This window comes from Oncorhynchus mykiss, chromosome 17, assembly GCF_057628025.1.
Source record: "Oncorhynchus mykiss isolate SJ-2025 chromosome 17, ASM5762802v1, whole genome shotgun sequence".
In the NCBI taxonomy this organism is placed as follows: Eukaryota; Metazoa; Chordata; class Actinopteri; order Salmoniformes; family Salmonidae; genus Oncorhynchus; species Oncorhynchus mykiss.
The window spans coordinates 64718687-64862865 of record NC_143038.1 but is presented as its reverse complement, the minus strand read 5'-3'; the positions used below and the strand labels follow the sequence as shown (position 1 = coordinate 64862865).

General features: G+C 43.5%; 5 protein-coding genes across 11 annotated transcripts in view; 2 read left to right on the top strand and 3 right to left on the bottom strand.

Moving 5' to 3' along the window:
- LOC110494695 (protein phosphatase 1H) overlaps nucleotides 1-11969 on the top strand; it is a 21633-nt gene extending 9664 nt beyond the window's left edge. Inside the window, exons 2-10 of one of the 5 annotated variants that reach the window (XR_016488077.1) lie at nucleotides 3055-3172; nucleotides 4336-4671; nucleotides 4992-5104; nucleotides 5677-5761; nucleotides 6159-6277; nucleotides 6442-6505; nucleotides 7921-8042; nucleotides 8330-8425; nucleotides 10280-11969. Coding sequence is in view for 3 of the 5 variants with exons in the window: in XM_036950749.2 (XP_036806644.2) it covers nucleotides 3055-3172; nucleotides 4336-4671; nucleotides 4992-5104; nucleotides 5677-5761; nucleotides 6159-6277; nucleotides 6442-6505; nucleotides 7921-8028; nucleotides 8330-8481; nucleotides 10280-10460 (1276 nt within the window). In the remaining 2 variants the exon portion in view is untranslated. Of the gene's footprint in view, nucleotides 1-3054; nucleotides 3173-4335; nucleotides 4672-4991; nucleotides 5105-5676; nucleotides 5762-6158; nucleotides 6303-6441; nucleotides 6508-7920; nucleotides 8043-8329; nucleotides 8482-10279 lie in introns of those variants that run through there. The other 4 variants (XR_016488076.1, XM_036950749.2, XM_036950751.2 and 1 more) reach the window with 4 other exon arrangements.
- Nucleotides 11970-26866: 14897 nt separating this feature from the next.
- LOC110494694 (F-actin-capping protein subunit alpha-1) lies at nucleotides 26867-32967 on the bottom strand. The gene is made up of 10 exons (XM_021569988.3): nucleotides 32898-32967; nucleotides 31024-31087; nucleotides 30849-30900; nucleotides 30696-30759; nucleotides 29176-29382; nucleotides 29008-29087; nucleotides 28719-28797; nucleotides 28410-28481; nucleotides 28032-28094; nucleotides 26867-27914 (listed from the first exon to the last, which is right to left on the bottom strand). The coding sequence occupies exons 1-10, from the start codon at nucleotides 32934-32936 to the stop codon at nucleotides 27774-27776; spliced, it is 861 nt and encodes a 286-aa protein (XP_021425663.1). The 5' UTR covers nucleotides 32937-32967; the 3' UTR covers nucleotides 26867-27773.
- On the top strand, nucleotides 32958-91127 carry LOC110494693 (suppressor of tumorigenicity 7 protein-like). Of its 3 annotated transcripts, none has more exons than XM_036950748.2 (15): nucleotides 32974-33224; nucleotides 34006-34088; nucleotides 34295-34454; nucleotides 34591-34645; nucleotides 35377-35492; nucleotides 35705-35783; nucleotides 35928-36016; nucleotides 36141-36241; nucleotides 36656-36770; nucleotides 37275-37347; nucleotides 37596-37698; nucleotides 43867-44017; nucleotides 44147-44239; nucleotides 44361-44500; nucleotides 63638-66023. In XM_036950748.2, the coding sequence occupies exons 1-15, from the start codon at nucleotides 33056-33058 to the stop codon at nucleotides 63731-63733; spliced, it is 1623 nt and encodes a 540-aa protein (XP_036806643.1). In that variant the 5' UTR covers nucleotides 32974-33055; the 3' UTR covers nucleotides 63734-66023. The 3 variants fall into 3 exon arrangements, with proteins under 3 accessions (XP_090062436.1, XP_036806643.1, XP_090062435.1); XM_090206309.1 differs by lacking the exon at nucleotides 63638-66023 and adding an exon at nucleotides 89091-91127 and having other exon boundaries at nucleotides 32987-33224; XM_090206310.1 differs by lacking the exons at nucleotides 43867-44017; nucleotides 44147-44239; nucleotides 44361-44500; nucleotides 63638-66023 and adding an exon at nucleotides 41845-41904 and having other exon boundaries at nucleotides 32958-33224.
- LOC110494692 (protein Wnt-2b-A-like) lies at nucleotides 70165-84893 on the bottom strand. Its single transcript, XM_021569986.3, has 5 exons — nucleotides 84136-84893; nucleotides 79982-80202; nucleotides 76050-76327; nucleotides 75481-75745; nucleotides 70165-74614 (listed from the first exon to the last, which is right to left on the bottom strand). The coding sequence occupies exons 1-5, from the start codon at nucleotides 84303-84305 to the stop codon at nucleotides 74379-74381; spliced, it is 1170 nt and encodes a 389-aa protein (XP_021425661.3). The 5' UTR covers nucleotides 84306-84893; the 3' UTR covers nucleotides 70165-74378.
- Nucleotides 91128-91831: 704 nt separating the features above from the next.
- On the bottom strand, nucleotides 91832-124701 carry LOC110494691 (CTTNBP2 N-terminal-like protein). Its single transcript, XM_021569985.3, has 5 exons — nucleotides 124358-124701; nucleotides 116110-116217; nucleotides 97485-97718; nucleotides 96985-97092; nucleotides 91832-96887 (listed from the first exon to the last, which is right to left on the bottom strand). Exons 2-5 carry the CDS (start codon nucleotides 116206-116208, stop codon nucleotides 95607-95609), a joined length of 1722 nt encoding a protein of 573 aa, XP_021425660.3. The 5' UTR covers nucleotides 116209-116217; nucleotides 124358-124701; the 3' UTR covers nucleotides 91832-95606.
- Between the last annotated feature and the right edge of the window lie 19478 nt (nucleotides 124702-144179).

Here is a 144179-nt window from a genome sequence, read left to right as displayed (position 1 = left end):
GCCAGATTAGTTATAATGAAATAGATATTGCATATGTGACATACAAAATAAATCCCATGAATGGTGAGATGTAAAATGTTTGTGAACATTTTGTAAAAGCTGCAAGCTCGAAACAAAGGACTGGACTTTGGCATCCAGCAGGCAAAAAAACCAAGGCCTCTCTAACCCAATGTATGATATTGACAAACCAGTTGCTGTAAACAATTATTTATATAATGCACTAGATGACTGATAGGGGGTGCTGTGTTGAAGCCACCGTGAATATATCGGCACTCCTCCAACATTGTAAAAAATACAGAAATGCATTTATTCATGTAGTTTTTGGCCACATTTACTCTACTACAGACACTTCAGTGCATACTTTATATTATGTGAGCTAAACATAAACATTTAATAAATGTAAAATATTAAAACATCCTTAAAGTATAATTGTTTGAGATCTTTTAAGATTGCTAATGTTACTGTCCCCTCTACAACAAAAAAATACTTAAACATTTGAAACATGTAAATGAAATACTGAAGAATTTCATTCATTCCTATGGAGGACTGCTCCCGAGTGGAGCAGCGGTCTAAGGCACTGCATTGCTGGATCCCTGGTTCAAATCCAGGCTGTATCACATCCGGCTGTGATTGGGAGTCACATAGGGCGGTACACAATTGGCCCAGATTTGTCTGGGTTTGGCCGGGGTCAGGTTGCCATTGTAAATAAGAATTTGTTCTTAACTGACTTGCCTAGTTAAATAAAAGTGTCTATGTCTGACTGGTGACTTCAAAGCCTCTCAATGTCCAATACGTAGCATCATCAATCCAGGGTTTATATACATCATTGGTTGTAAAACATGGAACAACATGACCTGGCCTCAAAGTTGACATGACCCCGATGACTTGTAATTCATGTCCCTGTCATCAGGACTAATGCTCCCCTGGCCACTACTCTACGGTGCCAGCTTACTGATTACAAACTGGATGGCTTTTTATAATCATGATTTGGGCAGCCATTGCTGTTTCTACCTCATATTAGAACACTGATATCAGAACATCAAACCAAAAAAGGATCATTTCCCTCTACCTGTTTCCCTCTACCTGCATTTATTTTGCCAAATTTGACATAGCCCTTTTGCCACCTTTATATAGCAAGACATTTGCTTAAAGGTGTACTATGCAAAAATCAATCTGCCATTTCCTGATTGCTAAAATTCTAATAATTTGCATAATTTCAGTTTGTGACAAAACAAGCAAGTATATTTTCCATAACCAAAAATATTGGAGTTTCAGCTGTTGAAACCTAGTGTACAAAACCGAAAGTAAAAGACGCAAAAACTAAACTTAAGAACAGGAAGCATAGAAATAGCGCACATAGAACAGATTTACCGCTTCTTAGACTTGCTTTCAATGAGAATGGCAGAGCTATAACACACATTTCTATGTGAATTTGGTCAGGTCACCCAAAAAGTGACATATTTCAGCTTTAAGAATTATTTCTGAAGGATATGATGTATAGGCTTAACTAAGCTTTTAAAGTTATAACTTGTTTAGTGCAAGACCATTGTGAAAAGGTGAAAGTCAGTATCTTGACTCTGCCCACCATCATCATGATCTAGACAGGTGGCTAATGTACATGATGGACCAGCTTGTAAACCTGTTGGTTAGATATCACCCATCCTCTCAGGTGATGAAATATCTCTCCTCTGTATGACTGGGGTAAGGGCACAGCTGTATAAACGACTCTCTCTTTCTTCACACTACTCCTAGTCCATCATTATTAATAATTTGGTGGGTGCTTCTATTTATTTTACCTTTATTTAACCAGGAAAGTCAGTTAAGAACAAATTCTTATTTTCAATGACGGCCTAGGAACAGTGGATTAACTGCCTGTTCAGGGGCAAAATGAGAGATTTGTACCTTGTCAGCTCAGGGGTTTGAACTTGCAACCTTCCGGTTACTAGTCCAACACTCTAACCACTAGGCTACCCTGCAGCCCCTTATATTTGTCCTATTTCACAGATGTACAAATGTGTATTGGATATGTGTTTTTTTGTGTAATCTAACTCTCCCTGAGACACCCACTGAGAGTGGAGTCACGACCAGGATCTGCCATTATCAATGGCGACCATCGACAGAGTTTTCACCTTGTCGGCTCAGGGATTTGAACTAGCGACCTTTCAGTTACTGGCCCAATGGTCTATCTGCTAGGCCACCTCTGTAATAGTTAGGGACACTTTAAGGATTATGCTCCAATTTGTGCAATACATTTTCACAATACCATCCGGCTAAATCCCATGGTTCTAAATACCGCTAATTGAATCTGAAAAGGCTATAAAAGTGGCTTGACCCTGTTGGATCCTCGCACCGAAGTGGCAGAGAATCATCATTTCTCAGCTTTAACGGTACAACAGGGGTGAAACCTTTTGGCAGCCCCTCTCCTGAATCACAAAGCCCTAAGGATAATGGCTTTGTAATGTAATGCATGACTTCATTCCATTTCAGTGTCCTGAAAAGTGTAAACATTGCAGTGATCTGAGGTGAAGGGAGAGAGCTGGAAACTGTCCTCTGTGGCCAAATATTCTTAAAGGGGCTATACTGTATCTGATACATGTGAATGGATAGTATGATATTAACTATGGTAGTAGTATACAAGTATGAGTTAAAAAACACTCCACCTCTGCTCAGACTACTGCAGTGTCTACTCCCACATACTGCAAGCACAGTCACATGCCCACTGAGCCCCATTCCGCTGAGATGGTCAGAATATGAAGTCATGCTGCACAAAGCCATTATCGTTAAGCAGCATAGGACAGTAATGAAAACACTTAATCCCAGTCCTACAGCACTATCTGTTCCACTTTATGTTTTTACATAGATCATAACATTACTATCTCACCATGACAAATGCCACCATGCCACGCTGATAGGCTCTCATTAGTGATTTATCTGAGATGCACCTTGGTTGGGTGATTTGCCTATCCAGCTCCTGAACCAATGAGACGTGTATGTATTTTCTCATGGATTTATAATATCCCCATACCTTCTTTACCACCATCCCACCCTCCCCAGGACCATCAATGCTGGGAAGAGCATGCTAAATGAGGACCAAGCGTCCTGTGAGCTGCTCTACTTGAAGAAGCTGAGCGACAAAAAACAGAGCAACTCCACGCTGCTGGATGACAATGGGGTGAGACTACCTGAAGTCATAGAATGTTGAGCATTAGTTCTAGTAATTCTGATTATATTAGTAGACGGCCCATAAACTAGGCCTACAGCACTACAATAGGAGAGTAGGCCAAGCATGCACGCATCCTGGTCAAATGTCTGCATTCTATGTACTACTGCCTCTATAGTGAAGGTTGGACCCTTGGTGACATACTACAGCAAGGTTCACCCAGGTCTCTCTCTAAAACAAACATGTCTGTTTAAATGTCTCCAGTCCAAACTTTGAAGAACCAGACGGCATTGGGTGGCTGGGGATTCGGTTTTTTTCCTGGCAAAGCAAAGACAATCTCCTTAAGACTGACCGATGTATGCTACTGTATTTAGAAACAGCTTTGTGTGGGTCCGTAGAGCAGCTAACCGCCCCTAGCACACAAAGCCAAAAACCCACTCACTAAGAGATGGCTCCATAATCTCTCAAATGTATTTACACAGCAGAGTGTATAGCAGTCGATGCAGTGCTGTTCAAAGGGTTGTGTCATGTCGGGTCAATCGCTCCCGTCCTTCTGCTGGCCTCCCAACCCCCTCCTCTATTCTCCTTGTTCCCCCTCTGTCCCTCCCATTAATTAATTACATAATTGCTTCGTGTGCCCCTCCTCCTCTAGTCCAGTAAGAGGTTAACAGAGTTCCATGCTGCTGTCCATTCTGTGCACTGGGCTCTTAGATATGTCCTAACCGTCTGAACATACACTACTACACTATACTTAACACTATTACTTCTTGGCATAGGAGCAAAAGAAGATGGTGAGAAGTAAGATTCACTGGTTTGGTGGAAATCTAGTTAGTGGGATTTACCGGCATAAAGAAATCCTGTGGAAGGGAATATAATCAAGTGGGATATTCACTGTCACTGCTGTCATTGTGAACATATTTACTATGATGTGGTGTCATGAAGTTAGAATTATTTTCTGACAGAAATGTCCACACTGGAAATCCTTTAGGCATTCACTGAGCTTGTAATTCTCATTGAGTTAAAATCTTGCAAGAGACTTGTTAGAGAGACCCATGTGGCCAATGTTATTTTTTCAGGCTATTTATCTCCTTTCTTACTGTCAGACTAATTGTATTGATATGTCTAAATGCATGTTTGATATGATTTGATCTTTATTTGACTTAAACGTTTTCCAGGATGGGACAGGAATCCCTCTGCAGTATTGGGGCATGTTTGACGGCCACGCCGGCTCAGGGTGTGCCATCATGGCGTCCAAACTCCTCCATCGCCTTATCAGAGACAGACTGGAGGACATTTCCCACCTGCTGGAGAACCCCTCTGCGGCGCTCCCTATCTGCCTGGCCAATAATGGCAGCCCCTACCAGGGGGCGGTGAAGAAGGGGGCGAATGCCACCCAGGACCCAGAGAAACCTGACGCCATCTCTGATCCCTCCATCCGCTTCCACATGGAGAAGGCTGTCAGTCTGGAGAGTCTGATCATGGGTGTCATAGAAAACGCCTTCAAACAGATGGTAAGACACAGGTGTACGCTCACAGCATATCACCCTACTTTGTGAAATAGCGCTCTACTAGTCTCGCGAGACCATTCTTCCAAATCTCCTCTCAGCGAAGCCTGGGCATCTGAGGCTAGTGTTTTACCACATTAGAGACGAGATACAGTAGCTAGTGAGCAAAATGGGTTTCACAGAATTCACTGATTATTTATCTTTTGGTAGTCGTTATCTCTCAAGTTAAGTATAACCTCTTTAATGCAATAAGTGCTACTGACTTCATTCTGCAAGCCATTGAATGAATGACCTTTAGTTTTCTGTTCCTGTTCTGTTGATTACAGGATGAACTGATAGAGAAAGAGAAGATGTCCTATACCATCTCTGGTGGTTGTTGTGCCTTGGCTGCCATTCATTTGATGGGGAAGCTCTACGTTGCCAATGCAGGAGACAGCAGGTAGGTCAACAGATCAAACTGATAGCAGCAGGATGCGTAATGGCTAATGACTGATGTATTGCAGGCCTGCTTGTTGTACACATTCAACTCAATGTATTTGATTTCAGTCACTCAATGCAGAGTTGAATGTTTGAAAGTTTAAAGGAAGTGATAACATGATGCCCATAGCCATTGATTCGAAGAGGTTTCCTTTGGTCATGCTCATAATAATGTCACACAGCAGTTTTTTCGACCTCTGTTGGCCACTCTTTGTACTGCAACACCATTCATCGTGAACCGTAAGCTCCTGGTAGAACTTGCCCATAGGCACAGTTCTAGGATCAGTATACTGTTTGTCAATCTTAGTCTAAACCGACCTTAGATCAGTGTCTAGGGGCAATAATCATCCAGTAACATCCCTGGACTTCATGCTGTGTCATCCCTCTTAACACCACATTATCTGTCTTGAGGGTCCTCCTAATATGGGGTCACATTATGGTGTCTGTCTTTGTCATCATACAGTATGTCATTGTCCCTCCCACAGAAATAGAATCATGATTCATTCTACTTTGGTTCTTCCTCTGTCTCTACAGAGCCATCATCATCCGTAACGGTGAGGTCATCCCCATGTCCAACGAGTTCACGCCAGAGTCTGAGAGGCAGCGCCTGCAGTATCTGGTGAGGACGGGATTAATACATGTATTTATTTATTACTTATTTAAATGGGAGATTCACTCATGAATTAAAGTGTGTCAGATGTTTTCAGACTTTACAAGCCAATCAGGGTTGGGGTCTATTCCATTTAAAATCCAGACAATTCAGGAAGTAAACTGAAATTCCAATTCCAACTCCAATTCACTTCAGTGCTATCCAATGTGGAAAATGTGGAATTGGAATTTGGTTGACTTTCTGAATTGACTGGAATTTACCACAACTCTGATGATTATTGCTCTATTCACATCTTAAAAATATATGAAATCAATGAGCCATTTTGTCACAAGACAAGTCAATTTGACATGACAGTTTGTCATGTAAAGTTTTGTCACTGTTTTCTCTGCTCTGTGTGTCCCTGCAGGGCTTCCTGAGACCGGAGCTGCTTGGGAACGAATTCACGCCCATGGAGTTCCCTCGCAGGATCCAGTACAGGGAGCTGGGCAGGAAGATGCTCTTCAGGGACCACACAATGAACGGCTGGTAAATGACAGCTGTGGTCGAACATGTGTGTTACTTTTCAGGCCATTGTAATTTTTATGATTAGGGCCAGGAGTTTTTACAGAACATAACCTGACCAGGAAAATAATCTACTTGTTGAAAGAATAGAATCGCTAATCCCTAACCCGTAATCCTATTTGTTGCAGGGCTTACAAAACCATCGTAGAAGACGACCTCAAGTTCCCACTCATATATGGAGAGGGCAAAAAGGTGAAACTGGGTACTGGGTACTGGTGGACATCAGATGTATGGTGCTGTAAGGTCTACCATGGGTAGGTTTACATTAGATATATGGTGCTGTAAGGTCTACCATGGGTAGGTTTACATTAGATATATGGTGCTGTAAGGTCTACCATGGGTAGGTTTACATTAGATATATGGTGCTATAAGGTCTACCATGGGTAGGTTTACATTAGATATATGGTGCTGTAAGGTCTACCATGGGTAGGTTTACATTAGATATATGGTGCTGTAAGGTCTACCATGGGTAGGTTTACATTAGATATATGGTGCTGTAAGGTCTACCATGGGTAGGTTTACATTAGATATATGGTGCTGTAAGGTCTACCATGGGTAGGTTTACATTAGATATATGGTGCTGTAAGGTCTACCATGGGTAGGTTTACATTAGATATATGGTGCTGTAAGTTCTACCATGGGTAGGAGACAGTAGGTATATGGTGCTGTAAGGTCTACCATGGGTAGGTTTACATTAGATATATGGTGCTGTAAGGTCTACCATGGGTAGGAGACAGTAGGTATATGGTGCTGTAAGGTCTACCATGGGTAGGTTTACATTAGATATATGGTGCTGTAAGGTCTACCATGGGTAGGTTTACATTAGATATATGGTGCTGTAAGGTCTACCATGGGTAGGAGACAGTAGGTATATGGTGCTGTAAGGTCCACCTTACTGTAGGTAGAGCCACATTATTTTTCCTGACCAAGTCATGGGACATTGGATTGGCTGTACATTAAAGTATAGCTGGGTCTTCAAACACATGTAGAGTTGCGGTTATCCTCCCGCCCTCGTCATGTTTCCCTGAAAGGAATAATGCTTAGCTGCTTAGCTTAATTGTCCCCCACGATGAAATCGGGGAGGGAACTGTGAATCTGTCTCCGTTCGTTCGTATGTTCGTCACACACGATGTCTCAGACAGCAATGGTCCAATTTTGACTAAACTTGGGTGAATGATGCGTCTTGCCATAAAGATCTGGCATTTACAAAATTACACAGATTGGCCCAAGGCGGGAGCTACAGTAATTAACTGAAGTACTGAAATGTGTTAGTCACACGTGACATCTAATTTGGCCCAAGGGGGGCGGCATCATTCGTAGGGGACGACATGTTTACTGTTGCCTTGTTTACGCTGCAGGACAGTTCACCTGCAGGACAGACATAGCAAGATATAATTTTTAGTTGTTCATTCCACTGTATGTGTGGGAGGATTTCATGGTTGTTACTGAACTCTCCCAGTCTTTAGCTGTGTGGTTAAAGATAAATGCTCCTGAGTCACTAATCCTTCATAAGTGGATTTTTCTCAAATTTAAGCATATCCACAGGCACTAACCCACATTATTCACAGTGTGTGTGTGTGTGTGTGTGTGTGTGTGTGTGTGTGTAGGCCCGTGTCATGGCCACCATTGGGGTAACACGTGGCCTAGGGGATCATGACCTGAAGGTGTACAACTCCAACATCTACATCAAGCCCTTTCTCTCCTGCTGCCCAGAGGTGAATAAGAGATGGTATGCTGTTTGTGTCTAGGACCATTTATCTCCCACCGTCTGCAAGATCAAGACTTGTCTAGGAGCATCCTAGTGTGTTCCAAATCTTGGCCGACATCTAATGACCTAAGTTTACTTTATTTTGGCTCATCAATCTATGTATTGTCCAGTATTTTATTTATTATCCTGAAAAGCAAAGATATCTGATCCAAATTCATTGATAGATGGGAAGCCTCTATGATTTATCCTATTATTACAGCCGTGTTTAACACTCGACCTGCACTCCTTCCCTCCCGTTTCTCCTCCAGGTGATAGTGTACGACATGTCTGAGTACGAGCACAGCCCTGACGACGTGCTGGTGATGGGTACAGATGGGCTGTGGGACGTGACCACGGACAGGGAGGTAGCAGACACAGTTTCAGGCTTCCTGTCCTGCTGCGAGCCCACTAATCCTGTGAGGTGCTGTAATCTCTAGTCTGTAATCTACGCAATATTAGACCTTTGATTAATTATTGAATTCATTAACAAGATGAGGTCTAAGGGTATTCCATAGCGACTGCGTTCGAGATAAGTATCGGGTCAAAGACTGTACCTGCTAGCAGCATGTGTCTCACGTTCAAAGCTACATCCGTAATCGGTAAACGGTTCTGATTGAAGGATCGCTGTTTGCGTCGCCGAGCAGTGAACAATAAACTATTCAATCCAGTTTGTAGATGCTGCCCCCTCTCCAAATCAAAATATAATATGAATGCCAATGTTTTCATTTCTCTCTGCCCGCACACCTGTCTGTGGTTCACACCTGTCTGCGGTTCATAACTGTCTGTGGTTCATACCTGTCTGTGGTTCATACCTGTCTGTGGTTCATAGCTGTCTGTGGATCACACCCGTCTGTGGTTCACACCCGTCTGTGGTTCACACCCGTCTGTGGTTCACACCCGTCTGTGGTTCACACCCGTCTGTGGTTCACACCCGTCTGTGGTTCACAACCGTCTGTGGTTCATACCTATCTGTGGTTCATACCTGTCTGTGGTTCACACCTGTCTGTTGTCAGCTAATGAGTCCCTAAAAACGGACAGGTGCTGCCCCAGGCGAGTAGTAAAGGACACACACAAAGCTAGGACAAAACATTGCTGCATTGCATTTGTAAGATAAATATTAATATCCTTGCAATGTACTTCACTTTTGAGAGGCATTGAACTATGCACTGATTCAGAGATGTCTGAAGGACCACAGGGATGCCAGGCAAGAACAGAGCCAATGAATGGCTCTGAATGAATGGCCAATTCAATTAAGAATATGCCACAGCTATAGGCCTATAGAGGCCAGCTAAAACCTGAAAATGAGTACTGAGTCATATCTGGACTAGGTCAACATAAGATTGGATGGGCCACATTCAGAAACTAACCAAACACAGAGACACATATAACAACATCCTTGGTACTCAGAACTATGAGTGCTTCAATAAATAGCTTGATGTGAATATGGCAATGCCTTATTTATGAACTATAATCTAATAAGTTATTGCGGTAGTGCGAAACGATACCAGGACATGTGGTCATATGGGTAAGAGCCATGCGTGAAGTTCAGCAGTAGCATAACTATGTAAGCACAGTCAACATTGTATGAATAATACTCACTACTCAAACTACGACTAGGCCGTCTCTACTACTTGCGTTACCGAATGCCCATTTCCCTTCTTATTTTGTAAACTCCGCCCAAGGCGGCGGTGCCAGGGAGACAGACCTGAGGCAGAGAATGGCTGGTTGCCTTGTCATGGAAGGATGTGAATCATACTATTACAGTTGCTACCAATTAAAACGGTGTAGATATCACAAGGGGTTGGTGGCACCTTAATTGAGGAGGACTGGCTCGTGGTAATAGGTGGAATGGTATAAACACACATGGTTTCCAGGTGTTTGATGCCATTCCATTGGCTTCGTTCCAGACATTATTATGAGCCCTCCTCCTCTCAGCAGCCTCCACTGGTAAATATTGAATAATCAGGTAGCCTTGAAAAAAAACGACTGAATATTGGTTAGTAAAGGAGGAGTATTTAAATGATATCTCCACTAGAGGCCAGTATCTAGCCTGTACAAATGACTATGGTACTTTTGAAATGGCAATACCTTTTTGACAAACACCTTCACATAACACATAGTTGGGATGCATTGCAAATTCAATTCATGAACATTAAAAAAATACTAATTTCAAATAAATTGCACTTTTCGATGTTTTGACCCCAACTCTTCTCATCCAGATACACGCTGGCTGCCCAGGACCTGTTGATGCGGTCGCGAGGGGTCCTGAAAGAGAGGGGCTGGCGGTTACCCAATGAGAGGCTGGGTTCAGGAGACGACATCACTTGTTATGTGATCCCCTTGGCGGGACCGGCGGGGCCTGCGGGACCGGAGGGGCCCGAGACAGAGACAGAGACATGACAGGCCCTGTCCCACCACCCCGCCAGGAGAGGACTAATTCCCTAGGACCGACCAGTGTCACTCCGTCCCCCCTACCCTAATCTGGGGGAGGGGGAAAGAAAACACCTCTCTTGTAGGGAAGCCTCAGGTTGGAGAGCCGGCGCTAACACATGTTGACCGGCCCATTCCCCTGGCTTCTACAACAACACACTCACCCACCGGGTTCTCCTTATTGTTTATATTTGGTACTCCTGTAACCGGTGTTCAATAACATTACCCGACTGACACATGTCCATGTCTGAAACCTGCTCTTTATGATCGCTACTTAACCAGACATCTGCCCCTGTAGTTTCACATTTGAATCTCTCTAATTGAATGGCTGATCATTTCATCAGGGTTGGTTTGGCCATCATCTTATAGCAGTGCTTGGTTCGCCCTTCTGAGTAAAATCTCCTTATTAGCTTATGTGATTTATGTCATGCTAAATTGGTAAAATAATCACATTTATGGCTTGTGTAGAGCACAGTATGACAGGTGGAGGTAGATGGCCATGCATATTGTTTAACGCAGATAGCGTGACTCTGGTAGCAGTTGAGGGACTAGCCTCAAGTAGGAATGACGCCACTTCTCAGAAGGCATTGGAGCTCTGTGAGAAAATATCTATGTAAGCCCCATGTCAAAGGTCGGGAGATGCGTCTGAAACATGGATGGGGATGAGGAAGACACAGAGAATGAAGAGGGGAAAGTCTGTGACCCGTCCCGTGGCAGTGTTTCAATGTCCAATGTCAAAGCAGCAGTGAATGATTATGAAGATGTGAAACCTGAAGCACTTTAAGACAATCTGTTTGTTTAGTGGTTATGAATTCAATGGCTTTTCTTAAATGATGTATGTTTAGAGATATATTTTTGTTTCTTATTGTTAGTGTTGTCACCAAGAAAGTAGATTGTATTTTTTTGTTTCAGAAAGGACTAAGCTGGAATGAGATGTTCGTGACATTAGTCTGTTGTAATGTAATTCTATCCAACTCAAATATCAGAGTCTTTTGGCATATAGGCGCAATGTCGTTTTGAATTTGAATGAAACAAAGCTTTCTTTCCTCTCAAAGTGATCCTATATAATGTATCGGTTTGAGTATTTTATCCCAGATTTAAAAGATCCACACTTTTATGCTCCAATTAAATCATGCAATGGATGAGAAATCTTCTATATTTTCTGGAGTGACAACTTGTAGTAGAGAATCTGTTTGTCGGTATGTGATCAATTTCACTTGACTGCCTTACTAACACTCGAGGGACATTGTGAGCCAGGGCCTGTATGTTAATATGTTAACTCATTCATATCAAATACTTCATTTCACTCATGTTAAAAGTTTAGAAGAAAAATGTATGCCCTCAAATGTCTTACTTCTCTCTGTAGCCACTAGGTACGTAATCCAGAGCTTTTGAGAACTTTGGTTAAAAACGGTATCATACATGATTGCTTTATTTATAATAAAGAGATACTTTATTCTCTATCCTTTAATACCAAAATAAGAAGTACACTATGTTCCTTACCCATTTCCCCATATCCTTTGAACATACTCCCAGTAATTGTGAACCGTATGTTGAACTAATAAATTGGTAAATTATGGAATAATGCCTAAAGCAGTTAGATAATGTCCATTCAGTCCAGGAATAAACCCTGAATATTTCAGAAATGTGTGCAATCCATTACAATTATACAGAGATCTCTGGCCTCTAAATCTGGAAAGGGAAGGTAAAGGAAAACCATTTTGACTTATTAAATGACTAGGTCACTAGTTTATGTTCATTTTGATGGGTTGCTAATTATAATCATTACTTAGATGTTTAATCCAGATGACAAAAATAAGGAATATTTTGTAGTACTGTAACTATAGGCTATGGAAAATTAAATGACTACCATAAATACAAATCTTGCAACACAGTAAGCCACATATATAATATATTTTATAGGGCAATAATAGCTCTGAGGATGCTGTTAAATAAGAACTGTTTAGGTTACCATTTTATCCACACCCTACTAGTGTATCAAATCAAATTATTTACAAAGCCCTTTTTACATCAGCAGATGTCACAAAGTGCTTATACAGAAACCCAGCCAAAAACCCCAAACAGCAAGCAATGCAGATGTAGAATCACGGTAGCTAGGAACTCCCTAGAAAGGAAGTGTACTTCATTGGCTTGATGATCAGTGAGGTCCCCTCCATTTCCACAGTAAAAAAATGACATCAATGGTAGAGATCGTTTTGCATGGCCCGGTGCCCCGGGTGAGCGGAGTTTGCACATTTTAGTCCATTTCATTGGCCCTTATGTGAAATATCCACCCAACCCAGGGCACCGTAAAATGCAAAACGAACTCCACCATTGACATTATTTTTGACCGTGGAAAGGGAGCGGACCTCACCGATTCCAACGGCTGCACCTCGTCTGGCCTGTTTCTTAGAACCCTCTAGGCTAGTAATTCAGTGGTTCTCAAACCTCTCCTCACTCGGGGACCCCTAGACATTTCACTGTTTTGTTGTAGCTCTGAACTAACTCACCTGATTCACCTATTCAAGGCCTTGATGATTAGTTTAATCAGATGTGCTCTCTCTGGAATAGATCAAATATCTGGAACGGCTGGGGGTCCCTGAGGAGAGGTTTAAGAAACAATGGACTAATTTACCGAATACTGCAGAAAGGATGGCACGATTCAGAGGGAATGAAGACAAGACAGGAGTCAAATCTGAACAGTAACCAGAAAAGGTTCATTATGTTGAAATATCTTCAAGTGTTACAGTTTCTGGTGTGGACTAGGATTGTCCATTTGGAAATAAGTGAACAGGTTACTTTGCGTCGGGTGGAAAAGTAGGTGGTGGATCGTGACCATAGCAGGGGCATCAGTTCGGTATGGCAGGGTAGCTGAAGGCCAGAAATGTTAAAGTCTAATTATTCCAATCCCGGCTGTTGGCTGTTTAGTTTATTGGTTGGCTTGCTTTAGTACAATCGTTTAGAGTGCAGATGGCAGCCTGCGCACCTTTCTCTCAGAACAGATACAGTTCTTTGCTGGTCAGCTGTTTAGCCAATGCAGAGATTGCTTTAGATTCTCAATTGCTTAGACAATTCCTGGAACAAGTCACAATTTTCTCAAATCTTCACACACAATTTTAAAAACCTCACACCCAATGGTACAAACATCTAACTTCTGGGTCCCAATTCAAACTTTGCCCTCAGACACACACAAGCTGTCAAACACACAGACTACATGACTGTTACACACTGGAGGGATTCATTCAAAACATTACCAAAATGTTTAGAATAGGTTTTTAGAGAAATAATTTGGAACTTTCTAAAATCACAGCACTGACTATCCAGATAACCCTTTCAGGAACACCCTGATGAGAACTTGAAAACAGTACCGTAATAAATACTTCTTACATTAGTGGATAAGGGAACTACTGGATATGCTGTTTTGGGCAAAAACCTGACAAAACATGTAAGGAAGAGTCCATGCACAGTAAAATACCCAATTTCCAAAAGCTTTATTTCCAAATGCAGCAAATGTACAGGTTACTCAGCATCAGCGTTCTCATCATCTCAGGTCATAATCTCATCAACGTCACACATTATGTTTGCTCTTGCCAGGCAGCGTGGGGAAAATGCCCTTGTGTGCCTTAGAAAACACTGGATAGACTCCACAGACACATCACCACAGGCCTCCATCATTGCTTCCAGGAGGTTTTGCCGTGCGTAGGGGTTGCAGGTATATACTCTCCACCACCATGCTGAGAAAAATGCCTCAATCGGATTCAGAAATGGGGAATATGCTGGCAAAAAAAGAACGGTGACCCTGGGTTGGTCATTGAACCAGGCACGAACCAGAGCAGCCCGATGGAAACTCACGTTATCCCAAATGACAACATATTGGGCTTGCTCTGGTTGCCCTTCCGGTTGAAGAATGTTATTGTGCAGCTGATCTAGAAATTGAAGGAGTTGTTCCGTGTTGTATGGACCCACTTTCACATGGCGGTGGAGGACGCCATGATTGCTGATGGCTGCACATAGGGTGACATTACCTCCCCTCTGGCCAGGAACTTGTATGGTGAACAATGAATTTGCTCCCACTTTTGCGCCTTTTTTTTTGGGTTGAATCATGCCTTGTCGATGAAGATGTACTCCTGTGGGTCAGCCATGGTATCCAGCTCAAGATTCTCTACAGAAGTAAAAACACATTTTACTGTACTACAAATACACTACTGTACTGGAATGAAAGATTGTCTACTGCAGTTACTGTAACATTACTATACAGTACTGTATTGATATGCTGGAGAGATGGGACATACTCTACATCCTGTAAAAAATCTGTACAATATAGCAATTACCTGCACATATTGGAATCGTCGCTCCTTAACTCCGAATTCCTTTCAAAAGGCACACGGTACAGCTGCTTTGTCCTTATGTGGTTCTTCTGAACGATCCGGTCAATGGTGGAAATGCTGATGCTGTCAAATCCTTGGAAGACTACCTGGTCTTCAACTATTTGGGTTTGAATTTCCCTCGAACGAATGGAATTATTGGCAATCACCATATTCACAAGGGCAGTCTCCTGCTCAGCTGTGAGAAGTCTCCACCTCCCTCCAATAGTTGGCCACCTCTCAGTTCTTCAAAAATTAAATTTGACCATTACTGACCTTTGGTTTTGAATTTATTGATCCTGCAATTCTGATTGGTGTTTTAACCATTTTGAGGCTTACTGTGGTCAAAACTACACTGAGAACAAAGTGGAGATTCAGTCTATATGCACTACAACATTACATGTATCACAGTAACAACAAGGCAAATGATCTGTTTCCCTTCTGAAAGTACAGACAATGGATGTGTGTAAAGAAAAAAGAAAGTTGGGTTGGGTTGCACTAGCTGTCCCATGTATGAGCACATGATGAACTAGGGTGGCACGGATTTCATCTGAGATTACTTGTCTTTGTTGTTGTCGTACTTGTCCTCGTCCTCTCTGTTGTCTTGCAACTTCGGAATTTTTAGGATCCATTGTTGCAAAGCACATGGACACGCCTCTAAGCCCTATTTATTGATGCTGCAGTTCTGATTGGTGTGTTAACAGTTTTGAGGCTTCGTGTTTGCACCTGGAGAAAGGTGTGCTCTTTGAGTTTAGGTTGTGATAACTTGAGTTAATTATATTGAGAGCATGTGTTTGCTGAATGAATATATAGTGCAATGAATTATTTATTTGGCCACTTGTGTTTAGTTTTGCAGAAAAAGTTTTGAATATGGAAACATGTTTTAAACAGGTGAATAGTGTTTACGGTTATGGGAAATGTGTGTATGTTTTGGGGAATGATGTAAGGGTATGGGTTTTTGTGCTACAGGAACCAGTTTGTGTTTATGCAATCGAGACAAATTGGAAACTTGATGTCAGCATTTGAATTTGGCCTTGTAGCCAGCCATTTTATTTAACTAGGTAAGTCAGTTAAGAACAAATTCTTATTTACAATGACAGCCTACACCGCCTAACCCTAACGACACCGGGCCAATGACAGCCTACACCGCCTAACCCTAATGACACCGGGCCAATGACAGCCTACACCGCCTAACCCTAATGACACCGGGCCAATGACAGCCTACACCGCCTAACCCTAACGACACCGGGCCAATGACAACCTACACCGCCTAACCCTAAACGACACCGGGCCAATGACAGCCTACACTGCCTAACCCTAAATGACACCGGGCCAATGACAGCCTACACCGCCTAACCCTAATGACACCGGGCCAATGACAGGTTTGTAGTGACGCCTCTAGCACTGAGATGCATAGCCTTGGACCGGTTACTTTCACATTGATATTGGCGGCATAGATTCCACAGTAAATTAAATAGAACTTGCCAACATTAACTATACAATTACTCGTGCCTACAGTATACAGACATGGGAATCATAAGAAAAAGTTTAGAAAGCAAATGGCTAATGTCGAAAAAGACAAAGAAAACACTAATCTGTCTCTAGATTCTCCGTCTTAAAATTCTCAACTATTTTATTGGCACCAGCAGAGAACATGAGTTATTTAGCAGAGCGATTTACAGTCAGTGCATTCATCTTAAGATAGCTTTTTTTTGGGGGGGGGATTATTTAAGATATTCTTTGAACAGGTAGGATTTCAGGTGTTTTCAGAAAATGGGCAGGGACGCCAACATTGGGGTGCCAGAACAAAGAAGTGCTTGGACTGGGTTGAGTGGGAGCCTCCCTCCCGTACGGGTGAGAGAGCCAAGAGGTAACAGAACGGAGTGCTTGGGTTGGGGTGTAGGGTTTGAGCATAGCCTAAAGGTAGGGAGGAGCAGTTCCTCTTGCTGCTCAGTAAGCAAGCACCATGGTCTTATAGTGGAAGCGAGCTTCAACTGGAAGCCACTGGAGTGTGTAGAGGAGCGGGGTGACATGGGAGAACTTGGGAAGGTTGAACACCAGGTAGGCTGCAGAGTTCTGGATAAGTTGAGGGGTTTGACGGCACATGCGGGGAGCCCAACCAACAATTAGTTGCAGTAGTCCAGACAGGAGATGACAAGTGCCTGGATCAGGATCTGTGCTGCTTCCTGTGTGAGGTAGGGTCATACCGATGTTGTGAATTGGTGGATATAGAGTGGAGAGGGCCTAGAACCAAGCCCTAGGGGACACCAGTAGTGAGAGTACATGGTGCAGACACAGATCCTCTCCATGTCACCTGGTAGGAACAGCCTGCCAGGTAGGATGCAATCTAAAAGTGTGCAGTGCTTGAGACTCCCAGCCCTGAGAAGGTGGAGAGGAGGATCGGATGGTTCATGGAGTGGAAGGCAGCGGATAGATCTAGGAGGATGAGAACAGAGGAGAGAGAGAGTCGTTTTTGACGTAAGAGGACGTGTTGGTTCCTTCAGGAGGGGAGCTACTCAGGCCATTTTGAAGTCCGAGGTGACCCAGCCAGTGGTCATAGATGAATTGATAAGGGAAGTGAGGAATGGGAGAAGGTCACCAGAGATGGTCTGGAGAAGGGAAGGGGGTTGGGGTCGTTGTCGGGCGGGTAGGATGTCGAGCGGCCGGACCTCACTAATAGCATGATTTCATCTGGAGGGAAAGATGAGAATTCAAGGCGTAGGGTAATACTGTGTGAGCAGGACCAGTGGGTTCAATAGGCTGAGTGGACGAGGAGCGGATGTCGTTAACTTTCTTTTCAAAGTGCTTGACAAAGTGGTCTGCAGATTAGGGACGGGTGGGGGATTAAGGAGTGAGGAGAAGGTGTAAAAGTTTCCTAGGGTTAGAGGTAGAAGTTTGACATTTAGAGTGATAGAAAGTGGCTTTAGCAGCGGAGACAGAGGAAGAGGAGAGAGTGAAAGGATTATAGGTCCTCCGGAAGCTTTCCTACATTTTTGCTTAACTGCCCACAGCCCAATTCCATAAGATTGCAATGAGCCACAAAGCAGGAGGGAGGGCTGCGTTGGCCTGGAGGAAAGGGAACAGTGAGAGTCAGAGAGAGAGAGAGAGTCAGCGACAGAGAGACAGCGACAGAGAGACAGAGAGACAGAATTGTGACTGCGCATGACCCCCCCCCCCAAAGGTGCTACATGTGAGAACTAATTTTCCACTTTAAAGAAGCATGCTACTGTACAGCCGAGGGAAGCTCAACTAATCCAACCTGCAGTTGAGTGTGATCTTACAAGAAAATTTCAGGCAAAATGGAATGACCGATTACTCAGGAAGTTCCACAGAGCATAAAGGAGGCTGTGACTTCTGAAAAGGTAGGAAACAATCTGCTGGTTGGTTTTTATCCAAATCTTGGTGGTATAGCCAGTGGTGTCATGATGTTTTTATAGGCCTACCTGGTATCGCTGTTTTGTTCTGTTCACATTCATTTGTTCACATTTGCGTCAGTATTCTAAGCCAAACTGCTATTCAGTATTTTTGTTTGCATGAATAAATAACTAGGCTACTACTATCAGCATTTAGTTTGCATAATTCTGGTAAGACAGCTAACAGATTGCATTCACATACTGTATGCTGTTTGTAATAGGTCAATTACCCTATCTATCTTGTAGCCTATATGTATCAGTATCACCAAAACTGCCTTGCTTTAGTGCGTGGGGCTCTGTCCATTGTACTGATAGGTACTGTAAGTGCTGTTATTGTGAATTTGAAATGTCTAGGAGCAACAACGGCTCAGCCGTGAAGTGGTAGATCACACAAGCTCACAGAACAGGATGGCCGAGTGGTTGCAACACTCACTACCGAGTTCCAAACTGCCTTTGGAAGCAGCATCAGCACAATAACTGTTCGTCAGGAGTTTCTTGAAATGGGTTTCTATGGCCGGGCAATTGCACACAGGCCTAAGTTCACCATGCACAATGTCAAGCATCTGCCGAAGTGATGTTAAGCTCTCCGCCATTGGATTCTGGAGCTGGATTCTGGAAATGCGTTTTCTGGAGTGATGAATCACGCTTCCCCATCTGGCAGTCTGACGGTCGAATTTGGGTTTGGCGGATGCCAGGAGAACGCTACCTGCCCAAATGTATAGTGCCAACTGACTGTGAAGTCAGGTGGAGGGGGAATAATGGTCTGGGGCTGTTTTTCATGGTTCGGGCTAGGCCCCTTAGTTCCAGTGAAGGGAAATCTTAATTCTACAGCATACAATGAAATTCTAGACGATTCTGTACTTCCAACTTTGTGGCAAAAGTTTGGAGAAGGCCCTTTCGTGTTTTAGCATGACAATGCCCCCGTGCACAAAGCAGGTCCATACAGAAATGGTTTGTTGAGATCGGTGTGGGAGAGCTTAACTGGCCTGCACAGAGCCCTGACCTTAACCCCATTGAACACCTTTGGGATGATTTGGAATAACGACTGCGAGCCAGGCCTAATCTCCCAACACCATTGCCCGAACTCAATAATGTTTTTGTGGCAGAATGGAAACAAGTCCCCGCAGCAATGTTCCAACATCTAGTGGAAAGCCTTCCCAGAAGAGTGGAGGCTGTTGTAGCAACAAAGGGGGGTCCAATTCCATATTAATGACCACAAATTTGGAATGAGATGTTCGACAAGCAGTGTTTACATACTTTTGGCCATGTAATGTATATTAGTGGAGGTATACAAATCCCTCCATAACTAGCTGGATATGTCTCAATGCTATGCTAGGTCAATTAAAACATGCCTGCCGTCCCACTGGGTACAAATATTTGTGTATTGTTGTTTTTAAATATATTTAAGGTTACACACATACTTATCCCTTGGAGCCACCTGTATTATTGTGCTCTAATGTGAATAGAAAACCACTTGGCTATGTTTTCCTGGTACAGTCTTAAGTTCTGTTGAGGACTCTATTCTTATTAGATTGCTATATAAGGTTGTTAATCAAATGTCCGTCTCTTCATCAATGTAGTGGATATTGGCTAGTGATGTGTATTTAACCAACTGATGGCTCCAGAGGATAATGTTTCGAGAGGGAAGTTGAAGCATGGGTGTAGGCATCGCTCTCTCTGTCTCTCTGTCTCTCTCGCTCTCTCTGTGTGTGTGTGTGTGTTGTTCTGAAACTGACTGGTGGTTCCACACAACCAGCATTTTAACAACAGAAGTATAAGGGAGGTTTGCATTGTGTATGTTCTGCCAGTCACATTCTGTTAAAGGTCCTGAAAGCACAAACATCCCTGGGTCGCTCCTCTTTTCAGTTCGCTGCAGCTAGCGACTGGAACGAGCTGCAACAAACACTCAAACTGGACAGTTTTATCTCAATCTCTTCATTCAAAGACTCAATCATGGACACTCTTACTGACAGTTGTGGCTGCTTTGCGTGATGTATTGTTGTCTCTACCTTCTTGCTCTCTGTGCTGTTGTCTGTGCCCAATAATGTTTGAACCACGTTTTATGCTGCTACCATGTTGTATTGCTACCATGCTGTGTTTTCATGTGTTGCTGCCTTGCTGTTGTTGAATTATGTTTCTCTTTATGTTGTGTGGTCTCTCTTGTCGGGTTGTGTGTTTTGTCCTATATGTATTTATTCATATATACATTGGAGAGAACAGGTATTTGATACACTGCCGATTATGCAGGTTTTCCTACTTACAAAGCATGTAGAGGTCTGTAATTTTTATCATAGGTACACTTCAACTGTGAGAGACGGAATATAAAAACTCCAGAAAATCACATTGTATGATCTTTAAGTAATTAATTTGCATTTTACAGGAACTGGTTTATAAATTATGTTTGTTCTGTCTCTGTTCGGTCTGAATAGAAATTGGTAGCCTAAATATATATGTTTTTTGAAGATGTGAGACATTTGTCGGCTACCAAGAAATTCTCCCACAGAATTTAGTCAAAATGATGTGCTCTGCACCTTAAGTTAACTGTAACGTGTGTATGGGAGTTGGAAATGTTGTGACATTCAGACACGGTTGCTTGTCTTCTGTCATTTTATATTTCATTTTATATTTCACTGCTGAGAACAATAAGATACATCGGGGGGCATTGAGGTCACTGGTCAACCTGGGCTGTGGTTTTTGGAAGTGTTTGTCATAACGTAACATCACTGGAGCTTTAACGTGCCAGAGACATTCTGGGCTGGAATACACTGTATCCTCATGTGTTTGTCTTTAGCTCCTAAACCACCTCTTTCTATGAAACCTTTGACTTGTGTCCTCCCTGGCTCCAACATAACACAACAACTCCAATGTGCATGATCTGTGTTTTCTGTACTGCTTGGTCTGGATTAGACGTTTCACTTGCATGGACATGACCATTGAAGTTGACTCTTTTGTATCTTATGATGTTGACCCTTTGTCTAACAGTAGCTTGATTAGCTTTCCTCTGTACTGATTTTTCACAGCATCCCTATTTCTCCTGACGGGCATCTGTCTGTCTGTCGTCCAACCTGTCCATCACGGCCAGTCCAACCAAGTGGGGCTCAACTTTCTAAATGTCTCATATTAGAAATGTCACATGACGTGTTGTAAGTGTTGCGTGCGACCTGTTGCGTGATGCTAGCGATAACCAGTGTTCCACAATGCCAACGTAAGCATATCGGACTGTTTGATTGGCATTTTGAGTCGTTTTGATCTAATTGGCTATCATGTAACAGGGCTGAACAGAGCCCTCTGCTGGCCACGCATCCATGTTAACAGAGATTCTACTGTGGTAGGAAAATGACTTCATGTTCAAGCAGACAGAATCTGGGCTGTGTTACTAGCGCACTGCCAGTATCGCCCAGTACCGTGAAGCTCAGAGTAAATATGAGTTTGCTCCTTTAGGAGCATGTTTGTCTACACAACATAGAACATATAAAATGTGTGATTTAGTTACCATATGACATTTTTGTATGGGTGTATGTGTAAACAGTGTTGCCATGCCATGATAAGGACACCAAGGATAGAAACGTTTAAGATGTCAGACATTTACGCCAACCTAAATTCCAAGGAATTCTGGGACATCTATCTCAATGCTTCCCAACTCCAGTCCTCCAGTACCCCCAACAGAACAAATGTTTTGTAGTCCCAGACAAACTCACATGATTCAGCTCATTGAGCGCTTGATGATTAGTTGACAAGTTGAATCAGGTGTGCTTGTCTGGGGTTACAGCAACAAATGTATGCTGTTGGGGGTACTGGAGGACTGGAGTTGGGAAACACTGAGCTAGATGAAGACATTTGTGAGACTGTAAAAGTCCAACATAATACTAACAGCACAACATAATGTTAAAACCAACCCGCACCCACAAAGCAGAAGGCAAACCACATATCACCAAGAGAAGCATGTATTCTGCTGTTTTGTGTAAGCTAAAGATCTCACTGCTACTAAACTAAGATTGGCTTTATCATGTCAGTATGTCCATGGTCTCTACAGGACACTATGGCTCGACTATGGAAACAGCTTCTATCTGCTCAGTGTCTAACTCTCCTCTTTCTGGAAGTATTCCAATTGATTATCCAGGTTTATATGAAAGAACGTTGTAGTAATGCTTTGTAAAAGGAAAGTGTTGTAGTGAATGTTTGATTTAAAGTGAACACAAACCTTCAACAGCCTCAGTTTTTCCATTTTACCCAGACTATTTTACACATGTATTGCTTGTTTTCCAGTGTAGCAGCCACTGCTTCAGTTCGGGACACAGTAGTGCGACTTGAACACGCATGGTTACAGATTCCTGAGAGATGGATAGCATCTATTGTGGATAAATGACTGAAACATGATGTAATGATGTTAGACCAGGTGACACTGATCCAGTAGTCATCATACTACTGCATCTAAAATGTAGTGATTCAATTGTCAGCATACTAAAAATACAGTGGAGGTTTAAAAAGACATTGACAAAAACAGAAAATATCAAATGTATTGTAAAAGATAAAAGAGTTGATAAAACTGTCTTCCATCATATGCTCTGAGGAGCCCTTTGAATTATATGTTTGTCTTTATTGGTCACTTGTCAGTGGGACATTTCACATTACCAAACGGTGAACTGGTCAGGCTGAAGATTTCATCCACTTTCTACTGAGCAAGGGTTTTAGTCACCCATCAAGGCAAAACGTTCAACCCATCCCAAAATGTTCGAAAGTGCAGTTCTTGCCTATTTATTTAATTGCAATATTTTTGGTGTAACGTTTATATTTTGGTATAAAGTTCAGAAAGGCAGCAAAATCTGTATTTTGAATGTCAGTTTGAGAAGTACCTCCAGTATGATCTTAGTAGTACCTGTACAGCGTTGCTGGTGTCCAGAGGGTTACAGCCCAGTCCTCCACTCTGGATGGACCTGCTGCTGGAGGTCCCTCTTCTCTGTTGGACCTGAGCCAGACTCCACCAGGATTTTAAGAGAAGCCAGTGTACCCCAGTGTACACTGGTTAGTGTTCTGAGACTGTTCACTATCCTCCACACACTGTACACCTACTGGTTAGTGTTACTCCAGAACTTTGGATTTGATACAATACATGACTATGAGGTTAAAGTGCAGACTGTCCGCCTTCATTTGAGGGTATTTTCATCCATATCGGGTCAACCGTTTAGAATCTATAGCACTTTTTCTGCATAGTCCCCCACATTTTAGGGGACCAAAGGTTTTGGGACAGATTCACTTATACAGTATGTGAATTAAAGTAGTAAATGTTAAGTACAGTATTTTTGGTCCCATATTCATAGCACGTAATGACTACATCAAGCTTGTGACTCTTCATATTTGTTGGATGCGTTTACAGTTTGTTTAGGTTGTGTTTCAGATTATTTTGTGGCCAATAGAAATGACTGGTAAATAATGTATTGTGTCATTTTGTAAATAAGAATATGATATGTTTCTAAACACTTGTACATTAACGTGGATGCTACCATGATTACGGATAATGCTGAATGAATGGTGAATAATGATGAGTGACAAAGTTACAGACTGTTACAGGTTTTGGTTTTTCCTTTGAGGTTTTGAGGTTGGACTTCAGCATGTATAGCTTGTTAGCATGTAGGGCTCACCGATTGTCGTCACCTCGTTAGTCAGTATGTGTTACACCTGTGCTGGTTGCCATTTCGTTAGTGGGAAGGTATTAAGAAGCCTTTTGAACCTAGACTTGTGTCATGACGTGGCCCTTTCTGGGTATAGATCATGGCATCCCCCGCTCTCTCTTGTACACCCAGGTTCTGTTATCTCAGGTCATAAATTCCTGGAGGAGGCTCTCTTCCCCTGGCCATGGAGAAAGAGAGACACATCGAGAGAACAAATGAAACCTCAGTTTAAAATAAGCGGTCTAAGGCACTGCGTCTCAGTGCTTGAGGAGTCACTACAGACACCCTGGTTCGAATACAGGCTGTATCACAACTGGCCGTGATTGGGAGTCCCATAGGGTGGCGCACAATTGGCCCAGCGTCATCCGGGTTTGGCCGGTGTAGGCCGTCATTGTAAATAAGAATTTGTTCTTAACTGGCTTGCCTAGCTAAATAAAGGTTTGAAAAAAGTCCCGATACTTGAAAGCTGCAGCTCTACCCTTAAGCTCAGTGTAGATGTTGCCTGTAATCCATGGCTTCTGGTTGGGGTATGTACGTACAGTCACTGTGGGGACGACATCATCAATGCACTTATTGATGAAGAAAGTGATGTGGTGTACGCCACATCATATGCCATCGGAAGAATCCCACAACATATTCCAGTCTGTGCTAGCAAAACAGTCCTGCAGCTTAGCATCTGCTTCATCTGACCAGAGTCACTGGTGCTTCTTGCTTTAGTTTTTGCTTGTAAGCAGGAATCAGGAGGATAGAATTATGATCAGATTTTCCAAATGGAGGGTGAGGGAGAGCTTTGTACACATCTCTGTGTGTGGAGTAAAGGTGGTCTAGAGTTTTTTTCCCTCTGGTTGCACATTTAACATGGTGGTAGAAATGACGTAAAACGGATGTAAGTTTCCCTGCGTTAAAGTCCCTGGCCACTTGGAGCACCGCCTCTGGATGAGCGTTTTCCTGTTTGCTTATGGCCGTATACAGCTCAATGAGTGAGGTCTTAGTGCCAGCATCAGTTTGTGGTGGTAAATAGACAGCTACGAAGAATATAGATGAAAACTTTCTTGGTAAATAGTGTGGTCTACAGCTTATCATGACATACTCTTCCTCAGGCGAACAAAACCTTGAGACTTCCTTAGATATCGTGCACTAGCTGTTGTTTACAATTATACATAGACCATCACCCCTTGTCTAACCAGAGGCTGCTGTTCTATCCTGCCGATAGGGTATAACCCGCCAGCTGTATGTTATTCATGTCGTCGTTCAGCCGCGACTCGGTGAAACATAAGATATTGCAGTAGGGATCCTACTAACTTGGAGGAAAAATTGAGTTAATATGACTGAGATGTGTGGTTGTCCCACCTAGAGATCTTAAGGTGAACGCACTAATTGTAAATCGCTCTAGATAAGTGCGTCTGCTGAATGACAAACATTTATGTAAAATAAATATGCTCATCAGTCTTTATGTTCACATTAATTTAATGATGATCCCATCAACTACAGCAGTGGAACTGTGTGTAGAAAATGCTCATATCAAGGCGAGGCCCAAATGCAGACACAGGAGGCAGATGGTTGGTCTTACAATGTTTATTCATCCAAAGAGGTAGGGAAGAGAATTGTTGTGGATGGGCAAAAAGGTAAACCTGATCAGAGTCCAGGGGGTACAGAGTGGCAGACAGGCTCGTAGTCAAGGCAGGCAGAATGGTCAGGCAGGCAGGTACAAAGTCCAGAAACAAGCAAGGGTCAAAACCAGGAGGACTAGAAAAAGGAGAAGGCAAAAGCAGGAGACCGTGAAAACCGCTGGTTGACTTGGAAACATACAAGATGAACTGGCACAGCGAGACAGGAAACACAGGGATAAATACACTGGTACAGAGAGACAGGAAACACAGGGATAAATACACTGGTACAGAGAGACAGGAAACACCGGGATAAATACACTGGTACAGAGAGACAGGAAACACAGGGATAAATACACTGACACAGAGAGACAGGAAACACAGGGATAAATACACTGACACAGAGAGACAGGAAACACAGGGATAAATACACTGACACAGAGAGACAGGGATAAATACACTGGTACAGAGAGACAGGAAACACAGGGATAAATACACTGACACAGAGAGACAGGAAACACAGGGATAAATACACTGGTACAGAGAGACAGGAAACACAGGGATAAATACACTGGTACAGAGAGACAGGAAACACAGGGATAAATACACTGGTACAGAGAGACAGGAAACAGGGATAAATACACTGACACAGAGAGACAGGAAACACAGGGATAAATACACTGGGGAAAACAAGCGACACCTAGAAGGGGTGGAGACAATAACAAGGACAGGTGAAACTGATCAGGGTGTGACACATAATGCAAATCACTTTTGTCTGATCTAAAACATGGAGTTTTAAGTTCTGTGCTTAGTTTTCTAAGATAAGTGATTGTGTTGTCCGTCACCTCTTGTCCTGTGAATAGTTATTTAGTCATATTTCATGTTGAAAACCTCAAATGAAAAATGTTACAATCTAAAATGGGCCGTAAATGTCTTCACTAAAGCAGCACAACAGCATGTGAAGATACGATTTCTCATGCCGGTATAATGAAGGTCATATCGAAGTGTTCAGTGAAAGGGACTGAAAGCAGAGAATAATTGTGTTTTTGTCCAACAACATGGTTTTACACATTCGACACAAAATGTACAGACAATGCAGATGAAATATACCGACAGAAAACGTCAAGAGGCGCATTTTAAGGTGCGCTCCATTAAAGTGATATACAATAATCTGTTTCTTTATTCAAATGTCCCTTTTACTTGTTTTTACACACAAATACACATTTGGCACCAAATCAGATTATTTCCCAATCAGCATATTTCTACATACTGGTAAGTAAAACACTATTTATGGTTAATGATGACAATAGTTACAGCATAGTATTTGGTGCAACTTCTTTATTCCTTTGAATTATACATGTTCTTACATTTTGTATAAAAAAATATAGCAAAAAGCTAAAGGAAGGCATGTGGGCGGTAAGGAGGAATATAGGTATATTATATATTAAGTTGGCCGAATCACTGATAGTGGATACTGATGGTGCTCTGCTTGTTTAGGCCTGATTAAACCTTTGTACAAGTACATCTCTTTCCAACGGGAAAGCTTGCAGGGTACAGAGCTGATACTTGGGACTTTTTTAAGGGGGTGTACTAAATGTAGTCACTTAGGAGTATACACCTCACTTGGAGGAGCTCTTGGGTTACAGATATATAGGTCTTGGCCAATCTAAAATATAGGTCATGATTCAATCCAATGACCTGCGCACAGCGATAGGCTTTTAAAGGCAATTTCCAAGACATCACGCAGCGGATGGCAGCGGAGTCAGAAATCGCCTTTAAAGATGAACCACAATGCACCGGTCGTTTATCTGCATTTGTTTGAATCCCGGCCATAGTGGGTTACGAAATGGGCTTAAACAGATGTGGCCCCCAGACACAAAGTCAACCAAATGAGGGGTATGAGGATATGACTCAGATTTTTGAAGCATCGGTGTGTGAGAGCGAGGTTGACCCATGTAATCCAAACTTTCAGTGTCACTAAAGGCATTTTGTTCAAATGAAAAATTTGCAAATGAGCGAGAGCTAAACAATCCAAAATGTCCTCTTAAAATGAAGCCATCCCTCCTAATGCGCCTGAAGAAAGCATACCAACTCCATACACCAAATCAAACCGTGGCATTCTTTAACAAAGACAGAATGGAGTATCATTTTTTTCCCCCTTTGATGCCTCTTTTACCCTACCCTCTCTGTCTTTGCAGTAACACAGTAACAATGACCGACACACTGTCCTCTAAGCATTCTGCATCTCCTTGCCAATCTTGTAGCTGAGGATCTTGTTCCAGTCAATCTTGGTGCGGGTGACAGGAAGCTGCCGACGCAAGGCTTTGAATGTGGTGTCAGACATGGTCTGGTAGTTCTCACTGATGGCCGTCTGGAAACAAGGAAAACAAATGTTTAGACTCTTGCCCCCCTCATTGAGGGAAAAAAATACATTCAACTGATTTATTCCAATTATGCTAATATTACTGTGAGGAAACATGTTGCATACCTGGTATTCATTTTCTGCATCCTCAATGATTTTCACAAACTCCTTTGCAGTCTGAGTCTCACTCTGCCAAAACAAGACAATGGATGCTTTTGACAATTTAATTGCCTGTAAACTTGACAGATTGAAGACCATCTCTTTATCATAAAGGACATTTAACTTGTTATTTTACTTCATCCTACTTCTCTTGCACTAATGAACAGCACTAGGGTTGCAAAATTCCTGGAACATTCAATACATTTGAGGATTCCCAGAATCAGGAGGGAATAAGCAGGAATTCTACAACCAGGATTTCTGTAGAACCAGGAAAAGGTTTTACACCCTTCTCCCTTTAAATGCTTGCGTTCAGGTCCAAAATATCCTACTGAAAGGGGAACTCACATTTACAGTGAGGGATTCCTGTACTTCCTTGTGGCTGACCAGCTGCACATTTCCATCCTCGTAGTAATGCACCTGCAACCACAAGATGGCGGGTGAGGGAGACTATATACCATATGACAAAACAATATCCATTTTCAGTTCATCAATTTAACTTGCATGGGCCTGTGCCCTAGCCTTGTACGAACCATCCTGATCTCACAAGCTAACATTCTGCAGGCTACCTGTGCCCAATCAGTTGTCTTTGAACAGGCTTTTAGACAGCCTGACAAAATGGTGGACAACCCTTGGCGATGGACACTACTAGCCTACCTGTATTTTGAGGACCCCAACGACTTGAGCTGTAGATTGGGAGATGCTGAACTTCCATTCAGACCGACAACGACCATTCCTGAGAACAGAAATCAAATATTAGTCTTTTCCCAAATGTATAGAACATTTGCGTTATGACTAAGGCACTATTATAGACAGAATTACATGTTTAATACAAACAATGGACATATAGTATAATGCTTCAAAATGCACATTTTAGTATACTCCTTCCCTGATAAATGAAATGTTAGATAGAAAAAATGATTGGTAACCATGAGACTACACTTACCAGAAGTTCTTTGGTTGAAATTGATGACCTTCAATGCAAGCAATTATGGTTTGCTGGCCGTCAATAGTCTTCCCATAAACCTGTGATAAATAAAACAAGGTCCTGTCATTAACATGCTCCTCTTAAAGATAACGTTATTGTGTCCTGCAGGTGAAAGACGGGACGTACAGTGCAGACGCCGCTGGGGTAGTGCTCCTTGACGTAGGCCCTCAGAGCGCTGTCACACGCGTCTCTCCAGGGTCTGAGAGCTGCCTCTCCCTCGTGGGGCTGGGGGTCACTGGCCTCCTTCCTCAGGTGGTCAAATTTGAATGACCGCTTGTTGCGGGGGTCAAAGAAACGGCCATTGCCCAGGTCTCCATGCTCTGTGATCAGCACCTGGAGGGGAAATGGATCACAGGGACACAGATAGAGGTCCTCAGTTGCTGCATTGATCTTACAGGGATTTTTCTGCCATAAAAACACTTGGGCAGGCCTCCTAAGTGTTTTTGCAGGACACCTAAGTCCAAACTGTCTGTAAAAAAAAAAGTTTATAATGTATATATATTAATTAGAAAAAAGTTTTTATATATACACACTTTCGGGATGGAAAAACGCTTTCAGCATAAACGCTTTCAGTGTGAATTTAAATGACTAAAACCAGATATTAAAGATAATGGACCTATATTTTTTATTCTAATATAATATTTGAGAACTAAAACGACCAAGATAAAAGCTAGACAGTCAGTGGAATTGAAATCCAAAAACAATTACTTTAACAGTATTGATTTTGCTATTATGTCTAAGCAAAGCAACACAGCATTAGCCATGGCAAAATGCACAGGAAAATACCTTTACGTTGCAGAATATGTAGAATCCCTGGAAATGTGCTTTAAACTGCAAAGATTTATCTTGGCTCCATGGAGAAATTCAGAGAATTCCAGGCTTAAAAATGCTTTATCACCAAGATGGGGGGGCATTAAAATTCTAACATTTTGCAACGGCGACCATTGCCATGCCCCCTGCCACGCCCACCACCGCCTAAGCAACCTTTTTATCCAGAAGAAAAACTGTATTTTAATTCAATCTACACTGACTGCAAAAAACATTAAGGACCCCTACTCTTTTCATGAAAAAGACTGACCAGGTGAATCCAGGTGAAAGCTACAATCCCTTACTGATGTCACTTGTTAAATCCACTTCAATCAGTGTAGATGAAGGGGGGCAGACAGGTTAAAGGAGGATTTGTAAGCCTTGAGACAATAGACATGGATTGTGTATGTGTACCATTCAGCTGGGGAATGGGCAAGACAAAAGATGTATGTGCCGTTGAACAGGGTAGGTATGGTAGTAGGTGCCAGGCACACCGGTGTGTGTCAAGAACTGCAACGCTGCTGGGTTTTTCACCCGCAACAGTTTCCCGTGTGTATAAAGAATAGTCCACCACCCAAAGGATATCCAGACTACTTGACACAACTGTGGGAAGCACTGAAGTCAACATGGGCCAGCATCCTTGTGGGATGCTTGACACCTTGTAGAGTCCATGCCCCGGCGAATTAAGGCTGTTCTGAGGGCAAAAGGGGATGGTGCAACGCAATATTAGGAAGGTGTCCTTAATGTTTTGTACACTCATTGTATATAGCACAGTATGAAACCAACAAGACTCAAAACAGCTGGGAAGGAGTCACAGCTCAAATGACTGAGCATCTTACCTGATCATCATACCCTTCAAGTTTGGCAAGGGTGAACTGATCCATGTTGTACTGGGCAAAGGCACTGTTTTCCAATGGAGAAAAAAACAAAATACAGCATTTAACACACAAATGTGCACAACAATACAGTAAATAAATCAATAAAATACTCACTGTGCTGCACCCTCCCTGAGAAGATTGTCATTGTTGAGCAGTAGCCGCACATCTGAAACCAAGAGACTGCCTTATCAAGAGATTGCCAACGCCTTAACAGACAAATATATAACAAATCAAGTGTATTGGTAAATAAACAAGTAGTACAAAGAATAAGATTTCTAAGCACACTCACCATTGAAGACTTCATTGAATTCTCCAGGTGGAGCATGGACGACAAAATTAGCCGCAATGCGCACCTGAGGGAAAGAAAATACGAGGTAAATAGGCTACTATCCACTTTTTGGCTAGACAGCTTTTACACCTGAGTGCCAACGGAACATTTTTGGTACTATATTATAAAATGTTTACTCTATTCTACCGAGTCATTTGCTTTATGTTCATATTCTTATCTTGTCTTATTTATGTTGCATTGTCGAGAAGAGACCTGTAAGTGAGCAATTCATTGGGATGGTGCATACCATGTGTATCCTGTACACACGACTAATAAAACTTGAAAAGATATTGCATATGCAGTATATGAATATTTCTACCACTGATATGAGACCCAGAGACAGTGTAATTATGCAGCCAAGTCATTATTACACTGGCCACTAGGGTGAAGCAGAGAGCAGTGACTAACTTGGCTTCCTGACTAGCCTACCTCTGCGCTGCCCACGCCACTCCTTAGACGGCAAGAGCTTTTCTTAGCAGCTGTAATGCATGTGTAAGCATGTGGTGTCAGATCAGAACCAAAAACAGTGAGGAGGAGGGGACGGGGACGGGGGGGGGACTAGGCAATCTTCATTAGGGCTCCCCTGAACCTGAAAGTCTAGAGTTGCACTGAAATCAGTATGCAGAACGTCAGTATTTTAGGCCCTAATGTATGTCTTCATGTCCAGAAACAGACCCAAAGGTTGCATGGGTTACACACAACACTTCACAGTACATTGTAACACTACCAACAGGTTCTGGAACTTCTGGTGTGTGTGTGCTGTTGCCATACAGTTAGATGCTCCCAAACACTGTTCCTTCCCATGCTAAGTATTGTATTTACAAAATACCTATGCCCATTCTACTGGTCTGTACATGTATCTGACAGCATCCCTGCTGTGGGCCTGCCACTGAAGCGGCAGGAATGCTAGACACCAGTAGGCAGCCTCAAACATGTATCTATCTGCATGCTGCTGACAGCAACAATGGTCAAACCCAAGCTCTCATATTAAGGTTGTTTCGTTTTTGGTGATTCAATCTCAATTGGTTGAAAATGCCCACAATCACTTTTATCGTGTATGACCTTCAGAAGTCTTGTAAATAGGGTTGTATGTATTTGTGGACTTTTTCATGAAATCATGACTTCAATGATTCCTACACCAAATAATTGGTCAATCGAAAGTTTGTGTTGTAATGCGTTACAGTCAATAGGCCAGGGGCCATCCCAAGACAGAAAATGGGATTATAAAGTATGCCTAATATATTCAGAGTTGTTTCTAGCAGGGTGTGGAGGCTGTTGCAATCAATACAGGAAGTAGTGGCCTTTTCTAGCATATTAGTTCATATGTTTTTAGACTAAAGCCATTTGCAAATAACCCATGAACAATTGTATGATCATGTATTGCTAGATAGTAACTACCTGACCCAGGGGGACAATTGCCATTGTAATGTTAGCTAGGCACCGTGCAAAAGCCCAAATGTGGCAAAGCCCAGTTAAAGTCAGACTTGACAATGCTAAGGCACATACTGTACTAGCTAATATTTGGCTAAGGGACACGGCTGATATTTACAAATATTTTAGCTAGCTAGCTAAGCAGTAAGCAAACTGCTTCTTGTGTATGTTATGTTTTAGCATGGTGTATGGAGTTGTATCTAGCTACTGTATCTAACTAGGTGATACAATGTATTCCCGTGTCAGTTTGTTCGCTAACTGTAGCTAGAGTGTAGTGTTAGTTAAGCGAGCTAGTTGTAGCTTAGCTAACATTTTTTTTGCGGCCAAAATATTTGAGTAAGGACACAAACAACCGAATTTACTAAACTTCGTAAAACAATGAGCAAAGCTTCTCAAGACTATACCTTCTCTTCCTCAGTGAGCTGTTCTTCGAAATCGGCCATCTTGGCTCATGAGACAAACCTCTTCTGATCCGCGACTGACTGCAGCGGACGGTGAGGAAGCGGATCTTGACAGTGCCACTGGCACATGATTCCTCTGTTTACAGCCATCCGTTAAAAACATGGAGGACGCGACCAGCACTAATCCTCAATCTCTTGGATTTACAGATAAATTAAAATCATGGTTGTCCTGGTCATGGACATACATATGTGCCGTTTGGTTTGCTATGGTTTTAACTATGATCTATGTTCTGCGAAGCCCCTTGAAACTGCAGGACACTCTTACCTCAGGTGAGTTAGCTAACGCTAGCTTTCTAAGAGTGGACTAGCTAGCGAATGTAATGTAGCTAGCTAGCCAGCCTTCTAACGTTAGCGAGCTAGCAAATAGAAATCGAGAGACAGTGGAGGAACTGAAAGTTTGACAGGAGGCTGGCTAACTGTATGACAACACATTGCACAAAAACATATCCCAGGTTGGTTTATTTATTGAATGGTAGCGATACATACTAGCTAGCTAATGTGGCTACTAGTTATCTACGTTAGCTAATTTAGCTAGCTGTTAATGTTACGCTTGTGCATAACTAGCCAGCTAGCTAACGTTAGCTAACATCATTCAAACAATGCATAATACTAGCTAGAATTGCATTTAAAAAAAATATATTTAACTAAGCAAGTCGGTTAAAAACAAATTCTTATTTCCAATGACGGCCAGTGGGTTAACTGCCTTGTTCAGAGGCAAAACGACAAATGTTTACCTTGTCAGCTCTGGGATTCGCTCTAGCAACCTTTCGGTTACTAATCCAACGCTCTAACCACTAGTCTACCTGCCGTCCGCGGAAGTTTATTTGTCAGTGTCTATTAGCTTGTTACATAACATTAGCTATAACATTAACATCATGGTACTTCAACATCACACACCGACTCAGTCAGCATCTGTCAGTGTGGTGGGCTCTGCATGATCAGCAAGCTACTTGCTACCTTCAGAGTTGACAGTCTGAATCTCTGTTAGGCAAGTGTCATTCATTTTTTGTGCGATGTGTTTGAGCTAACACAGCGTTCATTGTTGTTTCAGCATCTGTGTTCTTGAATACACTGACCCCTAAATTCTATGTGGCACTCACTGGAACATCCTCTCTCATCTCTGGCCTAATCTTGGTGAGTTGTAATGATCACAGTTATTTGTAGTTTGATTGTAGACACTACATTTGGAAATGTGGATTTCAAATACCAACACCAAAGGTAGCATATATTCATTGTACAGTTAGTGCACAATAATTATATGATAATAAAATAAATTGTTTAGAAGATTTGTGTACCGGTACATTGCTCTCTGTATGACTGTCCCAATCCCCTGCCCCCAGATATTTGAGTGGTGGTACTTCCGTAAGTATGGAACCTCATTCATCGAGCAGGTGTCTGTTAGCCATCTGCGACCCCTCCTAGGTGGGGTGGAGAGCAGCTCAACCACTGGCCTGTTCTCCTCAGTCAACGGAGAGGCTGAGCCCAGACCCAGTGTCTCAGGTAAACATTTCACCAACTAAAATGTTTCCCCATTTTGCAACAGAAAACTAAAATGGCCGTGGGTTAAATATGTGATTCAGGTTTGCAAGGCCATCAATGTAACAAAGTAATGATACAATGACACTGTCTTTTGCAGAGTGTAAAGTTTGGAGGAATCCATTAAATCTATTCAGAGGAGCAGAATACAGCAGGTAGGGTGAGACCCCACAGAATGTCACTGTCTTCATGTTGTACTTCAGCCTAATACTGTCTTCATGTTGTACTTTAGCCTAACACTGTCTTCATGTTGTACTTTAGCCTAACACTGTCTTCATGTTGTACTTTAGCCTAACACTGTCTTCGTGTTGTACTTAAGCCTAACACTGTCCATGTCCATGTTGTACTTCAGCCTAATACTGTCTTCATGTTGTACTTTAGCCTAATACTGTCTTCGTGTTGTACTTTAGCCTAATACTGTCTTCATGTTGTACTTCAGCCTAACACTGTCCATGTTCATGTTGTACTTTAGCCTAACACTGTCTTCATGTTGTACTTTAGCCTAACACTGTCTTCATGTTGTACTTTAGCCTAACACTGTCTTCGTGTTGTACTTTAGCCTAACACTGTCTTCATGTTGTACTTTAGCCTAACACTGTCTTCATGTTGTACTTTAGCCTAACACTGTCTTCATGCTGTACTATAGCCTAACACTGTCTTCGTGTTGTACTATAGCCTAACACTGTCTTCATGCTGTACTATAGCCTAACACTGTCTTCGTGTTGTACTTTAGCCTAACACTGTCTTCGTGTTGTACTTTAGCCTAACACTGTCTTCGTGTTGTACTTCATTCTAACACTGTCCATGTTCATGTTGTACTTCAGCCTAATACTGTGTTGTACTTCAGCCTAACACTGTCTTCCTGTTGTACTATACCCATCTAAAGGTACACCTGGGTGACTGGAAAGGAGCCTTTGACGTACTACGATATGAACCTGTCTGCTCAAGACCACCAGACGTTCTTCACTGGTGACACTCAGCAAATCAAGGCTGAAGATACTGGTTAGAATCCAAACTTTTTAATCAGCATATCATTGAAAAGTGTTAGCCAAAGTGTAAATGTCTGCGAAGGAATAGAACACTTTAATTCCTTTTGAAAGACTGCTTTGGTCCTCATCGGCCTCATTCCTACTCCTGTGTTGATATTTTTCTGGATCCGTCTCTTTGTAATGCATTCAGTTCAGTATTTGTTGTCTGGTTCTGGCCTGTTACAGTGATGCAGAAGGCCTGGAGGGAGAGGAATCCCCAAGCCAGGATAAGAGCAGCTTACCAGGCCATAGAGATGAACCACGAGTGAGTTCCACCGTAACAATTTCTGTTTAAAAGACTGCATGCTCATTCAGGAAAATCCCAAATTAAGTTTCTCATTCAGTAAAACAAGTATGTATATTCTTATGAACTAGATTGCATAGCAAATGTCTTCCCTGTGGTTTTTAGGTGTGCTGCTGCCTATGTGCTACTGGCAGAGGAGGAAGCCACCACCATCACAGAGGCTGAGAGGCTGTTTAAACAAGCCCTGCGGAGTGGTAAGAGAGAACAGAGAGTACAGGACCCCGTCACAAGCCTCAGGCCTCTGACCCTTAGTTTAAAAGCATTAGTCAGGGTTGCAATTGTTATAATTAAATTTATTAATTTTCCTCTCTTCCATAGCTGGCAAAGACATCAACTTGCTGGTGTACATCAAACGCAGACTGGCCATGTGTGCACGCAAGCTGGGACGCATCAAGGAGGCAGTGAAAATGATGAGAGATGTGAGTGTTGCCATTTCCTTAATCGGGGGTATTCAAATCAGGGCCTTGAATTCTGCATTATGGCTGCTTTTCTTTGCTCCCTAGTAGCTGATGTCATTGATTGGCTAGAGGGAGTGTTCACACACATGTTGTCCCAGGTCTGAACCAGTCGCTGTTTAGAGAATAGAAGAACAACCATAAGTATTGTTGAACTGGAGGCCCTGGGGCGCACTCAGCAGGACGCAACGTTTTGGAACCTTTGTATATAAATATGCTATGTAGAACCATCTGCAACGTTCATGAACGTTTGACTACTGAACGTAGCCCTGATATGTGTAGTCCTGTCTTTAGTCCTCTTCTATGCTCCTTTAATGCTGGTTAGTCCTGCCATTTTTAGGATTCCTTCGTTCACTCACTGTTCCTTGCTTCTCCCAGTTAATGAAAGAATTCCCACTGTTGGGAATGTTGAATATACATGAAAACCTCCTGGAGGCACTACTGGAGCTGCAGGCCTACGCTGATGTACAAGCAGTCCTCGCCAAATACGACGGTAAGATATGTGCCATGTAGCAGATGCTTTTATCCAAGGCGACAGTAGTGAGTCTGTGGCCGGCAGTGGGAATCAAAGCCATGATCGTGGCGTTGAAAGCACCATGCTACCAACTGAGCCACGCAGGACCACATCAGCAAAACAGGATTCAAGCCAACTAACTACTACAACTTTTAACCAGTCCTTTGTCACTTTACCCTTACCTACATGTACTAATGACCTCCGCTAACCTGTATCCCCGCACATTGACTCGGTACCGGTACCCCCTGAATATAGTCTCGTTATTGTTTTTTGTTGTTTTTTTTACTGTAATTTATGTAGTAAATATTTTCTTAACTCTTAATTTCTTAACTGCATTGTTGTTTAAGGGCTTGTAAGTATTTCACGTTAAGGTCAACACCTGCTGTATTCGGCTCATGTGACAAATTTGATTTTGATACTCATGATTTCCAGACTCCTCGTTTGAGTTTTAAGTGAAATAACCGTCATGTGTTCTCGTTGTAGATATCAGCTTGCCAAAGTCAGCCACTATATGCTACACATCTGCACTGCTGAAAGCACGGGCTGTATCAGAGAAGTATGTCCCTGTGGAAAGACAGAACTGTGATTTAATGTAACATTTTTAAGATATAAACAAACAGTATGATCTATACTTGACATGGATGCATCTGTCTTTATAGGTCAGACTAATCTTTAAGACTTGTTTGTGGGACATCAAACCTGCTATTTGTGACTGAAGTGCATGACATCTCCTACTTAAAGCTGTCCTGACTCCTGTGTCTTACCATGGGTGTGTCTTCTCTCTCTCTTTCTCTTATCTCCCAGGTTTTCTCCTGAGGCAGCATCCCGGCGGGGCCTGAGCACTGCAGAGATGAACGCTGTGGAGGCTATACACAGAGCCGTGGAGTTTAACCCACATGTGCCAAAGGTCAGTCCAGACCCTCAGTCACAGATCTAGTATCAGTTTACCCAATCCAAATCCTAACCTTAACCATTAGTGGGGAGAAATGTACAGATCTAGGATCATCTTAGCGTATCCTATCTAACTCCTGACCTGAACCAATGGTGGGGTTAACACGACTGATATACGACATTGTCTGTATATACAGTTTGCTTTATTTGAGCAGTCTCATATTTTACATAGATGATAGCTATTTAGTTGTCTCTGTACGCCATACTGCTCTTGAGTGATAACTGCAGAGCTGACTTTGCTCTACTGTATTACCTGTAATGACCTATGTTAGCCAGCGGGTGTCAATATTGCACTGCATAGTAAACATAGCTGCTGTTGTCAGGACTGGACCTGTGAGCCACTTCTACTCTCTCTCTGCTGCACAGAAGAACATGGTACCATACACTTAGTGGATTTTACTAAAAGAGACACTATTAGTCTAATTATTATTCCTTTGTCATGGCTATCTATCAGTGGACTGTAAAGAGTTCATAGTGAGATCTGGGTTGTGTTCAGTACGGCACATTGTAGCAACATCTTTTGCAATGGAAATAACAAATCTGTGTTATTATTGCACAAGGTCAGGTAGTACATCCCCAGTTTCAAAACGTTTTCTACCTACTGAACAGGAAGTGCACCCTCCCTGATCATACGTCTGTCTGGGCTCTGGGCGACAACAAGGGGCCCCTGCCTCTCTGATGTATCTCCCTGCAGTAGACGGACAGAAACAATTCCTGCACATCTCTTCCCACAGGGATTAGGCTTGGATGCCCCATACTAAAACACACTCTCTCTCTCTCACACTCACTCATATGCACACACACACAGGTCGCAGTACCCCCTACAGCAAAATGTAGTCTGTGTGTGTTGCATCCTGTGTGTGTGTGTGTGTGAGCCGCAATGTGTGGTAGTCACAGGCAGAGAGGGGGAAACTCAGCTCTTTGATCCAGGCTTTGATGACAGGTCCCTCATCCTGAGTGTCACCCGCCCCCAGGGGCACTGCTGCCCCCCCCCGCTACGGCGTTGACATACACACAGGGAGGGTCAGACTATAAAGTAGTGATCCCAGAGATAGTTCACATCTACAGTACCTCTGCTTTCAACTGGTGATACCCTAGACCGTTGAGGTAGAAGAGATTAGTCTCTCCTATCTGTCAATCTCTGTCCCATTGAAGCACAGCCTCTCCCTCAGTCTTTCACATGGGCTTCACGTCTCATAATAGACAGGCAGACAGACAGACCGGCTGAGCTCTGAGTCTGAGACAACCCGAGGAGGAGGAACTCAGCTGTGCTATCAAAATGGCCGCTGACATGCAGCGCTGTTGATGTGACGACCTGTAAAAGGTTGTCGGTCGGAGTGTTCTCGGGAGTGAAGCATGTTTTGTGGCCTCACCGTGTCAACTCACCTCATTGACTCCACTAATGTTCTTATAGTGAATTCCTTTGGCTGTTGTTGACTGAAATGTAGCAGCTAGTGGGAATATTTCCATTTATTTGTGTCAGACCTGTCTTTCTTTATTTATCAAGTTGAGTCCCATTGAGATCTTCTGTATCTCTTTCGCAGGGGAGCGCTGTCTATGTCTGTCTAAATGGTCAGTGAGTGCACCTGTAGCCGTAGAGCCTGAGGCATGCCTGGCGTGGGCTGTTTTCTGCCCAGAAGCCAGTGTTCACACACAGATACCAGTGGTTCACTGGACTGGAGCGAGCTGATCTGGCTCTGTTGTGGGTGGGCTTCCATTCCCAGCAGCTTCCCCACATTCTCCGCTTCAATCAACGAGTAAGACCCCCCCTCCTCATCCACCCCAATTCCTTTCTTGGCCTTCTCAACTTGACCCCTCAGCAGCCAGCTAACCCCCCCCCCACCAGCAAGCTAGCCAGCCAGCTAGCCAGCCAGTCCCCCAGCTAGCCCCCCAGCTAGCTAGCCAGCCAGCCCCCCAGCTAGCCATCCAGCCAGTCCCCCAGCCAGCCAGCCCCCCAGCTAGCCAGCCAGCCCCCCAGCTAGCCATCCAGCCAGTCCCCCAGCCAGCCAGCCCCCCAGCTAGCCATCCAGCCAGTCCCCCAGCCAGCCAGCCCCCCAGCTAGCCAGCCAGCCAGTCCCCCAGCCAGCCATCCCCCCAGCTAGCCAGCCAGCTAGCCAGCCCCCCAGCTAGCCAGCCAGCCAGCCCCCCAGCTAGCCAGCCAGCCAGCCAGCCAGCTCACCAGCCAGCCCCCCAGCTAGCCAGCCAGCCAGCCAGCTCACCAGCCAGCCCCCCAGCTAGCCAGCTAGCCAGCCAGCCCCCCAGCCAGCCAGCTAGCCAGCCAGCCAGCTCACCAGGCAGCCTGGGAAGGGCAGTGTAATGAAGGCAAGATGTCTGTGTATTCTGGTTTAGGCGTGGGGAGTGTTAGGGCCAGCATCACAGTAGACCTGAAGGGATAATATATGGACATCACGCTACATCACATGAACAGACGGCACTAAATGCTCCACACACCCAGCTGTTTCAGTGCTCAACCGCCATGCTTGCTCCACCTCTACCCTTTAGCCTGTCTGTCCCAATCAGTCTCTCCCCCCCTTTCTTTTTCCCTCTCTCTCATGCACTCTCTACCCCCTACTCCAAGGTACGGTAGAAAGGTTGAGCAACCGGACTGAGGGCAGCCTGCTGGTCATGTGTTAAGGACACCTGAATGTGTTTTAAATTTATCACACTCCTGTGGTAACAATTCCTCACGCCTTTGGAGTGTGCTTCTTTGTGCCTGGTAGCCTGTGTTGTGGCGATGGCCTACTCAGCCTTGTTCAGGATTCAGGGGGATGGAGGCTTCACATAGGTAGTAGCAGGTGTGACGCAACACCTGAGACCGAGAGTAGTAGTTATAGACTGACTCTAGTAGCTAGAAGCCTTAGCACAGATCTAGGGTCAGCTTCCCTTCACCAGACCCTAATCATCGGATGGAACCATTCAAAACTGACCTAAGATCAGTGTCTATGGTCTATGGTCAATATCATTCTCCTACTCGGGATCTGTCCAGTACCGTCCACAGATGCCTGAGGGTGACCTAACATGGTAGATGGCCTCAGAGGTCATCTGTATCCTCACCAGCACCGTGAGCCAATGAGACGATGGCTAGATGATGTCATTATTGTCGAAGTGTTCCATTGTGCTAAATGCCGAAGATCTGAGGGAGGCTTATGAGTTAACTCCAGTTCATCAGTGTTCCAAGATAAAAGGGGAGTGTCAATGAAACGCAATCTCTTCATCAAATAGGCGACTGGGGATGGGCTGGGGGGGTGTTACCCACCCTTATGCCAGGACATACCAGGCAGGACAGCTGCCAGTCAAATGCTTTGGTAAACATCACCTCTACCCTCTTATTAAACTCTGGGATACCTGGGTAAAGGTGCTGCTTGCAACAGTATAGAGAATGACCAGCACCTTTTTGCAGTAAGTGCTGACCCACGTTAAAGTCTCAACTTTGGAGAGGACATGAAAGTCGCACGACTTGGCAGTCAAATAAAACACAGCAGTGTGGAGTGGTGTGTGCAGAACACGTAGGAACACTTGTCCAAGCATACCCATCACCACCACATCCACACTGTAGCCAGCTAGCTACCACCACCTAACTGTCCCTGAGAGAAGAGCAGAGGGTTGGGGCTTGTCTCCCTCTCCTGCCCCTGGGTGCGCCCCAGGGCGGCTCTGCACTGGGCGGCTCTGCACTGGGCTGCTCTGCACTGGGCTGGCTGGTTGGCTGAGTTTGTGACCATGGGGGGGATTAGACAGGATTAGCTTTATGGTAACCTTCCCAAAGTGTCAGACTGAGACTCATAGTCCTGTGAAGCAGGCGGCCTGGGAATCCAGCAGGCCCAACGCCAATGGCCCCCGCGGCCTCCACAGCCCAGGGGACCAGTTCAGAGGGGATTAACGCCACAGCCACGCCGCCATACACACACACCACACACACACACACACACTGTGTCTGCTAAATAACTATGATGTAAATGCCTTTGACTATAATGTTGTCTAATCGTGTTACTTTCCTGTCTCCCTCTCTGTCTAGTTTTTATTAGAGATGAAGAGTCTGATCCTGTCTCCCTCTGTCTAGTATTTATTAGAGATTAATATTCTGATCCTGTCTCCCTCTGTCTAGTATTTATTAGAGATGAAGAGTCTGATCCTGTCTCCCTCTGTCTAGTATTTATTAGAGATGAAGAGCCTGATCCTGTCTCCCTCTCTGTCTAGTATTTATTAGAGATTAATAGTCTGATCCTGTCTCCCTCTGTCTAGTATTTATTAGAGATTAATATTCTGATCCTGTCTCCCTCTGACTGTAGTATTTATTAGAGATTAATAGTCTGATCCTGTCTCCCTCTCTGTCTAGTATTTATTAGAGATTAATATTCTGATCCTGTCGCCCTCTGACTGTAGTATTTATTAGAGATTAATATTCTGATCCTGTCTCCCTCTGACTGTAGTATTTATTAGAGATTAATAGTCTGATCCTGTCTCCCTCTCTGTCTAGTATTTATTAGAGATTAATATTCTGATCCTGTCTCCCTCTGACTGTAGTATTTATTAGAGATGAAGAGTCTGATCCTGTCTCCCTCTGACTGTAGTATTTATTAGAGATTAATATTCTGATCCTGTCTCCCCCTGTCTAGTATTTATTAGAGATTAATATTCTGATCCTGTCTCCCTCTGACTGTAGTATTTATTAGAGATGAAGAGTCTGATCCTGCCTCCCTCTGTCTAGTATTTATTAGAGATTAATATTCTGATCCTGTCTCCCTCTGACTGTAGTATTTATTAGAGATTAATATTCTGATCCTGTCTCCCCCTGTCTAGTATTTATTAGAGATTAATATTCTGATCCTGTCTCCCTCTGTCTAGTATTTATTAGAGATTAATATTCTGATCCTGTCTCCCTCTGTCTAGTATTTATTAGAGATTAATATTCTGATCCTGTCTCCCTCTGTCTAGTATTTATTAGAGATTAATATTCTGATCCTGTCTCCCTCTGACTGTAGTATTTATTAGAGATGAAGAGTCTGATCCTGTCTCCCTCTGACTGTAGTATTTATTAGAGATGAAGAGTCTGATCCTGTCTCCCTCTGACTGTAGTATTTATTAGAGATTCATATTCTGATCCTGTCTCCCCCTGTCTAGTATTTATTAGAGATTCATATTCTGATCCTGTCTCCCTCTGTCTAGTATTTATTAGAGATTAATATTCTGATCCTGTCTCCCTCTGTCTAGTATTTATTAGAGATTAATATTCTGATCCTGTCTCCCTCTGTCTAGTATTTATTAGAGATTAATATTTTGATCCTTTCTCCCTCTGACTGTAGTATTTATTAGAGATGAAGAGTCTGATCCTGTCTCCCTCTGACTGTAGTATTTATTAGAGATGAAGAGTCTGATCCTGTCTCCCTCTGACTGTAGTATTTATTAGAGATGAAGAGTCTGATCCTGTCTCCCTCTCTGTCTAGTATTTATTAGAGATTAATATTCTGATCCTGTCTCCCTCTGACTGTAGTATTTATTAGAGATTAATATTCTGATCCTGTCTCCCCCTGTCTAGTATTTATTAGAGATTAATATTCTGATCCTGTCTCCCTCTGTCTAGTATTTATTAGAGATGAAGAGTCTGATCCTGTCTCCCTCTCTGTCTAGTATTTATTAGAGATGAAGAGTCTGATCCTGTCTCCCTCTGACTGTAGTATTTATTAGAGATTAATATTCTGTTCCTGTCTCCCTCTGACTGTAGTATTTATTAGAGATGAAGAGTCTGCTCCTGTCTCCCTCTGTCTAGTATTTATTAGAGATTAATAGTCTGATCCTGTCTCCCTCTGTCTAGTATTTATTAGAGATTAATAGTCTGATCCTGTCTCCCTCTGTCTAGTATTTATTAGAGATGAAGTGTCTGATCCTGTCTCCCTCTGTCTAGTATTTATTAGAGATGAAGAGTCTGATCCTGTCTCCCTCTGTCTAGTATTTATTAGAGATTAATTGTCTGATCCTGTCTCCCTCTGTCTAGTATTTATTAGAGATGAAGAGTCTGATCCTGTCTCCCTCTGTCTAGTATTTATTAGAGATTAATATTCTGATCCTGTCTCCCTCTGTCTAGTATTTATTAGAGATGAAGAGTCTGCTCCTGTCTCCCTCTGTCTAGTATTTATTAGAGATGAAGAGTCTGATCCTGCCTCCAGAACACATCCTGAAGAGGGGGGACAGCGAGGCGGTGGCCTACGCCTTTTTTCACCTGCAGCATTGGAAGAGGGCCGAGGGAGCCTTAAACCTGCTGCACTGCACCTGGGAAGGCAGTACGTACTGGGTGTAGGACATTGATTGATTGATGAATTAGTGGGTTAATTGGTTGATTTAGTTAAAGGATTATGCACTCGCATTAAAAGTCATTGATGTGTTTTTTTTTCTGCATTTCTCTCCTGCAGCTTTTCGGATAATTCCCTACCCTCTAGAGAAGGGTCACCTGTTTTACCCCTACCCTGGGTGCACAGAAACAGCAGATCGGGAACTGCTGCCGAGTAAGTAGGACAAGTCACTACTATACAGTATACTCAATGCAATGGTCAATTCTGCTGTCCACTCATGATATGTGCCTCTCTACCCTCACCCCACCTCTCTCACTCTCCTTCTCTTCTGCAGCCTTCCATGAGGTGTCTGTGTACCCGAAGAAAGAGCTTCCCTTCTTCATCCTCTTCACAGCGGGCCTTTGCTCCTTCACTGCCATGCTGGCCATGCTCACACACCAGTTCCCTGAGCTCATGGGTGTCTTTGTCAAAGCAGTAAGTCCTGCACTTCTCTTCCACTGATCCTAGAATAATTGTTTGATATTGGCCTGGATCTGTTTTAAATTAGAAGTTAGAGTTTTAATGGGAACAATTCAATTATTGAGATGTGTATGCATGGCTTCAGTGCCTCTCATTACCAAATACACATAGCATCAGCAATCCAGCAAAACACTGTTGGTTGTATGCATGTTATTATGTACTCTGACCCGGTTGACCTCTGGTGTAGTCGCTGCCTCTCGTCTCTGTCAACAACGAGGCTCATGGGATGCCTGGGTCTGGTGGTCGAGGCGCCGGTTTGTTTCACTGCACATTCACTCCCTACACCTCAACTGCTGCTCTCCAACAACTTGTTGTGCACCGTAGTTAAGCAATCCAGCCAAAATCGTGTATGATTTAATATCTTATTTCATGGGTCTGTTTTGTCTCCAAGGTTTGAGAATGAAATGAGGCCTAACCATATCCTTTTGTAGATTTCAAGAGTACTGTATGACTTGGTGCAGAATAGGGATGGCACAATTACCGTATAATTGTGTATCCGACAATTATGGATGAAGACCATAATGAAAATAAAATAACCGTCATAACCGGTATGAAAAAAATAAACTGGAACGAGCATCTGACTGACGACGGGATGGTGCGGTCGAGTCCATTTCCGCGGTAACATGGACACTTTACAACGTGATCAAAATGTGTTGCTCCTTGCTGAAGCAAGCAAGGTGTTGTCAAGTCTTTGGTTTCCTAGGCAACGTCCCCTCCCTGCAGTCAAGAGCGGAGGTGGGGGGAAGAATGTGCGTATTAAATAACAAACTGACAATTATAACGGTGACCTGCGGTCATTTGACTGACAAATAACTGTCCTCCAAAATTCCATGAATGTCACAGCATCTCCATCTAAGCTCTGTCCCAGCCAGGTAGTTAGTAGTTCAGTTCACTGTATTGGATAGCAGAAGACCATCCAAGAACCAACAGCTAGGAGGGCCACTCTGGGTACTTGTTCAGATCTAGGATAGTAACAGTCTTAACTGGCTCGTCTTGCATTGCCAGTTCCGAGTCCCGTGGGAAAGACGGAAACGTTGGTTCAGAACAGGCAAACGACACCTCTGTTCAACAGCACTGTACTTGGATAGTATATCAGACCTGAGGAGGTAGCTTGCTTTGATGATGCCAGTTTTCCACAGAGCCGCACCCTGTCAGGAGGGTCAGCTTCAGGATGATAGAGTGCCTGTCACTGCGACAACAGGCTAACACCTCAACTCAATCATTTTCAAAGGGCTGTTCCCAGGCCAGCCCAGGCTCAATTTCTTAGGGCACAATGCCAGTTAAACATCAAAAGCAAAGAACTGCAGTCCAATTGCCCCCATAGACGAATTCACCAAGCCCCTTTTCCTTGAAGTTATGGCCATATATGGTGGCCGAAAGAGTGTGTAAGCAGCTGATAACACAATGCAACATATACTCTATACCCTTGACAGGCAGACTTAACGGTATGTTGCCAAAATAATACAAATCTGGCAATGTGTTTTAGAAACAAATTCATACAGTCCCATTTTGACCACATTCTTTCCGGGACAAGCCTTTTATATGTACCTTGTTTGTGCCGGCAAGTTTATGAGTGTGCCAATGTGGGTGGACATATATTTGAATAAATCCATTGAATATACACCATTACAAAGAAATCCATTTATTAATGTGTTTTAGGCAGGTTTTAAGAAACATTATTAGACTAAAATATATTTTCAAAAGAATAGAATGGCACATTTTTTGTTAAATGATGTTACTGGTCTGTGCAGCCTATAGGCTACATGGCTGCACAGGAAATCAATAGTGATTTTGTTCATTAAACAGACAAGACACACTTAGGCTACCCTGATCACAGTCAAAACACATATTTTATAATGGGTTAAGAATATAAGGAAATATAACAGAATCAAATATATATATATATAAATCAAAGTAATATTTTTCCCACAACTTTTGTGTCACGGCAACATTTGGAACCGCTGTCATATAAAAAAGTGATATTTTGAAACAAGCCCATGCTTTTTATCCACATTTCATCTGTTTCCTACCCTCACATTCACTTTGTTAGGTAGCAGGCGTAGGGTCTTACATTGAGAATATCATGATGGCAATCTATATTTTCAAAAGCATTTGAGTCGTGTTTGTATTCCACAACCTCTGCGGGCTTTTGGAGTTGCCTTTATGAGATGGAGCATAATAATAGACCTACACTTGATTAAGACTACATTATTGCATGCTAAATGGTTCTGATCAGCGATAGATGAGTAAACGAATAGATGAACTACCACCTCCAATTGTTTGCCAGCCAGAAAATTAACCAAATATACAGATGGAGAATCAATGAGAATAAAAATCCCATTGATTAAGACAAGTACAGGCTTTTGGTTGCGTGTAGGCCTAGGCTACTAAGCGGCTGTGAGTGAAGTGAAAAACAATCCACTTGTTAAACTACCTAACATGCTGGCAAAATGTTCTGATCAGTGCTAATGAATGAGCCAACTCCACATTTCCACAGCCTAATTCTAGCCTAACCTATATCCAAACAGAGATTCAGTAAAAATACAAATCTGACATCGATTGATTTATCAAGATGACTCTCCACGCTTGTCTAAAAGCAGCAGGAAATGGTGCTGAAATAGTGAACACACTGGCAGGCTATTGTTTCAAATGTATTATAACATGTGGATGACTTTGGGAGATTCAATACGCAACAATTTGCCTTCTACTTGCATTCGCCTTCTTCATTCCTTCCACTTGCATTCGCCTACTTTATTCCAATATTTACGTCAACCAGTGATATTTATTCCCCCAGTAATTCTTTATGGATCCATCCAGTTGGGGTTAAGAAAACAGTGCCTCTGGTGGACTATGTGAAAAGACGGGTGAGGTGACATGCCTCGCAAAGTTTAGAACTGGCAGGAGGATAGTAGTAACGGGCGCTGCCTAGCAACCATCAAGAGCTTAATTAAGAGCGTAGTTAGTGCTTGCCAATGCCGCCTCAACATTACGACTACATTTCATACTAGGCTGTAGGCAGAACTTTACAAAATTCATGACTAGGTTGGTTGCTGGAAATACACTGAACAAAAATATAAATGCAACATGCAACAATTTCAAAGATTTTACTGAGTTACAGTTCATATAAAGAAATCAGTCAATTTAAATAAATTCATTAGGCCTTAGTCTATGGATTTCGCATGACTGGGCAGGGGTGCAGCCATGGGTGGGCCCGAGATGGCACAGTCCACCCACTGGGGAGCCAGGCCATGCCAATCAGAATGAGTTTTAGCCCCACAAAAGGGCTTTATTACAGGCAGAAATTCTCCTCATCAGCTGTCCGGATAACTGGTCTCAGATGATCCCGCAGGTGAAGAAGTCGGAGTGGAGGTCCTGGGCTGGCGTGGTTACACGTGGTCTGCGGTTGTGAGGCCGGTTGGACGTACTGCCAAATTCTCTAAAACGATGTTGGAGGGCGGCTTATGGTAGAGAAATGAAGAACATTAAATTCTCTGGCAACATCTCTGGTGGACATTCCATTCCAGTCAACATGTCAATTGTGCTCCCTCAGTTTGAGACATCTGTGGCATTATGTTGTGGGGCAAAACTGCACATTTTAGTGGCCTTTTATTGTCCCCAGCACAAGGTGCACTTAATATACCACACCTGTCAGGTGAATGGATTGTCTTGACAAAAGAGAAATGCTCACTAACAGGTATGTAAACAAATTTGTGCACAAAATTGGAGAGAAATATGTTTTTTGTGGGTATGGAACATTTCTGGGATATCTTTCTTCAGCTCATGAAACATGAGACCAACATGTTTTGATGTATGTGATTTAGTCCCATTTTTTATGTTTTCATAAGACACGTGTGGCAGACTCTGTGTTTCTGTTTTTAGCTTGTTTGGCTAGGCCCTCTCTCACACTAGGCTAATCCTCTGTTTACAGTGGCCCTGTTTATTAGCTCTCACCTTACACAACAGGGCTATTAGCCTGGGTAAAAGCAAGCCCTCAGAGACCGTCTCATGCTCAGACTTTTGTTATGGGAAAGGCTACCTCTAGATAGTGGAGAGCCTGGTTTTTACATCACGGCGAAGAGCCTGGTTTTTACAGCCCGGTGGAGAGCCTGGTTTGTGTAAGGGCCAGATAGAGAGAGGCACTACATGAAAGCCTCAGAGGCTGGAGGGAAGAACGGCCAGGCCCCCACCATTCTCTGAGGTTAACCGCCCCCTGGCTTCCTCTTATTCACTCCTATTCCCACTACATGACAGCTGTAATCTACTCCTAGTCACACTACATGTTAGCCATAGCTGTCCTCATCCAGGACTGGGCGGTTTACCGTATTTTACTATATACCGGTATTGATGCATGGACCGGTTTGGGTTTTTACTTTACCTTCTATAACTATTTGAATGTTTGGTTTGTTAAATGTGATATTCCGTGTGTAACGTCCATTTTTATTGTTTACACTGCTACAACTTAGACCGCTGCGCCACTCGGGAGCCCTAAGGCACTGCATCTCAGTGCTAGAGGCATCACTACAGACACTGGTTCGATTCCAGGCTGAATCACAACCGGCCGTGATAAGGAGTCCCATAGGGCAGCGCACAATTGGCCCAGCATCGTCTGGGTTAGAGGAGGGTTTGGACAGGGTAGGCCGTCATTGTAAAAAAAATGTACTTAACTGACTTGCCTAGTTAAATAAAGGTTAAATAAAAAAACATTTTAAAAAACTTGAGTCATCCCCCCCATCTTTCCATCTCTCCATGCCGCTTTCCTCACATACTTCGCCCCGCCCCCTATCACTCAAGGAGCGCACATGTTGTTGCTTGACCACCAGACACTTGCGTTCAGCCTGCATCGTCAATGAAGCACATGCAACAATTTTGATGACATTTGCTTAATATAAACCCACAAGCGTTCTATAATTACAGTTCGTTTCTTACATCTGCAAACATCTAGTTTCTCTTTTCTTAGCTAAGCTAAATCGTGTTAGCCGCTAATTCTAATCGTTAGTTAGCTGGCTAGCTAGCAAATAAATGTACTGAGTCAGAGCAAACGTAGCTAGCTAATACAGCCAAAGATTATAGTGTCCCAGATGAAAAACTGACCATCACGTTGGTTCTTACCCTGTCTCAATAACTCCTCCCTGGCATTTTCATTCATTGTCATGTCAAACAACACTGTATACAAAGTGCCCACTATTATATTCTAACTATAGAATTAGAATGATTTATTCTATTTCCATGATTCCTACAGTTCATTCAAGTGTTTTGACCTAAATCGCAAGTCAAATTGCAATTGTTGGTTAAAAATAAGGCCTCGTTTTTTCCCCCATATCGTGCAGCCCTACATGGCAGTGTGAAAATTACCTCAAATAAGTGCAGTAAATGCAAAAATGTATGGAAATGCAGGAAATTGAATTGAACAGATTTAATCAATCAGAATGGAGAAAGACCCATTTTGAAATCACTTAGAATGTATGTGTTACCACCCTAGGGTCACGCACTACTCATAAAGCAAGTTTAAAACTTTTATTATTAAAAAAACATAAAATACCATCATACTGTCAAAAAATAGGCTACCTATCATTGGTGGCAGTTGGTCAGTAGAGACTCGCCTAATTCAATGTGTGCTTTGTAACTCTCTCCATCTTATGGAGGATGGATGTTGTTTTCCCCCCTTGGCATTTTCCCTATTTTGTTGCCTTACAACCTGGAATTAAAAATATATTTTTTGGGGATTTGTATAATTTGATTTACACAACATGCCTACCACTTTGAAGATGCAATTTTTTAAAATTGTGAAACTAACAAGAAATAAGACAAAAACGGAGAACTTGAGCATGCGTAACTACCCCCCCCCCCCCCCCCCCAAGTTAATACTTTGTAGAGCCATCTTTTGCAAAACTGCTCCAGCTCCTTCAAGTTGGATTCTGGAAAATTCTGACCAGTTTCCCAGTCCCTGCTGATGAAAATCATCCCCACAGCATGATGCTGCCACCACCATGCTTCACTGTGTGAATGGTGTTCTCAAGGTGATGAGAGGTGTTGGGTTTGCACCAGACATAGCGTTTTCCTTGATGGCCAAAAGCTACATTTTAGTCTCATCTGAGTGTACCTTCTTCCATACGTTTGGGGAATCTCCCACATGCCTTTTGGTGAACACCAAATGTGTTTGCTTATTTTTTTCTTTAAGCAATGTATTTTTTCTGGCCATTCTTCCGTAAAGCCCAGCTCTGTGGAGTGTACGGCTTAAAGTGGTTCTATGGACAGATACTCCAATCTCCACTGTGGAGCTTTGCAGCTCCTTCAGGGTTATCTTTGGTCTCTTTGTTGCCTCACTGATTAATGCCCTCCTTGCCTGGTCTGTGAGTTTTGGTGGGTGGCCTTATCTTGGCAGGTTTGTTGTGGTGCCATATTCTTTCAATTTTTTAAGAATGGATTTAATGGTGCTCTGTGGCATGTTCAAAGTTTTATATTTTTTTATAACCCAACCCTGATCTGTACTTCTCCACAACTTTGTCCCTGACCTGTTTGGAGAGCTCCTTTGTCTTCATGGTGCTGATTGCTTGGTGGTGCCCCTCGCTTAGTGGTGTTGCAGACGCTGATACTGAGATCATGTGACAGATCATTTGACACTTATATCACACACAGGTGGACTTTATTTAATTCATTATGTGACTTCTGAAGGCAATTGGTTGCACCATATCTTATTTAGGGGCTTCATATCAAAGGGGGTGAATACATATGCACCACTTTTCTGTTTATTATTTCATAGAATGTTTTTTGAAACAAGTCATTTTTTTACATTTCACTTCACCAAATTCAGCTATTTTGTGTATGTCCATTACATGAAATAAAAATCCATTTAAATTACAGGTTGTAATGAAACAAAATAGGAAAAACGTCAAGGGGGGTGAATACTTTTGCAGGGCACTGTAGGTGATTGAGTGTTATGACGAAAGAGAAAGTTGTTTCCTTGTAAATCTTATCTGATGGAGTGTCTTTAAACACGTTGAAACATCTGACTGCTCGTCACTGCACACTGTTCTGTTTGGGTCTGGGTGGACGTGTCTGTAGATTTCTGATTATTGAAATGTTTACCAAGAGACATGTTTTTATAAACACAAGCAAATAGTTGGCCAAAATACACTTCAACATGGAATGTATGAAGACCACACTCCAGATGATAACGTAGTCACAACTTTGCAGTCTTGTATAATGTCGCTTACCTGAATGTGAAAAACAATTATCAATTGTGCTGATATCTTAAAACCATAATCAATTGTGCTGATATCTTAAAACCATGACCCATTGGGTTGATATGTTAAAGCCTTGATCAATTAAGTTGATATGTTAAAACCATTACACTATCTTAAAACCATGATCAATTGTTTGGGGCACCCTAAAGCTTGAGGGGTGTGTGCTATGCCCTTGCTTAACTATCTTAGGTGTGCAAAATAAATTTTCTCCAACTCAGGGCTCCAGCTATGCATTTGGTCATGACACCCTGTTCTGTTTGAGTCTGGGTTGACGTGTCTGTAGACCTGTGACTATTGAAATGTTTACCAAAAGGCTTGTTTTTATAAACGCAAGCAAATAGTTTGCCAAAATACACTTCAGCAAGGAATGTGTGAAGACCACACTAAGATGAAAATTTGCAGTCAGTACTTTGCAGTCTATAATGTTGTCTACCTGAATGTGAAAAACCATGTTAACATGAAGTATAGACATTATACATTCCAATTGTTGTACTAGGCATAAAGACTAGCCTATGTTATCATATTGTGTGGTGTTGTCGCTGTAGGTTGAGACTGTGTGTTTTGCACAATTTCCTCAACTTCATTAAGGAGTGTGTATATGTTAGGCTTGGGCAGTATACCATATACATTTTGAAATACCAACGGTATGATTTTCAATACCGTTTGGGGCACCTTAAAGCTGGGGGGGGGGGGGTGCACCCTACCTTAAATTATTTGGCAAATCTAAGATAGTTATCTCCAGCTCAGGGCTCCAGCTATGCATTTGCTTTGCTAACTTGCTAGCTAAGTGACTCTCTTGCAAAATCCAGATTCTTGGTCACAGTAGAGACAATCAATCCCCTCCTGGATGAAGATCTTTACTGCATAAATTTGCTTTGTGAGTAAAAAAAATCTGTAAAAATGTTTGGAAATATGCGCTGCCGGTAATACCGTATACCAATGGGACTTCCCCCATAACATTTTAATAATGATAATGAAACCTACAATTCTACACTGTTGCTTAAGAGAACATAACGCTTTCTTTTGGGGGGGGGTGCCACAATAAATAATATTGAAAAATGGTTTTAATGACTAGCTTACTAAACTACTCCCCTGAAAATCCCCCCCCCCCCCCCCCCCCCCCCAATAATTCATTGATAGGTGTGAAATCCTACCAACTCTATCCTGCTCCTCCCCTGACAATCCCATCCACAGTGATCGATTGATAGGCCAAACTGTTAAGAATGTGGCCAGGATAAAAAATTGCAATGAGGAAATAACTCATGGTGTGATTGTGGTAACGTACAGGAACACAAATCCTTTTGTTCTCCCGATCTGGAATATTTCACCATCAAATGCCGAGCACATTACCTCCCGGGATAATTTTATTCTGTTATCTCTGTTATCGTCACGGTCGTGCATACCCCCCCCCCCCCCCCCCCCAAGGAACTAGACTGGACTTTGTGGAAACTGCATATCCTGAGGCCACATTTATAGTAGCTGGGGACTTTAATAAAGGAAATAAGAGGAAAAGGTTAACTAAGTTTTATCAACACATCTCCTGTGCTACTCGCTCATCGAGCACTCTTGACCATTGCTACTCCCCCTTCCTGTATGGCTATAAGGAATTGCCCCCCCCCCCCTTCCTTCGGCAAATCAGATCACACCTCCATTTTGCTCCTCCCCTCTGTCGTGTCTTTACTATCATTAACTGAAGACTGATAGTTTTTTATCAAAGATTATCTGTAATTAGTTATTACGCGATCAACTGATTAATCACGTAACTAATTTACTAGGAAGTCGGGGCACCAAGGAAAAATATTCAGATTACAAAGTTATAATTTCCTAAAATTACTTTGCAGATATTTTATCTGATCAATGAGTCTTCGAGTTATTTAATTATTTACTTTACCTCACGTTAGTCTCATTCCAAATGTCATAAATTGTTGGTTATCGGCACGAACCCAGTCTTCACTATGAGTCATCCATACATCAATTGCCTTAAATCATTTATTTATTACTAAGTAATTCACAGAAATGCATAAACAAACAAACAAACATGGTAAATGTGGTTACATGAAATGATAGGAGAATGTGCCCTAGTGGGCTAAACCGGCATGGCGGCTTGTTAGACAAAAGGGGGAGTGGGGGTCGACTAAGAAGTCACTACAGAGTTCATAATTATAACAATTGAAATGCTAATCCTTTACACATGAACACTCACTCATTCGGGAACAATTGCAATCAATATATATATATTTACGCTCGTCTTGATCGCTGGTGAAAAGTTTGTCTTTTGTAGAATTGTCCGTCTCTCTTCCTCTCTCTCTCTCTCTCTTGGTTAGAGGGGATAGTTCAAAGTGACATTCGTTATAGGATGGATGTTTTGGAGGTTGTCGTTCTTCGCGTTCAATGATACCGAATTCCTAGCTGCAGACGAGTAATTAATATCAAAGACTTGTTCTTATTCTGTCGGTATCGATAGTCTAAGAGTTTAACCACGTGGTATGATTAAAAGATTCAGCAATGGTCTGCAACCTTTGTACTCCCGTGATTGAGAGAAACATGGTCTGGTGATAATTTCTCAAAGTTGGGTTTTATTCGGAATGGCAGAAAAGGGCTGTCCCAGGATGTCTGACCCTAACTGGGCTCAGGGGCGGTCCTCTGATTTAGTTCAAATCCAATTCCCCTTTTCCTTCATTAAACAGTCCAAATTCACATTGTAAAATTGTGTAAACAGTATCATACGCACTCATTCATCTTACACAGCAATTAGATGTAAACCTTATATCTGGGGCTATTATATAAACAGCGTTATGGTAATGTGGCCACACCGTCTCCCATGAGCTTCCCAAGTTGTGACAAACGGACCAGTTCGTAGCTGGATTCTTCACCGATCTTTTATACTTTCTCCGGAACATGAAATTTGTTCATACCTCAAGTTCTGTGAGGTGGAAGGATTTCCTTTGTTCTCCATGAAAAACTACTCTCTATAACTGTGTGTCCATGGGGTCTTCTCAGGAATTTACGACCTCTGACCACAGCAGCCTAGTTGAAGGAGGCAGGGAGAGGGGGATGGGCTTGCTATACCCAAAGAGGCCAATGTCATGACACCTCCTATAGCCAGACTTAAACAGGAAGTACTAGTGGTAAGGACTGTTCAACGTTGGTGTGAGCAATCGTAATGTATGCTTCAAGATTGTTTTGATCACGCGAACTGGGAAAGAGAATTGTATTGATGTACACATTGACTCGGTGACTGAGTTCATCAAGAAGTGCATAGAGGATGTTGTTTCCACTGTCACGATTAGAACCCAAAAACTAGGATAGATGGCAATATTTGCGCTAAACTGGAAACGTGAACCACCCCATTTAACCACTGCAAGGTGACTGGGAACATGGAAGTGTACAAACAGACCAGCTATGCCCTCCATAAGGCAATCCGAGGCGTATGAGGCGGGGACTTCAGACAATCACAGATTATAAAGGGACAAGCTAAACCCCACCTTCGCCCGCTTCAAGGAAAACTCAGAGCCGCCAACGTGGGCCGCCGCCAACGTGGGCCACCGCCACTCACAAGGACTGTGTTCTTGTTCTCCGTGGCCGACATTAGTATGACATTTATGCATGTTAACCCTCGTAAGGCTGCCTTCCCAAGTCACGTCCTCAGAGCATGTGCAGACCAGCTGGCTGGAGTGTTTACGGACCTATTCAATCTTTCACGATCCCAGTCTGTTGTCCCCACTTGCTTCAAGATGTCTAACATTGTTCCTGTACCCAAGATAAGCGACAGTCATTTAGTTCAGTTACCATCGCCCTATAGCACTTACTCCTGTCATCATGAAGTGCTTTGAGAGGCTAGTTAAAGTTCGATCCCAGGCTGTGTCACAACCTGCCGTGACCAGGAGTCCCATTGAGTTGCGTCCGGGTTAGGGGAGGGTTTGGCCGGGTTGGGCTTTACTTGGCTCATCGCGCTCTAGCGACTCCTTGTGGCGGGCCGGGTGCTTGCTGGCTGACTTCGGTCCTCAGTTGAACGGTGTTTTCTCCGACACATTGTTGCGGCTGGCTTCCAGGTTAAGCGGGCGAGTGTTAAGAAGCACGGTTAGGTTGGCTCATGTTTCGGAGGATGCATGACTCGACCTTCGCTTCTGCCGAGCCTGTTGGGGAGATGTAGTGATGAGACAAGATCGTAATTGGATATCATGAAATTGGGGAGAAAAAGGGGGGTAAAATACACAAAAAAAAAAGAATGCTCAGCCTTCAACACCATAGTGCCCTACAAGCTCATGACTGCGTGTCCACGCACATCTCCAACTCAATCATCAAGTTTGCTGATGACACAGCAGTGGTAGGCCTGATTACCAACAATGACGAGACAGCCTACAGGGAGGAGGTGAGGGCCCTGGTGGAGTGGTGCCAGGAAAATAACCTCAACGTCAACAAAACGAAATACCTGATCTTGGACTTCAGGAGACAGCAGAGAGAGCACACCCCCATCCACAATAATGGGGCCGCAGTGGAAAGGGTGAAAATCTTTAAGTTCCTCTGCGTGCCCACCACTGACAACCTAAAATGGTCCATCCACACAGACAGTGGTGAAGGCTTAACAGCGCCTCTTCAACCTTGGCCCCTAAGACCCTCACACACTTCTACAGATGCACCTTTGAGAGGATCCTGTTGGGCTGTATCACCGCCTGGTACGTTCATTTCACCATCCACAACCACAGGGTTCTCCTGGAGGGAGTGGTGCGGTCAGCCCAACGCATCACCTGGGGCGCATTGCCTTCCTTCCAGGTCATATACAGCTCCTTGTGTCACAGGAAGGCCAAAAAGATCATCAAGGACCTCTGCCACTTTGGCCACGTCCTGTTCACCCCACTACCATCTAGAAGGAGGAGACTGTACAGGTGCATCAAAGCTGGGACAGAGAGAAGCTGTTTTTCAGTCGATCTCAGGCCATCAGACTGTTAAATAGTCACCACTACCCGGCCTCTGCCCAGTACCTTGCCCTGAACTTAGTCACTGTTACTAGCTGGCTACCACTCGGTACTCTGCTCTGCACCTTAGAGACTGCTGCCCTAGAGTTTTTCTTCCTTTAAAAGTTACGAGCTTATGCCGCGACCGTTAGTGGTAAATGGTGGCATTCTGTCATTGCACCACACTGTCACAAGGGGGAGTTAGAACGCTGATCTATCGGTAGTCTAAACTGTGGCAATTAATGGAGGTGTTTTCGGTCTGAGAGTCTCCTCTGGCACTAGAGTCCAGCATCAGTCAACAACAACAAAACTGTCGGTGGTCCTGGAGTTAAGAGAGAACTTGGGTAAATACAATGGGGTTATTTCACTTGACATGTGGACTGACGATTTTCGAAAAATAGCAACGGTTGGCTTTTGGTTTCTCTCCCTCTAAAAACAGAAATAAATAACAAACTGGCTTAATTGACAAATTTGTAAGAATGTCTCACCCCATGTTCAATAATGTCCTTTTTTACCTTTATTCAGATTACAGTTGCTCACTTGAAACAAAATCATCTCCAAATTATTGTTATTTTTTAAACAAGCCATAGAAAGTTGGTTGCAAAAAAAAAGTAAGGAACTTGTCTGTCGGCCCTGTATTAAAGACTAAAATTGGTTAAAGAAAATTGTGATAAATAAAAAATATACACCAGTTTCATTTAAGGACCAAAAAATTGACAGCAGTGCCATATAGGTATTTTCAATGTATCGATTTACATGGCATATGGTTTATGAATTGACATGCAATTTTCCGCTCCTCCTGAAAGCCCTAATATTAAAAACAGTCAAATGCATGCTCTCCGTCGCCCACACGCACTTTAAACATTTGGATAATAAAGCATTTAAAGGCTGACATTAGTTGATTTTAGTACTTCTGACAGCCAAAATTCTTACTCCACCCATATCTTCTGGATTTTTAAACATTCCCAGAAGGCATGGATTATTATAAACTACTGCAGGCCTAAAACTTATGGGTGCAAACAAGGTTTCCATGATGGGCTCTTAGCAGGACAGTAGACTCTTCAACCTTTACAAAAGGATAGCTCGGGCTAGGTGTGGAAATAAAATCACTTGCAATGTAGTAAGTACTCTAAAGTTTTACATTTCTAACTCCAAACATCATGCAACTGCAAAATGTTGGGTAAAGCATATACTGTACACTATTTCTTCATCAACATCTTAATGCTTTCGTTAATAAAATAATGATCCAAATGCAGATGTTTATTTCAACTATCAGCAGGATAATAGACTCTTGCCGAGTTTAGGGACTTTAAATATATGAATGGATCCATAATGAATTACTATGGGAATAAATATCACTGAATGACATTGCATGGGGTCTGGTCTTGATAAATCAATCATGGCTCTATTTATATAATGAATATTAATTCAGAGGGCAGAAATTATTAAATATTAAAGCATTAGACCTCTCACTAAAGGCGTCAGTCATACAAAAGTTATACTTAAATCCGAACAGGTTTTGCAGTTTGTCACGAATCATTGGGTCGAAACTACAGAACAGTACAAAACAAGAGAACACACATGGTTAATGTTCTGGAAATAAATAGAAAATATATATTTTTTTAAATGTATATGTACAGTGGGGCAAAAAAGTATTTAGTCAGCCACCAATTGTGCAAGTTCTCCCACTTAAGATGAGAGGCCTGTAATTTTCATCATAGGTACATTTCAACTATGACAGACAAAATGAGAAGAAAAAATCCAGAAAATCACAATGTAGGATTTTTAATGAATTTATTTGCAAATTATGGTGGAAAATAAGTATGTATCGCTGTATTTGGGGAGTTTCTCCCATTTTTCTCTGCAGATTATCTCAAGATCTGTCAGGTTGGATGAGGAGCGTTGCTGCACAGCTATTTTCAGGTCTCTCCAGAGATGTCCTGGCTCTGGCGGAGCCACTCGTACGTTGTCTTGGCTGTGTGCTTCGTGTCATTGTCCTGTTGGAAGGTGAACCGTTTGCCCCAGGTCCTGAGAGCTCTGGAGCAGGGTTTCATTAAGGATCTCTCTGTACTTTGTTCTATTCATCTTTCCCTCTATATTGACTAGTCCCCCTGCCGCTGAAAAACATCCCCACAGCATGATGCTGCCACTACCATGCTTCACCATAGGGATGGTGCCAGGTTTCCTCCAGACATAACGCTTGGCATTCCGGTCAAATAGTTCAATATTGGTTTCATCAGACCAGAGAATCTTGTTTCTCATGGTCTGAGAGTCCTTTAGGTGACTTTTGGAAAACTCCAAGTGGGCTGTCATGTGCCTTTTAATGAGGAGTGGCTTCCGTCTGGCCACTGTTCCATAAAGGCCTGATTGGTGGAGTGCTACAGAGATGGTTGTCCTTCTTGACAGTTCTCCCATCTCCACAGAGGAACTCTGGAGCTCTGTCAGAGTGACCATCGGGTTGGTCTCCTCCCTGACCAAGGCCCTTCTCCCCCGATTGCTCAGTTTGGCCGCTCTAGGAAGAGTCTTGGTGGTTCCAAAATTCTTCAGTTTAATAGTGATGGAGGACACTGTGTTCTTGGGGACCTTCAAAGCTGCAGAAATGTTTTGGTACCCTTCCCCACATCTGTGCTTCAACACAATCCTGTCTTGGAGGTCTACGTACAATTCCTTCGACCTCATGGCTTGTTTGGTTTTTTATATAGACAGGTGCGTGCCTTTCCAAATCATGTCCAATCAATTGAATTTACCTCAGCTGGACTTCAATCAAGTTGTAGAAACATCTCAAGGATGATCAATGGAAACCACCTGAGCTCAATATCAAATCTCTTATCAAAGGGTCTGAATACTTTTATGTAAATAAGGTATTTCTTATTTTGAAGCTTTATACATTTGCTCAATTTTTAACAATTCTCACCCCTTGACTTTTTTCACATTTAGTTGTTTTACAGCCTGAGTTTAAAATGAATTATATTGAGATATTTTCTGACAATACACCTTAATGCAAATTGGAATTATTTTTAGTTTGTTTGTTTTTTGTTTGACAAATGTATAAATTAAATGCTGAAATGTATTTTAGTCAATAAGTATTCAACCCTTTTCTTATGGCAACTACAAAAAAAATCAGGAGTATGGGCTTAACAAGTCACAAGTTGCATGGACTCACTGTGTGCAATAATAGTGTTTAACATGCTTTTTGAATGACTACTTCAGTCGATCAGTGAATTTCAAACACAGATTCAACCACAAAGACAAGGGAGGTTTTCCAATGACTCACAAAGAAGGGCACCAATTGGTAGATTAAAAAAAGAGCAGACCTTGAATAGCCCTTTGAGCATTAAGTTATCAATTACACTTTGGATGGTGTATCAATACACTCAGTCACAACAAGGATACAGGCTTCCTTCCTAACTCAGTTGCTGGAGAGGAAGGAAACTGCTCAGGGATTTCGCGATGATGGTGACTTTAAAACAGTTACAGAGTTTAATGGCTGTTATATGAGAACTGAGGATGGATCAACATTGTAGCTACTCCACAATACTGACATAATTGAGTGAAAAGAAGGAATGCAAATATTCCAGAACATGCATCCTGTTTGCAACAAGGCACTAAAGTAATACAGCAAAAGAAATTGGCAAAGCAATTGACTTTTTGTCTTGAATTAAATTGTTATGTTTGGGGCAAATCCAATACAAAACATTACTGAGTCCCACTCCATATTTTCAAGCATAGTGGTGGCTGCATCACGTTATGGGTATGCTTGTAATCGTTAAGAACTGGGGAGTTTTTCATGATAAAAAAAGAAACGGAATGGAGTTAAGCACAACATTTTAGAGGAAAACCTGGGTCCGTATGCTTTCCACCAGACTCTGGGAGATGAATTCACCTTTCAGTAGGACAATAACCTAAAACACAAAGCCAAATCTACGCTGGAGTTGCTTACCAAGAAGACAGTGAATGTTCCTGAGTGGCCGAGTTACAGTTTTGACTTAAATCTGCTTGAAAATCTATGGCAAGACCTGCAAATGGTTGTCTAACAATGATCAACAACCAATTTGGACTGGGAAGTTTATTATAAATATATAAATTGAGTCACCGAACCTGCAATAGAAATAATAAAATGTAGCTCCTGTAATATGGAGCGGCAGGGTAGCCTACTGGTTAGAGTGTTGGATTAGTAACCGGAAGGTTGCAAGTTCTAATCCCCGAGCTGACAAGGTACAAATCTGTCGTTCTGCCCCTGAACAGGCAGTTAACCCACTGTTCCTAGGCCGTCATTGAAAATAAGAATTTGTTCTTAACTGACTTGCCTAGTTAATTAAAGGTAAAAAAAAAAAAAAAGATGGGTCATATTTGAGCAGTTTGAGATATAGCAGGGGTTTGTGTTTTTTCTTTCATAAAGGCCATTAAATACTCAAATATTTTTTCACAAGCTACTCATTTACAGCCTGCATATTTTGTTATAGGCCTAATTTGATGAATAGAAACAAAGTAACGTAATTGCGTTTTGGTTTGTAGAACCATGCATGTTTAATTCATTACTGATTTCATTCATCATTGCTACAGTTATAATGTATATAGTGCTATTTCTGTTGTTTTTATGTATTACCATTTTCATTGTTTTATTTTTACTTAGTGTCCGAGCTCCAACATGAAGGACTAAGATGTTTACTGTACCCTGCAATCACACCTGCAATCCTGTACATGTGACTATTAAACAATGAATCTGAATTATGAGAACAAAAATCTTTCTACTGTAGCCTACCTTGAGAATCTTGCCTTTTTTAAGATGAGTGAAAATTAAACGGTTTTACGTTTGAACAAATCTGTAGCCTGCAACTACTAGCAATGATTTTTTAAATTGTAATTCTGTTTAATAGTGGTCTTTTTAAACAACAACCACTGTGAGGAGAATATAAACAGAATAACCATGAAACGTATGAGGAATAACAAAAGTGTAGTCTCAGCAAGCACACTAGTGTTCCGCTTCAACCCCGACATGGACTTTGCTTGGTGCCATCGTTTGAAGCTTCGTCTCCATGAACATGTTTAAATTGAACAGCACCGTACATATTTGATGAGAAGAGGGTTGAAATTGCTTATGTGGTCGAAATTAGTTACCAAACCAAGCAGAGCTGTTTTATCGTGATACAAATATCCTGTGCTTTTTCATTTGGGCGTAGGTGCATACAGACTAAGCTTGGCTACATTGTAACTCTGAAGCGGCCACAGTGCGCTGGCATATGGGGCTCACCCAGGAAATTATACAATGAAAATGATATGTAACAACACCATTGGACCAAACACTCTGACATGAAACAACAATACAAATGAAACGACAGCGCAACAAAATAGATGTAAGTAAATATTTAGCAGGTCATATTGAACACCAGTGGTGCAACTAGTGCTTTGTAACTTTACGGAACATCACAGAGCACGTAGGAGTGAGGACTTTCTATTGGTCAATACCGTTCATCTTGAGGCAACGGGGAGTGGGTTCAAATTGTATTATTATATATTTTTTTACTGATTTAACCATTATTTAACTAGGCAAGTCAGTCAAGAATAAATTCTTGTTTACAATGACTGCCTACCCCGGCCAAACCTGGACAACGCTGGACAACTACTTAAAAATATTACTAATCATTGGAAATGACATTACCCAATAAATACATCATGATCATTTTCTGGTAAAAAAGTGAGGGTGTAAAAACATACATTTGCAACCCTATTTTGAAAGTGTGGGTCCAGCTGCTCCACTGCTCAGGCACCTATACGTATACCCCAGTCTGGTACAAGAATGGTATGAACATCTGGATACCACCCAGCCCTAGTTTGTGAATCTATTAAGTGAGGGTTGGAACTGGGGAAGAGAGACCCATTACTTGGCATGCTTGGCCATAGTTCCACATACTAGAACAATGCTGCTTCCCACATCCTGTCAAAACCATCTGTTCACCTCGTGAATGTATTGCTTCATAAACACAAAGTGTTGTTTATGGTGGATTGAACTATTGGGGTTGAACATATTTCAGATGTGTGATCGTGGATGATTTCTATTGGTTATGCTGGAGAGGGAGAGGCCTCAGTAAGGGTTATGGGTCTCCTATCTCTACTTGCTTACTTGTTTTGGGAGAGCATTTTATAGAATTACACCTGGGTTCCCTAGTAGTAGTAGTGATGCAAGCTCTGGTATTCAGCCTTAGATGAAGGGTACATTCTAACGTGCCCCCTGCCCTCAATACAAGTCGCCATGCTTCTGCTGGTATTCCCACTTTAATTTATCCTCCCTCTATGTAACCTTTATTTAACTAGGCAAGTCAGTCATGAACAAATTCTTATTTACAATGACGGCCTACCCCTCACAATGACGGCCTACCACTCACAATGACAGCCTAACCCTCACAATGACGGCCTAACCCTCACAATGACGGCCTAACCCTCACAATGACGGCCTAACCCTCACAATGACGGCCTAACCCTCACAATGAGGGCCTACCCCTCACAATGACGGCCTACCCCGGCCAAATCCGGACGACGCTGGGCCAATTGTGCGCCACCCTATTGGACTCCCAATCACGGCTGGATGTGATGCAGCCTGGATTCAAACCAGGGACTGTAGTGATGCCTCTTGCACTGAGATGCAGTGCCTTAGACTGCTGCGCCATTCGGGAGCCCAACTATATAGTGCTCTAAATACCCACAATTCATGTTGTTAAATTCAAAAGAATACAACATAAAAATTGCTGACACCATTCAAACCAATGGGGGTTCGGAATCAGCCAATTATCTCAGAATCATATTTTTTGCATATAGAGCCGTATATATCCCCATCTCTGGATGGGTTGTAGTCTATTGAAAGTGGTGTATTGAAATGACTTTGTTTTGTTCCTCAGTTCTTCAGCACCCTCTTCACACCCCTGGGTTTCTTCGCAGACAAGATGGAGAGCTTCATGCCATCCAGTTTCTGGCATCAGCTGACTCGAATCTGACCCCATCTCACACACGTACACATACACACCCCTCAGACACCAACACTCCAAAACTACAGACAGAAATGTTTGCTCTCCTGTCTTCAGCGTGCACACACACTTGTTGTTTTGGTACTGATTATGTTGGCCAAGTCTTGTATCAACATCCAGACGCAACTCAGAGATGCAACTGCTAAGAAGCCAGGTTTTTAAAGTAAACATTTACCAGATATTCACGCAGTTATTCGTTTATTATTATTACAGGAACTTGAAGTTATGTTGAGTTACACAGAACGGTAAATAGAAAGTATTTCAACCTACATTTGACTTCCAAGTCCCACCTCTAAATTACGTCAATCTCTCATACACTTCTGAATTAAGTGCTGAAACAATAAATGTATTATTAGTTAATGTCTCATTATTGTGAAGGCTAACACTACAGTTCATGGAAGTAGTATCCCTCTGTTCTAGTTAGGGTTGCAACTTTTGATAAATTCCCTGATTTTCCTGAGATCCTGGTTTTAGAATTCCAGATTTCCTCCTGATTCCTCTACTGATTCCCCTCCTTATTCCCCTACTGATTGCCCTCCTTATTCCCCTACTGATTCTGGGAATCCTCCAACTGGGATTCTGGGAAAAACATGGAATTTATTGAAAGTTCCTGAAATGTTGCCACCCTGGTTCTAGTGCTGCTATTCATAATATCTTTCCAAATGTATTGTCTGTTAGCTGGTGCAGCAGGAGACAGATTGATATCTATAGAAAAGCATACTAGAAGGCCTGTTTTCCACGATTTCATGTCTGAACAGACACATTAATGTTCACTAGAATAAGGTAGAGCCATGTATTTAGAGAGTTGGGACATTGTGGTTTCTGCTTTATGATGCATTTACATGAGACAACAATACATGGCAGCCATGTTAGCGGCCATTTACATTACATGGGAAATATGTCTATAATGCTATGTAACAATGTCTAGAATTAGAACAATATCATTTAAAAAAAATCTAAATACATGGCTCTGGAATAAGGTATGTGTGTCATGCCAGTTCAGATGGGTTGAAACAAAGCATAGCCTTTATGGTACATAGTCATCCTATGGGGCAGAGTTTAAGTTTTTGAGACCTTCTAAAAACAGATCCTTGATTTACTGCTTCACTCTGTCTGTAGTGTATACAATGCCTGCAGTGTTTTGCCAGTTGTTGCCACAGCATGCCACCTCCGCGCTATATCACTGGCAACCTGCGCCCCCTCAAACGTAGCATAAACATGTAAGTGGGATTATGACCGGTTACGGCATGGGTAGTCATGGCATCACTCACAGCCAATCACATAACTGAACGCTGCGCTTCCAGGTCCTCTATGAGTTGTAGTCAACTTGTATTGCTCAGGTGTAATCAGCCAATCACAACAGGCCGCTTTGTTTGAATCACTGTGTGGTTTCACCGTAGCCTCAACAGCAAATACTCTGAACCGTGATCTAAGACTAGTCAATAGCCTACAGTATATATTGTGGCAGGACTCGATATTTGATCATGAATAGCATAAAGGGCCTTTTGTACCTCACTGGCTCAACAGACAGATTGGATTTAAGCGGCTTGATGAAATTGAAAGCTATTTCTCACAATACTCCCAGATATGTATTGTATTGATGAACCAATGTTTCGGCACACAGTGGTTTCAGAACCTGCTCATTCATTTGCTAATTCCTTCAACTATTTTATGTATTTTATCATACATAAACCCAATTATGAGTAAAGATGGCAACAAGAGCTGACTGTTTATTGGTTGCTGGTAGTGCATTGCATCCAGGGCCGGACTAATGCATTTTGGGCCTCGGGGCCCCAAAAAATATATATTTTGGGAGGAGAATACAGCTAACTTTCTGCATTTCAACATGTGCAGTTTTATAATGCAATTCTACACATTTTGTCACGTGCCCGTTCGGTAATCCCGCCCTGTTTGCATAATGTGATATTTGTGCACTGTGCTTGAACAGCACTTATAATTGGTTTGCTACTTTCATTCAATTTATGTGTCAGAGCCATCAACACTCCTACCTGGCTATACTGTGCACTATCTGGGTGTAATTACTGTACACTATTTTAATTCCATACTGTTGGATTATATTTGGGATAGTCCAGAATAACAAGATGAAATGCTGAAGACAGAAGTCCTATTTGAACTTACTACCATATGAGTTAGATAGCTCACAATAAATTGGTTCTTGAATGTAAATCTAATGCGTTTGTGTTTGAATTTTTGTTGTACTTTGTGAACAAATAAATTTAAAAAACAGATTCAAGACTGATTTGTATGCTTTGGGGATGTGGCCTAGGCCCTATGGTTTACCCTAGACCAGGGATGCCCAACCCTCTTCCTGGAGATCTACTGTCCTGTAGGTTTTCAGTCCAACCCTAATTTAGCATATCTGATTCTGCTAGTTAAGGTCTTGTTGAGCAGCTAATAAGTAGAATCAGGTGTGTTAAATTAGGGTTGGACTGAAAACCCACAGGATGGTAGATCTCCAGGAAGAGGGTTGGACAGAAAACCCACAGGATGGTAGATCTCCAGGAAGAGGGTTGGACTGAAAACCCACAGGATGGTAGATCTCCAGGAAGAGGGTTGGGCAGCCCTGCCCTAGACAGTGAACATACATGTAAGACAAGCTGAGAGTACCTACATTATACGTCCTTACCATTTCGCTATATTTGGTGTTTGTTTGAAAAGCAGCTTTGACGTTATGACCCACATCAATGTTCCCTTTCCCCCACACTGTGAAAGAGAGCCCATCTCCTAACACTAGACTAGGGGTTGTTCAACTGTTATATTTACATTTATACTTGCAGTTTGGCGCTTAGAGGAAGTTGGCCACTTATTGAAGTTGTATCAGGTCCAGGGGTTTGTGACAGTTGCTAATGATGATGTTTGTGTTTGAACCAACAAATTGCTGGTGAATGTTCCTCAGACTCTGGGGCCGTGACAACAACAGCAGGGACAAAACACTCTCATCGGTCCCCTATAAAGATACACAAACAGCCACTTTGTCTTTGTCAGTAGAGATACACAGAGACTTATAGAGAGTGGTTACCATGACTCATTGGTTTGGAGCATGGTGCTTGGGTTAGGGTTAGTGCTTGCAACACCAAAGTGGGGGGTTTGAAACAACCCTTATCGCCTCTAGGTATTTGTGTATATCTGAAAGGATTGGGTAAGCATTACTACAAAATCCCACTTCACACTCCATATCCCCAGATGGCAGTAGCTATACTGTTAAAGCTACTGTTCTATATACTCTCAAAACTCCAAACTAGTTTGGGACTTGCGGAGGCTATGTGGGGGGATAGAGATGGACATTTGGTGTACTCCTGCACATGGAGACTGGATGGACTGATGTGGGACCCAAGTCCCTTTGATGAATCTCATAATTTATTGTATATACCTGGTATCACCTCATCTACAAACCAAACAATACAGGAGCTGGCCGGCCCGGATAGTCAACTCTGTTAATCAGAGGTCAAAAGCTGGAGAGGAGAGGGTAAGCTGACTACCTCGGGGTAGACAGACTGAGGCATGTAAGATAAACCACTAGCCTGGTCCCAGATCTGTATGTGCTTTAGCAAATTCTTGTCTGTTGCATATGTAGGCTATACAACAATAGTGAGAGGTGTTGGTTTAATACAGATCTGGGGCCAGGCTAATAATCCACCAAATGGCAGGGAGAATAAAACCCTTGCCACACTACTGAGTCAAACAAAGGTGGCCTCGTTTCACATTCACTAGAGTTGCTGGAACCGTACTGGATGAGACAGAAGAAATCTGAGCCAGCACAGTGCGGTTCAAGTTAATCTCTCGTAGACAGACTACGTAAACATAAATGGTAACACAGATCTGTCATGATACAACGGCATGCGTGAGATAACCAGCAGCATTAGTCGTGAGATAACCAACAGCATTAGTCGTGAAATAACCAGCAGCATTAGTCGTGAGATAACCAGCAGCATTAGTCGTGAAATAACCAGCAGCATTAGTCGTGAGATAACCAGTAGCATTAGTCGTGAGATAACTAGCAGCATTAGTCGTGAGATAACCAGCAGCATTAGTCGTGAGATAACCAACAGCATTAGTCGTGAAATAACCAGCACCATTAGTCGTGAGATAACCAGCAGCATTAGTCGTGAGATAACCAGCAGCATTAGTCGTGAGATAACCAGCAGCATTAGTCGTGAGATAACCAGCAGCATTAGTCGTGAGATAACCAGCAGCATTAGTCGTGAGATAACCAGCAGCATTAGTCGTGAAATAACCAGCAGCATTAGTCGTGAAATAACCAGCAGCATTAGTCGTGAGATAACCAGCAGCATTAGTCGTGAGATAACCAGCAGCATTAGTCGTGAAATAACCAGCAGCATTAGTCGTGAGATAACCAGTAGCATTAGTCGTGAGATAACCAGCAGCATTAGTCGTGAGATAACCAGCAGCATTAGTCGTGAGATAACCAACAGCATTAGTCGTGAAATAACCAGCACCATTAGTCGTGAGATAACCAGCAGCATTAGTCGTGAGATAACCAGCAGCATTAGTCGTGAGATAACCAGCAGCATTAGTCGTGAGATAACCAGCAGCATTAGCCGTGAGATAACCAGCAGCATTAGTCGTGAGATAACCAGCAGCATTAGTCGTGAAATAACCAGCAGCATTAGTCGTGAAATAACCAGCAGCATTAGTCGTGAGATAACCAGCAGCATTAGTCGTGAGATAATCAGCAGCATTAGTCGTGAAATAACCAGCAACATTAGTTACAGTTCTTTGGACCATACACTATTTCACAGGTGTTAATATCTTTTGAATTTTGGAAGGGGAGGGGCAATTTGGCCTATAGACTTGCCCGTAACTTGCAAAGAGAGAGGGTGGAGCTCCTCGTTCCGGTTCCGATCTCTTCTCGGCCCAGAACATAATCGAGCATCTAACTAATTACACAAGACTTTAGTTCTAGGTCGAGCAAGATTTGGCCTGGGTCAGCACATTCGTGGAAAAAGGGTTGGCCTATAACTGAGCAGACGCTATCTTCGTATCCATCTTCTGTTCATCCTCTCTACAGAAACAGACAGTTACACAAAAACTTGGCGAGAAACGCATTCTTGACAGTTGACTCACTAGATAAGGGTTTTCATGTGTTAATCCTCTGCCGCCAGCCCGGTAATCTCACCCGGACAGCGAACGTGTTAATAGACCATGAACCTCGCCTGGGAACTTTGCCATACATGTCCCTGAAGGTCACGTATATATATTACAATTAACTCCCCTATAAATCTGCCCCAGGGACCTATCCCTGGCACTGACCCTAAGCCTGCTGCAATGCTGCGCTGTTGTGGACTGCGGTCGGCTCGGACAGACAGGTAAGTAGCAAGCACATGGCTCAACCAAACACTGACCCACCACCCAACTCTAAAGCAGCCCCCTAGATCGCAACGCAGTGGGACCAGGTGTGGGATGTGTACTGACTATGGGTTTACCACAATATGCTATGGTTCATATCTTGTTGAATTTATGACAGATTTATGACAGATTTGGCAATTCAAATTTCACTCCTTGACAAGTCACGAGACTCAGACACAAGAGGGTAGAACACATTTCAAACTTTGCTTGTTAGGGGGAGGTAGTTGCAGAAACAATGGAATGTTTAGTAGACTTCCTCAATGGTGAACCGCAGAGGCCCCCAGTAACTTTTGTAGTAAATAAATAGAAAGTACAATAATTGATACTGATAAAGATGCTTTTGCATGTAAACTAACTGTTGTATGATTTAAGAAGTTAATACATTACGATACTTGTTTATTTTTATTGTGTCACTGAGTGCATTGAGGTCTTCCACCCTCAGCTTTCTTTCCCCTGGGACAATTTTAGAATGATCGTCCTGCCACTAAATAGATGCCCATTAGATATCACTATGATGGGAGGAGAATGCAGGCAGTGACAAGCTGGTTATTTTAAAAGACTGATGTGAGAAAGGCAGGTGTTTCCTGTTCCATGTTCACTACATGAGATTTGGCAGGACATTTCCACAAGGACACAGCTGCACTGCCCTTTAAAAAGATTTAGAGACCAATAAAAGCTTTTTTCGAAAGTGATTAATATGACTAATCATTTTACAATAATGCTCTGTGTAAAGAAAACAGTCTGCATAATATCCCCTGGTTTATACAGTCTATGAAATAGAGAAATAATTCCATCTTCTGGCATTGGTGAGGAGTACTCTGTTGTAATTGGAGGGCCTTCACCACGGATTTGGCGAGTGCTGAGTCTGGCGCTGACATTAGGAGGACTTTTTTTAATCTATCTTAATTTAATGAATTACTCAAGAACAGGGTGGAGTAGCCTACATTCAGTGAATATCAGCTCCTGTATCTCAGGGACATGGGCAGCAGTATGAGGATGGAAGAAATCTGATGTGAATGACAGAAGGATCAACAAGGTTTAATATAGAACAAGTGTGGTATTTTTGGGTCTTACCCAAGGTGACAATAACCCTTCAACTGACATTACAATACAACTTTGCCCACCACTCCCAACCGTTCGAGAACATTGCATTGAAATCATATTAGTTACCATTTACATTTGAAAATGTTGATCTTTTTAACATAAACTGACACCTCATTCAGCTTAAAAAGTAGTTATGATCATCACATGGATTTTACTGCTTTTGTTCAATTACAGCCTTATTCTAAAAGTGATAGAATTCTACACACAATACACACAAAAAACAGGTTGTTAGAATTTTTTGCAAATGTATTACAAATAAAAACCTGAAATATCACATTTACATAAGTATTTAGACACCTTTACTCAGTACTTTGTTGAAGCACCTTTGGCAGCAATTACAGCCTTGAGTGTTCTTGAGTACGACCTTAAAACTTGGCACATCTGTATTTGGGGAGTTTCTCCCATTCTTCTCTGCAGATCCTCTCAAGCTTTGACAGGTTGCACAGCTATTTTCAGATGTCTCCAGAGATGTTTGATCGGGTTCAAGTCCGTGCTCTGGCTGGGCCACTCAAGGACATTCAGAAACTTGTCTTGGCTGTGTGCTTAGGGTTGTTGTCCAGTTGGAAGGTGAACCTTCGCCCCAGTCTGAGGTCCTGACCGCCCTGGAGCAGGTTTTCATCAAGGATATCTCTGTACTTTGCTCCATTCATCTTTCCCTTGATTCTGATTAGTCTCCCAGTCCCTGCAGCTGAAAAACATCCTCAAAGCATGATGCTGGCACCACCATGCATCACCGTAGGAATGGTGTCAGGTTTTCTACAGATGTGACACTTGGCATTCAGGCCAAAGAGTTCAATCTTGGTTTCATCAGTCCAGAGATTCTTGTTTCTCATTGTCTGAGAGTCCTTTAGGTGCCTTTTGGCAAACTTCAAGCGGGCTGTCATGTGTCTTTTTCTGAGGAGTGGCTTCCATCTGTCCACTCGACCATAAAGGTCTGATTGGTGGAGTGCTGCAGAGATGGTTGTCCTTCTGGAAGGTTCTCCCATCTCCACAGAGGAACTCTGGAGCTCTGTCAGAGTGACCATTGGGTTGATGGTCACCTCCCTGACCATGGCCCACTCCCTTGATTGCTCAGTTTGGCCAGGCGGCCAGCCCTAGAAAGAGGCTTGGTGGCTCCAAACTTCTTCCATTTAAGAATGATGGAGGTCACTATGTTCTTGGGGACCTTCAATACTGCAGACATTTTTTGGTATTCCCCAGATCTGTGCCGCGACAAAATCCTGCGGACAATTCTTTCAACCTCAGAGCTGTTTTTTTTTTGCACTGTCAACTGTGCATGTCAGATATATAGACAGGTGCGAGCCTTTCCCAATCATGTCCAATCAATTTAATTTACCACAACTGGATTCCAATCAAGTTGTAGAAACATCTCAAGAATGATCAATGGAAACAAGATGCATCTGAGCTCAATTTCAAGTCTCATAGCAAAGGGTCTAAATACTTATGTAAAAAAGGTATTTCTGTTTTTTTATTTGTAATACATTTTCAAACATTTGTAAAAACCTGTTTTCACTTTGTCATTATGGGGTATTGTGTAGATTGATGAGAAAAATGTTAAGAATAAGGCTGTAATGTAACAAAATGTGAACAAAGTCAAGGGGTCTGAATACTTTCTGAATATACAGTAGAAGCTAGCAGCTTCAGTAATTGGAAACCAGTGATAAATAATAAGAGATGACAGCTCCCATCCATCACACCATATACATTTAGGAACACGTACAATAATAGATTGATAGCACATACTGTAAGAGTACCTGTCACACTGAAGAGAGAGGAGACATACTATCCATCTCAGTCGACAACGTTTGTTTCACTTAACTCTTATAACAGAAACATTTTATTTAAATGAATTTCTTTGCTTCGTATTTAGCTACAGTAACAGTCAGAATGTTGGACACCTACTCATACCGGGGTTTTTCTTTATTTTTGCTATTTTCTACATTGTAGAATACTAGTGAAGACATCACCACTATGAAATAACAGATATAGCATCATGTAGTAAACAAAAAAGTGTTAAACAAATCAAAATATATTTTAGATTCTTCAAAGTAACCACCCTTTGCCTTTATGACAGCATTGCACACTCTTGGCATTCTCTCAACTAGCTTAATGAGGTAGTCACCTGGAATGCATTTCAATTAACAGGTGTGCCTTGTTAAATGTTAATTTGTGGAATTTCTTTCCTTCTTAATGCGTTTGAGCCAATCAGTTGTGTTGTGACAAGGTATAGGTGGTATACAGAAGATAGCCCAATTTGGTAAAAGACCAAGTCCATATTATGGAAAGAACTGTTCAAATAAGCAAAGAGTCCATGAGTTTAAGACATGAAGGTCAGTCAATCCGTGCAGTCGCAAAGACCATCAAGCACTATGATGAAACTGGCTCTCATGAGGACCGCCACAGGAAAGGAAGACCCAGAGTTACCTCTGCTGCAGATGATAAGTTCATTAGAGTTACCAGCTTCAGAAATTGCAGCCCAAATAAATGCTTCACAGAGTTCAAGTAACAGACACATGTGAACATCAACTGTTCAGAGGAGACTGTGTGAATCAGGCCTTCATAGTCGAATTGCTGAAAATAAACCACTACTAAAGGACACCGATGATAAGATGAGACTTGCTTGGGCCAAGAAACACGAGCAATGGACATTAGACCGGTGGAAATCTGTCCTTTGGTCTGATGAGCCCAAATTTGAGATTTTTGGTTCCATTCGCCGTCTCTTTGTGAGACGCAGAGTAGGTGAACGGATTATCGCTGCATGTGTGGTTCCCACCATGAAGCATGGAGAAGGAGGTGTGATGGTGTGGGGGTGCTTTACTGGTGACGCTGTCTGTGATTTATTTAGAATTCAAGGCACACTTAACCAGCATGGCTACCACATCATTCTGCAGTGATACGCCATCCCATCTGATTTGCGTTTAGCGGGACTATCATTTGTTTTTCAACAGGACAGTGACCCAACACACCTCCAGGCTGTGTAAGGGATATTTGACCATTAGGTGGAGAGTGATGGAGCTGCTGCATCAGATGACCTGGCCTCCACAATCACCAGACCTCAACCCAATTGAGATGGTTTGGGATGAGTTGAACTGCAGAGTGAAGGAAAAGCAGACAACAAGTGCTCAGCATATGTGGGAACTCCTTCAAGACTGTTGGAAAAGCATTCCAGGTGAAGCTGGTTGAGAGAATGGCAAGAGTGTGCAAAGCTGTCATCAAGGCAAAGGGTGGCAACTCAAATATAAAATATATTTAGATTTGTTTAAAACCTTTTTGGTTACTACATGATTCCATATGTGTTATTTCATAGTTAAGATGTCTTCACTATTATTCTACAATGTAGAAAATAGTAAAAATAAAGAAAAAACATTCAATGAGGAGGTGTGTCTAAATGTTTTGACTGGTACTTTACATTAGTGTCTATAGAGCAGCTCTCTGGCCCGCGGTAAACGTTGATCGTTAGACTTTCTGCTGTACATCCATCCCAATGCACTTTACCAGTAGGGTAAGGCATGAGGGTAAGTCCTCCTTTTTTAAATATATTTTTTTACGCCTAACAACTGAATACATGTCAGTCTTTCCATTATATCAAGCAGAGTACAATTTCAGTTCTTCATCTCTTTCTATTGTAAGGCCAATGAAACACTGAACAAAGTGATCACAGATTTAGAGAGAACATAGTCTTAAACAAAGCAAAAAAACAACAACACATACACCAGCCAAACAATCCTAACTCAATCTCTGGTGTGCTCACAGTACAATGTCCTGTTCTGCATTTCCACAACAGATACTGTGTGAATGAATGTCTGTAGAAAAATAGTGTCCTCAGCACCTTGGAAGCAGCACACAATCAACACAAACAAACAAAAACATAAATAGGAACTATCCCCTCTCCCAGCCCAACCATTCTCTTAGAAAGCCTTCCCACCGAAAAGTTCCATACAGTACTGCACCATCCAAACCAAGTTGGGATACGGCGCTTTGGGAAAGGTTCTTTAGGATGTCACTTTAGAAGGGGTTGTCAGAGGTAATGGAGGTCCGAAAGGAGTCCGTAAGGAGTCAGGGGTAGGAAATACATATCCCACAATGCAGCTGACCACTGCTACGTCCTTTTAAAGAATGGGCCTCAGCGTCTGGTTTGGTCCAGCCAATCGGGTCGCCTGTGGGGCTTACAGGTGTGAACGTCCACAGTGTTCTCACAGTCCTTACACTCCACAGCGCAACACCACTTGAACTTGCACTCGCACTTGGTGACTCGCTTGGCGCGCATTGTGTCGTAGCCCCGTCCGCAACACATGACCTCGCAGCTGTCTGTGCCTCTAGAAGACTTGTTGCAGACTCTCCCTGCCGTTCCCAGGGAGCCTTTGGAGAGGGCACAAGACAGACGCCATGGTTAAAGACAAGCCGGCCCGTGAGTGAAGGGGTGTGAGTGGAGGTATTCCCCTTGAGCATTTGGGAGTGGAGCTTAATAGGGACCACAGAAGGATTTGAAAAATTACCCTGTTGTATCCTTAGGGTGTGAATTCCTATACAATAGAGATTAGCGGATACGAGAGCTATAAGCCTTTTAAAATCAGCCCTGCTGTACCTTGAAGTAAGTAGTCTAGGGGCGTAGTGTAGCTTCTCTTCTTAATTAACATTAGTTCACTAGGTGTCAACCTATAACCATAGGTCTAACATAGGTCTCTAACAGAGATTAGGAAGATACCAGTAACACACAATACATCCAAGGTATCATAACCAGAGCCTGTTAGCTGTTCTAGAGCTCTTTGAACTCTCTGCTGAAGTGATAGGACATGAGGGGCGTGAGAAACAGAGATTACCAAGGCAGAGAAAACACAGTTGGAATTAGAGAGAAGTTAAAGGTCAAATAATTGAACTCTAAGCTATGCAGGTATGCAGGCCTTCGGCAGATGAGTCTGGTATTCTCATAGACGTGTTTGAGGAGTAGGCCGCTGTATTATCTACCTTCTGGGTAACAGTCTTGACTCAGAGCAGCTATGTTTCTGATGGCAAAATATATGTTTGGTGATAAGTACTAGAATAACATCCATCAAACTATGTATGACTAAGTGTGATATTATTCTGAATCATATACTCAAATTTTTTGCATAAAGAGATTTCCTCTTAGCCATAGCTAAAACATCTGTGTTTTTCTCTGTCAGGTCATGTGTTGAAGAAAAACTCCTGGCCCTACCTAACACCTTGAACTGGTTGAGTTGACCCACCTGCTGCTCTGTCCATGAGGCAGTAGTCAGGGGACTTTTCTACATACACCAGCTCATTCTTGGTGGTTCCCTTGAAGTCCTTGTCAGCCACCATGAACCCGGTGCCATCCTGGTTCATGGTCACCTCGATGGCCGTGTTGTACTTCTTCCGGAGGTAGTCCCCGGTCCTCCGGAAGTCTGACATGGCCAGCCAGCAGGTTCTGAGGGCACAGGAGCCGCTGACGCCATGACACTTGCACTCCAGTTTCATAAAGCGCTTCACTGCCTGAAATCGAAATGGTTGGATAATGTCATTGGTGGTTAAGACACAGGCTCACTTGTGACCAACCCAGTACACTCACTATTCACGTCTAGAGCATTTACAGAATGTCTGTTCAACAGTGGCTTGAATTTTACCAGCAATGTCTGTTCCGTTGTAGTAACCATGTTGTTACACAGTAGTTATAGCATGCTCTGTTAGTTGAAAGGGACTGCCTGTCAGCCAGTTAGCTGTGTGTATCAAGTCCAGATGCATCACAGTGCACATTTCAAAAAGTATAATGCCCCTTAACCCCTAAGCCATTGCTCACCATTCGTCCACAGCGGTTGTTGTGTAGATTCATCAGTGCCCGAGCGTCCTTCACCATCTTTTCTCTGGCATCAACAAAGGTCTTGGTGAACTTGATGCCATAGTTGATGTTGTCGCTGCAGCCGCCCCAGTCAAATTCGCCCCTGTCGTCACTAGCCTGGCCCCGCTTTTGGGCGTCGCAGCTGCAGATCTTGAGGTCCCCCTGGCTGCAGGCCCTGGTAATTGCATAGACCACGCCTGCCGAGGAGATGGCGTACACAAATGCTGCCTCCCGGCTACCTGGGGTGATATGATGGAGGAGATTTTGTGTTAGAAGATGTCATCGTTAGATAGCCTCTGTTAGGGTCAGGGAAGCGAGGGGCAAATGTGTTCCCATAGCTGTGGGAAATAGGGGTGCTGCAGCACCCCAAGAATTTTTAACAAATAATAATAACTTTATTAAAAAAGTTTAAAAGAATTGAAAAATATTTTTTTTTCACAAAAGTAGTGCACTGGGCCTTTACTAGTCCTGTATTAGTGGACCAATATAGACCTCTGTTGCGTGGGCAAAAAAAATAATTCAGCATCTCAGCTTTGGCAAAAAAGGTAGTTGTATAATTAAGAACAGTATCTTGCAGGATTCAGTAGTTGGAATTGTCTACACTCCCTGATTCATGAATGTAATTTATTATGGAATTGATTTAATGGATTGAGAGTACACACACCTCATTTGTCAGTTCTATAATCAGTCACCAAGTTGAAGAGTAGGAAAACCGTAGACAGTCCACATGGAACTAGAGCTGGCCGTCCCTGGTTATGGCCAATTCACAATAGAAATAGATGGTCTGAATTGGTGAAAGTGAGGCTGGAGCTGTTTTTATCTTTGTTTTTTTTGGTCAAAACAAAGTCAGTCTTAAACAGGCAAAACAAAGTCTGTCTTAAACAGGCAAAACAAAGTCAGTCTTAAACAGGCAAAACAAAGTCAGTCTTAAACAGGCAAAGCAAAGTCAGTCTCAAACAGGCAAAACAAAGTCAGTCTTAAACAGGCAAAACAAAGTCAGTCTTAAACAGGCAAAACAAAGTCAGTCTTAAGCAGGCAAAAAAAAGTCAGTCTTAAACAGGCAAAACAAAGTCAGTCTCAAACAGGCAAAACAAAGTCAGTCTCAAACAGGCAAAACAAAGTCTGTCTTAAACAGGCAAAACAAAGTCAGTCTTAAACAGGCAAAACAAAGTCAGTCTCAAACAGGCAAAACAAAGTCAGTCTTAAACAGGCAAAACAAAGTCACTCTTAAACAGGCAAAACAAAGTCACTCTTAAACAGGCAAAACAAAGTCTGTCTTAAACAGTCAAAACAAAGTCTGTCTTAAACAGGCAAAACAAAGTCTGTCTTAAACAGGCAAAACAAAGTCAGTCTCAAACAGGCAAAACAAAGTCAGTCTCAAACAGGCAAAACAAAGTCAGTCTCAAACAGGCGGTTACACTATACTTGCAGAGTTTGTTTTGTTGTAGTAATCATGTCGTTACACTGTAGTTACATCAGTCTAGAGCCAACTTCATGCTTTGAACACTAACATATGCCCAACTGAAAGCTTTCGACTTGCATAGTCCAGATGACATTGCACAGAAACAAACATGCCTATATTTGATTAAAATCTGTTTGTGTGCACTATATCCCATGCAATCTAAATTTAAACAGTGTCTACGTTCCTTGGAACTTGGGCATGTTTGTCTCTGTACAATGTTCCTGTACAATCCGTCCATGTACAGCAGGCCTATGGTGGATAGCTAGAACAAAGAAACATGGCTACCAACAGCCCATTTAAGGTGCCTCTCGTTTTCACCCTTTAATTTGCACAGATGGCAGCTTTCTCAGTCACTAGGTATCTTGTCATCTGAGAGGAGAGCAGATACAGGGTTATTTGGTCTGCTTTTCCCACCCACCTCTAGTTTTCATTCCTCCTCACGCAATGAACCAGAACACAGGCGATATGTCAGGGAGCACGGCTTTGTCTGCCTGCCAGAAACATCTACCCAAATATTTACATCTCCTATTACTGTTTAGACATCACCATGTGGATCTCTCTATCTGCTACCTGTCTTCAGAGAATACCCACTTTCTGCAACTCTCCTCATTCCTGGAGAAGGTGAAACTATTACTGAACAAAAATATAAACACAACATAATCCCATTTTTCATGAGCTGAAATAAAAGATTCCAGAAATGTTCAATACACACAAAAAGCGTACTTCTCTAAAATGTTGTGCATAAATTTGTTTACATCCCTGTTAGTGAGCATTACTCCTTTGCCAAGATAATCCATCCACTTGACAGGTGTGGCATATCGAAAAGCTGATTAAACAGCATGATCATTACACAGTGAATAGGGGACAATAAAAGGCCACTCTAAAATGTGCAGTTTTGTCACACAACATAATGCCACAGAAGTCTCAAGATTTGAGGGAGTGTGCAATTGGCATGCTGACTGCAGGAATGTCCAACAGAGCTGATGCCAGAGAATTGAATGTTAATTTCTCTACCATAAGCCGCCTCCATCTTTTTAGAGAATTTGGCAGTGCGTCCAACCGGCCTCACAACCATAGATCAAGTGTAACCACGCCTGCCCAGGACCTCCACATCTGACTTCTTCACCTGCGGGATCGTCTGAGACCAGCCACCTGGACAGCTGATGTATTAAATACTCATTAGTTTCATCAGGTGTTCAGTCAGTTAATTGAAATAAATAAATTAGGCCCTAATCTATGGATTTCACATGACTGGGCACAGGGGCAGCCATGGGTGGGCCTGGGGGGCATAGGCCCACTCACTTGGGAGCCAGGTCCACCCACTGGGGAGACAGGTCCACCCTCTGGGGAGACAGGTCCACCCTCTGGGGAGCCAGGCCCAGCCAATCATAATGAGTTGTCGCCACAAAAGGGCTTTATTGCAGACAGAACCCTTGCACGATTATCTATTTATTTTGAAATAAGTTGAAATTGAAAAAACTTTTAATGTTCACATTTTTTGTATTTGTTTGATTTACACAGAACCAAGAAAAAAATTACCTAAACTGAATTTGAGATTTTTCACTTCATAGTAAAAAATTGTGAAATTATAAAAAATTCAAAAATTCAAATTCATTGGGTTGGAGGCAAGTTTTCTCATTTACTATGTAATTTATCTCACCTGTGGTAAGTTGCAGGTGCTTACAGGGTAAAAACAGCCATTCCATTGAAAATAGGAAACAGAACATTCTGCTACATTGCACACAATTGCAAGGGGTGCCAATATATTTGACCGCATCTGTACATAGAGATGATAAACTGTTGTATGAAGTGTTGAACTGAGATATGTATATAACATGCATATACCCTTAAAGGGAAATTTCACACCATCAGCATATGTAAAAATATCATGTTTTTATGTTTTGTAAAAAAAAAAAAAGATTGAGGAAGATCTGTGTTTGCAATGACATCAACCAATTAATAGACAATAACAGGACAATTAGTAGACAAATTAGTAGGCAATTAGTAGGCAACGACTCCTCATAATTGGTAAGAATTACACGATGCACACCGATGATGTCTTGGAAAAACACATATTCCTCTATCTTTTTTACTACAAAACATAGAAACGTGCCATTTTCACGTATGCTGATGTTAGAGAGGTGCTGGAGATGATGAACATGAAGTTGAACATTGTTGGACATTTCCCTTTAAGGCTGGGATGTCTGTAAGTCTAAAAGGAAACTGAGCGGTCCCGTTATAGTTCTGTAATAGTCTACAACAATCCATCACTTTTATGTACTGTATCAAATTCATGTAGTGAATGTTACATCCAAGATTCAAGTGGTTGAATACTAAACCTCTTAACACACACACACACACACACACACACACACACACACACACACACACACACACACACAGACGCAAACACGGACACACACAGACTTACTGCGCAGCATGACTCTGCCAAAGACGGTGTGGTCTCGGTCCAACGTGCTGCAGTTCCAGCGATGGTGGCGGAACTGGTGCTGGCACTCGCGGATCCACTCCTTGGCACCCTCCCCAATAGACTGCATGAGGTCCGGGTGGCGCTGGCACAGCTGGCGCTGCTTGTTCACCAGGCCTGGAATGTTGTCACAGATCACCCGTGCACCCAGGGCTCCAATGTACCTGCAGATCAGATAGACAGGTGCACTGTCAGTGGGAGGCCAGGGAAACTTCCAGGGACGATTATTATGCAAAAACAAATGTGTTTCTTTCTAGTTTTCTTTCTGAAGGACAATATACTGTATATTGTGAAGTCAGGTCCAGTCAGATGTGTGACAAGCTATATTTTTCAAGAATCAATGGGTATTCATCGTCAGTTTAATTGACTATTGAACAGCAGGAATTCTTACAAAGTGTGCATTTAACCATTCTGTCCCGCTTCATTGTAATCCCACGCTGTGAAACATGCCATAAAAGTGTTATGAAGTGTGAGATCTTCAGAAGCACTTTCACAGACAGGGAAGAGTCCACACAGTTAACTAAGAGTGACCCCTGACCACTGAGACTGGAATAGGAACACAGAGTGCAGTGAAGCAGCCATACAGTGTGACATGGTCTCGTAAAAGTCACCAATCTCCTATAAGTCTCCAGTCTCCTATAAGACTCCAGTCTCCTATAAGGCTCCATTCTCCTATAAGACTCCAGTCTCATATAAGTATCCTATAAGTATCTTCAGTCTCCTATAAGTCTCCAGTCTCATATAAGTATCCTATAAGTATCCAGTCTCCAACAAGTCGCCAGTCTGGTACAAGTCACCAGTATCCTATAAGTACCCAGTCTCCTATAAGTCGCCAGTCTCCTATAAGACTCCATTCTCCTATAAGACTACAGTCTCCTATAAGTCTCCTGTAAGACTCCAGTCTCCTATAAGGCTCCATTCTCCTATAAGACTCCAGTCTCATTTAAGTATCCCATAAGTATCTTCGGTCTCCTATAAGTCTCCAGTCTCATATAAGTATCCTATAAGTACCCAGTCTCCTATAAGTCGCCAGTCTCCTATAAGACTCCATTCTCCTATAAGACTACAGTCTCCTATACGACTCCAGTCTCCTATAAGTCTCCATTCTCCTATAAGACTCCATTCTCCTATAAGTCTCCAGTCTCCTATAAGACTCCAGTCTCCTATAAGTCTCCAGTCTCCTATAAGAATCCAGTCTTCTATAAGTACAGTCTCCTATAAGTCTCCAGTCTCCTATAAGACTCCAGTCTCCTATAAGTCTCCAGTCTCCTATAAGACTACAGTCTCCTATACGACTCCAGTCTCCTATAAGTCTCCATTCTCCTATAAGACTCCGTTCTCCTATAAGACTCCAGTCTCCTATACGTCTCCATTCTCCTATAAGACTCCAGTCTCCTATAAGTCTCCATTCTCCTTTAAGACTCCAGTCTCCTATAAGTCTCCGGTCTCCTATAAGAATCCAGTCTCCTATAAGTCTCCATTCTCCTATAAGACTCCAGTCTCCTATAAGTCTCCATTCTCCTATAAGACTCCAGTCTCCTATAAGTCTCCAGTCTCCTATAAGAATCCAGTCTCCTATAAGTCTCCAGTCTCCTATAAGAATCCAGTTTCCTATAAGTATCCCATAAGTCTCCAGTCTCAAATAAGCATCCTATAAATATCCTATAAGTATCCTATAAGTATCCTATAAGTATCCTACAAGTCACCAGTCTCCTATAAGTCACCAATATCCTATAAGTACCCAGTCTCCTATAAGTCGCCAGTCTCCTATAAGTCCCCAGTCTCCTATGAGTGACCAGTCTCCTATGAGTGACCAGTCTGGTATAAGTCGCCAGTCTCCTATAAGAATCCAGTCTCCTATAAGTTTCCAGTCTCCTATAAGTACCCAGTCTCCTATAAGTACCCAGTCTCCTATAAGTTGCCAGTCTCCTATAAGTACCCAGTCTCCTATAAGTACCCAGTCTCCTATAAGTCCCCAGTCTCCTATGAGTGACCAGTCTGGTATACGTCGCCAGTCTCCTATAAGTACCCAGTCTCCTATAAGTACCCAGTCTCCTATAAGTCCCCAGTCTCCTATGAGTGACCAGTCTGGTATACGTCGCCAGTCTCCTATAAGTACCCAGTCTCCTATAAGTTGCCAGTCTCCTATAAGTCCCCAGTCTCCTATGAGTGACCAGTCTGGTATACGTCGCCAGTCTCCTATAAGTACCCAGTCTCCTATAAGTTGCCAGTCTCCTATAAGTCCCCAGTCTCCTATGAGTGACCAGTCTGGTATACGTCGCCAGTCTCCTATAAGTACCCAGTCTCCTATAAGTTGCCAGTCTCCTATAAGTACCCAGTCTCCTATAAGTACCCAGTCTCCTATAAGTCCCCAGTCTCCTATGAGTGACCAGTCTGGTATACGTCGCCAGTCTCCTATAAGTACCCAGTGTCCTATAAGCTGGCATATTCCTCTAATTTTCCCGCTCCCTATGATGACCGAACATCATTACTGCCAGGCTTAATCACAGCTACATTGTGTGTCGTGCCACTGAGACAGCAACAGAAAAGGGTTTCCATTCCAGTTATGGCTGTCCCTGTCCCTGTCCCTGTCCCTGTCCCTGTCCCTGTCCCTGTCCCTTCCCCCCAACAATCTGCCTTCATTCCCTGCTGCCAGAGCCTGAGCAGGAAAGCAGAGCAGAGACACAGTGTTTATTCTCTCCATAGAGAGAGTAGAGAGCTGAGCCAAAAGACCCTGACTGTTTGTACGCCTCATACGTAGTTTGGAGGGAGGACAATCAGTCCAGAACACCAGAGAACACGTTGCTGCTTATCTGAATGATCAGGATCATGATGAGAAATAAAACTGGACTATATAAATCATATTTAGACCCTTAGTCTGGAGAGAGCTACCATGTCTCCCCGCTCTGCCTCACTTCACTGTTTTAATTACACACACTGCCTTGTTTTTATTCAGTCATACAATTCCTCAGTGTTGTTTACATACAATTATTTTTTGAGTTGAGCCCACTTGAATTATTTAATCTACTTTAACTAGTTCAACTATAAAAACAGAATAGAAAATTAAGATTTTGCCCCTAGCCGAAAGCTGATTTATCATGTTTTGCACAGTGAGATTGGAGTGTTGGAGGTAGGCACGTCCTTTATACACCCTGGGTTCTTACCCTCAAGAGAAATCATCAAGGAACACTTTTTCATGCACCACTGCCTGCATCTGCCATTTCCAATATGCAAGATTGATAGTGGAAAGTCCCTCAGTCCATGTATCTTCATGAACACAGTGTGCGGTTGTTTGTTTTGATGTTTTAAAACTCCACTCCACACACATCCCGCCCTGTGGCTGTTTGAATTGGAGTTGGCTGTGCTCTCTTTACAGGTTCCAGCAGGGTATAAGTCTAATTCTAAGGTGTGATGGAGATATAGACTTCAAAGGCTGTATTGAGTTAAACTATTTGAATATTGAATGTGTTTCAATTGCCAAATAATAGTGATACAGCCTATAATTTAGTGTTTGTTATTGTTCCCATCTCCTGCATCCCGAGGATAATTCACATTTCTCAAGACATAATTGGCAATCTCAGGCTTGGGATAAACATAGACATGAACTCAGGTTTCAGTGAAAAGCAAATGTAGCCTCCTCAGAATATACTCTTACAAAATGAATTATTATTATAGAATTTTTGATTGTATGCCTAAACCATTTCCCTAAAACCTTCATTGAAATCCAAACATGCTTTACATTTGATCTTGACTTTGTTCAAAATGTTTCGCATATTTAATGAGTTTATAATGATGTCTTTATTTCTTACATTCATATTTATCCATTATATATGCATTAGGCAATATGACTTCTTCCCACTTATATTTTCGACTCCCAAATAGCCAACATAAATAGGGCTAGCTTTTGCAAGGTCTTGGAATATTCTAGAATTAGCTCATTAAGAAGACAACTGGTCATCCAAAACCACTGGAAACTCAGATCTAATCTTGGATATCAATGACAGAGCTCTCCTAGACATAAATTAAAGATGTAATCTTGGATAGAAACGATATGATTATTTCAGCAGGATCAAGCGCACATGAAAGAAAGCACTCACCACCAGGAAGAATCCACTCTAGGCGTGAAGATGAGAAGCAGCAGAATAAAGGTGAAGTATAGCTTTGAGGTTGAGTTGGAGGAGTGTCGGGATATTGTCCCATTTCGAGACCCAGTCCTGGTCCTGGAATATCCTCGGGGTTTGAAGAAACAAAACATGTCTATTTTCATGAACAGAAGGCATACAATATAAAATGAAGAATACAAGTCCTGGGCGATGGTTTGCTGTTCATAATTGGGGGAAAACCTGCCTATCTATAGAAGTTGAACAATTTTATCCATCTTGTTTCAAAAGGCTAATTTGATATCTTGTCAGTTCATCAATGCCATTGTTTGTCTCTGATTTATTCGAGACGAGGCAGTGCTCATCAAAAGTTAGTCTGGTAAAAGTAAATCGAATTAAGACAAATCTTCTGAGAAACTGTCAAATGTCCAGCCAGATGTTCGGGTTGCCAACGATAACACTTTCCCTCGTTGTTGCGTATTGTTTTTGTAGCCCAGGCTATTTGTTTGACATTCGACGTGAATAACAGGTGAAGCTGAAGAAGTTGCAAACCCAAACACGGGTATCACAGACTGTGAAAAAAGATGGCACTGAAACCACTGCTTGTCCCGGGCAGGTAAAGTCAGTCACTCATCTGTCCGAGGATGAGACAGATAGCTACGCCGCGGTCTTCTTCTCAGTCCGGACTGAAGATGCGCCGCAGGACAAAACACTGCACCAGCACGTCAGCTGTCCATGCCCCCCTTTTGTTAGACAATTACAAACACCGGTATGTGCACGGTGAGGTCAGGGACGTTATATTTAGATGTCGACAAATAAAAGTTATCTACCTTACATAGCCGTTTAAATATTGGTGATCTCCATATTGGGAATCATTTGACAAATCAAATTGAATTTTATTGGTCACATACACATGGTTAGAAAATGTTAATGCGAGTGTAGCGAAATGCTTGTGCTTCTAGTTCCAACAGTGCAGTAATATCTAACAAGTAATCTAAACAATTGCCAACAACTACCTAATACACACAAATCTATAACAGTAATCTAACAATTCCCCAACAACTACCTAATACACACAAATCTATAACAGTAATCTAACAATTCCCCAACAACTACCTAATACACACAAATCTAAAGGGGTGACCCCTCATTGGCTGATGACAAAGCCTCTCGATGTGCCCTATGAAGAAGATTATCCAAGTACTTTTTCATCTCAATGACTTTTCATTAAGTTAACTAAGTCATATGGAAATAATTGAATTAAGGAATTGAACTATGTGTGTATGTGGCCAGACCATGCATAAAAGAAGAGCTCCCTTTTCTTTGTGAGTTTTATAACCAATAATGAAATGCCTATGTTTTGGCTCCAACCAAATTAAAACTATATAAATTGGTTCAGTGATTTATGGATGGATGAAAGGGGTGACATTCTAGTTTCATGTTGTTTGGTGTTGGTGTCCTTTTCATCCCATTGCCTTTCATTTCCTTTGCCACTATTTTCCACATGAAACACAGCCAAATAGATCAAATACATTTCTATATGTGTTATACAAATACATAGCAATCTAAGAAACAACCCAAAACTGTAATATATTTCACTGCTTACATATGCATTATGGTGTTGTGTTAAGCCCATAAAACCATTACTATGAGGACCACATGGCTGGGACCACACAATCTGTAGTTTATTTTTGGAGATGACATTGCACACTGCTTAGGCCTATGAAATGTATCTGAAATTACCAATTAAACAGAAATGACTGAATAAACAGACCGCTATTGACAGTGTATTGTAAGGCAGTTAGTGTACGGAGCTTAAACAAGGCCAAAAGGGTGAGCTTTAACCATAAATCTCATCAGTAACTACTCTCATCTCTTGATTTTCTTGAGATGACATCAACTTATCTCATCTAGATGTTTTACATTTGGCACATAGCATTGTAAGCTATGACGTGGGAGTAAAACAGGTATGTGACTGGAGTTTCATTGTGTCAGCACAGCAAGCGCTGGAGAAAGTTTTGCTTGGGGCACCTTCAACTATGAGAGGTCAAGCTTTCATGCTTTGACACATCATTAACTAGGAACTTTGTTTCTCCATCGAGATAGACTGAAAGGCCTCATAATCTGTCCGGGGGAGGGGGGGGGTTGGCTGTTTCAGCACATGCTTAGCCTGGCCTGACCTGGTTGGCTGTTTCAGCACATGCTTGCCCTGGCTTGACCTGGTTGGCTGTTTCAGTACATGGCCTGGCCTGCCATTGGATCCCAGCTGGATGCCTTTGAGAGTGAATGGTTGTCACCATGGGGTGGCAGGTAACCTAGTGGTTAAGAGCGCTGGGCCAGTAACCAGCGCTCTTGAATCCTTGAGCCAGCAAGGTGGAAAAATCTGCCGTTCTTTCTGCCCTTGAGCAAGACAGTTAACCGCCAACAACAACTGCTCCCCAGGCGTCGATGACGTTGATTAAGGCAGCCCACCGAACATTCAGAGGGGCTGGGTTAACTGCGGAAGACACATTCAGTTGTGCAACTGACTAAGTTTTCCCTTCACTATCAGACCATAGTCTACTACAAAGGACAGGAGTACACTGTCTCTCAAATATATGATTTTAAATGCTATACCCCTAACCCTAACCCATACAGTAACCTCACCTATATAACCTTCAACCTTTAGAGAAAATACCTTGTGGATTTGGCATATCAATTGTGAGGATAAAGTAAGTGTTTACCTTTGTAGCATGGTCCTCTTGATAACTCTTGAGAAGAGACCGCGGTCTAAACAAAACATGTAGAGGTGTATTTATTTGAAGAGCAGGAGATCATAGGTTGAGAGGGAAAAAACAAGAGAACTTGAACCTTAAGGCCAGGAAAATGTATGTCCTGGGTCAGCATATAGAATAATACATGTATGTCCTGGGTCAGCATATAGAATAATACATGTATGTCCTGGGTCAGCATATAGAATAAGACATGTATGTCCTGGGTCAGCATATAGAATAATACATGTATGTCCTGGGTCAGCATATAGAATAATACATGTATGTCCTGGGTCAGCATATAGAATAATACATGTATGTCCTGGGTCAGCATATAGAATAATACATGTATGTCCTGGGTCAGCATATAGAATAATACATGTATGTCCTGGGTCAGCATATAGAATAATACATGTATGTCCTGGGTCAGCATATATAATAATACATGTATGTCCTGGGTCAGCATATAGAATAATGCATGTATGTCCTGGGTCAGCATATAGAATAATACATGTATGTCCTGGGTCAGCATATATAATAATACATGTATGTCCTGGGTCAGCATATAGAATAATACATGTATGTCCTGGGTCAGCATATAGAATAATACATGTATGTCCTGGGTCAGCATATAGAATAATGCATGTATGTCCTGGGTCAGCATATAGAATAATACATGTATGTCCTGGGTCAGCATATATAATAATACATGTATGTCCTGGGTCAGCATATAGAATAATACATGTATGTCCTGGGTCAGCATATAGAATAATACATGTATGTCCTGGGTGTCACGTTCTGACCTTAGTTATTTTATTATGTCTTTGTTTTAGTATGGTCAGGGCGTGAGTTGGGTGCGCCCAGGCTCTGTCGTAACCGGCCGCGACCGGGAGGTCCGTGGGGCGACGCACAATTGGCCTAGCGTCGTCCGGGTTAGGGAGGGCTTGGTCGGTAGGGATGTCCTTGTCTCATCGCGCACCAGCGATTCCTGTGGCGGGCCGGGCGCAGTGCGCGCTAACCAAGGTTGCCGGGTGCACGGTGTAGCCTCCGACACATTGGTGCGACTGGCTTCCGGGTTGGATGCGCGCTGTGTTAAGAAGCAGTGCGGCTGGTTGGGTTGTGTATCGGAGGACGCATGACATTCAACCTTCGTCTCTCCCGAGGCCGTACGGGAGTTGTAGCGATGAGACAAGATAGTAGCTACTACAACAATTGGATACCACGAAATTGGGGAGAAAAAGGGGTAAAAAAAAAAAAAGAAAAAAAAAGAAACAAAGAGATATTCTGTTGAATCTGAAAATTAATCTTGATGAATGCTCTACTTTCCGGCTAGCCTCCCTACACTGGCTTCCTGTTAAGGCAAAGGCTGATTTCAAGGTTTTACTGCTAACCTACAAAGCATTACATGGGCCTGCTCCTACCTATCTTTCCGATTTGGTCCTGCCGTACATACAAGACGCAGGCCTCCTAATTGTCCCTAGAATTTCTAAGCAAACAGCTGGAGGCAGGGCTTTCTCCTATAGAGCTCCATTTTTATGGAATGGTCTGCTTACCCATGTGAGAGACGCAGACTCGGTCTCAACCCTTTAAGTCTTTACTGAAGATTCATCTCTTCAGTGGGTCATATGATTGAGTGTAGTCTGGCCCAGGAGTGTGAAGGTGAACGGAAAGGCCCTGGAGTAACGAACCGCCCTTGTTGTCTCTGCCTGGCCGGTTCCCCTCTCTCCACTGGGATTCTCCCCTATTACAGGGGCTGGTGCTGTTCCATGCCGTCCCTAGGAGGGGTGCATCACTTGAATGGGTTGAGTCACTGACGTGATCTTCCTGTCTGGGTTGGCGCCCCCCCTTGTGTTGTGCCGTGGCGAAGGTCTTTGTGGGCTATACTCGGCCTTGTCTCAGGATGGTAAGTTGGTGGTTGAAGATATCCCTCTAGTGGTGTGGGGGCTTTGCTTTGGCAAAGTGGGTGGGGTTATATCCTGCCTGTTTGGCCCTGTCCGGCGGTATCATTGGATGGGGCCACAGTGTCTCCTGACCCCTCCTGTCTCAGCCTCCAGTATTTATGCTGCAGTAGTTTATGTGTCGGGGGGCTAGGGTCAGTCTGTTATATCTGGAGTACTTCTCCTGTCTTATCCGGTGTCCTGTGTGAATTTAAGTATGCTCTCTCTAATTCTCTCTTTCTCTCTTACTTTCTCTCTCTCGGAGGACCTGAGCCCTAGGACCATGCCTCAGGACTACCTGGCATGATGACTCCTTGCTGTCCCCAGTCCACCTGGCCGTGCTGCTGCTCCAGTTTCAACTGTTCTGCCTGTGGCTATGGAACCCTGACCTGTTCACCGGATGTGCTACCTGTCCCAGACCTGCTGTTTTCAACTCTCTAGAGACAGCAGGAGTGGTAGAGATACTCTTAATGATTGGCTATGAAAAGCCAACTGACATTTACTCCTGCATTGCTTGCTGTTTGGGATTTTAGGCTGGGTTTCTGTACAGCACTTTGAGATATCAGCTGATGTAAGAAGGGCTATATAAATACATTTGATTTGAGTGGAGGTGGTGCTGGGAGTGGTCTAAAATGACCAACACATAGACAGCGGAGGCGCAGTATGTGTCTCTCTTGGGAGTAAGGGGAGCAGGGGGATTCAGAAGCCTAATTAAATGATTGTCTGCTTAATTATATGACATGACACATCACAGTTGTTTTTGGCCTCACATATCTTTTTATTCTAAAACATGGAGCATACATGCTTCACTGTACATAAAAAAAAATGTGTCTACCCACAGCTACTGGCTAAGCTGGAAGTGTTTGTCCTTCCTTTGGTTACATCACAGCCAGACCGAGGCTGCGGTGTCCTCATTACGTGTGACCCCGTCTTTCTTTACCTCACGGACGGGCTGTAGATTTTACAGTGACAACTCTATAACAAATTGCTTTACAGGAAGCAGGTGATGGGCCAGTAGGCCCCCTGTCTAGAACGCTCCAGCTGTGGACTCTGAGCGTTCAGCACCATGCCACAATGCGACCATTCCTCCTATTCTGGGCCAGGCTCATGGTCCAGGCTAATTTTGGACAGGAGGACAGTGGCAGGGGAGAGACTCTGCCTGTCCCATCAGATGTCTGTCCTGGCCTGGATGACGACATGGCAACATAGCCAGCCACTACCGCGTGTCACTTCCTTCGGCCTGTTAATAGATCTCCTCTTACAGGGTTGGGACAGTGCGAACAGTCACTCAGGCTATTTTGTGGTTGGAGGTCTGTGAAGGGGTTGTAATTCTCTCTGTAAATCACAATGGTTAATGTGTTCACCTTGACCTCTCTGGCATGAATTATGTTCACACCTTGTCCGACACACCTACCAGTAGTTGAGGATGATATCATATCACATCCTACTAACTACACCATGACTTATTACTGTACCTTGCTACAGTACGTCCCTTGGCTCTCTCATGCTGTACCACAACGATTTACAGCATAGTCTGTTGTAGAACCTCCTGGTTGTGGTGGTAACAGACAGTGCTATTATAGTACTATTTCTACTTAAAGATCCACTTTCCGTCTTAGAGGACAGTAAAATGTCTCTAGGTCAAGTGATGGGCTGGCATCAGACATGGGAGCTTAGTCTGCCTCCGCTCTGGCCTTCAGCTGCCCTCAGCCCGGGCCGGCAGATAGAACCTGCCTGAGCCCTAGCCTGTCACAGCAGCTCAGATGTGGCCACTCACAGCTCATCATCCAGGGACTGTGTTTACTGAGAGAGCTTTGCTGGAGGCCAGACATGTCTGTGTTGGCCTCGCAATGCGGCCCTGCTGTCCCACACAGGAATGTTAATGAGGTGAGTGGAGCAGGGGAGGTGACCCACTCTGTTCCCATGCAGGCAGGAGAGGAGGAACCGCCTGTCGGCTGAGAAACGGGTCTGCTACCCCAGTCGGTTGGTCAGCGCATGCTGACCTGCTCCACACTCCATAAGGTCACTCACTCTGAAATGACTTAACTTTGGCTTCAGATACCGGGCCATAGTAAGAAACATGTTGAATATGAATAACGGAGTGCTGGGTTACTAATGGACTGACTTTGGATGAGACAGAAATTGTATACATCTACTTCACTGTAACATTTCGAAACACAGATTGTATGAAACAAGTTGAAAAAAATGACACTATTTCAATTGAAAAGTTTGTGGTCGTTCTCAAATCCTTAAAAAACGTAGGTGCTGGGCTAATAAAGAATACATGTGAAGAACAGAAAAGATTCACTGCTTGAATTGGGAGCATAAACAGTGTAGAGGCCTTCCTGTTTTTTATTTTATTTGCAATTTCACAACAGCTGGTGGCTGCCTTTGTGCTACTCTTGATTGAATCAACACACAAAAGACGAACACATACCAGAAGAATACAACATGCATGTTTTGGGTTGAAGCATCAGTGCCTTATTCATGGGAAAGTTGTAAGTGGTGTGGTAATTACAACTTTACATATTTTATTTTCATTTAACCTTTATTTAACTTTAACCAGAGCTGTTAAGTCCAATCCTTTTCTGTTGGCTGTGATTAGAGCGAGCGCCATTCATTGTGTGTGTAGTAGAGGTGTGTACACAGTGATTTTCCAGTGTTATCTGCTGGCTGGGGGCTTTATACCAGAGACAGCGAGAGTGAGTACCTTTGCCTGCTACGTAATGAAACAGTGACACCTGGTGGATAGGGCCACAATTAGTGGGATTCAAAAGAGGAACAATTTCAATTGCATGCATTTCCATGATTCCTCACATACTCCCTCCTCACCTCCTTCTCAAAATCCATTGGATCAGAAGGTTAGAGTTCCCGCCCCATGACTTTCTCATCCAATGGGTTTTGTGAATGACACGAGGAGAGAGGACGCAAGGAATAAAGGAAATGCAATTGAGATTCTCTCATAGACCAGAAGAAAGCGACGGACAACCAGTAAAAACAGGAAAGCATGGTCAGATCTTTTAATGTGCGTTGGAAACTACCAGACCAGGGTTATTGATCAATCGATATATAAATAGATACAGTGAGGGCGGGAAGTGAGCGGACTCATTTTATATCCATCATGGATAATACTGTAACAAATCATATGATTAGCATGGTATAAAAAAACATTAACATTCAATCATATGCATGGAAGTTTAAAAGGTTATGCAATGCAGTACAATACATAATAATCTGAGCACTGTAAAATAGAATTGTGCTGTGAATTGCGCTGTGTATACATACACTACATGGCCAAAAAGTACCTGCTTGTCAAACATCTCATTCCAAAATCATGGGCATTAATATGGAGTTGGTTCCCCCTTTGCTGCTATAACAGCCTCCTCCACTCTTCTGGGAAGTCTTTCCACTAAATGAGGGGACTTGCTTCGATTCAGTCACAAGAGCATTAGTGAGGTCGGGCACTGATGTTGGGCGATTAGGCCTGGCTCGCAGTCGGCTTTCCAATTCATCCCAAAGGTGTTCGATGGGGTTGAGGTCAGGGCTCTGTGCAGACCAGTCAAGTTCTTACACACCGATCTCAACAAACAATTTCTGTATGGACCTCGCTTTGTGCACAGGGACACTGTCATGCTGAAACAGGAAAGGGCCTTCTCCAAACTGTTGCCACAAAGTTGGAAGCACAGAATTATCTAGAATGTTATTGTATGCTGTAGCGTTAAGATTTTCCTTCACTGGAACTAAGGGGCCAAGCTCGAACCACGAAAAACAGCCCCAGACCATTATTCTTCTTCCACCAACTGTTACAGTTGGCACTATGCATTGGGGCAGGTATTGTCCTCCTGGCATTCACCAAACCCAGATTCATCTGTCTGACTGCCAGATGGTGAAGCGTGATCCATCACTCCAGAGAATGCATTTCCACTGCTCCAGAGTCCAATGGTGGTGAGCTTTACACTACTTCAGCCGACGCTTTGCATTGCGCATGGTGATCTTAGACTTGTTTGCGGCTGCTCAGCTATGGAAACCCATTTCAAGCTCCCGACAAACAGTTATTGTGCTGACGTTGCTTCCAGAGGCAGTTTGGAACTCGGTAGTGAGTGTTGCAACCGAGGACAGACCATCTTTACTCCTGTCAGCAACGGGTGTGGCTGAAATAGCCAAATCCACTCCTTTGAAGGGGTGTCCACATACTTTTGTATTTACAGTGTATATTTCCACACTGAGGTTGGAATAATACTGTGCAGTTGTGAAAAGGATGATAATGCCCTTTTAGTGTAAGAGCTGTTTTAAAAGACTGCCTGAAATTTCAGCATGGGTGTGGTTTTGGACTGCCTGGTGACATCACCAGGCGGTATAATTAATAGACCAACAACAAAGAGAGTTTGCCCTCTCTGCCAATAGTTAGTTTTCAGATGACATGTCCCTCCCACTAGGCTAGTCCAATTAGGCCGCTCACTCAGACCACTCCCAAACAGTCCTAGTAAAATTATTGCTTGACAAATTGCTTTTTGCGAAAGAAGCAATTTTTTGTTCCTCTTTGAACATTTTAATTGAAAACAATCACAGTAAGGTACTTAAATATCACCCAGTAATTCATTGACGTTGAGATAAAAATGTCTGCATTCGACCTTTAAGATCATATTCAATTAAATTAACAGCAAATGCAAGCAGAAATCATTAAGTGACGATACTACAATATATTACATTTTTATGATGTATAATACTTGGATATTTCCCCCCACAACGACCCCCTCATCATTGCCAGAATAGCTATGGGGTAAATAACACAAGTTATAGTACAGTAAATTCTATGTAATACTATAACTATAATATAATACTTGATTGTCTTACTAAACCATGCAGCAGTGCTGATTACCAGTCCTGGCAGCCAAGTGATACACTAAGATAACATTTAATGCTGATGTACCACATAAAAAACGAATTAACCATGGGTATGAGAGAAAATATACATTTGTTATAGTAATTACTATACATATAGTACATTATATTAATAATAATACTGTATACATTATACATATTGTCAACTGATCAAGACTTGAAGATACAGAATGTTAAAATCATGTGCCACGTTAGGAAATATAATGTGTTAAGCCGCCTAGTTTCATTATTAAACTCTGAAGTTCAGGATAAACTCTCTTATTTTATTCAGTGTTTCCAGAACATCAAAGCAGGCTAAATCCAAATCCTGATTTAGAGATATGTATATTTCCTAACTCAATTTCAGAAGCTGTAATATAAGCAGTGTTGGACTCAATTCAGAATGTAATTGAGAATGTCTCATAAATTCCAATACAATTACTGAATTTGAATTGAATTAGAACTGAAGTAGTAAACAGGATACAGAATTGTAATTTTAATTTGAATGAAATTAAATAGAATTGAATTCAGGGAAATTCAATGCAATTCAAATGCCTATTCTATATTGGGTGTAGTCTATACAAATATAATGTACATCTTGTACATCAAACATGTCAATATATACATGAATATAAAATATTATTGAAACAATTGATTTTCAGGACAAACTGTACTTCATTAATCACTTAAATGTAGTTAAATATTGCGAAAATACTACGTTTCCCAGAATGCATTAGTTTATCCATCAAGTTGACCCCGAGGCCTTCAAAAAGAAGCCAAACAAATGAAATGCTTGGTGGAAATATAATTGGCTATTCTAAGCATAGAGGTGAAGAAAGTATATGAACACTGTTTCCAGAGAAAAGTGAAATATTATTTGGTATCTGGAAATGTGACCTGTCAGATTCAATGAAACTCTCATGTTCTATGACTGAGTGGAATTTCTTTGAATTGTACTGAATTAAATTCCACTTCCTGTCACTCCCTCAAATTCTACATCTTGTGGCCAATTAAATTTCAATTTCAACTCATGAGTTGAATGGGAGTCAGTTCCATCATTCTGAATTGAGCCCAACCCTGATGATAAGTAGTGCAGAGAGAGAGATTTGATTGGCCCATGACTGTACGCCGTAACTGACATGCATTTTTGCCTGTTTTTCACCATTTTACTGAATAAACTTATGCTATTATTATTATTATTATTATTATTTCTTATTGTTGTTATTTTATTTATTATGATTCAGAAAGCAAAAAATGGATACGTACAAATATATCTACACTGAGTGTACAAAACATTAGGAACACCTGCTCATTCCATGACATAGACTGACCAGGTGAATCCATGTTAAAGCTATGATCCCTTATTGATGTCACTTGTTAAATTCACTTAAATTAGTGTACATGAAGGGGAGGAGACAGGTTAAAGCAGGATGTTTTAGCCTTGAGACAATTGAGACATGAACAGGGTGAATGGGCAAGACAAAAGGTTTAGGTGCCTTTGAACGGGGTACAAGAACTGCAACGCTGCTGGGTTTTTCACGCTCAAATGTTTCCCGTGTGTATCAACAATGGTCCAAAGGACATCCAGTCAACTTGACACAACTGTGGGAAGCATTGGAGCCAACATGGTCAGCATCCCTGTGGAACGCTTTCTGCACCTTGTAGAGTCCATGTCCCAACAAATTGAGACTGTTCTGAGGGCTAAAAGAGGGTGCAACTCAATATTAGGAAGGTGTTCCTAATGTTTTTCCAACTAGGTGTATAGTGCTATAGTAGAATGAAACAGACCAAAAAATTCCAATAAAGTTAACTTGACAGTGCTTTGGAGCATCTCTCTGCATACAAACATGTGAGCAGTATAAGAGAACACAGCGCTAGTAGCACCCAGTAGCAGGCTAGACTAGCTGGTGGAGGACACCACCATATCCAGCTCTTTAACATTCTCCTGGCACCTGGTGAGACCACAGCTTCCAGACAGCTCAGGGAAGTGGTTGGCTCTGGTACCAGGGATGGGCGACGCTGGAGACTGGGCCAGGGCAGGCTTCTTAGGGGGGATGGGGGGCGGGTTGCCCCTCTCTGCTCGGGGAATGGTAGGTGAGCGGACTCCCAGAGGCAGAGCAGCACCAGAGGCCCTGGGGATTACCGGGGAGGAGGGGGACAGGTTACGGTAGTCAGTGCCAAAGGGAGAACTGTTGGGTGGCGGAGGTTTGGCCCCCTGCTGGACTGTGAAGCGGGACAGGACCTGGGTGACGGTGCTGCGGGCCAGCTGCTTGGCCGGGCTGTGGACAGGGACAGAGACGGGCTCAGGGGATGGGCTAGGGGTTGGGGACAGGTCTCTGGGGGAGTGAGGCAGGCTACCACCCCCTCCTCCACCCTGCTGCTGCTGTTGCTGCTCTGGGTCAGTGTGGCCCTGAAACTTGTGGCGAGCAGCATGGAAGCGATGGTTGATGCCTACCTGGTAGGAGGACTGGTAGCTGGGGCTGGTGGCCAGCTGAGGAGAGGAGCATGGGGAGGAGGTGACAGAGGAGGTCCCTGTGCTGCAGAGGGATATAATTTTGGTCAGGAGGGCAGGGGACCCAAGAACAGAGCTGCTGTTCTCACTCCAGTTGTCCTGGCCCAATCCGTATGGAAGGGATGGCACCTGCTCCTCCGTGGGGCAGTCATGGTGCCCGTTGACTTTAGGTTCCTCAGTCTCGCCCCCTTCTGCCTGGCTGGGTTGTGGGGGGGGTGGTGGTGACCCTCCACTGGTGTCCACGGGATATTCTCTCCTCTCCTCCTCATCTCCCCTCTCTCCCTGCAGCTCTCTCTTCAGGGCCTCCACCTGCTCCTGCAGCTGGCAGTACTGGGCCTCCTCTTTCTTGAGCCGGGAGCGGAGCTGCTCCCTCTCCGTATCGAACTCAGCCAGCTGCTCCTCCACCCTGGCCTCCATCTGCAGGGCCCTCCTCCTCTCCTCCTGCAGCTCAGCCCTCAGGGCAAGGACTTCCCCCTGCTCCTTCTCCAGCCTACGGCCTGCCTCAGCCAGGCGGTGGCCCTCCTCCAGGGCCCGCTGGCTGGCCCACTTGCACTCCTTGGCCAGGGCAGAGGAGAGCTGCTTGTGCTGCACCCGCTCCTCCTCCAGCTGCTCCAGGACCTTCTTCTGTTCCTTCTCCAGACGACACAACTGGCCTCGCTCAAACTCCAGCTAAAGGCACAGAATAGAGTAGAATAGGTTACAACGGATAAAAACGAAATAGCCCATAGCAGTTATCATCACTCATCACTATTGATGTTAACTCTACCTGTTGCAAGAGGCGTTCCCTCTCCTTTTCCAGGATGCAAGTGACATCATCGCCCTCGGCTGTGTCCTCTGCATGCCTTCTCCTCTCTTCCTCCAGATCTGCAATGGCCTGACACAACCCCAGGGAGGAGACAGAGACACAGAAATGATCCGTTCTCAGGTTAGGATATTCTGCTCACTAAATACTTCCCTGAGACAAGGTGGAAAATACCCCCCCCTGATTAGTTATGCTTTGGTAGCCAGCTAGTTTATCTTTAATCTAATCAAGAGTGGAGGGGTTGGCATCTAAACCTCAGTCTCATCCCCAGTCCCAACCCCAGTCCCAGCTGTAGCCCCAGCTCCAGTCTCAACCCCAGTCCCAGCTCCAGTCCCAACCCCAGTCCCAGCTGCAGCCCCAGATCCAGTCCCAGCTCCAGTCCCAACCCCAGTCCCAGCTGCAGCCCCAGCTCCAAATCCCAACCCCATCTCCAGCCACTGCCCAAGCGCCAGCCCCAGACCTACCTTCCTCTGTCTGCTCTCAGCTGCAGCTAGTTGGGCCAGAATCTTCTCCTGCATCTTCCTGCAGTGGGTGACCACCAGCTTGAGTACAGCGAGGGGGCTGAAGCATGCTGCAGCCTGGTGGAACCCAGAGCTCTGCACTCCCAAGGCATTGCTGTCCCTCTGCAGAGCCAGGAACGGGTCGCTCAGGTTGTACTTCCCATAGCGCTCTTCCACGTAGGTGTCTCTGTGCTGGGCCTGAGGAAGCAGAGGAGGGTTGAGAGACACTGGTGTAGACTGCATGTTTGTCAACATGGGCTACAGTGGGGCAAAAAAGTATTTAGTCAGCCACCAATTGTGCAAGTCCTCCCACTTAAAAAGATGAGAGAGGCCTGTAATTGTCATCATAGGTACACTTCAACTATGACAGACAAAATCAGAAAAATAAATCCAGAAAATCACATTGTAGGATTTTTAATGAATTTATTTGCAAATTATGGTGGATAATAAGTATTTGGTCACCTACAAACAAGCAAGATTTCTGGCTCTCACAGACCTGTAACTTCTTCTTTAAGAGGCTCCTCTGTCCTCCACTCGTTACCTGTATTAATGGCACCTGTTTGAACTTGTTATCAGTATAAAAGACACCTGTCCACAACCTCAAACAGTCACACTCCAAACTCCACTATGGCCAAGACCAAAGAGCTGTCAAAGGACACCAGAAACAAAATTGTAGACCTGCACCAGGCTGGGAAGACTGAATCTGCAATAGGTAAGCAGCTTGGTTTGAAGAAATCAACTGTGGTAGCAATTATTAGGAAATGGAAGACATACAAGACCACTGATAATCTCCCTCGATCAGGGGCTCCACGCAAGATCTCACCCTGTGGGGTCAAAATGATCACAAGTGAATGACCTGCACAGAGCTGGGACCAAAGTAACAAAGCCTACCATCAGTAACACACTATGCCTCCAGGGACTCAAATCCTGCAGTGCCAGACGTGTCCCCCTGCTTAAGCCAGTACATGTCCAGGCCCATCTGAAGTTTGCTAGAGAGCATTTGGATGATCCAGAAGAAGATTGGGAGAATGTCATATGGTCAGATGAAACCAAAATATAACTTTTTGGTTAAAACTCTACTCGTCTTGTTTGGAGGACAAAGAATGCTGAGTTGCATCCAAAGAACACCATACCTACTGTGAAAAATGGGGGTGGAAACATCATGCTGTGGGGCTGTTTTTCTGCAAAGGGACCAGGACTGATCCGTGTAAAGGAAAGAATGAATGGGGCCATGTATCGTGAGATTTTGAGTGAAAACCTCCTTCCATCAGCAAGGGTATTGAAGATGAAACGTGGCTGGGTCTTTCAGCATGACAATGATCCCAAACACACCGCCCGGGCAACGAAGGAGTGGCTTCGTAAGAAGCATTTCAAGGTCCTGGAGTGGCCTAGCCAGTCTCCAGATCTCAACCCCATAGAAAATCTTTGGAGGGAGTTGAAAGTCCGTGTTGCCCAGCAACAGCCCCAAAACACCACTGCTCTAGAGGAGATGTGCATGGAGGAATGGGCCAAAATACCAGCAACAGTGTGTGAAAACCCTGTGAAGACTTACAGAAAACGTTTGACCTCTGTCATTGCCAACAAAGGGTATATAACAAAGTATTGAGATAAACTTTTGTTATTGACCAAATACTTATTTTCCACCATAATTTGCAAATAAATTCATAAAAAATCCCTACAATGTGATTTTCTGGATTTTTTTTCTCATTTTGTCTGTCATAGTTGAAGTGTACCTATGATGAAAATTACAGGCCTCTCTCGTCTTTTTAAGTGGGAGAACTTGCACAATTGGTGGCTGACTAAATCCTTTTTGCCCCACTGTATATGGTGTAGACTGTGTGTTTGTCAACATGGGCTATATGTTGTAGGATGATGGTTGTTATTGTTCAGTCAGCTCTTACTGTAACGCTCATTTAAGATTCTACCTAAATAAACACACTCTTTACCGGAGATATTTTACAGTTTTGTAACTATGTAAGAAAATCAATCAATCTCATCATCAGACACTCGCTAACTAGCACTATAAACATGTACTATACACAAGTTTAACCTGGCTTCCCAGTAACTTTAAAATACATAATCTGTTTCTTTTTCAGTTTCTACATGCTGCTATTTTTTTCCCTTCAGGCCTGCTGCAGGAATCTTCCTTCCACTCCACTGGCCGCTAAACAGGAAGTCAGCCAGAGCTGCAAACATTACATGCCAAGAGAAACATCAACCATATTTTCTATGGGGGTGGGGATTCCTATCCCTACTAGGAAGATGGGGAGAGGGGAGGGAGAGAGAGCAGGAGAGCGAGAGGGGGAGTAGGAGGAGAGGGGGAGGGAGTAGGAGGAGAGAGAGAGGAGGAGAGAGAGAGTAGGAGGAGAGAGAGACAGGGGAGGGAGTAGGAGGAGAGAGAGAGAGGAGGAGAGAGAGAGGAGGAGAGAGGGAGTAGGGGAGAGACAGGGGGGAGGGAGTAGTAGGAGAGTGAGAGAGGGAGAGGGGGAGTAGGAGGAGAGAGAGAGGGGGAGGGAGTCAGAGGGGAGAGAGAGGAGGATAGAGGGAGTAGGAGGAGAGAGAGAGGGGGAGGGAGTAGGAGGAGAGAGAGAGAGGAGGAGAGAGGGAGTAGGAGAGAGAGAGGAAGAGCAGGCGAAAGAGGAAGGAGTAGAGAGAGTGAGGGAGAGGGGGAGTAGGAGGAGAGAGAGAGAGAGAGAGAGAGAGGAAGAGCAGGCAAAAGAGGAAGGAGTAGAGAGAGCGAGGCAGAGAGAGGGAGTAGGAGGAGAGAGAGAGGGAGTAAGAGGAGAGAGAGAGGGAGGAGGGATTAGGAGGAGAGAGGGAGAGAGAGGAGGAGAGAGGGAGTAGGAGGAGAGAGAGAGCGAGAGAGAGAGAGAGAGAGAGAGAGAGCAGGCAATAGAGGATAGGGCAGTAGAACGAGGGGGAGGAAGTAGGAGGAGAGAGAGAGGGGGAGGGAGGGGGAGAGAGGGAGAGAGGGAGCAGGCAAAAGAGGAAAGGGCAGTACAGAGAGAGGAAGAAGCAACAGATGGTGTCTGTCTTCAGTCAGAGCGTTTACAAGGTTTGGGACAGCTGTGGCTGCTGCTGGGGCCAGGACTGACTAGACCTCTGTTTTACTCTACCAGTGCATGGGGAACAATGGGAGTCTAGCCGACTTCAGCGACTGCTTCTGAGCTGCAGTGAACCTAGGAACAGTCAATATAGTGGTTGTAGGGAAACAAGGCACAGGTCTAGTAAGGATCAATGGCTGACACCAGGGATGGCCATTCTTATCTGCTGAGGGTCAGATTTGTTTCTGCTGGGCAGGCTTTTAATTATTTTTATTTTTTTTACACAACTTAACTAGTCAAACTCTTCAAGATTATTAGCTAGTAAAGTCAGGTGTGTATCTGCTAGGCTGGAACCAAACAAAAGCCAATGTCATTTCTAATATCTCTGGGATCAGAGGAGGATGGCAGGAGGAGCAATAGCTCATTGTAATATCTGGAATGGTAGAATTGGTACGGTATCAAACATATGGAAACCACATGTTTGATTCTGTTCCATTTATTCCATTCCAGCCATTACAATGAGCCAGTCCTCCTTTGCCCCTTTCCCTCAGCCTCCACTGATTGGTATACAGAGGCTGTGAAGTTTTATTCATGCTGTTATTCCATCTGGTCCATTGGGATATGAGAGGGCAGATCAAAAAGGATAGAACATCTGGAGAGGCAGGAAAGCACAGGAGTCCTGTGAGACAGAAGACATGGCTCTGAAACACACAGTGAGCACAGTTTTGTGCCTGACAGCAAGTTATGATGACCAATGACCCAATACCCTGGTCCTGTATCTGACCAATGACCCAATTCCCTGGTCCTGAATCTGACCAATGACCCAATTCCCTGGTCCTGAATCTGACCAATGACCCAATACCCTGGTCCTGTATCTGACATGTGTGACCCAGGAGAGAGGGTGAACAATACTCACTCTCCCACATTACAATACAAAAATCCAGTGAAGCTCCCCATGCCAAGTGCCAAGCCTGGTCCAAACACTAAGCACCAAGCCAAGCCTGATCGACACACCAAGCAGCAAGCCTGGTCCCCACACCAAGCACCAAGCCAAGCCTGGTCCACACACCAAGCGCCAAGCCTGGTCCCCACACCAAGCACCAAGCCAAGCCTGGTCCCCACACCAAGCCAAGCCTGGTCCACACACCAAGCACCAAGCCAAGCCTGGTCCACACACCAAGCACCAAGCCAAGCCTGGTCCACACACCAAGCACCAAGCCAAGCCTGGTCCCCACACCAAGCACCAAGCCTGGTCCCCACACCAAGCCAAACCTGGTCCACACACCAAGCACCAAGCCAAGCCTGGTCCCCGCACCAAGCACCAAGCCTGGTCCCCACACCAAGCCAAGCCTGGTCCACACACTAAGCACCAAGCCAAGCCTGGTCCCCACACCAAGCGCCAAGCCTGGTCAACACACCAAGCGCCAAGCCTGGTCCACACACCAAGAGCCAAGCCTGGTTCACACACCAAGCGCCAAGCCTGGTCCCCGCACCAAGCGCCAAGCCTGGTCCCCGCACCAAGCGCCAAGCCTGGTCCCTGCACCAAGTGCCAAGACTGGTCCCCACACCAAGCCAAACCTGGTCCACACACCAAGCACCAAGCCAAGCCTGGTCAACACACCAAGCGCCAAGCCTGGTCCACACACCAAGAGCCAAGCCTGGTCCCCGCACCAAGTACCAAGCCTGGTTCCCACACCAAGCGCAAAGCCTGGTCCCCGCACCGAGCGCCAAGCCTGGTCCCCGCACCAAGTGCCAAGCCTGGTCCCCGCACCAAGTGCCAAGCCTGGTTCCAGAGCTGTATGTGATGTAGCTAACTAAGGGCTGGATTCAATCCGTATCGCCAAAGTATCACTTAAGATCCTGTATCTGACCAATGGCCCAATACCCTGGTCCTTTATCTGACCAATGGCCCAATACCCTGGTCCTGTATCTGACCAATGACCCAATACCCTGGTCCTGTATCTGACCAATGACCCAATACCCTGGTCCTATATCTGATCAATGATCCAGTACCCTGGTCCTGTATCTGACATGTGTGACCCAGGAGAGAGGGTGAACAATCCTCACTCTCCCACATAACAATACAACAATCCAGTGAAGCTCCCCATGCCAAGTGCCAAGCCTGGTCCAAACACCAAGCACCAAGCCAAGCCTGATCGACACACCAAGCACCAAGCCTGGTCCCCACACCAAGCACCAAGCCAAGCCTGGTCCACACACCAAGCGCCAAGCCTGGTCCCCACACCACGCACCAAGCCAAGCCTGGTCCCCACACCAAGCCAAGCCTGGTCCCCACACCAAGCCAAGCCTGGTCCACACACCAAGCACCAAGCCAAGCCTGGTCCACACACCAAGCGCCAAGCCTGGTCCCCGCACCAAGCGCCAAGCCTGGTCCCCGCACCAAGCCTGGTCCCCGCACCAAGCGCCAAGCCTGGTCCGCACACCAAGCCAAGCCTGGTCCACACACCAAGCACCAAGCCAAGCCTGGTCCACACACCAAGCATCAAGCCAAGCCTGGTCCCCACACCAAGCACCAAGCCTGGTCCCCACACCAAGCCAAGCCTGGTCCCCACACCAAGCACCAAGCCAAGCCTGGTCCCCACATCAAGCGCCAAGCCTGGTTCCAGCACCAAGCGCCAAGCCTGGTCCCCACACCAAGCCAAGCCTGGTCCACACACCAAGCACCAAGCCAAGCCTGGTCCACACACCAAGCACCAAGCCAAGCCTGGTCCCCACACCAAGCCAAGCCTGATCCACACACCAAGCACCAAGCCAAGCCTGGTCCCCACACCAAACCTGTTCTCCACACCAAGCCAAGCCTGGTCCACACACCAAGCCAAGCCTGTTCCACACACCAAGCACCAAGCCAAGCCTGGTCCCCACACCAAGCACCAAGCCTGGTCCCCGCACCAAGCCAAGCCTTGTCCCCGCACCAAGCGCCAAGCCTTGTCCCCGCACCAAGCGCCAAGCCTGGTCCACACACCAAGCGCCAAGCCAAGCCTGGTCCCCGCACCAAGCACCAAGCCAAGCCTGGTCCCCGCACCAAGCCAAGCCTGGTCCACACACCAAGCGCCAAGCCTGGTCCCCGCACCAAGCGCCAAGCCTGGTCCCCGCACCAAGCCTGGTTCCCGCACCAAGCCTGGTTCCCGCACCAAGCGCCAAGCCTGGTCCACAAACCAAGCGCCAATCCTGGTTCCCCGCACCAAGCACGGTTCCCCGCACCAAGCGCCAAGCCTGGTTCCCGCACTAAGCCTGGTTCCCACATCAAGCACCAAGCCTGGTTCCCGCACCAAGCGCCAAGCCTGGTCCCCGCACCAAGCGCCAAGCCTGGTTCCCACATCAAGCACCAAGCCTGGTCCCCGCACCAAGTGCCAAGCCTGGTCCCCGCACCAAGTGCCAAGCCTGGTTCCAGAGCTGTATGTGCTGTAGCTAACTAAGGGCTGGATTCAATCCGTATCGCCAAAGTATCACTTAAGTAAGATCCACGTTAAAATGTAAAGGTAATTTCTGATTGATCCGACATATGCAGCGTTTACCGTGAATGCAGCCTCTGTGACCGTAGGAACATTGAACATTGATTTTAATTGTCAATCGCGCTACAAAGCGGATCTTCAGCACTACGGATTGAATGACTCTTCCGACCGTTGTTGTCATCCTTGTCTGTTCCAGCTCTCAACAGGGACTGCTCTGACATCTGTCATAAAGTAAACAAGGAGTACACACACGTTTGGTGTTCCAGTGGTGCAATTGAGGAGGAGGACTGACATGAAACACATTCCTGAAGTAGCTTATGCTTAACAGCCAGGTCAAACAATGCTTATTCAGTCATTCCTGCACTAATGTGGCGCTGCTAACATGCTAACATGCCCGAAAGTAGGCAGTCATATTTTGTGCTTCTTACAGTTTTTTATTTTACCTTTATTTAACTAGGCAAGTCAGTTAAGAACAAATTCTTATTTTCAATGACAGCCTAGGAACAGTGGGTTAACTGCCTGTTCAGGGGCAGAACAAGAGATTTGTACCTTGTCAGCTCTGGGATTTGAACTTGCAACCTTTCCAGTTACTAGTCCAACGCTCTAACCACTAGGCTACCCTGCCGCCCCAGTAACCAGAGAAAATATTTTTTTCCCGCTGTGTGTCAAATATGGGCATCGCTAGGGTACAGCATTAAGATGCGTGCCACAGCATAAGGAGAAGCAGGCAAGATGAGTCATGGATGTGTACTGGTTAACAGTGAGCAAAGTTTTAGCCGTCATCAAATATTGTATAAACAGAACACAGAAATATCTGTTATATAATCACATTAACCCAACTTCATTTCCCAGCAAACCATGCTATTATAAGAAATGAGGAACAAGACGGAAACAAAACAAACTTAACAAACCTTCACCCTTAAGACTAAATGGAAATAGGAAAACACCCTGTGGCTGACAGTGACACACCACCGTACAGTAGGTTTCCACATCAATGGCAGCTTGTGGCTGCTCTGGAGAACCACGCACTGAATAATTCTCCTGACTGTAGTATGAGACTGAGTGCCCTGAGCAATGAGACTTGTTCACATGATCTCTTGCTCGAAATGTTGGTGAGAGTTCATCTGCTACCTGACACACAATTCTTTGACACAGTTATTTGACACACTTAAATCTGTTGAAAACCAAAAGATGAAAAGCTGCTCAGTGGTCGAGCCCTCTAGTCTAAGCCTTTCTCACTTTGAGTAACTATGGGATCCATTGTAATGTTGTTCATTTTACTTTCAAGTGAGGGCAAGAAGGGATTCCATATTCCAGTGTACAATACTGAGGTTATCTCAGAACTAAATATTGTGTTTGCAGGCCACAAGAGACTACTGCTGAGGCAACCAAGGATTGAGTTACCCCTATCAGTCCTGAGATCTAAGCAACAATCGTCTTTTCATTTATCTGACTTTCATTTATCTGCATGTCCAACCCTTATATTTAGCCTCACAATTAAGTATTTTACCATGTTATTTTCAGGACAACCAGGGCAACAAGAAGAACACAAAACAATTTTGACATAAATAGTTGCATTCATGAGTTTTATTGACAAATGTCAATAAAAAAAAGGTCCGCCAAAGCAGAAACATTCCAAAGCAAAAACCTTCCAAAGCATAAACATTCCAAAGCAGAAACATTGGAAAGCAGAAACCTTCCAAAGCAAAAACATTCCAAAGCAGAAACATTCCAAAGCAGAAACCTTCCAAAGCAAAAACATTCCAAAGCAGAAATCTTCCAAAGCAAAAACATTCCAAAGCAGAAACATTCCAAAGCAGAAACATTCCAAAGCAGAAATCTTCCAAAGCAAACACATTCCAAAGCAGAAACATTCCAAAGCAGAAATCTTCCAAAGCAAAAACATTCCAAAGCAGAAACATTCCAAAGCAGAAACATTCCAAAGCAGAAACATTCCAAAGCAGAAACATTCCAAAGCAAAAACCTTCCAAAGCAAAAACATTCCAAAGCAGAAATCTTCCAAAGCAAAAACATTCCAAAGCAAAAACATTCCAAAGCAGAAATCTTCCGAAGCAAAAACATTCCAAAGCAGAAACATTCCAAAGCAGAAACATTCCAAAGCAGAAACATTCCAAAGCAAAAACCTTCCAAAGCAAAAACATTCCAAAGCAAAAACATTCCAAAGCAAAAACATTCCAAAGCAGAAACATTCCAAAGCAGAAACCTTCCAAAGCAGAAACCTTCCAAAGCAGAAACATTCCAAAGCAGAAACATTCCAAAGCAAAAACCTTCCAAAGTAGAAACATTCCAAAGCAGAAACATTCCAAAGCAGAAACATTCCAAAGCAAAAACCTTCCAAAGCAAAAACATTCCAAAGCAGAAACATTCCAAAGCAAAAACATTCCAAAGCAAAAACATTCCAAAGCAGAAACATTCCAAAGCAGAAACATTCCAAAGCAGAAACATTCAAAAGCAAAAACCTTCCAAAGCAGAAACATTCCAAAGCAGAAACATTCCAAAGCAGAAACATTCCAAAGCAAAAACCTTCCAAAGCAGAAACATTCCAAAGCAGAAACATTCCAAAGCAGAAACATTCCAAAGCAGAAACATTCCAAAGCAAAAACCTTCCAGAGCAGAAACATTCCAAAGCAGAAACATTCCAAAGCAAAAACCTTCCAAAGCAGAAACATTCCAAAGCAAAAACATTCCAAAGCAGAAACATTCCAAAGCATAAACATTCCAAAGCAAAAACCTTCCAAAGCAAAAACATTCCAAAGCAGAAACATTCCAAAGCAAAAACATTCCAAAGCAAAAACATTCCAAAGCAGAAACATTACAAAGCAGAAACATTCCAAAGCAAAAACATTCCAAAGCAGAAACATTCCAAAGCAGAAACATTCCAAAGCAGAAACATTCCAAAGCAAAAACATTCCAAAGCAAAAACATTCCAAAGCAGAAACATTACAAAGCAGAAACATTCCAAAGCAAAAACATTCCAAAGCAGAAACATTCCAAAGCAAAAACCTTCCAAAGCAAAAACCTTCCAAAGCAAAAATATGTATGACTGCTGTAAGTCCAGAAATGGTTTGCTTACTGTGAATTTAATATCCAACTAGTCAGTGCCAACTGTTTGGAGTTTGTGACAGCAACTTTGTGAGCTTATTACAGTATTATAGACACTATGTCCTGGGATTTCCTACGTCCTTCTATGTAGAAGATCCCCTTAACTTCTAACGACTCTTGTGTACATTGTGAGTGTCATAGAGCAAAACATGAGTGTTCGTGACAGTCTCAGCTTTTAATAGTTTGTAGCTCAAACCATTCCGTTTGTAGCTCAAACCATTCAGACTCGGCCCCAGGCCCCTTTAGGATTCTCCTTTGTCTCACAAACACCCCTATAGCTCAGCCCGCGTCAGTCACACAAACGAATGGTTGGTATCTACGGATACAGAAGACATTGACGAATCCAACAACCCAGAAGTCTGTAGCTCAATATTTTAAAAGGGTTAGCAGTCAAAAATACGCTGGCGTTAGGGTGGGACTCATTGGGTTAACAGACCACGGTGTTTTAGTGATAGTGAAGCCACACATTCTCACCACTCCAGTTAAGGCTTCCACCCACCCATCACACTGCAGTAGTCATCTTCCACCCACCCATCATACTGCTATTGTAATCTTCCACCCACCCATCACACTGCAGTAGTCATCTTCCACCCACCCATCACACTAAAGTTGTCATCTTCCATTCATCCATCACACTGCTGTTGTCATCTTCCATCCACCCATCACACTGCAGTAGTCATCTTCCACCCACCCATCATACTGCTATTGTAATCTTCCACCCACCCATCACACTGCAGTAGTCATCTTCCACCCACCCATCATACTGCTATTGTAATCTTCCACCCACCCATCACACTGCAGTAGTCATCTTCCACCCACCCATCACACTAAAGTTGTCATCTTCCATTCATCCATCACACTGCTGTTGTCATCTTCCATCCACCCATCAGGGTGTAATAGTCATCTTCCAACCACCCATCATACTGCAGTAGTCATCTTCCAACCACCTAGCAGGGTGCACTAAATTGCCTTGCCATAGATGGCCAGTGCCCAGTAGATGTGTGGAATGAGGTCTAGATACAACACAAGAATGCTCTACGGGGTCCTTGATTTCTGACATGTCTATTCACCTGGTATAGTTTATTGTATTACTCAGGTTACTTTGTAATGTACTCAGTACTCAATACAACATATTAGGATGAGTGTCAAGAGTGTCAAGAATACCACCGAAAGTGGCTCCCCTTCCTACTCGGGTGGCGCTCGGGGGTCGTCGTCGCCGGTCTATTAGCTGCCACTGATCCCTTTTTCCTTTTTGTTTGTTTTTGTCTAATTGTTTTCACCTGTTCCTTGTTGAGGTTTTGGGATGGGTGTTATTTAAGTTTGTTTTGCCCGCTGGTGTTTGTTGGTTGTCACGTTTGGTGATGTATCGTGTTTTGTTTTGAGTTTTCGCTGTCCAGTGTTTGTATCTAGGTTTTGGGTTTGTTTAGCGCCAGTGTTTTGGGCAGTCACCCATGTTTTGGACCTGTTACGTTTTGAAGGACATTAAAGCGTTTTCCCGTTCATTTCGCTCTCTGCATTTGACTCCTCACTCATTTCACTCACCCGTCGTTACAGAAGCCCGCACCACCAGATGGAGTCAGCAGGAGCAGCGACCACCCCTCTCCCCACGATGGAGGAGAGAGTCCTTCAACATACGTCCATTCTCCATCGCATCGGATCAGCAATAGATCAAATGATGGAGAGGACGGACCGTTGGGAGAGGAGTGGTCTCCCTACTACCCCACCTACCCTCCCACCAGCAACTCTGCCATCTCCTCCAGCGGGATCCGGTGCCAGCACTCTGCGCATCACGCCTCCAAGGGAGTACGATGGAGCGGCGGCGGGGTGCCAAGGATTTCTGCTACAACTAGAGCTCTACCTGGCCACCGTTCGGCCTGCTCCCTCGGACGAGGAGAGCGTGAGTGTCCTCGTCTCCTGCCTGACGGGTAGGGCCCTGGAGCGGGCCAACGCCGTTTGGAACGGGCTCGACTCAGCGAGGGGCCACTACCTGGAGTTCACCCGCCGTTTCCGGGCTGTGTTCGATCATCCTCCGGAGGGCCAAGCGGCGGGTGAGTGGTTGTTCCATCTCCGGCAGGGGACGAGGAGCGCGCAGGACTTTGCGTTGGATTTCCGGACTTTGGCCGCTGGAGCTGGGTGGAACGACAGGGCCCTGATAGACCATTACAGGTGTAGCCTAAGAGAGGAAGTCCGCAGGGAGCTGGCTTGTCGGGACACTATGCTCAGCTTGGATGAGCTGATCGACATGTCTATCCGGCTAGACCATCTGCTGGCTGCTCGCGGACGTTCTGAAAGGGTCCTGTCAGTTCCAACACCTGCCGCCCCCGCCCCCCCCCCCGCTCCCATCCCGATGGAGCTAGGAGGGGCTGTGTCTAGGGAGACCGGAGGAGGAGGCTCCTTCTGTACCCATTGTGGCCGGAGAGGGCACACTTCCGGTCGGTGCTGGAGGAGTCCATCTGGGAGTCGAGAGGGCAGGCGGAACACTCCTCGGTCACCCCAGGTGAGTCAGCACCACACTCTCCCAGAGCTTCCTGTTGGACACATGTTTTTGTTAATCTGTTTCCTTAAGTTTTTCCCCTCTCTCCAGCATAAGGCGCTAGTCGATTCAGGCGCAGCAGGGAATTTTATAGATCGCGGACTCGCTCAGAGGTTGAGGATTCCATTAAGGTAGACCCCCCCCCTTCCCCATGCACTCCTTAGATAGTCGACCGTTAGGGTCAGGGCTTGTCAGGGAGGCCACAATTCCTCTAGAGATGATTACGCAGGGGGATCATAAGGAACGGATTAGTCTGTTCCTTATCGATTCACCTGTGTTTCCGGTGGTACTGGGGATTCCCTGGCTGGCTATTCACAATCCTAAACTTTCGTGGAGACAGGGAGCTCTCCAGGGGTGGTCTGATGAGTGTTCAGGCTGGTGTTTAGGAGTTTCCATCGGTGTGACAACGGTGGAGAGTTCAGACCAGGTTTCCACCGTGCGCATTCCTGCTGAGTATGCCGATTTGGCTATCGCCTTCAGTAATAAGCCTTCAGTATTACCACCCCATCGACAGGGGGATTGCGTGATAAACCTCCAGGTAAACGCTGCACTCCCCAGGAGTCACGTGTATCCATTGTCCCAGGAGGAGACGTTGGCTATGGAGACATATGTCACGGAGGCTCTGGGACAGGGGTACATTCGGCCCTCCATGTCACCCGTCTCCTCGAGTTTCTTCTTCGTGAAGAAAAAGGAGGGTGGTTTGCGTCCGTGTATTGATTATCGAGGTCTAAATTCCATCACTGTGGGTTTTAGTTACCCACTACCTCTCATCGCTACGGCGGTGGAATCATTTCACTGGGCGTAATTTTCACGAAACTGGATCTCAGGAGCGCAAATAATCTGGTGCGTATTCGGGGGGGAGATGAGTGGAAAATCGCATTTAGTACCACATCTGGCCATTATGAGTACCTCGTCATGCCGTATGGGTTAAAGAATGCTCCAGCCATCTTTCAATCCTTCGTTGATGAGATTCTCAGAGACCTGCACGGACAGGGTGTAGTGGTGTATATTGACGACATCTTGAGCTACTCCGCTACACACGCCGAGCATGTGTCTCTGGTGCGCAAGGTTCTTGGGCGACTGCTGGAGCATGACCTGTATGTGTAGGCAGATAAATGTGAATTTTCCAAACGAGCCGTTTTTCCTTCCTGGGTTATCGCATTTCCACCTCGGGGGTTGTAATGGAGGGTGATCGCGTCAAGGCCGTGCATAATTGGCCGACTCCCACCACGGTAAAGGAGGTGCAGTGGTTCTTAGGGTCTGCCAATTACTACCGGAGGTTTATCCGGAGCTTTGGCCAGGTGGCGGCCCCTATTACCTCACTGCTGAAGGGGGGGCCGGTGCGTTTGCAGTGGTCAGCAGAGGCGGACAGAGGGTTCCGCCGTTTGAAGGCGCTGTGCACCGAAGCGCCAGTGTTGGTGCATCCGGACCCTCTTTGGCATTTATAGTTGAGGTGGACGCATCCGAGGCTGGGGTTGGAGCTGTGCTCTCCCAGCGCTCGGGTACGCCACCGAAGCTCCGCCCATGTGCTTTTTTTCCGAAGAAGCTCGGGCCAGCGGAGCGGAATTATGATGTGGGGGATAGGGAGTTGTTGGCCATGGTTAAGGCTCTGAAGGTGTGGAGACACTGGCTTGAGGGGGCTAAGCACCCTTTTGTCATCTGGACTGACCACCGTAACCTGGAATATATCCGATCAGCTAGGAGACTGAATCCTTGTCAGGCAAGGTGGGCCATGTATTTCACCCGATTTTGTTTTACGATCTCGTATCGACTAGGTTCCCTCAATGCTAAGGCCGACGCGCTGTCCCGCCTATACGACACTGATGACCGGTCCATCGGTCCTACTCCCATAATTCCGGCTGCCAAGCTGGTAGCACCGGTAGTATGGGAGGTGGACACGGACATCGAGCGGGCACTAAGGGAGGAACCTGCGCCTCCACAGTGCCCGGAGGGTCGTAGGTACGAGCCGCTCGCTGTTCGTGATCAATTGATTCGATGGGCATATAGTCTACCCTCATCAGGTCACCCGGGTATTTCGAGGACGGAGCGAAGTCTTAGAGGGAAGTACTGGTGGCCTACCTTGGTGAGAGACGTGCGATTCTATGTCTCCTCCTGTTCGGTATGCGCTCAGAGTAAGGCTCCTAGGCATTTGCCACGAGGGAAATTACAACCCCTCCCCGTTCCACAATGGCCGTGGTCCCATCTATCGGTGGAATTTCTTACGGGCTTCCCCTGTCTCAGGGGAACACGACGATCCTGGTCGTTGTGGATCGGTTCTCTAAGTCCTGCCGTCTTATCCCGTTGCCCGGTCTCCCTACGGCCCTGCAGACTGCGGAGGCACTATTCACCCATGTCTTTCGGCATTACGGGGAGCCCGAGGATATCGTTTCTGATCGGGGTCCCCAGTTTATGTCCAGAGTATGGAAGGTGTTTATGGAGCGGCTGGGGGTCTCGGTCAGCCTGACCTCGGGTTATCACCCGGAGAGTAATGGGCATGTGGAGAGAGTGAACCAGGAGGTGGGTAGGTTTCTGCGGTCGTATTGCCAGGACCGGCCAGGGGAGTGGGCGAGATACATCCCCTGGGCAGAAATGGCCCAGAACTCACTAAGCCACTCCTCTACCAACATGTCACCGTTTGAGTGCGTGTTGGGGTACCAGTCGGTTCTGGCACCATGGCATCAGAGCCAGACCGAGGCTCCTGCGGTGGAGGAGTGGGTGCAGCGCTCTAAGGAGACCTGGAGAGTCGACCAGGAGTCATTGCGTCAGGCGAGTTGACGGCAGAAGAAGAGCGCTGACCGTCACTGCAGTGAGGCCCCCGTGTTTGCACCGGGGGACAGGGTCTGGATCTCGACCCGAAACCTGCCCCTCCGCCTGCCCTGCCGGAAGCTGGGTCCGCAGTGTGTAGGGCCATTTAAAGTCCTGAGGAGAATAAACGAGGTGTGTTATCGATTGTTACTCCCTTCGTATTATCGTATTTACCCCTCGTTTCATGTGTCTCTCCTCAGGCCGGTGGTAGCTGGTCCCATGCAGGAAAGTGAGGTTCCGGAGGTCCCTCCGCCCCCTCTGGACATCGAGGGGTCCCCGGCGTACACGATACGGTCCATTCTGGACTCCAGACGCCAGGTGAGGGGCCTGCAGTACCTCGTGGACTGGGAGGGGTACGGGCCGGAGGAGAGGTGCTGGGTCCCGGTGGGGGATATATTGGATCCCACTATACTAAGGGAGTTCCATCGCCTCTATCCGGATCCCCCTGCGCCTCGCCCCCCGGGTCGTCCCCGAGGCCGGTGTCGGCGCGCTGCGGGAGCCGCGTGTCAGGTGGGGGGTACTGTCACGAATACCACCGAAGGTGGCTCCCCTTCCTGCTCGGGTGGCGCTTGGTGGTCATCGCCGCTGGTCTATTAGCTGCCACCGATCCCTTTTTCCTTTTCGTTTGTTTTTGTCTAATTGTTTTCACCTGTTCCTTGTTGGGGTTTTGGGATGGGTGTTATTTAAGTTTGTTTTGCCCGCTGGTGTTTGTGCGGGCTTGTTGGTTGTTACGTTTGGTGATGTATCGTGTTTTGTTTTGGGTTTTCACTGTCCAGGGTTTGTATCTAGGTTTTGGGTTTGTTTAGCGCCAGTGTTTTGGGCATTCACCCATGTTCTGGACCTGTTACGTTTTGAAGGACATTAAAGTGTTTTCCCATTCATTTCGCTCTCTGCATTTGACTCCTCACTCATTTCACTCACCCGCCGTTACAATGAGCCTAGAAGTCTAGACAGATTTGAGTTATGTTGTTGTCTATACGCCACATTTTGTACAGTATGTGAATGAGTAGAATATGTGGATTAATAGCCAGAGACAATCCTCAGACTGCAGAGAGATAAAGGATAATCTTTCCACAGCCAGACAGCCTTTCATCCCAGGCACATGGACATAAATTGGCTTAAGTGCTAGCGTTGTGGCAGTACATCCTGGCTACTAAAGTAGAGCTCCTTCCCTGGTTGGGTAAAGGATCTCTCATCAATTAAAGTCAGGTTAAATCATGGGAGGTCAGGTAATGAGAAACTGCTGTGCCAATTGGGGCAAGGAAATCTCTCGTGCCAGCTAGGGCATGACAGCCCAATGAGCCAGCTTAGGCACCCCTGGTTCCATTGGTGGCGACCCCCAGGTCCGACGTCACCAACAAAACAAACCCTAAAAAACTCCCTGATGCTTCTTGTAATGGTATTATCATTCTGTAAGGCCCAACACAGGAGATTAGAAGCAGGTACAGGGAGTGAACCATTTAATACAGACGGACATCCAACGGACCAGGAACAGCGTCTGGACATAAACACGACACAACAAATAAATCTACTACAGGGAACAACACAGAGGAGCAGACATATATGCAGGGGCAATCAACAAAGTGATGGAGTCCAGGTGAGTCCAATGAGCACTGCTGCGCGTATTGATTGTAACAGGTGTGTAAAAAAAAAAAAAAAAAGTAACACAATAAAAACAATTAGGCTATATACAAGGGGAGTCAATGTGCAGGGATACAGGTTAGTCAAGTTATTTTGTAGTAGATAGGTAGGGGTAAAGTGACTATGCATAGATAATAAACAGCGAGTAGCTGGGGGGAGGGGTGTCAATGTAAATAGTCCGAGTGGCCATTTGATTAATTGTTCAGCAGTCTTATGGCTTGGGGGTAGAAACTATTAAGGAGCCTTTTGGCCCTAGACTTGGCACTCCGGTATCACTTTCCGTGTGGTAGCAGAGAGAACAGTCTATGACTTTGGTGACTGAAGTCTATGACCATTTTTGGGGGGTTTCCTCTGACACAGCCTAGTATATAGGTCCTGTATGGCAGGAAGCTTGGTCCCAGTGATGTACTGGGTCGTACGCAATACCCTCTGTAGCGCCTTACAGTCAGATGCCGAGCAGTTGCCATTCCAGGTGGTGATGCAATGCTCTCGATGGTGCAGCTGTATAACTTTTTGAGGATCTGGGTACCTTTTCAGTCTCCTGAGGGGGAAAATGTATTGATGTGCCCTCTTCACGACTGTCTTTGCGTGTTTGGACCATGACAATTCGTTGGTGATGTGGACACCAATGAACGTGAAACTCTCGACCCGCTCCACTACAGCCCCATCGATGTTAATGGGGGCCTGTTCGGCCCGCCTTTTCCTGTAGTCCACGATCAGCTCCTTTGTCTTGCTCACATTGAGGGAGAGGTCGTAGTCCTGGCACCACACTGCCAGGTCTCTGACCTCCTCCCTATAGGCTGTCTCATCATTGTCGGTGATCAGGCCTACCACTGTTGTGTCGTCAGCAAACTTAATGATGGTGTTGGAGTCATGTTTGGCTACGCAGTCGTGGGTGAACAGGGAGTACAGGAGGGGACAAAGCATGCACCCCTGAGAGGCCCCAGTGTAGAGAATCAGCATGGCAGATGTGTTGTTGCCTACCCTTACCACCTGGGGGCGGCCCGTCAGGAAGTCCAGGATCCAGTTGCAGAGGGAGGTGTTTAGTCTCATGGTCCTTAGCTTAGTGATGAGCTTTGTGGGCACTATGGTGTTGAATACATACAGTAGGTGTTCCTTTTGTTCAGGTGGGAAAAGGCAGTGTGGAGTGCAACTGAGATTGCATCAACTATGGATCTGTTGGGGCGGTATGTGAATTGGAGTGGGTCTAGGGTTTCCGGGATAATGGTGTTGATGTGAGCCATGACCAGCCTTCCATAGCACTTCATGGTTACCGATGAGAGTGCTACGGGGCGGTAATCATTTAGGCAGGTTGCCTTCGCTTTCTTGGGCACAGGGACTATGGTGGTCTGCTTGAAACATGTAGGTATTACAGACTCAGTCAGGGAGAGGTTGAAAATGTCAGTGAAGACACTTGCTAGTTGATCCATGCATACACGTCCTGGTAATCCGTCTGGCCCCGCAGCTTTGTGAATGTTGACCTGTTTAAAGGTCTTGCTCACATCGGCTACCAAAGAGCGTGATCATGCAGTCGTCCGGAACGGCTGGTGCTCTCATGCATGCTTCAGTGTTGCTTGCTTTGAAGCGAGCATAAAAGGCATTTAGCTTGTCTGGTAGGCTCGCGTTACTGGGCAGTTTGTGGCTGGGTTTCCCTTTGTAGTCTGAAATAGTTTTCAAGCCCTGCCACATCCGACGAGCATCAGAGCCGGTGTAGTAGGATACTTGTTACCTGCCCAACCTGCTATCTCTCAGGTAGTCCTCTTGTCAGTAAACAGAATGCGCAACTCGAACCAATGTTCTCATTTGTTTCATGCGCTTCATGGAAACTCCTCGGACATAAGTATAAATCATAGTTATATCTCTATGCGTGGACCTCACATTATACTCAATGGGTAGCATCATTGAGGGGCATTGGGGCCCTGCCTGGAAATGAAACAAGGGAAAAGACTGGGGAGAAGGACAGCTCTTACCCTGAGGGCCTCAATGACCAGGTCACGGGCTTCCAGCTCTCCTTCCAGGACACTGAACAGCATTAGCAGCTCTGGCTTGCTCAGGCTCTCCATGTTCATCTGGGACTCCTATGGGCATGCCGGGGAGAGGAGCTGGGTCAGTACCATGACATACACTGTCAATAAATTATAATATAACAACACAGAAGTTATGTGCATGAGATGAAAATGTTTTTTTTTGCTTTGTGTTTGAACAAGATATTTGGATAAGATGGCCAATACTGTACTTAAGTTAAAGAAACCTTGAATCCTTTGGGTCATTGTGGATCACTATAGATTTTGAATAAACTTTTAACAGTGCAGAAATTAGCACAAATCTGGCAAAGACTTTGATATCAGGCAACATTTCAATCTAAGAGGTCCACTATTTAAACACTGGATGCATTTACCAGGCCCAGTACCTTTGTTAATAAAAGCTGAAAGCTTTGATAAACTGAGAGAAAAGCACTGCATTTGCCATTCACTCTCATGGTTCACTTGTCTTTGTGAGGAGCTTGTGAACGTCATACATGTGGAGACAAATGCCTCACACACACTCAAATGTATGTAGTTCTGTCCTTGAGCTGTTCTTGTCTATTGATGTTCTGTATTATGTCATTCTGTATTATGTTTCATGTTTTGTGTGAAGAGTAGCTGCTGCTTTTGCAACAGGTAATGGAGATCCTAATAAAATACCAAATACCAATACACCAACATATGGTGAGCAGACAGAGACGGAAACTCTCAGTCCCAATCCGTATATATACAGATTTTTCACATAGTTGTCGAAAAGATATTAAGTAACTGCCCTCCTTCATTCCCATATTCGTTCATATCGAGACACAACAAGTTGTGCTTTGGGATCCTCTCTCCCTCCAACTTTTGTTTTGACCCCTTTAGAATTAGTGGTTAACAGTCAGGGGAGAGAATTTTTAAGATGTGTTGTGGTCTCTTTGTAGGCTCCATGCATTCTTTACTTGGTGCAGCTGCCCTGGGTCTGTTGACAACACTGTGGTATCCACACCTCAAACATACAACCACTCTCTGGCCAGCCAACACATGCAGGCCAGGCCTTGGAATCAGCGTAGTTCATTCAGTATCACACTAAGCAATGGGATCCTTAAAAGAGTTCACAGAAACTCATGGTGAGCTCATTGGGATATTATTAGTAAGTTGGAAAGAGACCGTCAGACTTGACAAAATAACACAAAATAATAAGTGTATTGGTCGCGCACTCAAATGTGCAGATGTTATCGCAGGTGCAGCTAAATGCTTGTGTTTCTAAATGCAGTAATACCTAGCAACACAAAACAATACACACAAAATCCAAAAAGCAAAAATAAAGAAATTACTCCAGAATATAAATATAAATCATTAGGAACACCTGCTCTTTCCATGACATACACTGACCAGGTGAATCCAGGTGAAAGCTATGATCCCTTATTGATGTCACTTGTTAAATCCACTTTAAATCAGTGTAGATGAAGGGGAGGAGGTAATTGAGGCATGGATTGTGTATGTGTGTCATTCAGTGCCTTAGAACAGGGTATCGCAGTAGGTGCCAGGCGCACCGGTTTGTGCCAAGAACTGCAATGCTGCTGGGTGTTTCACGTTCAAAAATGTGTGTATTAAAAATGGTCCACCACTCAAAGGACATCCGGCCAACTTGACACAACTGTGGGAAGCATTGGAGTCAATATGGGCCAGCACCCCTGTGGAACGCCCTGACAAAGTGTGTGTGTATGTGTGTGTTTGTGTATATTTTTGCTATTGTCTACATAGAAGAATAATAGTATGGACATCAATGAAATGAAATAACACACATGGAATCATGTAGTAATTAAAAAAGTTATAAACAAATCAAAAATATATGTTCTATTTTAGATTCTTCAAAGTAGCCACCCTTTGCCTTGATGACAGCTTTGCACACTCTTGGAATCCTGGTTTCAACTGTACCCGGGCAGATGGCAGACAGCGTGAATTGCTGATGTCAAAGTTATGAACTATTTTTGATCTATTTGAAATTGTTGCATGTTGCGTTTATATTTTTGTTCAGTGTATATAATGTAGGGCTGACCCCATTTAGTAGAGTGGTCGATTTTTTGATTGATAGGCTGTTGGTCGACCAAGATTTTTTTAGTCGAGCAGTGGCAAATGTATATATAAAAAAATGTATGGCACATGAGACACCAGTCTGATTCACACCTGTCCATTACACCAGTATCATCAGTAGTACATTTACCATTAATTACCATATTTCTCATCTACAATGTTTGTTTGGTTATGGTAATTTCTGATAATGCATTCAATATATTATTATTATTATTATTATTATTATTAGATCTTACTGTTGACATTGTAGGAGTGGACACATTGTTTGCAGAGCGCAAGTAAACAAAGTTTGTTTTTACATCCATAGAGAATGACAATAGAAATAGAAAAAGTATGTGGACCCTTTGGAATTACCTAGATTTCTGCACAAATATGTCATAAAAATTTATATGATCTTCATCTTCATCACAACAACAGACAAACACAGTTTTGCTTAAAGTAATAACACACTAATTATTGTATTTACAAAAGTATCTCTAAAAGCCTTAATATTCATCAGTCCACGGTAAGACAAATTGTCCATAAATGGAGAAAGCACTTTTGCTACTCACACTGAGTGGCCGTCCTGCAAAGATGACTGCCAGAGCACAGCGCAGAATGCTCAATGAGGTTAAGAAGAATCCTAGAGTGTCAGCTAAAGACTTACAGAAATCTCTGGAACGTGCTAACATCTCTGTTGACGAGTCTACGATACGTAAAACACTAAACAAGAATGGTGTTCATGGGAGAACACCACAGAAGAAGCCACTGCTGTCCAAGAAAAACATTGCTGCATGTCTGAAGTTCGAAAAAGAGCATGAGGATGTTCCACAGGACTCCAGGCAAAATATTCTATGGACATATTAAACTAAAGTTGACTTGTTTGGAAGGAACACACAACACTATGTGTGGAGAAAAAAAGGCACAGCACAGCACACCAAAATCAAAACCTCACCTAACTTTAAAGTATGGTGGAGGGAGCATTGCTGCTTTGCTGCCTCAGGGCCTGGACAGATTGCTATCATCGACGGAAAAATGAATTCACAAGATTATCAAGACATGTTGAAGGAGAATATAAAGCTATCTGTCCACCAATTGAAGCTCAACAGAAGTTGGGTGATGCAACAGGACAACGATCCAAAGCACAGAAGTAAATCAACAACAGAATGGCTTCAACAGAAAAAAATATGCCTTCTGGAGTGGCCCAGTCAGAGTCCTGACCTCAACCCGATTGTGATGCTGTGGCATGACCTCAAGAGCAGTTCACACCAGACATCCTAAGAAAATTGCTGAACTGAAACAGTTTTGCAAAGATGAATGGTCCAAAATTCCTCCTGACTGTTGTGCTGGTTTTATCAGTAACTACAGAAAATGTTTGCTTGAGGTTATTGCTGCCAAACCAGTTATTAAATCCAAGGGTTCACATACATTTTCCACCCTACACTGTGAATGTTTACACAGTGTGTTCAATAAAGACATGAAAACATAGAATTGTTTGTGTGTTATTAGTTTTAGCAGACTGTGTTTGTCTACTGTTGTGAAGATTAAGATCAGATCAAATTTTATGATCAATTTATGCAGAAATCCAGGTTATTCCAAAGGGTTCACATACTTTTTCTTGCCACTGTAGACTATTTTTACATATTGGCAATGGTAATAGAAGTTACTTTTAGATTTGTAACATTTTAAATTAGATTGAATGTTAATTAACCACATGATATTGATTTTGAGATAGGAAAACTTTATTAAAATGAAATGAAACTGTTCCATGAAAAAGTGCATATGAAAATCATGACTGGCACGCAGATCAGCAGAAATGGTACGATAAATTGGCACTCCAAATGGAAAAGGTTTCTGACCGCTGGTACAGCCTATTATTGGAGCAAGAGCCAACTTCAGGAGCGTAAGAGCCCATTTATGCTTGATCCGAAAATGTGATTGAAAGCGTTGTATGGATGGTGTGATGCAATTGCAAAGAGTCCGGAGGCATACAGAGGCCAAATTGCATTCCGTATCACATCGCTGAGCGCCTCTTAAAATGTTTAACAATGAGGAGGGCACTTATAGCTCTGGATTGACATGATTGGTTGATGGTAGGTGAGGGCGGGATGTCCTGTATAAGCACAAACTCACTTCCTTTGACAACTTCCTTCACAACAGTTCTGCGCTGCTCGGTGAAGTGCAAGAAGTATGAATGTCCTGACTTCTGCAGAGGCCGCATCACCCTAAATGCTGCACGGCCAATGCAGGCGGCAAAATGACCATGCAGCGTCTTTAACGGCCGAATCTGCGAAGCCCAGCAAGCAGAGGGCAGCGGGAGGAGGAGGGTCGGGAACAGGTTTTTTTCTTCTGGTTAGTCAATATTGATCTCTGGTTCCTTCTTTAGTACTTTGTGTGTCTTAATTTTTAATTGCAGTGCTTAAAGCATCAGACAAGCTCAGTAGCCTAGATGATTTTATTCAAACATATATGGAAAATACATGTTTTAAAATTTCGACCAATCGATTGGTCGAAAGTCGAACGACTCTCAGTCGACCAAGATTTGTTTTAGTCGGGGACAGCCCTAATATAATGGTGTGTAAAGACAGTATGGACAGTACATGAATAGAGAAGGGATCTACAGCAGTAGTTATATAGTATGATCCTTGAAAATAATTTATTTTATATGCTGATGAACCTATGTTCATAGGGCCAGTTGTTCCTGACCAGGAAAAACATCTAATCAACTCCTAAACAATAGTGTCACCTCCCCCAATCAGCATTCCCATATCTGATTATCCACGGCAAAAGCAGAAGACCCAATACCCTCCGTATAATCTGCCTGCCTCAGTCTCTCGACTTTATTAGTCCCCCAGCTCCGACCACTAAGCATTCAGCAGGCCTGCTCCTATACGAGTTCTGTGGTCGCTCAGTAGAATTTTCCACATCGTGAAGTCATCAGAAGGGGCCAGCTGGAGCTCAGAGCGTTGCATAATGAGATGGGAGCCCAGGGGGCTTTGATTGGGAGCTGCTACTGTACTGCATCATGGGGGCTATGAAGCTCTCCCAGCATCCCAATAACTAGACACTTGAAATATCTGAATGGACATAGTCTGACTCTAGACTTTACGGGGTATGAATCAATTCCCTTTTCTGAGCTCTGGGACAGTAGCAAAGGATGCATCAGCAGAAATAGCATGGCTTGATCTGAATCTAATCACACAAAGTTATTACTCTAATACATTATGGTTCATTCTGGCAGTTTCATCCCAGATCCAAGCACACACTGTACTGTAAAATATCTATGATCTGTAGATGGGTCTTCTCCAGACACTCATGGCTTGGTTTGTGTTCTGACCACATGGCTAGCAAGCCAATTGAAATCCCCACCTCCTTCAGTCTTGCTTTTACAGCCTCGCTAATTTAACAGCCGCTTGTAACCTGTCTGAAAATGTGTTCTTATTGTTTTTGAAACACGTTAGGCCAGATATAACCTACATGTGATTTTCACACTTTAGTAAATCATTTTACAATTATTTTTTCTAATCCCTTGTTCTTGAAAACATATGACTGCAAGTACGCTCACTAGTAATGTGTTATTCAAATATATAGCATGGGCATGTTATTGAACGCTTGGGAAATCCAAATATTCCCACACTCGTTCATTTCCGCTTCCTAAAGAAATGCCTGTGTTTATAATCCCCTTTATCCTTGTTTGTTTTAAGCCTAGCCAGCCATGTTCCCCATGTAACAAACTTCTGCCTGAACCTCGGAGGCTCACTGTCTGTCTGTCCATCCATCCGCCCATGTAACAAACTTCTGCCTGAACCTCGGAGGCTCACTGTCTGTCTGTCCATCCATCCGCCCATGTAACAAACTTCTGCCTGAACCTCGGAGGCTCACTGTCTGTCTGTCCATCCATCCGCCCATGTAACAAACTTCTGCCTGAACCTCGGAGGCTCACTGTCTGTCTGTCCATCCATCCGCCCATGTAACAAACTTCTGCCTGAACCTCGGAGGCTCACTGTCTGTCTGTCCATCCATCCGACCATGTAACAAACTTCTGACTGAACCTCGGAGGCTCACTGTCTGTCTGTCCATCCATCCGCCCATGTAACAAACTTCTGACTGAACCTCGGAGGATCACTGTCTGTCTGTCCATCCATCCGTCCCCCCCCCCTCTCTCTTTCTCTCTTTCTCTCTCATAGCACACAAGTAGCAGATGCCAGGGGCTAATTAGTGAAATCCTTTTGGCCTGCTGCAGACTGTCTGAATGACTCAGTCAGTCACTGCGGGTCACAACAGACAACAGACAACTCCTTGTATAAAGAAACGTATCAAGAGACTCGATCAGATTACAAAGAGATAACTAACATTCATTTTTTAAGTCTGCAGCATGCTGTCTGTGTGGGGTGTGCTGTGCAATAATTTGATTTTCAGTATCATGTCAGTGTTATTACAAATAAAAAACACCTTTTACAAAGTCATTATAATTAATTAATTGATTTTCTACTGGTTTATTCCCATAAAGTCTGATCTAATTTCAGACCTTACATTGACAGCTTAATGAAATACTAGCTACGCATCTGTGATACATCAAAACTATTGGATAAGATAGGCGTGTAGTCTTGTCTAGGTGTGTGCTCTTGTCTATTTGTTGGCACAATGTTACAATGTAAAATGCTAGTGTGTGATGTTATATATGTTATATAAACATCACCAGACAATAAATAGACAAGACTGTAGAAGAGACTTGTTCAGTCACATCATATACAGTAGCCTGGATCCCATCATATAGACTGGTTCCCATCATATAGCCTGGTTCCCGTCATATAGCCTGGTTCCCATCATATAGCCTGGTTCCCGTCATATAGCCTGGTACATGTCATATAGCCTGGTTCACGTCATATAGCCTGGTACATGTCATATAGCCTGGTTCCCGTCATATAGTCTGGTACATGTCATATAGCCTGGTTCCCGTCATATAGTCTGGTACATGTCATATAGCCTGGTTCACGTCATATAGCCTGGTTCCCGTCATATAGCCTGGTACATGTCATATAGCCTGGTTCACATCATATAGCCTGGTTCACGTCATATAGTCTGGTACATGTCATATAGCCTGGTTCATGTCATATAGCCTGGTACATGTCATATAGTCTGGTTCACGTCATATAGCCTGGTTCACGTCATATAGTCTGGGTCACGTCATATAGCCTGGTACATGTCATATAGCCTGGTACATGTCATATAGCCTGGTTCACATCATATAGCCTGGTTCACGTCATATAGTCTGGGTCACGTCATATAGTCTGGGTCACGTCATATAGCCTGGTTCACGTCATATAGCCTGGTACATGTCATATAGCCTGGTACATGTCATATAGCCTGGTACATGTCATATAGTCTGGTTCACGTCATATAGCCTGGTTCACGTCATATAGTCTGGGTCACGTCATATAGCCTGGTTCACGTCATATAGCCTGGTTCCCGTCATATAGCCTGGTACATGTCATATAGCCTGGTTCACATCATATAGCCTGGTTCACGTCATATAGTCTGGTACATGTCATATAGCCTGGTTCATGTCATATAGCCTGGTACATGTCATATAGTCTGGTTCACGTCATATAGCCTGGTTCACGTCATATAGTCTGGGTCACGTCATATAGCCTGGTACATGTCATATAGCCTGGTTCACGTCATATAGCCTGGTTCACGTCATATAGTCTGGGTCACGTCATATAGTCTGGTTCATATCAGTACATTAAGGACAGACTAGTATGTCTGCCAAATATAAAACAGAGAAACCAGAATAAAGCATGAATCAAATATGATGGGATATATATATTAGCCAATCTTTGATTATAGGCTATCATTCAGGATATTTTAGAACTTGCCCAAGTCATTCAGATAAATCTGAAAGTGTAAAAACATTGAAGACGCTATAAAAACACTCTACGTTTAGTTTAGGTACTGAGCATCAATGTTCATTCATTCTATGTTTTACTTATCTTAGTTTAATTGTATAGGCTACTGAGGATAAGCCATAGTCATATAAGGACAAACAATTATAGGAGTTATTACAACGTAGCTGTGCAGATTCGAGTGTCTGGCCAATTATAATAATATAAAAGTTTATCTTCGTCATTCAACATACCTTCTATGTCTCTTCAATGCCTTTGTAAACGCCAACATGAACTTTAACAATTGTCAAAGATTGTCTTGCGTCTTCAGCTGTCGATAGCGGAAGAACTCATATGTGACATATCCGTCAGCCTATAGGCAAGGCCGAATTCAGATTGTTGACCTATAAGATTAGTCTTGTCTACCTCAGACGCAGAGTCAGGGAAAGGAAGCTGTCGCATGGGTTTTGGAATTTGGACGAATTTCTTTGTGTAGACTTTTTTCGGCAAATCTTTGCCTCTTTCAAAAGTCTTGATTTGTTAATTTCCAGTATATTTCCCGTTGCGTTAATTTACCGTGTATCTTACAACCTGTGGTGCTTCACTTGAAAGTACTATTTTGGTTTTATTCTCAAGAGTGTTTAGTTGTCACGCATACGTTTTGAGTTCGCATTGTCAGCACACAAAAATATTGAAATATGTAAGGTATGTTGTGATTTTTATCAAATAGCAAGGACTGCGCCGAGACCAGGGAACATTCACGTTTATACAGTATCCTATTATAGGCTACCTCAATTTAGACTCAGTTCAAATAGGCTGTCATAATGTTTCCATAATAACATAACACTTTATTCTTAACTGTCCTAAAATATGCACTTTGAATACTTCAATAATCCTATATAACAAAATTAAATGATCAGTTTAATCATGAGCATTATAAAGTGATCTGATAAAGGGTCAATTATTGTTATTTTATTGCTATTGTTTTTTTTATTTAAGGTGGACGACTCACATTAGTTTATATCTGACTTTATAAACCAGTTGATCATTAGGGCTATACCCAATGATCATTGGCTATACCCCCACACATTCATTTGTTTCCCATACAAACATAACATTAAAATCCCTGGGATTTTTAGCAGGATTAGTAGGGATTGCAGTTGTCTCCTGATCCTCTCAGATAATCCTACCTGTTGTTACTACACGCCACCTGGTGGGTAGAGACAACACGATTCTGGTGTTTTTAAGATTTAAGGTGATTGTCATCACTGAACCTAAAATCCCTAGCTGTGGTTCAGACTTCAGATCATGTTTGGTTTTGTGATTTCTGTCCCAGTACGTCATCATCTCACCTGGCTGAGAGAGAACAAAAAACAGTCAACAGAGCAGTCACTCCAAATGCAGGTGTTGACTTGCCCGTGACGAGAGATTCTTCTCTGTGACTTCAGACAGGATTGTCTCATACATCAAACCATGTGTGATGTCTTACTCATCAGCCTTTGGCTACTACCTATGTCTTCTCTGGGTCTAAGGTACTGTGCTAGAGGGGTAACTACAGACCCTGGTTCGATTCCAGGCTGTATCACAACTGGCCATGATTGGGAGTCCCAAAGGACGGTGCATAATTGGCCCAATGTCGTTAGGGTTTGGCCGTGTAAGGCCGTCATTGTAAATAAGAGTTTGTTCTTAACTGACTTTCCTGGTTAATTAAAGGTTAAATAAACAATGTTATTTCAATATCCTCTCATCAGAAAGTTTGATTAGTGACTGGGAATGCTTCTTAAAATTAGGAAAACAATACAGTGATGTACTCTTTAACAATAGGGAACATATTATTGCAGGTCTAAGCTATGATGGTTCTTATTCACACAAAAGCATACACCCAGTGAATTGTATGAACTAAACTTTTCCCCAACCTCGTTTATCTCAAGAACCTCTGTTGCCTTATGCAATACACTATATTTGCCAGTAGAGAGCAGTGTTGTGTTATTCAAGCCAAGCCAACGAATGGTCTTCATGCAAATTGGGGCTCTTCCATAGAACCCTGTAGGCTTTTCCACCTATCACCAGTAAACACAAGTTACAGTACTACATTTTTGGGGGGGATAACCACAGGACACTAAAGTCAAAGCAATGCTCACCCTTTTAAAGTATATAACATAGTTATATGTATATATACAGGTGAAGTCGAAAGTTTACATACACGTTGGTTGAAGTCATTAAAACTCGTTTTTCAACCACTCCAAAAATTTCTTGCTAACAAACTATAGTTTTGGCAAGTCGGTTAGGACATCTACTTTGTGCATGACACAAGTAATTTTTCCAACAATTGTTTACAGACAGGTTATTTAATTTATAATTCACTGTATCACAATTCCAGTGGGTCAGAAGTTTACATACACTAAGTTGACTGTGCCTTTAAACAGCTTGGAAATTCCAGGAAATTATGTCATGGCTTTAGAAGCTTCTGATAGGCCAATTGACATAATTTGAGTCAATTGGGGGTGTACCTGTGGATGTATTTCAAGGCCTACCTTCAAACCCAGTGCCTCTTTGCTTGACATCATGGGAAAATCAAAATAAATCAGCCAAGACCTCAGAAAATAAATTGTAGACCTCCACAAGTCTGGTTCATACTTGGGAGCAATTTCCAAACGCCTGAAGGTACCATGTTCATCTGTACAGACAACAGTACGCAAGTATAAACAGCATGGGACCATGCAGCTGTCATACCGCCCAGGAAGGAGACGCGTTCTGTCTCCTAGAGATGAACGTACTTTGGTGCGAAAAGTGCAAATCAATCCCAGAACAACAGCAAAGAACCTTGTGAAGTGCTGGAGGAAACAGGTACAAAAGTATCTATATCCACAGTAAAACGAGTCCTATATTGACATAACCTGAAAGGCCGCTCAGCAAGGAAGAAGCCATTGCTCCAAAACCGCCATAAAAAAGCCAGACTACGGTTTACAACTGCACATGGGGACAAAGATCGTACTTGTTGGAGAAATGTCCTCTGGTCTGATGAAACAAAAATAGAACTGTTTGGCCACAATGACCATCGTTTTTGGAGGAAAAAGGGGGAGGCTTGCAAGCCAAAGAGCACCATCCCAACCGTGAAGCACGGGGGTGGCAGCATCATGTTATGGGGGTGCTTTGCTTTGCCCTGGACAATTGTAAGTGTTGTTATTGTGAAGTGGAAAAGTCTAGGAGTAAAAACGGCTCAGCCACGAAGTGGTAGGCCACACAAGCTTACAGAACGGGACCGGCGAGTGGTGAAGCACGTAGAGCGTAAAAATCGTCTGTCCTCGGTTGCAACACTCACTACCAAGTTCCAAACTGCCTCTGGAAGCAACATGTAATGAAAGCTGAGTGGCCGAGCAGCCACTCAGCCTAAGATCACCATGTGCAATGCCAAGCGTCAGCTGGAGTAGTGTAAAGCTTCTCCACCATTGGACTCTGGAGCAGTGCAAATGTGTTGTCTGGAGTGATGAATCAGGGTTTGCCATCTGGCAGTCCAACGGACGAATCCGGGTTTTGCAGATGCCAGGAGAACGCTACCAGCCCCAATGCATAAGACCAACTGTAAAGTTTGGTGGAGGACGAATAATAGTCTGGGGCTGTTTTTAATGGTTTTGGGATAGGCCCCTTATTTCTAGTGAAGGGAAATCTTAACGCTACAGCATACAATGACATTCTAGATGATTCTGTCCTTCCAACTTTGTGGCAACAGTTTAGGGAAGGCCCTTTCAGCAGGACAATGCCCCCATGTACAAAGCAAGGTTTGTCGAGATCGGTGTGGAAGAACTAAGCAAGTCCCCTCATCTAGTGGAAAGCCTTCCCAGAAGAGTGGAGGCTGTTATAGCAGCAAAGGGGTGACCAACTCCATATTAATGTCCATGATTTTGGAATGAGATGTTCAATGAGCAGGAGTCCACATACTTTTGTTCATGTAGTGTAGATAGCCAATGATACCATCATTCCAATGAAATCCTCCCAAAAAGTTTTACATTACCTGCCACAATACTGAATAAACAACGTGGAATGTAACTTGAAGGTTAGGCACAAGGCAAGATATTCCAACTAAAAAGCTCTGTTAGAATTGTGTGGTGTCAGCATCGCATAGCTGTTCTCTTTTCTCTTCTTCTTTCATTTGAAACTCTGAAACTTTTCTTCCCCTCTACTTATTTACACTGACGTTATTGCTGAGAGAGGCGTTTTCATGCTCGTAAACATCTTCCTCAAGGTGTGCTGGCTGGCTTTCAGTCAAATACAGAAGCTAACTTTACGTAGAACGTTGACTGTGGATTCCAGTTGTCAGATTTAGCTGAAAATAAGATTGGGCTCCAATGATATTTGAGGTCACACTTTGTCTTGGACCCTCAAGCTTGGATGAACAAATGTATTTGGTATGCATGGACAAAACGTAATGAATGTACAATCGACTAGACTAAATAAATTAGTTAATGGCAATTACACGGTAACAGCATGATGCTGAGACTCACTTTTTCACTTTAAAATGTATCCCAAGCAAAAACCATTTATTGCAAAGTTGAACAAACCATACACCTACAGTTGAAGTCGGACATTTACATACACCTTAGCCAAATCCACTTAAAATCAGTTTTTCACAATTACTGACATTTAATCCTCGTACAAATTCCCTGTCTTAGGTCAGTTAGATGACCACTTTATATTAAGAATGTGAAATGTCAGAATAATAGTAGATAGAATGATTTATTTCAGCTTTAATTTCTTTCATCACATTCCCAGTTTACATAAACTCAATTAGTATTTGGTAGCATTGCCTTTGAATTGTTTAACTTGGGTCAAATGTTTCGGGTAGCCTTCCACAAGCTTCCACAATACGTTGGGTGAATTTTGGCCCATTCCTCCTGACAGAGCTGGTGTAACTGAGTCAGGTTTGTAGGCCTCCTTGCTCGCACACACTTTTTCAGTTCTGCCCACAAATTTTCTATAGGATTGAGGTCAGGGCTTTTTGATGGCCACTCCAATACCTTGACTTTGTTGTCCTGAAAGGCACAGTCAACTTAGTGTATGTAAACTTCTGAAACAGTGAATTATAAGTAAAATAATCTGTCTGTAAACAATTGTTGGAAAAATTACTTGTGTCATGACCAAAGTAGATGTCCTAACTGACTTGCCAAACTATAGTTTGTTGACAAGAAATTTGTGGAGTGGTTGAAGAATGAGTTTAATGACTCCAACCGAAGTGTATGTAAACTTCCGACTTCAACTGTATTTGTATATGTCTTCGTTTAGGGGCAGAACGACAGATTTGTACCTTGTCAGCTCGGGGATTCAACCTAGCAACCTTTCGGTTACTGGCCCAACACTCGAATCATTAGTCTAACAGCGCCACATTTAAAAAAAAAAAGTTGCACCACAAAAGGACATAGAACTACATATGGTGCTATGCAAATTGAGCTCCATCGGATCCGTTGCTCCACTGTGTAGACTGTGTGGAGACCTTAGCTTTCATTTGACACCAAATTTGATATGTTCCTACAAACTTTGCATGTTGGTGCTCAGGTCCTTTCACATGTAAATGGCCTTAATGGAATGGCTGGTCCTTACACTGTCATCAGTATGATACGACCTTGAATCAGAATAAGGCTAAAATACACATAGCCCCTTGATAATTCTATAAATACATTTTAATATCACACTCCAGAAGGTCAAGTGACTCTGGATGAGAACCAGCATTCCACACAGGAATGATCTCCCTCCTCTCTCTTTCACCTCTGCATTCCACACAGGAATGATCTCCCTCCTCTCTTTCACCTCTACATTCCACACAGGAACGATCTCCCTCCTCTCTCTTTCACCTCTGCATTCCACACAGGAATGATCTCCCTCCTCTCTCTTTCACCTCTGCATTCCGCACAGGAATGATCTCACTCCTCTCTCTTTCACCTCTGCATTCCACACAGGAATGATCTCACTCCTCTCTCTTTCACCTCTGCATTCCGCACAGGAATGATCTCACTCCTCTCTCTTTCACCTCTGCATTCCACACAGGAATGATCTCACTCCTCTCTCTTTCACCTCTACATTCCACACAGGAATGATCTCCCCCCTCTCTCTTTCACCTCTGCATTCCACACAGGAATGATCTCCCTCCTCTCTCTTTCACCTCTGCATTCCGCACAGGAATGATCTCACTCCTCTCTCTTTCACCTCTGCATTCCACACAGGAATGATCTCACTCCTCTCTCTTTCACCTCTGCATTCCACACAGGAATGATCTCTCTTTCACCTCTGCATTCCACACAGGAATGATCTCCCTCCTCTCTCTTTCACCTCTCCATTCCGCACAGGAATGATCTCACTCCTCTCTCTTTCACCTCTGCATTCCACACAGGAATGATCTCACTCCTCTCTCTTTCACCTCTGCATTCCGCACAGGAATGATCTCCCTCCTCTCTCTTTCACCTCTCCATTCCGCACAGGAATGATCTCACTCCTCTCTCTTTCACCTCTGCATTCCACACAGGAATGATCTCACTCCTCTCTCTTTCACATCTGCATTCCACACAGGAATGATCTCCCTCCTCTCTCTTTCACCTCTGCATTCCACACAGGAATGATCTCACTCCTCTCTCTTTCACCTCTGCATTCCACACAGGAATGATCTCTCTTTCACCTCTGCATTCCACACAGGAATGATCTCACTCCTCTCTCTTTCACCTCTGCATTCCAAACAGGAATGATCTCACTCCTCTCTCTTTCACCTCTGCATTCCACACAGGAATGATCTCACTCCTCTCTCTTTCACATCTGCATTCCACACAGGAATGATCTCCCTCCTCTCTCTTTCACCTCTGCATTCCGCACAGGAATGATCTCCCTCCTCTCTCTTTCACCTCTGCATTCCACACAGGAATGATCTCCCTCCTCTCTTTCACCTCTACATTCCACACAGGAACGATCTCCCTCCTCTCTCTTTCACCTCTGCATTCCGCACAGGAACGATCTCACTCCTCTCTCTTTCACCTCTGCATTCCGCACAGGAATGATCTCACTCCTCTCTCTTTCACCTCTGCATTCCACACAGGAATGATCTCCCTCCTCTCTTTCACCTCTGCATTCCACACAGGAATGATCTCCCTCCTCTCTCTTTCACCTCTGCATTCCACACAGGAATTATCTCCCTTCTCTCTTCCACCTCTGCATTCCACACAGGAATTATCTCCCTCCTCTCTTCCACCTCTGCATTCCACACAGGAATGATCTCCCTCCTCTCTCTTTCACCTCTGCATTCCACACAGGAATGATCTCACTCCTCTCTCTTTCACCTCTGCATTCCACACATGAATTATCTCCCTCCTCTCTTCCACCTCTGCATTCCACACAGGAATTATCTCCCTCCTCTCTTCCACCTCTGCATTCCACACAGGAATGATCTCCCTCCTCTCTCTTTCACCTCTGCATTCCACACAGGAATGATCTCCCTCCTCTCTCTTTCACCTCTGCATTCCACACAGGAATGATCTCACTCCTTTCTCTTTCACCTCTGCATTCCACACATGAATTATCTCCCTCCTCTCTTCCACCTCTGCATTCCACACAGGAATGATCTCACTCCTCTCTGTTCTACCTCTGCGTTACCCTACTTATTAAAATAGTGCATTCTTCCTAACGCTTAAATTAATTTTTCATATCCATTTCACACCTGGTGCTCCAGTCAAAACCCAATGACACTCACACACATTCACTCACACACACACAGTGCAGGCAGTGCTGATCAGAGGAGCGGAGGTGAAAGGCTGTAAATATTGCATCAGCGTCTTGGCGGGATCCGTCGCCAATCTAAGACCTAATCTGCGGCTGTTATCGGCATCTGTTGCTTGGCACCCAGATATGTAGGGTATCTTTCACTCTGTCTGTCTGACTCCCCGTAAAGAGGACATAACGGCGTAGGACGATGTAACCCTTCAGCAACCCCTCCTGAGTCACACTTAGACAGCTACACCTCCAACCACGCACCAGCAGGGTCTTTTACCATACCAGACTGCTTGAAGAAAGTGATTCTGGGTTATTGATTTGTTTCAGCTGTACAGTCACGTGATGTGTAAATTGCCTCGCCGCTTGGCCTTTGAGAGTGACAGTGCTTTTTTTGTATACGTCTTGAGGGCTTATTTATCACGGGTGTCAGTGTGTCACTGCAAACAAGGAGCAAGTACTGCCAATCTATTTTTTTCACCTATCATTTAAATATACTGTAAAATAATAATAATAGTAATAATTTAACCTTTATTTAACTTGGCAAGTCAACAAATTCTTAAAACACTGTAATAGTTACAGTTGAAGTCGGAAGTTTACATACACTTAGGTTGGAGTCATTCAAACTTATTTTTCAACCACTACACAAATTTCTTGTTAACAAACTATAGTTTTGGCAAGTCGCTTAGGACATCTACTTTGTGCTTGACACAAGTAATTTTTCCAACAATTGTTTACAGACAGATTATTCACTGTATCACAGTTCCAGTGGGTCAGAAGTTGACATACACTAAGTTGACTGTGCCTTTAAACAGCTTGGAAAATTCCAGAAAATTATGTCATGGCTTTCGAAGCTTCTGATAGGCTAATTGACATCATTTGAGTCAATTGGAGGTGTACCTGTGGATGTATTTCCAGGCCTACCTTCTAACTCAAGCATCTTTGCATGACATCATGGGAAAATCAAAAGAAATCAGCCAAGACCTCAGAAAAAAATTGTAGACCTCCACAAGTCTGGTTCATCCTTGGGAGCAATTTCCAAAGGCCTGAAGGTACAACGTTCATCTGTACAAACAACAGTATGCAAGTATAAACACCATGGGACCACGCAGCCGTCATACCACTCAGGAAGGAGACATATTCTGTCTCCTCGCGATGAATGTACTTTTGTGAGAAAAGTGCAAATCAATCCCAAAACAACAGCAAAGGACCCTGTGAAGATGCTGGAGGAAACATGTATAAAAGTCTCTATATCCACAGTAAAATGAGTTCTATATAGACACAACCTGAAAGGCCGCTCAGCAAGGAAGAAGCCACTGCTCCAAAACCGCCATACAAAAGCCAGACTACGGTTTGCAACTGCACATGGGGACAAAGATCGTACTTTTTGGAGAAATGTCCTCTGGTCTGATGAAACAAAAAATAGACCTGTTTGGCCATAATGACCATTGTTATGTTTGGAGGAAAAGGGGGGAGGCTTGCAAGCCCAAGAACACTATCCCAACCATGAAGCACGGGGGTGGCAGCATCATGTTGTGGGGGTGCTTTGCTGCAGGAGGGACTGGTGTACATCACAAAATAGATGGCATCATGAGGGAGGACAATTATGTGGATATATTGAAGCAACATCTCAAGACATCAGTCAGGATGTTAAAGCTGGTTCGCTAATGGGTCTTCCAAATGGGGACAATGACCCCAAGCACACTTTCAAAGTTGTGGCAAAATGGCTTAAGGACAACAAAGTCAAGGTAATGGAGTGGCCATCACAAAGCCCTGACCTCAATCCTATAGAAAATTTGTCAGCAGAACTGAAAAAGTGTGTGCGAGCAAGGAGACCTACAAACCTGACTCAGTTACACCAGCTCTGTCAGGAGGAATGGGCCAAAATTCACCCAACTTATTGTGGGAAGCTTGTGGAAGGCTACCCAAAATGTTTGACCCAAGTTAAACAACTTAATGGCAATGCTACCACATACTGATTGAGTGGTTGTAAACTTCTGACCCACTGGGAATGTGATGAAAGAAATTAAAGCTGAAATAAATAATTCTCTCTACTATTATTCTGACATTTCACATTCTTAAAATAAAGTGGTGATCCTAACTGACCTAACACAATGATTTTTTTACAAGGATTAAATGTCAGGAATTGTGAAAAACTGAGTTTAAATGTATTTTGCTAAGGTGTATGTAAACATCCGACTTCAACTGTATTATACTGTATACAGGTAATACCAAAATATATTTTTTTATCTATTACAAAATGACGCGAGCAACAAAACACTTACGAAAGTGTCCTCACTACTGTTACAGAGTAGTGTGAACAAGAATGTTGAACAAGTAGAGTTGGAGCTGAAACTACTGTCCAGTTCTAAATCCACATTAGGCATAGCTGACACTTCCAACAAAAACAAACAAACATTAAATCATGATGTTTTAAGAAAGCTATGTCAAATGGAGCCCTTGAGTGCTGTAATTATATTTGTAGACACCTGGGTTGACATTTGGGCTGGCATATGGCTCTGTTCAACCATTTGAAAAAGGTGTTTTTCCTGGCCTACTCAAATAAACCTGCCCTATAAATTGGATGTTGTCTGCTGCTACCTGTAATAATGGCTGGCAAGGAACAAACATGCCGGGGTGAAACCAGTGAACAGAGGGAAGGGAGATTTATATTAGTTGGATAATACTTTTTTGTCTCTGCACAGCTGTGCCATGGTGGAGTGTGTGATTTTACCTCAAACTCCTCAAAACCTTTCAAGGCGCTAAATTAAGTCAGGGATTTTTGGACAGCCTGCAGGAATGGAGTAGACTACAGCAGCACAGCTGGTGTGATATGCTCAGAATTTGTGGATCATGGGTCATGTCTAGGTTTAGGGCAAACAGTCAAGTAGAGGATGATGCACAATAGGCAGTGTTGGTAAGATGGGTGATATGTTTATCATAGCTGAGAGAATAACTTTAGTCTAGTGACAGTGTGTAACACTGCAGCAACACCATGCTGCTGTAACACCATGCTGCTGTAAAATAAAATTACACCATTACAAGCTGGTGATGGACATACAAATGTACACAGAGAATCCCAAATTGAGGCGACATTCAACTAAATCCACCATATCAATGTTTGCGAAATACTGCCCATGCAAGCACACTTGTTATTTTGAAAACAGGAAGCATTCACCTGTGAGCAGAATCTCGTAGAAGTTGGTTTTAATACTAACCCCAAACAGTCTGCGATTGAATTTGACCATGGGGAAAAGAGCTACTGTGTAAATACTGCAATGCGGTTTAGATGAAATGGAAACCCTGAGGTTCAGGTCTTCCCCAGCAGTACTCAAAATCAGTGGAGGCTGATAATAACATCTGTAATGGAGCAAATGACATCAAATACAGTTTTATTTAACTAGGCAAGTCAGTTTTAAGAACAAATTATTATTTACAATGATGGCTTAGGAACAGTGCCTTGTTCAGGGGAAAAAATACAGATTTTTACCTTGTCTTTTTTTTTACCTTACCTTTTTTACCTTACCTTTTTCACCTTACCTTTTTTACCTTACCTTTTTCACCTTACCTTTTTTACTTGACCTTTTTCACCTTACCTTTTTCACCTTACCTTTTTCACCTTACCTTTTTTACTTTACCTTTTTCACCTTACCTTTTTCACCTTACCTTTTTTACCTTACCTTTTTTACCTTACCTTTTTCACCTTAACTTTTTTACCTTACCTTTTTTACCTTACCTTTTTCACCTTACCTTTTTTACCTTACCTTTTTTACCTTACCCTTTTTACCTTACCTTTTTTACCTTACCTTTTCACCTTACCTTTTTTACCTTTTACCTGCCGCCCCATGTATTTGATGCCATTCCACTCATTCCACTCCAGTCATTAACATCAGCCCGTCCTCCCCAATTAAGGTGCAACCAACCTCCTGTGCTCAAAGTACCATCTCAGTAACACTGTCTGGGTAAACAATGAGAGAAACCCAGCTAACAATTCTAGGGAGAGAGAACCTTTTTTGTAATGTTACCCGCAATGGTCCCCTAATGTTTGAGTGTCCCGTTTTTCATTAGTTAGTGGAACAATCCATGTCAGCAAAAAACCTTCTGAGAACCTTTTCAGCATGTTTTGGTGGAATATTCTCCAAACTCACAGAAAACTGGACACATGAATGTTTTTGCCATGTTCCCATGAGACGTGTCTAGAACTTTCCTATCTTATGTTCTGTGAACATCGCAATCATGTTCTGTGTATGTTTGGTGGGACGTTGATGGAATATTCTCCTTACCCACAGAAAACTGGACGCCTGAATGTTCTTGTAACGTGCTCAAGAAACGTGTCTAGAACATGAATATCTTAAGTTCTGAGAACATGTAACCACGTTAGGGGTAAGCTCTATTTTGCATTAAGAGAACGGTCTTTTGGAAAGATTCCTTGTACATCACAGAAACATTTCTATGAAGACTTTAGTTAATGACCTAACGCGACTCTAAAGGGAACATTCTCAATAGTTGTGAGAACATTTGTTGTTAGCTGGGAAGCCCTGTCCACACAGACCAACATGGCGAGACAGCCAGGCAAATGGCTCTGCTAAGTACCAGATTATGAATGGTAATTTAATCACATAGAGTCCTTTCAAATGGCTCATTTCTGGTGGCTGCTCCACTTTTCCACGTATGTAGTGTCAAATGTAATGATAGATATCAGGGGAGAAAAATGTTACATTCCATTTTATTCAGACGCCTCAACTTTGCCTGATAAGAAACTGTGCTGGACACCAAAGGGGTTGATATGTACAGAGAGTTAGTGTAATAAAAACAAAGGCTGAAGGTTTGACATGCCAGACTCGTTGCATTGAAATACTGTATCTATCAGTTGAAACAATATATAACCATCATACACAGACACTTAGAGAGAGTATATTTACTATTATTGACAAGTTGCAGCCTAACTGTAAATTATAAATCAGATATATTCCCACATTAGTCCCTAGGGACTAATGTGGGAATAGCAGCACATACAATATAGCAAAATCCTATTACAAAAGACATAAACAAAACATTTTCATGGGTCTGAGGGGACCCATGCTTCCCGCTGAGTAAAAGCACATTTCGATTCTGTGTGTCGGTGAAACAGACTATTTTGTCTGAGAAGCCAATTTTATACCTTTAACTTTTAGTGCTATTCATTCAGTAGAATAGGTTTTACATTTTATTATTGAATCATTTGTGACCCTAGAACTGTTTTTTTTTGTCATGATGGTGGTAGTAATCTGAGGACATGTTGAAGCAGCAGTTTAAACTCTCTTCCTAGAGAATGAAATGAGTGGCTGTTTGGGTTAAACGATGATGTTTCTTTCGCTATTCAGACAGAAAATGTTGCTCCTGCAGGTTCCCTGAACATCCAAATTAGTTTGCCATTAAACACTCCCCATGTATGTCATCTACAAGGTTGATGCACAAGGCAGAGGCTGTGGAAACAGTTTGACTGCCAGGGAGCACGTTCAAAAAGGAGATCTCTTTTCTCTACAAAGGATGTTTGGCTCATTGAAAACCAATGACCTTCCCTTGATTCCTTTTATATAGCCTACAGGATGTAAGCTGCTGCTGCTGCTGCTTTAATGTGTAAGTCAACAAGTATCCAAAATTAATGAGTCCCTTCAAACATGACAGTTTGCTGAACCTAATGATGACTGCATCTCTTTTGTAATTGAGGCTCTGCATGGCATTCATATATTACCCCGGCAACAATGGTAGTTAATACAGAAAGGGACTGTCTCACTCGTTCTAATACACACACATGCACACTCACACATGCACGTGCATACAACGTACACACACACTGCCTGGTCCCTCTTACCTATGGTAGAATAATAGTTTGTGTAGGACAGTATAGATCAACGTATGTCAAAATGTATGTTCCTATTAATCTGTCACTTCATTACAATTCTGTATCGAAAAGTACAAAATAATAATCGACTTGTCACATATGGACAAACAGAATTCCCCTTTCTCCATCAGTCCATATATTCAGACATTTGTAAACCTTTAGATTGTCTAACAAAGTAAAGAATGTGGATCCAGATAGATATGTACAGTGCCTTGCGAAAGTATTCGGCCCCCTTGAACTTTGCGACCTTTTGCCACATTTCAGGCTTCAAACATAAAGATATAAAACTGTATTTTTTTGTGAAGAATCAACAACAAGTGGGACACAATCATGAAGTGGAACGACATTTATTGGATATTTCAAACTTTTTTAACAAATCAAAAACTGAAAAATTGGGCGTGCAAATTTATTCAGCCCCTTTACTTTCAGTGCAGCAAACTCTCTCCAGAAGTTCAGTGAGGATCTCTGAATGATCCAATGTTGACCTAAATGACTAATGATGACAAATACAATCCACCTGTGTGTAATCAAGTCTCCGTATAAATGCACCTGCACTGTGATAGTCTCAGAGGTCCGTTAAAAGCGCAGAGAGCATCATGAAGAACAAGGAACACACCAGGCAGGTCCGAGATACTGTTGTGAAGAAGTTTAAAGCCGGATTTGGATACAAAAAGATTTCCCAAGCTTTAAACATCCCAAGGAGCACTGTGCAAGCGATAATATTGAAATGGAAGGAGTATCAGACCACTGCAAATCTACCAAGACCTGGCCGTCCCTCTAAACTTTCAGCTCATACAAGGAGAAGACTGATCAGAGATGCAGCCAAGAGGCCCATGATCACTCTGGATGAACTGCAGAGATCTACAGCTGAGGTGGGAGACTCTGTTCATAGGACAACAATCAGTCGTATATTGCACAAATCTGGCTTTTATGGAAGAGTGGCAAGAAGAAAGCCATTTCTTAAAGATATCCATAAAAAGTGTTGTTTAAAGTTTGCCACAATCCACCTGGGAGACACACCAAACATGTGGAAGAAGGTGCTCTGGTCAGATGAAACCAAAATTGAACTTTTTGGCAACAATGCAAAACGTTATGTTTGGCGTAAAAGCAACACAGCTCATCACCCTGAACACACCATCCCCACTGTCAAACATGGTGGTGGCAGCATCATGGTTTGGGCCTGCTTTTCTTCAGCAGGGACAGGGAAGATGGTTAAAATTGATGGGAAGATGGATGGAGCCATATACAGGACCATTCTGGAAGAAAACCTGATGGAGTTTGCAAAAGACCTAAGACTGGGACTGGGACGGAGATTTGTCTTCCAACAAGACAATGATCCAAAACATAAAGCAAAATCTACAATGGAATGGTTCAACATATCCAGGTGTTAGAATGGCCAAGTCAAAGTCCAGACCTGAATCCAATCTAGAATCTGTGGAGCTCGAGCTGTTTTGCAAGGAGGAATGGGGAAAAAAATGTCAGTCTCTCGATGTGCAAAACTGATAGAGACATACCCCAAGCGACTTACAGCTGTAATCGCAGCAAAAGGTGGCGCTACAAAGTATTCAATTAAAGGGGCTGAATAATTTTGCACGCCCAATTTTTCAGTTTTTGATTTGTTAAAAAAGTTTGAAATATCCAATAAATGTCGTTCCACTTCATGATTGTGTCCCACTTGTTGTTGATTCTTCACAAAAAAATACAGTTTTATATCTTTATGTTTGAAGCCTGAAATGTGGCAAAAGGTCGCAAAGTTCAAGGGGGCCGAATACTTTCGCAAGGCACTGTAAATAGAGATTAGATAGTAGAGTTATCTACTGTAATTACAATATTTCACTCCAGGCTTGTCTGCAGATGGTCTTTGCGCTTCAAATCAGCATGCTTCTGGCTTTTAGAATCTAATTTCCTGTTAAAACATCTGGAAGCTAGCGGCTCCTCATCTCAAAATACATTTTGGTACTCAGACAGTTCAAGTAAACATTGGCCAATGCATAGGGCAATATCTTTTCAAGTACCTCTATTTGTAACTCACATGGGCTGCTAATAAGATTCATGAAATGCATTTCTTCAACATCACTGGCCTTGCCTCTACTCTCACTTCTGTAAGTCACTCATAAGTACCCCTGGCAATTTCAACTTTGAAGACTGGCATACAGAGATTCCCATCTTATCTCCCTTGACCAGATTTGCCAAATGTCAACTGCAGTAATCCTGAAGTAGAAAAAATGAAAGAAAGTGCAGCTGTCACAGCGGTAAAGATCCAAGACACTAGGGCTGAGGGTTCACATGTTACTATTGATATTACCATAGGTCATCCCTCAAGTTCATGGTAGGATCAGATAACTTTATGGTATAAAATGAATGGCCATTTGGGGTGTCTTACTAAAAGCATGTCACTATAAGAGTTGTCCAAGTATCATTGTGTAATTGTTTCAGCTGTAGCCTACTTTCGTTTCTTTGTTTTGTTTTCACCTGAGGCATATCATTTTAGCATTTTAAAACCCCGTTTTAAAACTAGCTCGCTTGCTCCTTTACCAGAAGGATGCTTGATGTTGGATTGCTGGCCAGGCTATAGGATACTGTGTTACCTGAGTGCTCTTTTAGCAGAAGGATGCTTGATGTTGGGTTGCTGGCCAGGCTATAGGATACTGTGTTACCTGAGTGCTCTTTTAGCAGAAGGATGCTTGATGTTGGGTTGCTGGCCAGGCTATAGGATACTGTGTTACCTGAGTGCTCTTTTAGCAGAAGGATGCTTGATGTTGGGTTGCTGGCCAGGCTATAGGATACTGTGTTACCTGAGTGCTCCTTTAGCAGAAGGATGCTTGATGTTGGGTTGCTGGCCAGGCTATAGGATACTGTGTTACCTGAGTGCTCCTTTAGCAGAAGGATGCTTGATGTTGGGTTGCTGGCCAGGCTATAGGATACTGTGTTACCTGAGTGCTCTTTTAGCAGAAGGATGCTTGATGTTGGGTTGCTGGCCAGGCTATAGGATACTGTGTTACCTGAGTGCTCCTTTAGCAGAAGGATGCATGATGTTGGGTTGCTGGCCAGGCTATAGGATACTGTGTTACCTGAGTGCTCCTTTAGCAGAAGGATGCTTGATGTTGGGTTGCTGGCCAGGCTATAGGATACTGTGTTACCTGAGTGCTCCTTTAGCAGAAGGATGCTTGATGTTGGGTTGCTGGCCAGGCTATAGGATACTGTGTTACCTGAGTGCTCCTTTAGCAGAAGGATGCTTGATGTTGGGTTGCTGGCCAGGCTATAGGATACTGTGTTACCTGAGTGCTCTTTTAGCAGAAGGATGCTTGATGTTGGGTTGCTGGCCAGGCTATAGGATACTGTGTTACCTGAGTGCTCTTTTAGCAGAAGGATGCTTGATGTTGGGTTGCTGGCCAGGCTATAGGATATTGTGTTACCTGAGTGCTCAGTTAGCAGAAGGATGCTTGATGTTGGGTTGCTGGCCAGGCTATAGGATACTGTGTTACCTGAGTGCTCCTTTAGCAGAAGGATGCTTGATGTTGGGTTGCTGGCCAGGCTATAGGATACTGTGTTACCTGAGTGCTCTTTTAGCAGAAGGATGCTTGATGTTGGGTTGCTGGCCAGGCTATAGGATACTGTGTTACCTGAGTGCTCTTTTAGCAGAAGGATGCTTGATGTTGGGTTGCTGGCCAGGCTATAGGATACTGTGTTACCTGAGGCATGTGGTCGGTGACACTTCACTTCTTGAAAGTCCAATATCTTGAAAACTCGACTGCTGACATGCAAAACATTTTGGGACTGTGTCAACAGTGGACTAATGAAAAAAATAGTTTTTGAGTGGATTTTCAATTTAAGTGACGTATGTCTGTGGCTGTGTGAAGCCTGGTCTTTACCAGGTGGCCGCACATTATGTAAAGGGTACAGCATCAGACTGACCGTCGGGCTCTCTCTCTCTCTCTCTCTTATTAAATCAGTGCTCTGTAATTGCCTCCATAACCTTTACTATAATCCCATTAAACAAAGTTGCACAAGCACCTGAATGTCTCCTTTGTTATGTGTTACATGTTGAGGTCCATGACTGGCATGGCTGCTGGCTAGGTGCTGACTGGCTGGCTGGATGGCTGGCTAGCTGCTGACTGACTGGCTGGCTGGCTGGCTGGATGGATGGATGGATGGCTGGATGGCTGGCTAGCTGCTGACTGGCTGGTTGGCTGGCTGCTGAGGGCCTTGACCACTGTCTGTCTAGACACCATTATTCTGTCCTTATTCGCTGGTCATCATCAATCCTCTCACCTGTGACCAATTTTTCCACCACTTTTATCATTTCACACCAGATTGAGATTTGTAGAACAGTAGATGAATAGTAAAAACTATATCCACATAACAAATGTAACCACAAAAGACATGGCATGCTATAATTCCCACTACTGTTTCCATAAATCCTCATCTTGTTAAATAAAGCGAAGCCTGGTCAGAAAGGGAACCCGAATGCCCGCCTCAGTTTAGTCATTGGCTAAGATTGCACCAATTAGGTGGTAGTAACAATCCCACTACCTTACTTGGTGGTCTAGTTAAACTGACCGGTTCTGCTCACACATCCTGCTGCCGCATGCTGCTAGTGCTAGTATGTGTTTGCTTCTCTCGCTCCCACCACCACTCCAGTCTCCACCTGTTAGGTTCTGTTTTCCTGCTGTGGGGATTGGTATTCCCTGTATATAGCCTCAGTATTGTTATTTTATTGTGATACTTTTATTTTAGTTTATTTAGTAAATATTTCTTGAACTGCATTGTTGGTTAAGGGCTTGTAAGTAAGCATTTCACGGTAAGGTCTACACTTGTTGTATTTGGTGCATGTGACAAATAACATTTGATTTAATTTCGTTTTATAGTTTACCGCTCTCACTGCTTGTAGGTCATTTTATATATCGATATTGACACTTTGCTTGGGCAGTGAGCTACCCTGAAGGTGCAGAGCCTACAGTGCTTTGCGAAAGTATTCGGCCCCCTTGAACTTTGCGACCTTTTGCCACATTTCAGGCTTCAAACATAAAGATATAAAACTGTATTTTTTTGTGAAGAATCAACAACAAGTGGGACACAATCATGAAGTGGAACGACATTTATTGGATATTTCAAACTTTTTTAACAAATCAAATTGGGCGTGCAAAATTATTCAGCCCCTTTACTTTCAGTGCAGCAAACTCTCTCCAGAAGTTCAGTGAGGATCTCTGAATGATCCAATGTTGACCTAAATAATGATGATAAATACAATCCACCTGTGTGTAATCAAGTCTCCGTATAAATGCACCTGCACTGTCATAGTCTCAGAGGTCCGTTAAAAGCGCAGAGAGCATCATGAAGAACAAGGAACACACCAGGCAAGTCCGAGATACTGTTGTGAAGAAGTTTAAAGCCGGATTTGGATACAAAAAGATTTCCCAAGCTTTAAACATCCCAAGGAGCACTGTGCAAGTGATAATGTTGAAATGGAAGGAGTATCAGACCACTGCAAATCTACCAAGACCTGGCCGTCCCTCTAAACTTTCAGCTCATAAAAGGAGAAGACTGATCAGAGATGCAGCCAAGAGGCCCATGATCACTCTGGATGAACTGCAGAGATCTACAGCTGAGGTGGGAGACTCTGTCCATAGGACAACAATCAGTCATATATTGCACAAATCTGGCCTTTATGGAAGAGTGGCAAGAAGAAAGCCATTTCTTAAAGATATCCATAAAAAGTGTTGTTTAAAGTTTGCCACAAGCCACCTGGGAGACACACCAAACATGTGGAAGAAGGTGCTCTGGTCAGATGAAACCAAAATTGAACTTTTTGGCAACAATGCAAAACGTTATGTTTGGCGTAAAAGCAACACAGCTCATCACCCTGAACACACCATCCCCACTGTCAAACATGGTGGTGGCAGCATCATGGTTTGGGCCTGCTTTTCTTCAGCAGGGACAGGGAAGATGGTTAAAATTGATGGGAAGATGGATGGAGCCAAATACAGGACCATTCTGGAAGATCCTGATGGAGTCTGCAAAATACCTGAGACTGGGACGGAGATTTGTCTTCCAACAAGACAATGATCCAAAACATAAATCAAAATCTACAATGGAATGGTTCAATAATAAACATATCCAGGTGTTAGAATGGCCAAGTCAAAGTCCAGACCTGAATCCAATCGAGAATCTGTGGAAAGAACTGAAAACTGCTGTTCACAAATGCTCTCCATCCAACCTCACTGAGCTCGAGCTGTTTTGCAAGGAAGAATGGGGAAAAATGTCTGTCTCTCGATGTGCAAAACTGATCGAGACATACCCCAAGTGACTTACAGCTGTAATCACAGCAAAAGGTGGCGCTACAAAGTATTAACTTAAGGGGGCTGAATAATTTTGCACGCCCAATTTTTCAGTTTTTGATTTGTTAAAAAAGTTTGAAATATCCAATAAATGTCGTTCCACTTCATGAT

Coding starts and splice junctions, on each gene's coding strand:
- LOC110494691 (XM_021569985.3), bottom strand. CDS start 116,208: ATGAACATGGAGAGCCTGAGCAAGCCAGAGCTGCTAATGCTGTTCAGT. Junction 97,719..116,109: donor TGGTCATTGAGGCCCTCAGG/GTAAGAGCTGTC, acceptor CTGCTTCCTCAG/GCCCAGCACAGAGACACCTA. Junction 96,888..96,984: donor GGGAACGCCTCTTGCAACAG/GTAGAGTTAACA, acceptor CTGTGCCTTTAG/CTGGAGTTTGAGCGAGGCCA.
- LOC110494693 (XM_036950748.2), top strand. CDS start 33,056: ATGGAGGACGCGACCAGCACTAATCCTCAATCTCTTGGATTTACAGAT. Junction 35,493..35,704: donor AATCAAGGCTGAAGATACTG/GTTAGAATCCAA, acceptor GGCCTGTTACAG/TGATGCAGAAGGCCTGGAGG. Junction 44,240..44,360: donor AGATCGGGAACTGCTGCCGA/GTAAGTAGGACA, acceptor TCTCTTCTGCAG/CCTTCCATGAGGTGTCTGTG.
- LOC110494692 (XM_021569986.3), bottom strand. CDS start 84,305: ATGAAAATAGACATGTTTTGTTTCTTCAAACCCCGAGGATATTCCAGG. Junction 80,203..84,135: donor AGAGTGGATTCTTCCTGGTG/GTGAGTGCTTTC, acceptor TCTGATCTGCAG/GTACATTGGAGCCCTGGGTG. Junction 74,615..75,480: donor CCTCATGGACAGAGCAGCAG/GTGGGTCAACTC, acceptor CCCTCTCCAAAG/GCTCCCTGGGAACGGCAGGG.
- LOC110494694 (XM_021569988.3), bottom strand. CDS start 32,936: ATGGCCGATTTCGAAGAACAGCTCACTGAGGAAGAGAAG. Junction 30,901..31,023: donor ATTCAATGAAGTCTTCAATG/GTGAGTGTGCTT, acceptor TCTTGGTTTCAG/ATGTGCGGCTACTGCTCAAC. Junction 28,095..28,409: donor AGGAATCCCTCACTGTAAAT/GTGAGTTCCCCT, acceptor TTGTTTTGGCAG/AGTGAGACTCAGACTGCAAA.